The sequence below is a fragment of the Ranitomeya variabilis genome, chromosome 4, assembly GCF_051348905.1.
Source record: "Ranitomeya variabilis isolate aRanVar5 chromosome 4, aRanVar5.hap1, whole genome shotgun sequence".
NCBI classification, from domain to species: Eukaryota; Metazoa; Chordata; class Amphibia; order Anura; family Dendrobatidae; genus Ranitomeya; species Ranitomeya variabilis.
Window position 1 is genome coordinate 196,287,730 of NC_135235.1, and position 113,796 is coordinate 196,401,525.

The 113,796-nt window shown below is 46.7% G+C and overlaps 1 protein-coding gene across 2 annotated transcripts; it reads left to right on the plus strand.

The window, feature by feature from the left end:
* Positions 1–6,602: 6,602 nt before the first annotated feature.
* PPP6R1 (protein phosphatase 6 regulatory subunit 1) lies at positions 6,603–91,369 on the plus strand. 2 transcript variants are annotated; one of them, XM_077259555.1, is made up of 24 exons: positions 6,603–6,904; positions 29,488–29,720; positions 29,877–30,063; positions 32,820–32,957; positions 38,176–38,241; positions 39,960–40,072; positions 41,292–41,405; positions 41,513–41,675; positions 41,750–41,902; positions 41,980–42,114; positions 44,655–44,719; positions 45,785–45,900; positions 45,986–46,071; positions 46,340–46,429; positions 47,847–47,944; positions 69,414–69,437; positions 74,665–74,722; positions 74,812–74,957; positions 76,623–76,744; positions 77,061–77,223; positions 80,280–80,380; positions 89,075–89,270; positions 89,397–89,519; positions 90,464–91,369. In XM_077259555.1, the coding sequence occupies exons 2-24, from the start codon at positions 29,494–29,496 to the stop codon at positions 90,465–90,467; spliced, it is 2,688 nt and encodes an 895-aa protein (XP_077115670.1). In that variant the 5' UTR covers positions 6,603–6,904; positions 29,488–29,493; the 3' UTR covers positions 90,468–91,369. The 2 variants fall into 2 exon arrangements, with proteins under 2 accessions (XP_077115670.1, XP_077115671.1); XM_077259556.1 differs by lacking the exon at positions 69,414–69,437.
* Positions 91,370–113,796: the final 22,427 nt, after the last annotated feature.

The following is a 113,796-nucleotide window of genomic DNA, read 5'->3' on the forward strand; positions in this document are numbered from 1 at the left end:
GAGGATACAACTTTCGGTAGAAAAGACGGGGATGTCCTCAAAAACACTCTATCCTGATGAAAATTCAGGAACGGAACCTGAGAGGGCAGAGCCGCCAGCTCGGAGACTCGTCTAATAGAGGTGACCGCAACTAGAAAAGCAACTTTCCATGAAAGAAGAGACAGGGAAACCTCCTGTAGAAGTTCGAAGGGAGCCTGTTGCAAAACTCCGAGGACCAGATTAAGATCCCATGGTTCCAACGGCATCCTACAGGGGGGCGCCCGATGGGAGACTCCCTGAATAAACGTCTTGACCTGTAATCTGTTGGCAATCCTGCGTTGAAAGAGAACAGACAGGGCTGAGATCTGCCCCCTGAGAGAACTAAGGGCGAGATCCAAGTCCAAACCCGTTTGTAAGAACTCGAGAATGGAAGGGATGGAAAAATGTAGAGGAGAACGTCCTCGGTCGCTACACCATGAAAAAGGAAGTCTTCCAAGTGCGATGATAGATACGCATAGACGTAGGCTTTCTAGCGCTGATCATGGTAGCTATGACTTCTGGAGAGAAACCTGCCTGGGTTAGGACCCAGGACTCAACGGCCATGCCGGCAAACACAGGGCCTCTGAGTTCTGTTGGCAAAAGGGGCCTTGAGATAGCAGATCTGCCCGATTCGGTAATCGCCAGGGAACGTCGGCAACTAGTTGAACTAGTTCCACGTACCACGCCCGGCACGGCCAATCTGGCGCAATCAGGATTACCGGTACCCTCTCCGCTCTGATTTTCTTGATGACTCTCGGTAGGAGAGGAAGCGGGGGAAATATGTACGGAAGCCGAAAATGATGCCATAAGAGCGTCTGCCCTGATGGCTGCCGGATCGTGGAACCGAGCCATGAAGTCTAGAACCTTGGAATTCAGCCGTGAGTCCATCAGATCCACATCCGGGGTTCCCCAACGACAGCAGATCTCGTGGAAGATCTCCGGATGGAGAGACCACTCCCCGGAGTCGAGGCATTGCCGACTGAGGAAGTCTGCCTCCGAATTGTCCACTCCCGGGATGTGAACCGCAGAGATCATTGAGCGGTTTCCTCGGCCCATTGGAGGATGTGGCCTCCTCTGTCATGGCCGCCCTGCTGCGGGTTCCCCCTTGGCGGTTGATGTATGCCACTGCAGTGGCGTTGTCGGACTGAATCCTGATTGGGCGACCTGCTAGGAAGGGATGGAACTGGAGAAGTGCCAGCCTGATGGCCCGGATTTCCAAGATGTTGATTGGAAGGCGTGATTCCTGGGGGGACCAGCAGCCCTGAGCAGTGGGATGAAGGAGCATCGCTCCCCAGCTTAGAAGACTGGCGTCTGTCGTCACAACCAGCCAGTGTACTGGAAGAAAAGACTTCCCTTGATTCAGGGAGGATTTCAATGTCCACCACCTGAGAGACTGTCTGACTCGCTGGGGAAAGAGGAACCGACGATCTAGGGAGAACGGGTTCCTGTCCCGAACAGCCAGGAGGGCATGCTGTAGAGGACGGAGGTGTAGTTGGCCAAATGGAACCGCCTCCATAGCTGCTACCATCCTGCCGAGGACTCTCATACTGAAGCGCAGAGAGTGAGAGCGAGGCTAAGAGAGCTTCTGAGCTTCTCGCTGTAAGACTGAGATCTTTTCGGGGGAAGAAGAACCAACCCCCGGGACAAGTCGAGTATCATTCCTAGAAGGGAAATTCGCTGAGCCGGCACTGGGGATGATTTTTTGAAGTTTATCTTCCAACCCAGGCGAGAAAGGGTATCTATTGTGATGGCCACGGCTTCCTTGCAGGAGCGGAAAGAGGGGCCTTTGATGAGCATATCGTCTAAATACAGGAGCGCCACCACTCCTCGGGTGTGGAGTATGGCCACGGCAGCCGCCATGACCTTGGTGAATACTCTGGGAGCGGTGGCGAGGCCGAAGGGCAGAGCAACGAATTGGAAGTGATCTTCCTGAACTGCGAAGCGAAGGAACTTTTGGTGAGAAGGTAAAATAGGAATGCGGAGGTATGCGCCCTGGATGTCTATAGACGCCAGGAAATCGCCTTTTTCCATGGAGGCGATGACAGAACGAAGCGATTCCATCCGTAACCGTCGCACCCTGACGAACTTGTTCAGCAGTTTTAGGTCCATTATGAGCCGTACTGTACCGTCCTTCTTTGGAACAATGAAGAGGTTTGAATAAAAATCTTGAAACCTTTCGCTTTGAGGGACCGGAATAATAACTCTGTCTTTTCTCAGAGATCTTATAGCTTTGAAGAACTCTTTGCCCTGGGAGGAGAAGACAGAAAAAAAACGGTTTGGGGGACGAGATAAAAGATCTATCTTGTATCCGGAGGACACTAGATCGCGGACCCACTTGTCGTGAACGACCGAGAGCCACGCGGCACTGGAGGAAAGCAGGTGGCCGCCTACTTTGAGGGTATCCCCCGGATACCGCAGGTAGTAATTGAGTGGAAGGTCTGCCCGTTCGGGCGCCTCTGGATCCCGGCTGCCTTGACCTGCCTCTCCATGAAGGGGAAGGCTTAAAAGAGGCCTGTGAACCTCTGTCTCCGCATTGTGCCCGGCTGAAACCGGGAGATGTGGAAGTAGAGGACCAGTTTGAGTTGTAACGAAAAAAATCGGGACCGAGCCTGTGGTTGCAGGTTCCGAAAAGGCTAAGAGGGTCTCTGTTGTGGAAGAAATTTTACTCTTCCCTCCAGCGGCGTCAGGAATTAACTGGTCGAGCTTTTCACCAAAAAGGCGACCGCTCTGATATGGGCGAGAAGTCAATGACTCTTTGGAAGTAGAATCCGCACGCCAGTCCCTGAGCCATAAGGAGCTCCAGATGGTGATGGCATTTGCTGCTGCTTGAGAAGCGCAGTCAGCGGCATCCAGGGACGCGGTCACTACAAAATCTCCAGCTCTGGCTGTCTGAGTAGCGAGGTCTGCTATCTCAGGGGGAAGACTGGTATCCAGTACTGCTGAAGACAAGACCTCAGCCCAGTGGGTCATAGCCTTAGCCACCCACGTAGCGGCAAAAGATGGAAAGAGTGCGGCTGCTGAGGCTTCAAAAGCTGAACGCGCCATATTGTCAATCTGACAATCGGTTGGATTTTTAATAGAGGCGCCCTCCGAGGAGGATAAAACAGATTTCGTAGCCAGGCGCGATACCGGAGGATCTACCGGGGGAGATTGTGACCAATCTTTTCTTAGATCCTGGGCGAAGGGATATTTGGACTCCATGGGCTTCTGCCCTGTGAATCGTTTATCTGGACGGATCCTGTGAGATTCAACAATTTGCTTAAACTCGGGATGAGTTGCGAACACTCTGTGAGCTCGTTTGGTCCTCTTAAGGGACACAGCATGATCCGTTTTAGATAAGGGTTCCTCCTTAAGTCTCAAAGCCTTATTCAATGACTCAATTAGAGAGTCGAGAGTATCCTGATCGTGATGAAATTCCTGATGTAGGGACGTGTCAGAATCGTCCTCTGAAACAGGTTCTCTACTAGCCCCATGGAAGGGGAGCGAGAAGTGGAGCTCTCAGAACCCGAAAACCGTTGATGGTCTGGGGATATGGCATGAGTCCTTTTCCTGGAAAAGTGAGAACTCCTTGGCAAGGTATGACCCCTGGAGTACGAGGGGTTCTGACCATCGGAAGCGTCGTCCGTATTAGTGCCCTGGTTAGAGGAAGGGTCTCGGAACGATTCTAACAGGGATGCCATAGACCGGGAAAGGGAGGTAGCCCACTCAGGGGGACTAGGCTCACTGGGTTCAGTATCAGCAACAGGTGATTCCTGAACAGTCCTCGGTTCACAAGCTGTGCACAATGCAGTATTGTGACCCCGGGGTAATGATACCTTACAAGAGGTACATGCATCGAAAAATACAGTGTGGGTTTTCCCAGACTTTTTGTGAGGCTTTGGTTGAGACATAGTAAAGCCTGGAGGAAAGCGCTTACTAGCAGGGGAAGGGTTAAGCTATGTTTCTGAAGCTTACCCATGGTCCTGTGTCTTGAGTCCCCAGGGGAGGTCCGCAGTGTGATGCCACGGGAGTTATGCACAGGCATAGCTAATCCTGAAGGCTGTGATTGAAAATGCTGGAGCAGCGCTGCAGCATCAGCCCTGTGGGTGTACCAAGATGGCCACCGAGATCAGGAAGTGAAAGTCTCTCTCAGGGAACGAGAAGCGCCAGAAAGAGTGGGCGGCAGAAACTGCCGGTGGGCGTGGCCAAAACTCCGGCCTGTATGAAAGGGAAAAGCCGGGGGCTAAATTTTGAACCTGCGGTTTCGGCCTGCAGCGCCACGAACGCTATTAGCGTCATTCTTAAGCCACTCTCTGAAGGAATTGCCGCACTGCAGACCACCCACGGACCCGGGCTTTAAGGTGCGGACCTCCCATACCCCGGGGACCAGGATCCCCCAGCGCCTCGGCCCCCGCAGAGTACTCACGGTAGATGCGGTGGGCTGGTGTTCAATCCACCGTCGCCATAGTCAGGGAGGGGGTGGAGAGCTTCTGCCGCCATGTGTCATCCGCTATATCAGTGGTGATGCAGAGGGGGGCTGCACGGACGCCATACATATGTCCGGCTATGCACCTGGCTCCAGGAGAGGTAGATGGAGGGCTACTCCATGTGGTCGCCTGCTATGGAGGGGGGAGATCGGAACGCGAAGGAACCGTCGCCCATAAGGTGAGCTCAGGGCTGGCATCCAACGTTGCAGGAAAGGATATGGGAGGAACGCTCCACGTACTTGCCTGTTGATGATTCGGGGGAGATCGGAACCTAGAAAGGGTCCGTCGCCCCCATTCGTTCCGTTAAAGGAAAAAATAGAACAAAAAATCAAAAATGAAAATAAAAACAGTGGGGTCTGAAAGCAGACCCAAGTGCCTCCTACAGACACTAAGCAAGAACTGGTTCACTGAGAGCCAGCAGGAGGGTGTATACTGCAGGGAGGAGATATTCTTTCTGTATTACCTAGTGTCCTCCTAGTGGCAGCAGCATAACACCCATGGTCCTGTGTCCCCCAATGAGGCGTAGGAGAAATTAACTTAGGGTATGTGTCCACCTTCAGGATGGCCGGCGGTTTGGACGGAGCAGCAAACCCGCTCCGCCCTAAGCCCCGCCCCTTCTGTGACGCGATGATGCCGGATGTGTTCATTGCACACATCCGACATCATCGCACCCCACACATAGGGCCCTGTGTTATTCCTTGCGGCGATGCAGTGTCGCCGCAAGGTACATGGACATGCTGCGATCTTAAAAGACGCGCAGCATGTCTGTTGTCGCAGGACCGCCGGGTGCGTGTCACCACGCATAGTGGAGACGGGATTTCATAAAATCCCCTCCACTATGCTGTAACATCTGGACGCTGCGTGTTTGACGCTGCGGCTCTGCACAGCGTCAAACACGCAGCGTTTCCTGCATGTGGACACATACCCTTAGGCCATGTTCACACTTTGCGGGTTTTACCGCGGATCTGCGTTTCTGTAGCTGCGGGTCCGCAGCAGTTTCCATTGCGTCTACATTTACATGTAAACCCTATGGAAACCGCAATCCGCAGTGCACATGCTGCGGGAAAAACCGTGCAGAAACGCAGCGGTTTACAACCCGCAGCATGTCACTTCTTTGTGCAGAATCGCAGCGATTCTGCGCCCATAGGAATGCATTAATCCGCTAACTTCCCGCATGGGGCTGTGCCCACGATGCGGGAAGTAAGCGGATCATGTGCAGATGGTACCCGGGGTGGAGGAGAGGAGACTCTCCTCCAGGCCCTGGGAACCATATTTGTGTAAAAAAAAAAGAAATAAAATAAAAAAATAATGATATACTCACCTCTCAGCGCTGCACGCGGCCGTCCGGTCTCAGGGTTGCTGTGCGAGCAGGGCCTGCGATGATGTCGCGGTCACATGACCGTGACGTCACGAAGGTCCTTATCGCACAGCATCTTTGGAACCAGACCGCCGCGTGCAGCGCCGAGGAGATCGGGACGTCAGAGGGTGAGTATAACCATTTTTTTAATTATTTTTAACATTACTATTGATGCTGCATATTGCTGCATATGCAGCATCAATAGTATAGGAGTAAACCCGCAGCGGAAACCGCAAGACAAACCGCGATAAATCTGCAGGGATAACCGCAGCGGTTTTGCCCTGCAGATTTATCAAATCCGCTGCGGGAGAACCCGCAGAGACCCTTCCTACGTGTGCACAAACGGCAAAACGCCGCGTTTTTTAGACGCATGCACAGGTTCCATTTCTGCAAATGAACGCACGCGTCAAAAAAAGCATGCGTTGCCGAAAACGCGTCAAAACGCATGCTAAAAAAAGCATGCGTTTTTAATGTTAAGTATAGAGAAAAAAAGCATGCGTTTATTAGCGCTAAAACGCTGCGGATCAAAACGCAAGTTTGAAACCAGCCTCAGACCAGCAGCTCACAGACCAGCGGAAAAAACAGCGATCAGCGTTTGTCAACTTTTCGTCTACTCAGGACCCGAGTCCGCGCTCACCTCTCCGCAGTCCGCGCACACAGCGCCCCAGCGGCCGCACGACGTCGCTCACACATTTCCGCCCTCAGTCGCGGAAGCCACGCCCCCTGCACGACTTCAGCACAAAGCCCCGCCCTGAAGTCTACGGCGCCCGCCCCCATCTCCACAGCCCGTGCACAGCGCCACCCGCAGGCCTCTCGCTGCGCGGCGCACCGGAACCCCCCTCTTCCCCCACCCGTGGTCCTGGCGAGCGGAAGCGGAAGACTCGGCTCTTTCCGCTGCTGCCGTCCTTCCAGAGATTGCCTACTACCCCCCCCACAGTGACAGCAGCGACAGCCGGGACTGTGCGCTCCTCCCGCCCCTCTCCTGCACCCCCTCACCGGGAAGCGGAGCTCCGGCCGCCGCGCCTGCCTCGTACGTCCAGTGTGTGGGGAGAGCCGCCACCGGGTGAGTGTGTGCACTGGGCCTGTCACGCGTGGGCTCCTCGCCTCCTGAGACCTCTCCTGGGGGCGCTTAACCCCTGCCGGGCCGGCCCTGGCTGCAGCGTATCTCCTAGCAACACTGCGGCCTGGAAACATGATTACCCGGCGTGCCCTGCGCCTGCTCCCAACTGCTGAGCGTGACACCACATAACCCGGCCCCGGTCACTGACAGCTCCTCACCGGCGGGGGCCGGTCACTGACAGCTCCTCACCGGCGGGGGCCGGTCACTGACAGCTCCTCACCGGCGGGGGCCGGTCACTGACAGCTCCTCACCGGCGGGGGCCGGTCACTGACAGCTCCTCACCGGCGGGGGCCGGTCACTGACAGCTCCTCACCGGCGGGGGCCGGTCACTGACAGCTCCTCACCGGCGGGGGCCGGTCACTGACAGCTCCTCACCGGCGGGGGCCGGTCACTGACAGCTCCTCACCGGCGGGGGCCGGTCACTGACAGCTCCTCACCGGCGGGGGCCGGCCACTGACAGCTCACCGGCAGCAGCCACTGACAGCTCCTCACCGGCAGCAGCCACTGACAGCTCCTCACCGGCAGCAGCCACTGACAGCTCCTCACTGACAGCTCCTCACCGGCAGCAGCCACTGACAGCTCCTCACTGACAGCTCCTCACCGGCCACTGACAGCTCCTCACTGACAGCTCCTCACCGGCCACTGACAGCTCCTCACCGGCAGCAGCCACTGACAGCTCCTCACTGACAGCTCCTCACCGGCCACTGACGGTTCCTCGCCGGCACCGGCCACTGACGGCTCCTCGCCGGCCACTGACGGCTCCCCGCCGGCACCGGCCACTGACGGCTCCCCGCCGGCACCGGCCACTGACGGCTCCCCGCCGGCACCGGCCACTGACGGCTCCCCGCCGGCACCGGCCACTGACGGCTCCCCGCCGGCACCGGCCACTGACGGCTCCCCGCCGGCACCGGCCACTGACGGCTCCCCGCCGGCACCGGCCACTGACGGCTCCCCGCCGGCACCGGCCACTGACGGCTCCCCGCCGGCACCGGCCACTGACGGCTCCCCGCCGGCACCGGCCACTGACGGCTCCCCGCCGGCACCGGCCACTGACGGCTCCCCGCCGGCACCGGCCACTGACGGCTCCCCGCCGGCACCGGCCACTGACGGCTCCCCGCCGGCACCGGCCACTGACGGCTCCCCGCCGGCACCGGCCACTGACGGCTCCCCGCCGGCACCGGCCACTGACGGCTCCCCGCCGGCACCGGCCACTGACGGCTCCCCGCCGGCCACTGACGGCTCTCCGCCGGCCACTGACGGCTCCCCGCCGGCCACTGACGGCTCCCCGCCGGCCACTGACGGCTCCCCGCCGGCCACTGACGGCTCCCCGCCGGCCACTGACGGCTCCCCGCCGGCACCGGCCACTGACGGCTCCTCGCCGCCGGCCACTGAGGGCTCCTCGCGGGCGGCCGGCCGGCCACTGAGGGCTCCTCGCGGGCGGCCGGCCGGCCACTGAGGGCTCCTCGCGGGCGGCCGGCCGGCCACTGAGGGCTCCTCGCAGAGCATTTTTTATTCTTTAACATTTTGATGGCCTATTATGGTTCCAAAAAATGGCGTCCACCGTGTTGCTGAATCTGCACAGAAGCCAGTTGTCAAAAAATTCACGTTTTGGCGAATGCAGATTTTTGTAAAACTCTGTTAGTCATTTATTCACTTATCTCTAGTTCTGTAGATCTTTTATGTTGCTTTTATCCTGGTTTGCTGTTTGCATTTCCGCGTATTTTTTGTCTGACTGTTTTTGATTCGAGTCAAGGATCGCAATCACCCGTACAAGTCTATTAATCTGTGAAAATCAGAGACCGTGCATCTCCGGGGCCGTCTGTGTGCGTCCATGATTAGCATGGGAAAGGATAGGAGAGGATTTGTAATGTATGTAATCAGGAGAGCAGACTGTCAGTCATTACATGTCTCACACTAAGCTCTGGAGGCAGACTCTCGGCGAGATCTATGTCCGGCCCATAGATCTTAACAGCTCATTTACATATTAGAAAAAAATGTGGATTTCTCTGGAATAAAACATTGGATCGCAGATAACAAGGTATAATTTTAGTCAGCTTCCTATGACCCACACGCGCGTATAGACGGCTGAGGAGGTGTGATCCTACTGACATTCCCTTTAATAAATTAATTCAGGACTCTACAGTCTCCCCAATGAATAATTTGATCAGATTTCTGATGAAATATCACTCAGTATGTTTGCTGTGTAACGCCCCCTGACTGTATGCTGCAGGCGGTACAGGCTGATCTGGATTCGATTCCAGACAACTACCAGGAAAGAAGGAAAATGTGTCCAGAAGATTTTTATATACGTAGTACAACAAGGGGCTCTTACAGGGACTGGACCCCTTTATCTTGGACAATATGTTCAATGCCCTTGGAAGTAAAGTGCACTGATCTTTCACACATGACCTGTGTAAAGGTCTTGCTGCCGTCATTCCCACGTCAAGGTAAAGCTGCTTTTGGTGGACATAGCGGTTAATATTTGCCAGAGCTGTCCTGGTCTTCATGCTGTGTAACCCGGCATCTGACTCCAGTGAGCACTGCCCTGTCAACCACATTCTGCATCAGCACCAGCGCTCTTTACAGGGAACCCGTCAGCAGGATTGTGCTTAGTAACCTATGGACAGTGTCAGGTTGGCGCCGTTATACTGATTCCAATGATTCCTGCTGATGGAATCTGTCTTGTGGTTGTTGTGTAATCTTTATTTTCAGTTTTGAGTTAATAATGTGCTCGTGCTCCAGTGCGGCCTTTGGGGGTCTTCATGCTGTGCTCTGGTCACATATTTGTCACTATGAGAGTATGATCCCTCACTGTTTCCTCGCTTACCTGCCCCCTATTTTACTTACTGAATATCATATTGTGGGGTTACAAAAAATGATGTATATCTAATATGCATATATGCATTTATGCTTTAGTCCTGCAGTTAGGTCCATATATATTTGGACAGACAACATTTTTCTAATTTTGGTTATAGACATTACCACAATGAATTTTAAACAAAACAATTCAGATGCAGTTGAAGTTCAGACTTTCAGCTTTCATTTGAGGGTATCCACATTAAGGCTACTTTCACATTAGCGTCGTGCACTGCACGTCGCAATGCGATGTTGCAGCGCACCGACGCATACTGTGCAAGCGCCACACAACGGGGGCAGCGGATGCTGTTTTTCAACGCATCCGCTGCCCCATTGTGAGGTGCGGGGAGGAGGGGGCGGAGTTCCGGCCGTGCATGCGCGGTCGGAAATTATGCAGACGACGCACCAAAAAACGTTACATGCAACGTTTTTTGGTGGCGACGGTCCGATGCAACCGTCGCACGACGGTTGCGACTTGTGGCAATGCGTCACTAATAAAAGTCTATGGAGAAAAACGCATCCTGCAAGCAATTTTGCAGGATGCGTTTTTTTCTGCAAAACGACGCATAGCGACTTGCAGTGCACGACGCTAGTGTGAAAGAGGCCTAAAATTGGATGAAGGGTTTAGGAGTTTCAGCTCCTTAACATGTGCCACCCTGTTTTTAAAGGGACCAAAAGTACTTGGACAATTGACTCCAGGGCTATTTCATGGACAGATGTGGGCAATCCCTTCGTTAGGTCATTCTCAATTAAGCAGATAAAAGGCCTGGAGTTGATTTGAGGTGCGGTGCTTGCATTTGGAAGGTTTTGCTGTGAAGTAAACATGCGGTCCAAGGAGCTCTCCATGTAGGTGCAAAAAGCCATCCTTAAGCTGCGAAAGCAGAAAAAACCCATCTGAGAAATTGCTACAATATTAGAAGTGGCAAAATCTACAGTTTGGTACATCCTAAGAAAGAAAGCACTGGTGAACTCATCAATGCAAAAAGACCTGGGCGCCCACGGAAGACAACAGTGGTGGATGATCGCAGAATAATCTCCATAGTGAAGAGAAACCGCTTCACAACAGCCAACCAAGTGAACAGCACTCTCCAGGAGGTCGGCGTATCAATATCCAAATCTACCATAACGAGAAGACTGCATGGAAGTAAGTACAAGAGGGTTCACTGCACGGTGCAAGCCACTCATAAGCATCAGGAATAAAAGGGCTAGACTGGACTTTGCTTAAAAACAGCTAAAAAAGCCAGCACAGTTCTGGAAGAACATTCTTTGGACAGATGAAACCAAGATTAACCTCTACCACAATGATGGAAAGAGAAAAGTATGGCGAAGGCGTGGTACAGCTCATGATCCAAAGCATACCACATCATCTGTAAAACACGGCGGAGGCAGTGTGATGGCTTGGGCATGCATGGCTGCCAGTGGTACTGGGTCACTAGTGTTTATTGATGATGTGACACAGGACAGAAGCAGCCGAATTAATTCTGAGGTATTCAGAGCCATACTGTGTGCTCAGATCCAACCAAATGCAGCCAAACTGATTGGTCGTCCTTTCATACTACAGATGGACAATGACCCAAAACATAAAGCCAAAGCAACCCAGGAGTTTATTAAAGCAAAGAAGTGGAATATTCTTGAATGGCCAAGTCAGTCACCTGATCTCAATCCAATTGAGAATGCATTTCACTTGTTAAAGACTAAACCTCAGACAGAAAGGCCCACAAGCAAACAGCAACTGAAAACCACCGCAGCGAAGGCCTGGCAGAGCATCAAAAAGGAGGAAACACAGCGTCTGGTGATGTCCATGAGTTCAAGACTTCAGGCAGTCATTGCCAACAAAGGGTTTTCAACCAAGTACTAGAAATTAACATTTTATTTAAAATTATTGAATCTGTCCAATTACTTTTGGTCCCTTTAACCCCTCTCTGACCTTAGACGTACTATCCCGTCGAGGTGACCTGGGCCTATCTGACCCTCGACGGGATAGTACGTCATAGCGATCTGCCGCGCTCACGGGGGGAGCGCAGCCGATCGCGGCCGGGTGTCAGCTGACTATCGCAGCTGACATCCGGCACTATGTGCCAGGAGCGGTCATGGACCGCCGCTGGCACATTAACCCCCGGCACACTGCGATCAAACATGATCGCAGTGTTCCGGCGGTATAGGGAAGCATCGCGCAGTGAGGGGGCTCCCTGCGTGCTTCCCTGAGACCCCCGAAGCAACGCAATGTGATCGCATTGCTCCGAGGGTCTCTTACCTCCTCCTCGCTGCAGCAGGCCCAGATCCAAAATGGCCGCGGCAACCGGGTCCTGCAGGGAGGTGGCTTCACAGCGCCTGCTCTGAGCAGGCGCCGGGAAGCCTGGAGCTGTGCACTTCAGATCGCCGATCTGACACAGTGCACAGCAAAGTGTCAGATCAGCGATCTTACACTATAACATGATGCCCCCTCGGGGCAATGTTATAGTGTAAAAAAGAAAATATTCACATGTGTAAAAAAAATTTAAAAAAAATCCCCCCAAAAAATGCAAAAAAAAAAAATATATTGTTCCTATAAATACATTTCTTTATCTAAATTAAAAAAAAACTATAAAAGTACACTTATTTAGTATCGCCGCGTCCGTAGCGACCCGACCTTTAAAACTGTCCCACTAGTTAACCCCTTCAGTGAACACCGTAAAAAAAAAAGAGGCAAAAAACAAAGCTTAAATAAACTACTGCCAAACAAAAAGTGGAATAGCACGCGATCAAAAACAGATATACATAACCATGGTACCGCTGAAAACGTCATCTTGTCCCGCAAAAAACGAGCCGCCATACAGCATCATCAGTGAAAAAATAAAAAAGTTCTCAGAATAAAGCGATGCAAAAATAATTATTTTTTCTATAAAATAGTTTTTATCGTATAAAAGCGCCAAAACATAAAAAAATGATATAAATGATGTATCGCTGTAATTGTACTGACCCGAAGAATAAAACTGCTTTATCCATTTTACCAAACGCGGAACGGTATAAACGCCTCCCCAAAAGAAATTCATGAATAGCTGGTTTTTGGTCATTCTGCCTCACAAAAATCGGAATAAAAAGCGATCAAAAAGTGTCACGTGCCCGAAAATGTTACCAATAAAAACGTCAGCTCGTCCCGCAAAACACAAGACCTCACATGACTCTGTGGACCAAAATATGGAAAAATTATAGCTCTCAAAATGTGGTAACGCAAAAAATATTTTTTGCAATAAAAAGCGTCTTTCAGTGTGTGATGACTGCCAATCATAAAAATCCGCTAAAAAAACGGCTATAAAAGTAAATCAAACCCCCCCCCCTCATCACCCCCGTAGTTAGCAAAAAATAAAAAAAATGTATTTATTTCCATTTTCCCGTTAGGGTTACGGCAAGGGCTAGGGTTGGGGTTAGGGTTGGGGCTAGGGTTAAGGCTACAGTTAGGGTTGGTGCTAAAGTTAGGGTTAGGGTTTGGATTACATTTACGGTTGGGAATAGGGTTTGGATTAGGGTTAGGGGTGTGTCAGGGTTAGGGGTGTGGTTAGGGTTACCGTTGGGATTAGGGTTAGGGATGTGTTTGGATTAGGGTCTCAGTTATAATTGGGGGGTTTCCACTGTTTCGGCACATCAGGGGCTCTCCAAACGCGACATGGCGTCCGATCTCAATTCCAGCCAATTCTGCGTTGAAAAAGTAAAACAGTGCTCCTTCCCTTCCGAGCTCTCCCGTGCGCCCAAACAGGGGTTTACCCCAACATATGGGGTATCAGCGAACTCAGGACACATTGGACAACAACTTTTGGGGTCCAATTTCTCCTGTTGCCCTTGGGAAAAAACAAAACTGGGGGGCTAAAAATTAATTTTTGTGGAAAAAAAAAAAGATTTTTTATTTTCACGGCTCTGCGTTATAAACTGTAGTGAAACACTTGGGGGTTCAAAGTTCTCACAACACATCTAGATAAGTTCCTTGCGGGGTCTAGTTTCCAATATGGGGTCACTTGTAGGGGGTTTCTACTGTTTAGGTACATTGGACAGACCATCAGCCGATTTGGCTTTCAGTACAATCTTTATGCTGATGACACACAACTATACACGTCATCCCCTGACCTTACCCCCGCTGTACTACAGAACGCCACTGACTGTCTGTCCGCAGTCTCTGACATCATGTCCGCTCTCTATCTGAAACTCAACCTCTCCAAAACTGAACTTCTTCTGCTCCCCGCCTTCTGCTAACCTCCCTAAATCTGACATTTCTCTCTCCGTGGGTGGCACCATAATAACACCCCGGCAGCAGGCACGCTGTCTGGGTGTTATGTTTGACTCCAATCTCTCCTTCACCTCCCACATACAATCTCTTGCCCGCTCGTGCCGCTTACATTTAAAGAACATCTCTAGAATCCGCCCTTTTCTCACCATGGAGACAACAAAAACTCTCACTGTCGCCCTAATCCACTCCCGTCTGGACTACTGTAATGCTCTACTAATTGGCCTCCCCCTCACGTGACTTTCCCCTCTCCAGTCTATCCTTAATGCAGCAGCCAGGGTTGTCCATCTGGCTAATCGTTACTCGGACGTGTCCGCTCTTCGCCAGTCGTTACACTGGCTGCCTATTCATTACAGGATACAATTCAAAGTACTTGTTCTCACCCACAAAGCTCTCCACAGTGCGGCACCCCCTTATATCTCCTCCCTCATTTCTGTCTATCGGCCTAGCCGACCACTGCGCTCTGCAAACGACTTTCGACTAACCTCGGCATTAATCCGTACCTCCCACTCCCGACTCCAAGACTTCTCCCGTGCTGCGCCAATCCTCTGGAATGCTCTATCCCAAGAAATTAGGGCCATCCACAACTAGTTTTAGGCGCTCGCTCAAAACACATTTGTTCAGAGCGGTCTATCACGTTCCCTAATCAAACTCATTTTATGTTTGTGTGTGTGTCTGTAGCCCATTCACTATCTCCATCTACCTCCCACCCCCTGAAGATGGCGGGACCATCATTGTAAATACATCATTGTAAATACACACCTGTGCTTTGTATCTCCCCACCTCATTGTAGATTGTAAGCTTTCACGAGCAGGGTTGTCTTATTTTGTCTTATTTTGCTTTATTACTGTATTGTTAACATTGTTACCTATGACTGTTGTGTTTGAAACTGTTAAATTGTAAAGCGCTGCGGAATATGTTGGCGCTATAGAAATAAAGATTATTATTATTATTATTATTATTATTAGGGGCTCTCCAAACGCAATGTGACGCCTGCAGACCAATCCATCTAAGTCTGCATTCCACATGATGCTCCTTCCCTTCCGAGCTCTGCCATGCGCTCAAACAGTGGTTCCCCCCCACATATGGGGTATCAGCGTACTCAGGACAAATTGGACAACAACTTTTGGGGTCTAATTTCAACTGTTACTCTAGGAAAAATACAAAACGGGGCTAAAAAATAATTTTTGTGGAAAAAAAAAAAAAGAATTTTTATTTTCACGGCTCTGTGTTATGAACTGTAGTGAAACACTTGGGGGTTCAAAGCTCTCACAACACATCTAGATAAGTTCCTTAGGGGGTCTACTTTCCAAAATGGTGTCACTTGTGGGGGGTTTCAATTTTTAGGCACATCAGGGGCTTTCCAAACGCAACATGGCGTCCCATCTCAATTCCTGTCAATTTTGCATTGAAAAGTCAAACGGCGCTCCTTCCCTTCCGAGCTCTCCCATGCGTCCAAACAGTGGTTTACCCCCACATATGAGGTATCAGCGTACTCAAGACAAATTGTACAGCACTTTTGGGGTCTAATTTCTTCTTTTACCCTTGGGGAAAATAAAAAATTGGGGGCGAAAAGATCATTTTTGTGAAAAAATGATTTTTTTATTTTTACGGCTCTGCATTATAAACTTCTGTGAATCACTTAATGGGTCAAAGTGCTCACCACACACCTAGATAAGTTCCTTAGGGGGTCTACTTTCCAAAATGGTGTCACTTGTGGGGGGTTTCAATGCTTAGGCACATAAGGGGCTCTCCAAACGCAACATGGCGTCCCATCTCAATTCCAGTCAATTTTGCATTGAAAAATCAAATGGCGCTCCTTCGCTTCCGAGCTCTGCCATGCGCCCAAACAGTGGTTTACTCCCATATATGGGGTATCGGCGTACTCAGGACAAATTGTACAACATCTTTTGGGGTCCATTTTCTCCTGTTACCCTTGGTAAAATAAAACAAATTGGAACTGAAGTAAATTTTTTGTGAAAAAAAGTGAAATGTTCATTTTTATTTAAACATTCCAAAAATTCCTGTGAAATACCTGAAGGGTTAATAAACTTCATGAATGTGGTTTTGAGCACCTTGAGGGGTGCAGTTTTTAGAATGGTGTCACACTTGGTTATTTTCTATCATATAGACCCCTCAAAATGACTTCAAATGAGATGTGGCCCTTAAAAAAAAAATGGTGTTGTAAAAATGAGAAATTGCTGGTTAACTTAACCCTTATAACTCCCTAACAAAAAAAAATGTTGGTTCCAAAATTGTGCTGATGTAAAGTAGACATGTGGGAAATGTTACTTATTAAGTATTTTGTGTGACATATCTCTGTGATTTAATTGCATAAAAAAAAAGTTGGAAAATTGCGAAATTTTCAAAATTTTCGCCAAATTTCCCTTTTTTTACAAATAAACGCAGGTAATATCAAAGAAATTTTATCATTATGATGAAGTACAATATGTCACGAGAAAACAATGTCAGAATCACCGGGATCCATTGAAGCGTTCCAAAGTGATAACCTCTTAAAGGGACAGTGGTCAGAATTGTAAAAATTGGCCCGGTCATTAACATGCCAACCACCCTTAGGGGTAAAGGGGTTAAAAACAGGGTGGCACAAGTTAAGGAGCTGAAACTCCTAAACCCTTCATCCAATTTTAATGTGGATACCCTCAATTGAAAGCTGAAAGTCTGAACTTCAACTGCATCTGAATTGTTTTGTTTAAAATTCATTGTGGTAATGTCTATAACCAAAATTAGAAAAATGTTGTCTCTGTCCAAATATAAAAAAATATTTAAAAAGGCATCCGCGCCTGCGCAGTAGCATCTCTCGCGATCCGATAGCATAAATCTACTGCACAAGTGGAGGTGGCACCATTTTGCTGAAGGGGAAAAAAAAATTGCCATGGAAAATAGAAAAAATTGGAGTCCGGCTCAACAGGACTGGATTTTCCTTTTCTTTTTCAAAACAAAATATAGTGCAGACAAAAGAAAAATTTACATGGTCGACGTGACCGAGTCGTTGCGTTTCGACTGCACTAGGTGTCATGAGTGTCTAGGACTGCCTAGTGCAGTCAAAACGCGTCAACTGGGTTATGTCGACAAATGTAAATTTTTTTTTTTTTTTTTTTTAAGAAAAGGAGAATCCAGTCCTGTTGAGCCGGACTCCAATTTTTTTTATTTTCCTTGATGTGAGGCCAGGGCGAGGCCGGTGTCTGAGCCCCAGGTGGATGAGCATAGAGCAACTGGGTGAGCTTGGAATCAAGTTCCTATCAAAATGCCATGTCGTACTGCATATTCATGAGCTCTGTATAACCCGCCCCACTTCTGATTGGCAGCTTTCTGGCTATTCACAGTAAACAGCCAATCAGGGGTGTGGACAGAGTTATACGCAGCTTAGCATTCAGAGAACTGCTAGATCTGCAGCAGAGAAAGCAGGAATTGTATCAAAACTACAGCAAGTAGCCCAGTAAGTGTCACATCTGGAATCCGCAACTCTTCCACTACATACAATCACCTGTTGACAGATTCCTTTTCGGACCTATGAATACTGCTAGTGGGCTCTCACCTAGCAGGTATAGTATATATGTATAATATGTATAATCTGAGAGCAGTGTGAAGTAGGGCCTGAGTGTGATTCCAGCGATGTCACTTATTGGGCTGTGTGCTGTAGTTTCAATACAATCAGTGTTTTAGCAGCAAGAGATTATCACTGCCGGACTAGCTGTGGTGTGCAGGCCAGTCTAGCTAATTTGCGCCTCCCGCACTGATCTCACCATGGGGCATGCTGGGGGTTGTAGTTTCTGAATAACTGAGGAGCTATAGGATTAAGGCCACCCCGGTGCTAATAAGGGAATGAATGGGGAGTGATCTAGAATCTGCAGGACTGGGTGGTGAAATCTGAGTGTGCAGTGTGTTTGTGGAGCGCCGTCTCCAAGTGTCTGCACTCTGGCTCATGTATGGACGCCTTCAGTGTTTGGGTTTGTTGCTCGGTTCTTTAATGTCGCACACTGACTTAGTTATAATCAGTTACACAGTGACAGAATCTAGGGCTGCATGGAGTAAATCATTGACTGCCGGCAGCCGCACCAAAATAAGAACCCTGCACAGCCATTATATTAATAGGCAAATAGAAGTGCTAAACTGCTGATGGGAGAGGATTACTGATCCGGGCTGTGCAATGTACAGACAGATCCCATAATCTACATTGCTATAGACTATACACTATGTTCCAAATTATTATGCAAATTACATTTTTATCGGATTTTCCTAAATGGTTGGTACAAATGACAGTCAGTCTAATAAAAGTCATCACCTGTTAGAGTATACATCGAATTTTATTGAAGAAACCTCCCAATGATAACAGTATAATCTCCAAAATGAATAAAAACTTAAAATGCACTGTTCCAAATTATTACGCACAGTAGAATTTCTAAACATTTGATATGTTTTACAGAACTGAAAATGCTCATTTGTGGAATTTGCAGCATTAGGAGGTCACATTCACTGAACAAAAAAGCTATTTAACGCCAAAACATCCTAACAGGCCAAGTTACATGTTAACATAGGAACCCTTCTTTGATATCACCTTCACAATTCTTGCATCCATTGAACTTGTGAGCTTTGGAGAGTTTCTGCTTGTATTTCTTTGCATGAAGCCAGAATCGCCTCCCAGAGCTGCTGTTTTGATGTGAACTGCCTCCCACCCTCATAGATCTTTTGCTTGATGATACTCCATAGGTTCTCTATAGGATTGAGGTCAGGGGAAGATGGTGGCCACATCATGAGTTTATCTCCTTTTACACCCATAGCAGCCAATGACTCAGAGGTGTTCTTTGCAGCATGAGATGGGGCATTGTCATGCATGAAGATGATTTTGCTCCTGAAGGCACATTTCTGCTTTTTATACCATGGAGGAAAGTTGTCAGTCAGAAACTCTATATACTTTGCAGAAGTCATTTTCACACCTTCAGGAACCTTAAAGGGCCCCACCAGCTGTTTCTCCATGATTCCGGCCCAAAACATGACTCCTCCACCTCCTTGCTGTTGTTGCAGCCTTGTTGGGACATGGTGGCCATCCACCAACCATCCACTACTCCATCCATCTGGACCATCCAGGGTTGCTCAACACTTATCAGTAAACAAGACTGTTTGGAAATTAGTCTTCATGTATGTGTGGGCCCAATACAACCATTTCTTCTTGTGAACACTGTTTAAGGGTGGCCGAATAGTAGGTTTATGCACCACAGCAAGCCTTTGAAGGATCCTACACCTTGAGGTTCGAGGGACTCCAGAGGCACCAGCAGCTTCAAATATCTGTTGCTGCTTTGTAATGGCTTTTTAGCAGCTGCTCTCTTAATCCGATGAACTTGCCTGGCAGAAATCCTCCTCATTATGCCTTTATCAGCACAAACACATTTGTGCTCAGGTTCAACCACAAATCTCTTAACAGTACGATGATCACGCTTAAGTTTTCGGGAAATTTCTAATGTTTTCATCCCTTCACCAAGGCATTGCACTATTTGATGCTTTTCAGCAGCAGAGAGATCCTTTTTCTTTCCCATGTTACTTGAAAACTGTGACCTGCTTAATAACGTGGAACATCATTTTTAAGTAGTTTTCCTTTAATTAGAATCACCTGGAAAACTAATTATCACATGTGTTTAAGATTGATTTCAGTGATCCATTGAGCCCTGAGACACAATACCATCCACGAGTTTATTTGAAAAATAAAACAATTAAATCTTTGACACTTAAATCCAATTTGCATAATAATTTGGAACACAGTGTACAGTGGCATGTAAAAGTTTGGGCACCCCTGGTCAAAATTACTGTTGTTGGGAACAGTTAAGCAAGTGTAAAATTAAGTTAACGTGAACCTGTCTGCAGGATTATGCTAAGTAATCAACAGGCATTGTCAGGTTAGCGTTATTACACTGATTAAAATGATACCTGGGGTGAAGAAATCAGTCTTGTGGTTTTTGTGTAATCAATGTTAGAAGTTTTCAGTTAATGAGATGCTCGTGCTCCGGGGTGGGACTGTAGGCAGAGTCTGATCTTGGTGCTCTAAACCAGAGAAGCCAAGAAGAAAGCTGCCCACAGGCCGCCCAGAAGCACAATCATGTTCCTCATCATAGAGACACAGACTGTTTGTGCTTCTGGGAGGCCCGTTGCCTTGGAGACCGTCCACTGTCTAGCTTGTAAGCGCTGAAGCTGACTGTGGTTAGGAGGTAACGGCACGCTCCAACGATCCTGACCAGCTTCAAAACTGCCCATGATTTATCAGGGTATGTGCACACGTCCGGATTTCTTGCAGAAATTTCCTGAAGAAAACCGGAAATTTTCTGCAAGAATTCCCCTTTTTCTTTTTTTTTTTGCGTTTTTTTTCCCGTTTTTTTTGCGTTTTTTTAGCATTCTGCAAGTGTAATTAGCTTGCAGAATGCTAAAGTTTTCCAAGCGATCTGTAGCATCACTTGGAAAACTGACTGACAAGTTGGTCACACTTGTCAAACATACTGTTTGACAAGTGTGACCAACTTGTTACTATAGATGCTGCTTATGCAGCATCTATAGTAAAAGATAGAATGTTTAAAAAAAAATAAAAAAAAATAAAAAATGGTTATACTCACCCAGACGATCTCCTCAGCGGCGTCCGTTCCTATAGATGCCTGTGTGGTTCAGGACCTGTGATGACGTCACGGCTTGTGATTGGTCGCGTGAGTCACATGAGCGGTCACGCGACCAATCACAAGACAGTGACGTCATCACAGGTCCTGAACCACACCATCTATAGGAACCAAAGAGAGAGCATGCACCGGAGAGGCGGGAACACTTCGGGGGCCATCAGAGGGTGAGTATAGGACTATTTTTTATTTTAATTCTTTTTTTTTTTGACCAATTATATGGTGCCCAGTCCGTGGAGGAGAGTCTCCTCTCCTCCACCCTAGTTACCAACCGCACATAATCTGCTTACTTCCCGCATGGTGTGCACAGCCCCGTGTGGGAAGTAAGCAGATCAATGCACTCCTAGGTGTGCGGAATCCCAGCAATTCTGCATTTTTAATGAACATGTTGCTTTTTTTTCCGCTATGCGATTTTTTCGCGGAAAAAATCGCAATATTTGCACAAAAAATGCGGAATAACCTGTAAAAGGAGGCATATGTAAGCGTTTTATTCGCGTTTTTATAGCGAAAAATCCTGAACGTGTGCACATGGCCTTACTGTCTAGCCACGGTGGTCGGTCTCCAATGCAATTAGCTCTAAAGAAAAGTGTTTAAGTATCTCAAGAATGGCTGAAAATGTTACCACGCTGTAAATTGCCGAATCGCTTGTGTTCACAGGCACTGTCCGACAAAACTCATCTGTGTAGATGGGAAAAGTCCTATATGTCAGCGTAAAAGTAGTTACCTCGTGTTACTGCCTGTGCCGTCATTCATCTTCAAGCTTTGGAAAGCAAGGGCAAAGCATGACGCCACATTCTGACACTTATTTCTTCTTTATATTGTAGTTGAATGTTCGGGAAACAAATACCGTATATACTTGAGTATAAGCCAAGATTTTCAGCCCATTTTTTTAGGCTGAAAGTGCTCCTCTTGGCTTATACTCGAGTCATTTTCCCTGGAGGGTCGGCAGCTGTGACATACTCACCTGCTCCTGGCGAGGTCCCTGCATCTCCGATGGTCTCCAGGCGTTGACAGATTCTTCCAGCGTTGAGCGGTCACTGGTACCGCTCATTACAGTAATGAATATGCGGCTCCACCCCTATGGGAGTGGAGTCGCGTCCATATTCATTACTGTAATGAGGGGTACCATGTGACCGCTCAGCGCTGGAAGAATCTGTCAACGCCCGGAGACCATCGGAGATGCAGGGACCTCGCCAGGAGCAGATGAGTATAATGGGGAGGGGGAGCACTGCGCAATATTCACCTGTCCTCGGTCCACCGCCGGACTCCGTCTTCCGCGTCCTCTGCTGTGACGCTCAGGTCAGAGGACACGATGACGTGGTTAGTGCGCGCCCTCTGCCTGAGCGTCAGTGCAGAGGACGCTGAAGACACAGCGGCACCCGGAGGTGGAATGGGGACAGGTGAATATTGCAAGTGCCGGGGGCCTGAACGACGAGAGGTGAGTATGTCATTTTTTTTTTTTTTTTATCGCAGCAACAGCATATGGGGCAAATATCTCTATGGAGCATCTTATGGGGCCATAATCAGCATTTGTGCAGCATTGTATGGGGCATATTTTAATATGGATCATCTTATGGGGCCCATCATAAATGTTATGGAGCATTGTATGGGGCGTATTTTGTATGGATCATCTTATGGGGCCTATCATGAACTGTATGGAGCTTTATATGGGGCTCCTGATTCAATATGGATATTCAAAAACACTTAACCTACTGATGTCTCAATTAATTTTACTTTTATCTGTATTTTTTTTTTTTTTTTTTTGAAATTTACCTGCAGCTGCTGCATTTCTCACCCTAGACTTATACTCGAGTCATTAAGTTTTCCAATTTTTTGTGGCAAAGTTAGGGGTTTTGGCTTATATTCGGGTCGGCTTAGGCTACTTTCACACTAGCGTCGTACGACGCACGACGAATTGCGTCGTTGCGACGTACCGACGTAAGCAGTGAAAGCGCCGCACAACGGGGGCATCGGATGCTGTTTTTCAATGCATCCGCTGCCCCATTGTGATGTGCGGGGAGGCGGGGGCGGAGTTACATGTAACGTTTTTTGGTGGCGACGGTCCGACGCAACCGTCTCACGACGGTTTCGACGTGTGGCAATGCGTCGCACTGCGTCGCTAATGCAAGTCTATGGAGAAAAAAACGCATCCTGCAAGCACTTTTGCAGGATGCGTTTTTTCTACAAAACGACGCATAGCGACGTGCAGTGCACGACGCTAGTGTGAAAGTAGCCTTATACTTGAGTATATACGGTAACCGCTGCAAAATCCTTTCAGAATACACACTCTGGTCTTTTTCTGTTTCCTCCGCTACAAATGATGAGCTCAGATAAGGTGCTATGACTTATTCCTTCCAAGGACCATACTTGGGACCAGGCGGCGCTCATTATGGGTGGAGGAAAGGCAATTCCAGCAGCTAAATAGGGAAGGGTTCTTCACAGTTAGGGCAGTCAGACTGTAGGATGCCGACCACAACATATAACATATTTTTCGAGCGCTCCTAAGGCTACTTTCACACTAGCGTCGTGCCGACGCAACGACGCTAGCGTTGTATACGCCGCACAACGGGTGCAGCGGATGCTGTTTTTCAACGCATCCACTGCCCCATTTCGACGTGTGGCAAAGCGTCGCAATACGTCGCTAATGATAGTCTATGGAGAAAAAACGCATCCTGCAAGCACTTTTGCAGGATGCGTTTTTTCTGCAAAACGACGGATAGCAACGTGCAGTGCACGACGCTAGTGTGAAAGTAGCCTAGACACTCGGTTATCAGTCTTATCCGAGCACGTCCGCTCATCACTTAGCTCTACACTTCCGTTCTTTACTGTGAACACTAGGGTTGAGCGACCTTTAGTTTTTTAGTTTTTCTCTCTCACTCACTCACTCACTCACACTCTCTCTCTCTCTCTCTCTCTCTCTCTCTCTCTCTCTTTTTCCACATCGCTCCCAGACGCTCATTTTACACTTTGCACATCGCTGTAATGCACGCGAAAAAAAATGCCTGTTGTTGTGTACTCCCCCTAACACCTACGTCAGCACTCTACCGCTCCTTCATTGGCTGCAAAAATGGCGCTAAACGCGTCATACGAAACGCGACTTTCGCGCCTAGATCGCGTACCGCATGGCCGACCCCACACAGGGATCGGGTCGGGTTTCATGAGACGCCGACTTTGCCAAAAGTCGGCGACTTATGAAAATGAACGACCCGTTTCGCTCAACCTAGTGAACACTTTTGTAACTGAGATTTCCCGGGATTTTCCGCTTGATGTTGAAGCTGACCTGGGTGGCTGTGGCAGCCTGTAATTACTGCGCTGCTGCAGGTCTGGATGCGGCTCCCCTGCCCTATCACTCTCGGATTTATTTTCCTCGGGGCAAGTAGTATTGGGTTTGGAGTAAAAATCCAGTCGTTACATAATTTTATTTGTATGACGGAGGCTTGTTAACGATAGAATTTGTAAGTACTTGTTTGTGAATTCCTCCGCTGGGTGGAGGTTAGCTGTCACTTTCCAGCTGCCATCCGGGTGTGCAAACTTAATTAAAAGGCTTCGATGCTTTACAAAACCCTCTTTTAAAGGAATCTGTAGTTAAATGAGTAAGTTATGTAAATTACTACGTAAGTCAAACTGCTTCACATCTAATACGTGCCTGTTACCGGCAATTGCTCCCGCTTCTACCTGATACAGGACAGTGTTTTCTTTGTTGGCACGTAACCAGGCCCCTCACCTCTGGTTGGCAGCTTTCTGCCTATGCACAGTGTGCTCAGAAATCAGCCAATCAGTGGTGTGACAGCTCCGAGAACTGGTAGATCTGCAGCAGATAAAATGGATTTTAGCAAAATCGCATCAAGCAGCCCAATCAGTGACACATCGCTGGAATCAGGGTCTCTGTTCTCAGATTGGGTGACAAATTCCCTTTACCTTACGGCTAACACATTCTTTGGTGTTAGGAAAAATGTGTCACTGTTCTTGAGTTTCTCTATTCTCCTGCTTCTGACCCAGCATTGTACTGGACATACAGAGCTTCATGTAACACAGTAAAGGAGGAAAAATATAACGGCAAATTCACTTTATACAATGTGCAGGTAGAGATTATTTGACAGTGGTTCTCCACATCAGCGTATTTTAGTGATATCTTATTAAACTGCAGCCTGTAATTGTCACTGTTGCTGCCAGGCGGCACATCCCTCTCCCCTGGCCGCACCGTGCCAGTCCACCTGTGAACTGAACAGCTGAGTCACATGAGAGATAGACTGGGGCCTTTTAGACTGGGTTGTCAGGCTGCGCTGCTCTGCCAAACAACCTGCCATCACTGACGTCTTCAGCGTAGGTCACCAAACTGAGGGCCAAAGAGCCGCATTGACGTTTGCCCTCTTTGTGTTTCTTGATGCCAGTTGGATTGGTGCCAAATGTTCAGCTCATTGCCACACAGTGAGGAGTGTTTTTATTTGATACAATTCATTAATGCAGGACAATATTGCCTCTTATGTACAAGGACACAATTATACTATTCCTTATATACAAGAATATAACTGCTATAATACTGCCCCCTATGTACAAGAATATAACTACTATAATACTGCTCCTATGTACAGGAATATAACTACTATAATACTGCTCCTATGTACAAGAATATAACTACTATAATACTGCCCCTATGTACAAGAATATAACTACTATAATACTGCCTCCTATGTACAAGAATATAACTGCTATAATACTGCTCCTATGTACAAGAATATAACTACTATAATACTGCCCCTATGTACAAGAATATAACTACTATAATACTGCCCCTCTGTACAGGAATATAACTACTATAATACTGCCCCTATATTCAAGAATATATCTACTATAATACTGCCTCCTATGTACAAGAATATAACTACTATAATACTGTTCTATGTACAAGAATATAACTACTATAATACTGCCCCTATGTACAGGAATATAACTATTATAATACTGCCCCTATGTACAGGAATATAACTACTATAATACTGCCCCTATGTACAGGAATATAACTATTATAATACTGCTCCTATGTACAAGAATATAACTACTATAATACTGCTCCTATGTACAAGAATATAACTACTATAATACTGCTCCTATGTACAAGAATATAACTACTATAATACTGCTCCTATGTACAAGAATATAACTACTATAATACTGCTCCTATGTACAAGAATATTACTACTATAATACTGCTCCTATGTACAGGAATATAACTATTATAACCATTTTTGTGTGTGGCATTTGTCAGCCCTGGAACCTTTCAGTATACTGTGGGCTGTTGTCCATATTAGGAATCCCAGTAATGTGACCAAAGTGCAGCGCCTGCCTCTGTATCTTCCTTTAATTTGTCATTTATTGCGTCATATAATGGCTTAGAATATGTACACGTCACGTCTTTTTGAGGGGGTACACCCAATGAGTTTTTCAAGAGGACGGTCAGCAAAAAAACGCTCTCCTGGTAAAAAAAACAAAAAAAAAAAAACAAGAAAAAAGATATTTCAGGAAAACAGACACTTGAAACATCTTTTCAAGTGTTGTGGTTTTTTTTTTTTTGTTTGTTTTGTTTTTTTGAAGTTCTTTGTTGGCATCTTTGTCCTTTCGCATTTTTTAAAATCTTTTTGTGCTTTGGGATTATTTTTTTCTTATCTCTGTTTACTGACATTTTTCCTGTGTTTTTATATACGGTATATTTTTTTTCAATCCATTTAACAATAAGAAAACTGCTTATAGTTTTTCAAGCAAAAGTGCTGGCAAAATGCGCTTCGAGAAGCCCTGGTGTTTTCTGAGCCTTTCCATAGACTTCTATTATAAAGCCTAGAGCATCTTTGTTGCAGAAAACTCCTGAAGAACGGTCAGTTCTTTTAATCACTTGGCATCTTTGGAAGCTGTTCAACTCAAATTGACTGAGCGTATGAACAGCAAGCCATTTTTATTTAGAAATTAGCGATGAGTGAGCGTGCTGGCGCATAAGGTGTTATGAGTGTCTTCGGCGTGCTCTAATAATATGTTCTAGTCCCCACGGCTGCTTGTCTCGGGGCTGTTCGACAGCCGCAACACCAATCCATTTTGTAAACCTTTTTTTTCCCCCCATACAAAGGGTTACTTGTGTATCTGATTTGTATCCAAAGTAAAATACATAATCAGGAAATATATGATTACGGTACATTTTATTGTCTGGGTATGACAGTAGTAATGCTAGTCCTCCACTGGTTCTGACCATGTGATTTACCTCTATGGAGAATGCCGGCACACGGCAAGTTCTTCTGACAGAAGAGGAGATTTGGGGCTCTTTAAGGCCAGATTCACACCACTATTTCTCCACATCCGAGAAAAACGGTCCGATTTTTCTAATTTTACTGTGATCTGGTCGCACTCAGATTTCATCCTGGCATTTTGCGGTTGCAGCTGGGTAAGGCAAAATTAATTTAAAACATAACTTTTAATCACTTAAAAGGGGCTAATAGCCACAATGCATATATGAACAACCAAACAGTACCATAAAGTGCAAGTGCTCAAGATAAAAATACTGGTATGATCTCACCAAAGTATTATTTCCTTTCTCCTTGTGAAACCGTTGGAATAGGCTACATAACCTCATGGGTAATTTATTTACAAGTCCATACTAGGGTACTGCCCTTGTTAAAGCAGCAGTGTTAAAAAACAGAAAAATACTCCCCCCTTTTCTGTCTTTCTATTTATTCCCCATTGACTTAAAGGGAAAGAGATCCTTCATTCCTACGTGAAACAACATGTATATATCTACATATACATGTAGGAAATACTACTTTGGTGAGATCATACCAGTTTTTTTTTTATCTCGAGCAAGGTTTATTTTGAGCACTTGCACTTTATGGTACTGTTCGGTTGTTCATATATGCATTGTGGCTATTAGCCCCTTTTAGGTGATCATTAATTTTGCCTTACCCAGCTGCAATTGTTTGGTTCCCAAAATCGGACATATCTTCAACTTTTTTCCGCAGACCACTGAGTCCAAGGACAAGTATCGGACATGTACACAGCCCCATGGAATAAAGTGCAAGTGCTATTCATGAAATCAACAGCTGGCACTCGTACGTAAAAGTTAATTGTGTGCATGAGCCCTTACTCTGCGCCATGTAAGTCCCAAAGGTCAGACTGCTGCCGTAACTCGCTGTAGCAGCCACATCTGATTTTCTAATGAATGAAACATGAAAATCTGATTCAGACACTGCAGGAGCTGTGTGTTAGGAGTGAACCTGCCAGGATTTTTCCTGGTTCATATACACTGTACCTTAGGGCGTTTTAGGTGTTGGCAGGTAGAACAATTCTGAACTTTTGGCTTGTGTCCAATGTTGGTTTGTGGGCGTTTTTTCGACCTATGTCCTCATGATACATGTGCAGTTTATGCACTTTTTCATTTTGAGCAATTCCTTATTGATACTCGCTCCTCTCGGCTCATCCCAGTGATGTTTCTCCTCTGCGGTTTGTTCCCGAATTTTCTGTCCTTTCATTGACGGTTGGCTGTTTACACTTTTTACTTAACGATAAAATCTTTGACAATATCAGAATGTACGAAGTGTTAACTTTACTTTGCAAGAATATAGATATATTTTTTAAATACAGGAATATTTTTATTAATATGGACCCATATAATAAACGGAACACCTTTTTACAGAGAAAATTCACCTGAAAGTCAAAATTACCGTAATTTCTTACATTGCCGCGCAATAAAAATTAACTCATTAACTTGTACAATAAATGTGTTTTACTGCAAAAAAACATGACCTCGTACTTCTTGACAGCAGAATAAATAATCTCTCTTCCGCCATTAATTATGCTAATATGCTGCAAAAAAAATTCTATAACCAAAACAACAATTTATTTGGTATCATAATAATCATACCGACCCATAAAAAAAGTAACCTATCATTTTGTGCAGTGAAGAGTGCGAAATGTATTCTGCAAAACCCAGTGGTGGAATCATTTCTGTCCCATATCTTCTCTGTCCAAAATAAGTTAATGAAAGGTAATTTGTTATATTTCTTCTAAAATGAACATACAACTTTATCCTGCAAAACCAGGAGGCAAAATAGAAACACAGCAGTGCAAAATGTGGGATAGGCTTGAGGTTATCTCAAGGTTTGGACATAGCCCCTAGCCTACGGACTTCCTGATCGCTTGAGGTCTGACCTCTGGGACCCCCACTAAGTCCTAGAACCAGGGCTCTGATGAGCCTTAGTGGAGGTCCTCCACTTCCACCCAGGGCTGTGGAGTCAGGCCCATTTTGGTGGAGTCAGTCGGTGTCATGGAAATTGAGGTGTCGGAGGTTTGGCTTACCGACTCCACCGCCCTGCTTCCACCCCAGGCATTCTCTATGAAGCCGCTGGAGATAGCCGAGCGGAGGTGCCCTCGATTGACCACTGCTACATCATACCGGGCTCTTCAGAACCTCAGTTCGGTGGGTCTGTGGGGGTCCTAGTGGTCGAACCCTAAGCAATCGGTAAGTTATATCCTATCCTATGGATCGGAAATACATTCTAAACGACCCAATAAAAAGGGGTGACCGTCCTAGTAGAGGTGAATCTAGCGTTCGTATTAATGGGGTTGTCAATGTTTCGCACAAGAGACTACAGAGTCATCACGATTCCGCCTCAGTCCCTCGGGCTGCCACGTCACCAGGATATACATTTTACGCCAGTGTATTTGGCGATGGTAACCTATCAATAAGAAATGTATTTATTTTGCAGTGAGACATGTTTTGGAAATTTGACCTGCACACAAGTTCGCACGTGGACACCCTGCTGGAGAGAGAAAATGTTACTCTCTATGAGCTGCTGGACGAAGAAGATGTCCTCCAAGAGTGCAAAGTGGTCAACCGCAAGCTGGTGGAATTCCTCGTCCAGCCCCAGCACATGGAGGAGCTGGTGACGTGCATCACCCAGGAGCCACCCAGCGACATGGACGAGAAGCTGCGCTACAAGTAAGCACCGGGGCATTCTCACAATCCACGCGATGAAAGTCAAATCGCCGGCCGTCTGATTGTTTCGCCGGTGATCGGAAGAAAAAAACAAACGTTTTGTACAAATCACTTTCAGCACTGCTTATTAGGTTTACATCTTTTTGTTCTTTCCTTTAGGTTTCCCAGTGTATCCTGTGAGATCCTAACAGCAGATGTAACACAAATCAATGATGCTTTAGGAGAAGATGAGCAACTCCTGAAGCGCCTGTACAGCTTCCTACAGAACGAGGATGACTTGAATCCACTGCTAGCCAGCTTCTTCAGCAAAGTCATGGGGATACTTATTAACCGCAAGACCGAACAGGTAACGCGGAGCAGTCACAGGCGTCATTCGTGGAAACGAGTGCAGAGGATTACTGATGTGCCAGGAACTGTAACTGGGGTTGATATATACCAGGACCTGTAACTGGGGCTGATATATACCAGGACCTTTAACTGGGGCTGATATATAACAGGACCTGTAACTGGGGCTGATATGCCAGGACCTGTAACTGGGGCTGATATATACCAGGACCTGTAACTGGGGCTGATATATACCAGGACCTGTAACTGGGGCTGATATGCCAGGACCTGTAACTGGGGCTGATATATACCAGGACCTGTAACTGGGGCTGATATATACCAGGACCTGTAACTGGGGCTGATATATACCAGGACCTGTAACTGGGGCTGATATATACCAGGACCTGTAACTGGGGCTGATATATACCAGGACCTGTAATTGGGGCTGATATATACCAGGACCTGTAACTGGGGCTGATATGCCAGGACCTGTAAATGGGGCTGATATATACCAGGACCTGTAATTGGGGCCGATATATACCAGGACCTGTAACTGGGGCTGATATGCCAGGACCTGTAAATGGGGCTGATATATACCAGGACCTGTAACTGGGGCTGATATGCCAGGACCTGTAAATGGGGCTGATATATACCAGGACCTGTAACTGGGGCTGATATATACCAGGACCTGTAACTGGGGCTGATATACCAGCCCCAGTTACAGGGTTAATCCACAACGAAAAGAATGGATCTGTATGTTAAAGTAACGTCAAGTAACATCTCCTCCCTCCCGCCAATGGTCTTAGGAGGCAAGAAAGTAGACAAGCGCACATAGAGGATGACACTGAGTTATACCTTGGGGTTGCCCTATTGCTCACCTGACGGACTTGTGATTGTCACAGTTACAATAAAAGTCTGTGTTAAAATCCGTTTTCTGCAGTCATGTCAGCAGGTAGAAGATCTGCGTACAATAGATATAGGGTGGAGGATAGGTTTGGAGATGACCACGCTGCTGTAGATGATGAGTTCCACCTTCCAACGTAGACTCAAGTTGACTTATTTACACGTTTCTGGTTTGAACCAAACTTTTTTTTTCAAAATAAGTAGAGATAGTTCCCTTCTCTGGCGCGGGCTCTTCTCCGGAGTGGGCTCTCGATCGTCCGGCGCGGGGTCTTCTCTGGCGCGGGCTCTCGTTCGGCACGGGCTCATCTCCGGCGCGGGGTCATCTCCAGACGCTTCTCCTCCACCCTGTATTCAAAATATCCCAAACCCTATGGAGGGCACAGTATGTAAATAGAATAAATTAAAGGGAACCTGTCACCCCCCACCCCCAGGCGTTTGAAACTAAAGAGCCACCTTGTGCAGCAGTAATGCTGCATTCTGACAAGGTGGCTCTTTTAGTTCTGGGTGCTGTAACTGCAGAAATAATCCGTTTTGTAATTTGTCCCAAATACCTTTCTTCAGTCCTGGAGGCAGGCCTTTCCTCCCTGCTGCAGACGCCACACAGCCGTCACTCAAATCTTCTTGGCGCCGGACGCCTCCTCCTCAGCGCTGTTTTGAAATGAGCCGGCGCCTGCGCTCTTTTCTCCTGCTTTGGGCAGGCGCCGTGAGCGCTGCCCATCCTCTGTGCTCATATGCAGTCTAGCTGACTGCGCCTGTGCAGCCGCCCTGCCTCTGAATCCCAGCCCCGCAATGTGAATAAATCAGAAGAGCCACCTTGTCAGAATGCAGCATTACTGCTGCACAAGGTGGCTCTTTTAGTTTCAAACGCCTGGGGGGGGGGTGACAGGTTCCCTTTAAAACAAAAATCAAGAAAAATTAAAACTAATTAGACACCGCAAGTTCGAATTGCTATTCATAGCCCTGTCCCTATAAACAAAAATGAATCTATTAAAGTAATTTCTATGAAAAGAGAAGCGCAATTTAAATTTTTTTAATTTTAGTGAACCTGTGGAATTAAAAATGTGGGAAATAGGCTGTTCTTTCCTTTTTTTTTCTCTTTACTTTTTCCCCTGTTAACAGTAAAAAAAAAAAAAGAATTATTTGAATGTAACGAGAAAAATGTTATTTAATGGACGAAAAAAAATGAAACTGTGCCTCGTCAGGAAGGAGAGAATAACCAGCATGGAGCTTGCCCTCCCTGGGTTCAGCGCAGCCTCTTTGCCGTTGCTCCAGCAATTTGTTTACACTCTGCGGCAGTGTTTTCACAGCAATATCGTACATCACCGCTACAGTCAATCAGTCCTGCTGATGTACACTGCATAAGCCACTGAGGTCAGTGATTGACTGCAGTGGTGATGTGTGCTGTTGTCCTGATTTGACCACCACAGGCTGTAAACAGTCACCGGAGCAACAGGGGAGGGCGAGTTACTACACCCTATTAATTTAACCAATTATTGGCCGATATGGTGATAAACGCTATCCCTGTAAAGCCCCTTTATCTCTTAATGATGGAACTCTTATTAACTGTTTAATACTAATTGTGCGGTGCTCCATTTCTGAAGATTCGTGAATGCTGCTCTGCACCGTAAGATGTGGTGTGATGCAATGATTACACAGGATTATTAGGATTAAAGTTAATAAATGACGTCTGCCAGGGTAGAGACTTCCATCCTGCTGCACTGGACGTATGATAAGTGAATACAGTGAATATCTGCAGCCTCTGATCAGGCTGAATGATGCACGTTTTATCTTATTAGTTGATGCGGCCTTTGCTTATAGCTATCCTCTTTTATTTGTGTTTTTCAGCTGTGTAGCACATTACGCTTTGTTTTTCAGATTATCGCCTTTCTGCGTAAGAAGGATGACTTTGTAAACCTGCTGCTGCGGCACATCGGCACGTCGGCCATCATGGACCTGCTGCTGCGGCTCCTGACGTGTGTGGAGCAGCCTCAGCTCCGGCAGGATGTGTTCAATGTAAGGAGAAACTGGTTTGGGGGTTGGAAGGATTGACATTTCTGCTGCTGATCTGTGTAAGAAATGGCTGCAAAACTTGACGCTTTCTTTTGCAATACCTTAGTATCTGTTTGATTAGTGTGTACTACTTTAACGTCACAAACCGCTGCAGCCAATCACTAGTGCCATCGGAAATGCAGAGATTATCAAATTTCCATTTCTACTTTGAGTTTTTTGTACTTGTTTTCTTTTCCTGGAACCTTCTCCAACATAACCTGGTTATATGACTGACCCTTTGGTGCTTAAAGGGGCTGTCCAGACGTACCCACAGATCAGCACCCCGAGCAATGTAATTGCTGTGAATGGTGCTGCACTGATCGGCTTCGTTCAGTGTGCAGCGGCCGCCGCTGGGGTCTGCAGAACTCCAATTCAGAAGAAAATAAAATGAAAAAAAAATAAATATATATATATATATATATATATATATATATATATATATATATATATATATATATATATATATATATATTGTAACAAAACACTCCGGGATCGCCTTTGCTGGGGTCAAAGGTCACGTGGTTTGTGCATTAAACTCTGAGGCGACAGCAGGTTTCCAAGTAGACTGACCTCTGGTCAGGTTTATTAAAGTGAAAGCAAATACAGAAAACAAAACATAAAAATAAATCCTTGCCTGTCCGGCGCTAACTATACAAATACGTTGCTATCTAACAACTGGGGGGCTTCTCCCACCCAGCTAACATTACACAGTGCATGAGCACAGCTCCCACTCACGTTTGTCTCACACAGACAGGCATTCTGTGTGCTCCAGGCTGACACCTGAAACCTCCAGCTGGTCAGCCTTTATTCCTGCACTTATTAACCCCTCGGTATCCTGAAGATACTGAGCGGCTTAATTCACATAGGACAAATACCTGGGCGAGATATACCTGCCCCCGACTACCAGACCGACATGACTCTTACATATCCTCCCCCCCTGCTCAGACCACTCAGGTCGAGCAAGAACACTCTCGAAACAGTGCACTCGGGACAGGGCATCAACGTTCCCCATCTGCACCCCGGGGCGGTGCTCCACCGTGAACGAGTAAGCCTGCAGAGCAAGGAACCACCGGGTTACCCGACTATTACGGTCCTTGTGGAGATGCTTCCACTTGAGAGGGGCATGGTCCGTGACCAGCCTAAACTTCCTACCTGCCAGGTAATATTTGAGGGAGTCGAGAGCCCATTTGATGGCTAGGCACTCTTTTTCAATCACGGCATACCTCTGCTCATGTACATTCAGTTTCCGACTGAGGTAGAGGACCGGGTGTTCGACTCCGTCCCTTACCTGGGAAAGTACAACTCCGATACCAGTATCAGAAGCATCCGTTTGCACCACAAACTCGCTGCTGAAATCAGGAGTCACTAGTACGGGCTGAGAGCACAAAGCCCGTTTCAGACTGTGGAAGGCCTCTTCAGCCGCTGAGGTCCATTTTACCATGACGGAATCCCTCCCTTTGGTAAGATCCGTCAAGGGGGTAGCCATGGCCGCAAAGTTAGGTATGAACCGGCGATAATAGCCGGCAATGCCCAGGAAAGCTTGAACTTGTTTCTTGTTCACTGGTTGCGGCCAGCCCTGAATTGCCTGTATTTTGTCGATCTGGGGTTTAACCACTCCTCTGCCAATCACGTAGCCCAAGTATCGGGCTTCTTCAAGGCCGATGTGACATTTCTTAGGATTTGCCGTTAAGCCTGCGTCTCTCAGGTCATCAATCACCGCCTGTACCTTCCGGAGGTGAGCTTCCCAGTCCACGCTGTAAATTATGATGTCGTCTAGGTAGGCAGAGGCGTACTGCCTGTGGGGCCTCAAGACTCGATCCATCAATCTCTGGAACGTTGCTGGGGCTCCGTGAAGTCCAAACGGCATGTAGATATACTGGAACAGCCCTTCCGGTGTAGCAAATGCCGTCTTCTCTCTGGCCGCCTCGGCCAGAGGGATCTGCCAGTACCCCTTTGTTAGATCCAGGGTCGTAATATATCGGGCTTTACCCAGCCGATCGATCAACTCATCGACCCGGGGCATAGGGTAGGCATCAAATTTAGAAACCGCATTCAGTTTCCGAAAGTCATTACAAAACCGTATGGAGCCATCCGGCTTAGGTATCAACACGATTGGACTGGACCAGGCGCTGTGCGACTCTTCAATAACTCCTAAGTCCAACATGGCCTTCACCCTCCCGGGAGACGGCTTCACGGCGTGCTTCCGGAATCCGGTACGGCTTCACATGAACTGTGACACCAGGCTCTGTGACAATCTCATGTTTCACTAGCCTAGTCTGGCCAGGTTTTTCCGAGAAAAACTGTTGGTTCTGTAACAAAAACTGCTTAACCTCAGATTTTTGTCGTTCAGAGAGAGTCTCGGCAATCTGCACCTCCGGTATGGTAGGTGAGCAAACCGGACGGGGCAGATCCGCTGTTAGGGCAGCGCGGTCTTTCCAGGGTTTTATCAGATTCACATGATAAATCTGCTCTGGTTTTCTCTTACCAGGCTGGTGCACTTTATAGTTCACTTCTCCAACTCGTTCCATGACCTCAAAGGGGCCCTGCCATTTTGCCAGAAATTTACTATCCACCGTAGGGATTAGGATCAACACCCTATCCCCGGGTGCAAACGTACGGACCTTGGCGCCTCTATCATAACTTTGCCTCTGGGCTCCCTGGGCCTGTAACATATGTTCCCTAACAATGGGCATGACAGCAGCAATACGGTCCTGCATTTGTGTTACATGGTCTATCACCATTTTAAAGGGAGTGACTTGACCTTCCCAGGTTTCTTTTGCGACGTCCAACAGTCCACGGGGACGACGGGCATATAATAGCTCGAAAGGCGAGAATCCTGTGGAAGACTGGGGAACTTCCCTAATGGCAAAAAGCAAATAGGGTAACAAGTAATCCCAGTTCTTCCCATCTTTGTCTATCGCCTTCCGGAGCATCTGTTTTAAGGTTTTATTGAACCGCTCAACCAGGCCATCTGTTTGAGGGTGATAGACTGACGTACGCAACTGGTCTATTTGTAAGAGCCTGCAGAGCTCCTTCATCACCCTTGACATAAAGGGAGTCCCCTGGTCGGTGAGTATCTGTTTTGGAATTCCCACACGACTAAACACTTGTACCAACTCTTTGGCGATCGTTTTGGTAGCAGTGTTACGCAAAGGGATGGCTTCGGGGTAACGAGTGGCATAGTCCATGATGACGAGGATATGTTGATGCCCACGTGCGGACCGGGGAAGGGGCCCAACCAAATCCATCCCAATTGATCCGCTGTCGCGGGATTTCCTTGGCTCACCCACTTTTTCAGCGCCGGTGGTAGTACTCTCAGGTACTTGTCCAGAACGATCCGCTGGATTATCTCCGGAGTTGTCAGTACCTCGGGTTGCAGCCATTTCTTTATCAAGTAGATCAGGTCGAACATCTGCGATCGCGGCGGTTTATCTGGCTGATAGGTCCACTGATGTACCCTCTGTGCACGGACAGCCGTCGTCACACCCAGCCGGGCCAGGACCTCAGCTTTCAGCCTCTCAAAGTCCTGAGCGACTTCCGGGTCCAAGTCATGGTAAGCTTTTTGGGCCTCACCGGAGAGAAATGGAGCAATTAGATCGGCCCATCGTTCCTTCGGCCACTTCTCTCTCAACGCTGTCCGCTCAAACGTTGTCAGGTACGCCTCGACGTCATCTTCTGCGGTCAGCTTTTGCCAGTACCGACTCACATGGATTCTCCTGGACTCTGCTTCCGGGTTAGCCTCAGGCATGCTCACCAAGCGCTGCGCCACCTGTTGGAGAAGCTGGCGGTCTGCAGTCGTCGCGTCCACCAACTCCTTCAGCTGTGCGGCCATCAAGCGGTTAGCTTCCTGCTGTACGGCAGCGGACTGTACTAGGGCTTTCACCACGTCTTCCATACTGTCGCCTGTGCCACGGAGTGCCCGCGTTCTCCACCACAATGTAACAAAACACTCCGGGATCGCCTTTGCTGGGGTCAAAGGTCACGTGGTTTGTGCATTAAACTCTGAGGCGACAGCAGGTTTCCAAGTAGACTGACCTCTGGTCAGGTTTATTAAAGTGAAAGCAAATACAGAAAACAAAACATAAAAATAAATCCTTGCCTGTCCGGCGCTAACTATACAAATACGTTCCTATCTAACAACTGGGGGGCTTCTCCCACCCAGCTAACATTACACAGTGCATGAGCACAGCTCCCACTCACGTTTGTCTCACACAGACAGGCATTCTGTGTGCCCCAGGCTGACACCTGAAACCTCCAGCTGGTCAGCCTTTATTCCTGCACTTATTAACCCCTCGGTATCCTGAAGATACTGAGCGGCTTAATTCACATAGGACAAATACCTGGGCGAGATATACCTGCCCCCGACTACCAGACCGACATGACTCTTACAATATATATATATATATATATATATATATATATATATATATATATATATATATATATATATATATATATATATATATATATATATATATATATATATATATATATAATTTTTTTTTTTTACAAATTTCATTATTTATTTTCACCATCTAAAATAGAATAAAAAACCATGCATGTTTGCTATCTGTATAATCGCACTGACCTGGAGAATATTGTCAAGTCAGTTTTACCGTATAGTGAACATGGTTAATAAAAAAAAATAAACAAGGGGTTAATATCTATTAATCTTGGCTCGTTAGCGCACATGTACCCAATGTGTTGTGTATTGATTTAGTAATTGAGGCCAATTAGATGCTGATGGAACAAAGAAGTGGTGAATGTTTGGGTTAGCGCCTCGGTGCCTCCCGCTGCCGCCAAAGCAGTAATTACAGGAATAATCAACTCCGATCAGGAGCCTCCTTGTTGGAGGGTGAGACTGCGCTGGGCTGAAAGCCTCATTCACATGGTCGGTGAAGTGTTGGGTCCGCAGTATGAGGAGGCAGCGCTCAGTGTGTCCACCTCTGCATTGGGTCACGCAGAAGTGGTCGGAGCGGGGTAGTGCGATGGAGGGTTTGTCCAGGGTCTCTTTTCGGTGCAGTCTGACATCGGTACATGTACACTGTCAGGACAGCTCCTTAGGCGGCCATCTGCTGCCCAGCTCATCTCTTATTAAAGGAAAACCCCTTTTATATGACATATTGGACAGTTTCCCATATCGTGTATTAAATGTGACCTTTTTTTTTTTTCCTGAACACAGTGGCTTAATGAAGAAAAAATAGTTCAGAGGCTGATTGAAATGATTCATTCATCAAAGGACGATAATGTGAGTATATTTTCTCCTTGCACAAGTTTAATTTATGTGTCAGGGTTTTTTAGGCATTTAGGAGTTCTATATGTAGTGCGGAGGCCCGTCTGTGGGCGCGGGATGACCCTGCGGAGGCCCGTCTGTGGGTGCGGCATGACCTTGCAGAGGCCTGTCTGTGGGCGCGGCATGACCTTGCAGAGGCCCGTCTGTGGGCGCGGCATGACCTTGCAGAGGCCCGTCTGTGGGCGCTGGACGACCCTATGGAAGCCCATCTGTGGGTACCGGACGACCCTGCGGAGGCCCGTCTGTGTGGGCGCAGGACGACCCTGTGGAGGCCCATCTGTGGGTGCCGGATGACCCTGTGGAGGCCTATCTGTGTGGGCTCAGGATGACCCTGTGAAGGCCCATCTGTGGGTGCCGGACGACCCTGTGGAGGCCTGTCTGTGGGCACAGGACGACCTAGCAGAGGCCCGTCTGTATGGGGGCGCAGGACGACCCTGCGGAGGCCCGTCTGTTGGCGTCGGACGCCCTGCGGAGGCCCGTCTGTGTGGGCGCAGGACGACCCTGTGGAGGCCCATCTGTGGGTACCGGACGACCCTGCGGAGGCCCGTCTGTGTGTGCGGGACGACCCTGTGGAAGCCCATCTGTGGGTGCCGGACGACCCTGTGGAGGCCCATCTGTGTGGGCTCAGGACGACCCTGTGAAGGCCCATCTGTGGGTGCCGGACGACCCTGCGGAGGCCTGTCTCTGGGCACAGGACGACCTTGCAGAGGCCCCTCTGTATGGGGGCGCAGGACGACCCTGCGGAGGCCCGTCTGTGGGCATCGGACGCCCTGCGGAGGCTCGTCTGTGTGGGAGCAGGACGACCCTGTGGAGGCCTATCTGTGGGTACCGGACGACCCTGCGGAGGCCCGTCTGTGGGCGCAGGACAACCCTGTGGAGGCCCATCTGTGGGCGCGGGACGACCCTGTGGAGGCCCATCTGTGGGTGCCGGATGACCCTGTGGAGGCCCATCAGTGTGGGCTCAGGACGACCCTGTGAAGGCCCATCTGTGGGCGCGGGACGACCCTGTGGAGGCCCATCTGTGGGTGCCGGACGACCCTGCGGAGGCCTGTCTGTGGGCACGGGACGGCCCTGCGGAGGCCCGTCTGTAGGCGCAGGACGACCTTGCAGAGGCCCATCTGTGTGGGCGCAGGACGACCCTGTGGAGGCCCGTCTGTGGGTGCTGGACGACCCTGCGGAGCCCCGTCTGTGGGCGTGGAACGACTTTGCGGAGGCCCAGTTTAGACGACCATTCCATATCATATCCGTAAGACGCAGACCACCAAAGATAATGTCGTCTTGGTTACTGTAATTGTTTCAGATCAGATGGTCTTATGTGCTACATCTGTATTATTGTACTTAAAGGGGTTTTCCAGATTGATGACCTATCCTTAGGATACTTTTGGCTTCTTCCAGCTCACGTCAGCTATCTCATCTGTTTGCACACATCGCCTGAGTATTGTCTGTTTCCTATAATAACTAGTATAACAGTACCTTCAGCCTCGGGCTGTAATTCAGGAAGGTTCAGATGCTATACCCGTACGCCTTACACTTCCATGTGCACTGAATGTACATTAACACCGTACTGTGGTGAGAGCCTGAAGATACTCTGTGGTCTGTGTGTAGCGCTCTCTACAGGCCGCGTGCTGCAGGTACAGGACGTCGTGTTTAATCTGACTATTTTCTCATTTCAGCAACATTCCAATGCTTCGCAGTCGCTCTGTGACATTATCCGCCTGAGCCGGGAGCAGATGATCCAGATTCAGGATAGCCCTGAGCCGGACCAGTTGCTGGCCACTCTGGAGAAGTAAGGCGTGCGCTGCTACATGTAGCTTCATCCATACAAGCCCGCTATAGTGGTCGTTTGTACAGATTGTGTCGGCGTGGGCGCACGTACAGCGGCTGCTTATTGGATAGATGCACCATTTACTGTAAAAGACATCTAGTTAAAGAATAAGGAAAATCGTGTAATAAAATTAATGTAGAAAAAACACGATTCCTCTACACTGGCTGTGGGGCGAGTGCGCTAATGTCTTCTACCCCAAGGAGCAAAATAACCCCAACTATGGCAACATTTACAGATCTGTGTGACACGGGCTCTGAACCCGGACCTTTTTATAGCTGATGTGTCCGGATCAGTGAAGCTCAGCGGGTCTATGTGCTACACAGGGATAAAAAGACATCACATGGACACATGGAGTTTCATTGATCCATGCAAATATCAGTTTTAAAAAGCAATCCGTATTTCTAGAATTGTGATTCAGAGCAGGCCCTATTCACTTTGCGGACCAGGCTCGCTTATTAAAGTCTATGGATATCTATATAAAATGGATGGATGAAGTACAGACTTTGTACTTCAGTATAATACTATTTTCACGTATTAATGGCGTTGAGCAACCCTTTCTGAATCCCTATGTCTCCCCCAGTAAAATAATGAAACCTATACTCACTGTTGGCGCCATTCCAGCGGTGTCTGCATTGGCTTTCCCGGGGTTTGTGTGACATCGTCACGCAATCAGCGCTGGCATCAACTTCCTCACCTTCAGACAAATCAAGACTTTTGGAGTAAGTGACTGAGCAGCCACAGCTCCCACATTCTCCGGAGACTGAAGCCAGCACTGACTGGCCGCAGGGATCCCGTGACATTCCAGTGTCTGATGTCCAGCGTCTGATGTGAGTATAGGTGTTACTATTTTACTGGGGGAAACATAGGGATTCGGAAGGGCTTGTCTGAGTAGTTGGACAATCCCTTTAAGAGTCAATGTTTAAATAAAAGCTCACATAGCCTACCAAATGGGTGAGGGGAAAAAACAGATGACACATGAGAAAAATAACACTCACGGATGAGAAAATTGACACTGATGTGTGAACGTGGCCTAATCTAGAACAATTGCACAGAATTTTGGCTCTGGTGGTAAATGGTGGACCCTCACAGTGCGGCAAAACACACAAATCTGTACTTTAGTGATGCAAATTCTGAAATGGATGATGTTCTCCATTTATTTTGTCTTCCTTCCTTTTTACAGACAGGACACCATTGAGCAGCTTCTTAATAACATGTTTGAAGGCGATCACAACGAGTCTGTGATTGTCAATGGCATCCAAGTTCTTCTAACTTTACTGGAGCCGCGAAGGCCACGGTAAGGCGTCCTCCCGAAACCATGACGGTGGCGGCTTTCAAAACCGCGTTAAGGTTGGAGCCGTTGTTCTATTTTTTTTTTCATGTGTACCATTGTTTCTCTTGCAGAGCTGAACTCGGAGGGTTGAATGCTTTCTACTGTAATTTAGAGGGTCAGCTGGAGATTAATCCGGGCATTGACTCCTGCAGCACCCAGGCCAGCGTAGGCACGTTGGTGGCCATCAAGCAGAGTCTAAAAGAGTTTCATCAGCTCCTCATCGATCCTCCTAAGGTAAAGCTAGGAACCTGGAACTAAAATACTATTTTTTTTTCCTTGTCATCATTTTTCTCATGTCCTTTGTGTAGAAGGAAAGCTTGCAGACCACGTGGGGTGTCCTGGATCCACCGTTGGGGAACACTCGCCTCCATGTGGTGAAACTGCTGACTAGCGCAGTCAATGCAAACAACAGGCCTTTAAACCAAGAGCTGATTGAGCTCGACGCCGTCAACACCATGCTGGTACGTGTTCCCCTATTATATGTAGAATATTACATGGAATAAATCACAATTTCACCATTTCTTTTTCTTCTTTCCAGAATTTGTATTTCACGTACATGTATAACAATTTTTTACACTCTCAAGTTGAGGCTTGTATCACCAACATCCTGAACTCCAGCGCGATCGAAGATGCCAGCGAGAGCGACGCGGCCGAGAACTTACTTGTCAAATATGTAAGAACTTTTCTGACGTTGACTTTCATGGGTTAAGATGGAAAGGGGCAATTAACGTACCACGGTTCTCGTCAAAGGCTTTCATTTATTATTTGGCTTCTTTTTTTTTTTTTTAAGTTTTTTCTATTTTGTCTTGTGAATTTGTTGCCATTTTTTGTGACAAATTCTTTAAAGTGGTGCATTCTTTTTTTAATTTTTGCTAAAAGTTGTCATTACTCCTGGCTTTAACCTTTTTATGACTTTTGAGCGTAAAATGATGCAAAAATGGCATAAAAATCATCTGCCGTATGTAATTTCACTCTAGGGGTGGGTGACTAAAAAAATAAGCAAATTCCCCTGCAGCACCCATTCCTAAACTTAGCAGCCCCTTCTGGTCTTGTCTTCCTGGTCCCATCTCCACACAAGGAGATGGCAGGAATTGCATTGTTTTAGTTTACATTCTTTTTCTTATAAAACACTGTATCTCATATGTGATCAGCAGTATAGTGCGGTACTATATGTCCTGTACTGCTTGTCACCTATGCAGGATGAGCTGTCCCTTTGGAAATCGGGGATGGCTCCATGTTATTTTCTGGTTCAGAAGTGCACGGGATACTGCTCCTGTCCTCATCATAGAAAGTTACTTGTAGCTTCCAGCAGCTATTTGTGACCCTGTCGCCGGTTGCCCACGATCCGGAACCATCAGCACTTTGGACGCAGCGTATGTTCTCTTCTTCCGAAGCACTGCCTTCTATTGAATGCCTGTGAACCCACATGTGATCACTGAACCGTGTGGATTTAGTGCATCCAGTACATTGTACGGGTGACATTTATCTTGTGGAGACTGGCGTCTCTGCAAGAGAAATTGACATGCTGCGGTCTGGAGAGACGCGTCACACGTCCGTCTCCGCGGGTGATGCGCAGATGTCTCTGGACGCATAGTGAACATGGGATTTCTTGAAATCCCATCCACTATGTTGTAACATCTGGACGCTGCAGGTTTAGTGCTGCGCAAGTATACAGCATCCAACCCGCAGGAACTCAGGATCGTGGGCACATACCATTTTAGTTACGGGCTTGTTCTCGCCTTATCTGTGCTAGGTTTCTGCGTATTAATCTTTGTTTTGGAATGACTAAGAAGCAATGGACATAGAATGGTGACTCGTCAGTCCACGACTGATTGCGGTGTATCGTCAGTCCACGACTGATTGCGGTGTATCGTCAGTCCACGACTGATTGGGGTGTATCGTCAGTCCACGACTGATTGCGGTGTATCGTCACTCCCGACTGATTGCGGTGTATCGTCACTCCCCGACTGATTGCGGTGTATCGTCAGTCCACGACTGATTGCGGTGTATCGTCAGTCCACGACTGATTGCGGTGTATTGTCAGTCCACGACTGATTGCGGTGTATCGTCAGTCCACGACTGATTGCGGTGTATTGTCAGTCCACGACTGATTGCGGTGTGTCGTCTGTCCCCGACTGATTGCGATGTATTGTCAGTCTATGACTGATTGGGGTGTATCGTCATTCCACGACTGATTGCGGTGTATCGTCACTCCATGACTGATTGCGGTGTATCGTCAGTCCATGACTGATTGCGGTGTGTCGTCAGTCCCCGACTGATTGCGATGTATTGTCAGTCTATGACTGATTGGGGTGTATCGTCATTCCACGACTGATTGCGGTGTATCGTCATTCCACAACTGATTGCGGTGTATCGTCACTCCATGACTGATCGCGGTGTATCGTCACTCCACGACTGATTGCGGTGTATCGTCACTCCACGACTGATTGCGGTGTATCGTCAGTCCATGACTGATTGCGGTTTATCGTCACTCCATGACTGATTGCAGTGTATCGTCACTCCATGACTGATTGCGGTGTATCGTCAGTCCATGACTGATTGCAGTGTGTCGTCAGTCCCCGACTGATTGCGATGTATTGTCAGTCCACGACTGATTGCGGTGTATCGTCAGTCCACGACTGATTGGGGTGTATCGTCAGTCCACGACTGATTGCGGTGTATCGTCACTCCCGACTGATTGCGGTGTATCGTCACTCCCCGACTGATTGCGGTGTATCGTCAGTCCACGACTGATTGCGGTGTATCGTCAGTCCATGACTGATTGCGGTTTATCGTCACTCCATGACTGATTGCAGTGTATCGTCAGTCCATGACTGATTGCGGTTTGTCGTCAGTCCCCGACTTATTGCGATGTATTGTCAGTCTATGACTGATTGGGGTGTATCATCATTCCACGACTGATTTGCGGTGTATCGTCATTCTACGACTGATCGCGGTGTATCGTCACTCCACGACTGATTGCGGTGTATCGTCAGTCCATGACTGATTGCGGTGTATCGTCAGTCCATGACTGATTGCGGTGTATCGTCAGTCCATGACTGATTGTGGTGTATCGTCAGTCCATGACTGATTGCGGTGTATCGTCAGTCCACGACTGATTGCGGGGTATCGTCACTCCACGACTGATTGCGGTGTATCGTCACTCCACACTTCATTATTTCTAATTACTGCGCTTCTGTCTTTCAATATCAGCTTGTACAGAAATGCCAGCTAGTGCAGAAGATCCTTTCATCGTGGGACGATAACGAGAAAGCGCAGTAAGTGATAATATGATCATACATAATAGAAATACTTTATTGCAGGATGAAGGAGAGGCGCCACTGGTCTCTTAAAGCTGCATGTGCCTGTAGGAATGGTCACTGATGAGATTTCTTCTGGTATATTATACTGTGTCATGATGTAACTATGTAATACACTCAACAGCTTTCTTAAAATATAAAAATAAATGATGTATAGTTGCATATGCATTTAAAGGGGTTTTCCACTAAACTTATATTGATGACCTCTGTCTACGTATAAACTCTGTCCTTAGGATTGATCACCAGTATCCGATAGATGGGGCTCCGACACCCTTTATACCAATAGCGAAATGAATGGCGCTCATCTGCCATATCAAAGAGCAGCCGCTAAAGAGTGGTCTCGTTCCACTCCTCACACCGATAGCAGATGGAGCTAATAATGGCCGGCCTAAGGGGTGTTGGACCCCCTCCAATACCCATGGAAAGCAATGTTTTTCAATACCGGTGTAGTTGAAAAACGTCTTTAAATGGGATGTGTCACTGTGTAGAATTGAAATGTCCCTGTTTAAAGGGGTTCTCCAGCCAGATACAATTTCCTTAAATATGTAAAAAATGCAAATTATTAAATCCATTCCCAACAGTGTAAAGGCCAAAACGTTGCACGATGATGCCGGAGAGGAGAGGTAGACAAGCTTTTATCCCATGGATGCTGTCACTTTAAATAAGTGTTACAAAACTTTGTGTACACTCAGTGCAACAGGGGATAACCCCTTCCATCACCTTTGTGCCCCCTTTAAAATAAAACCAATGTATGCTCAGCTCTCAGAGCTTTATTCCTCCGGACTCTGCTATTCTCGGCTTACCACATAACATTATTGTGTCAGTCAATGTCAAGTGATTACAGTACCTACGCCGCTCTGGGAGGTGAGAATACATTATTATTTGATATAGGTCACATACGTCATTAAGGGTCCCTCTGACGGCTCATAGACCCCACTGAAAAGCTGTGATTTAGGATCTCCGTTGTTCCAGGCCGGACTAAACCTGTTCATTATGGCTTTCCCTTTCCTGTTAATCTTTCAGGTCAGAAGGCGGACGCAGGAAAGGCTTTATGGGTCATCTCACCAAAATCGCAAATGCTCTGGTGCAAAGTTCAGAGAAAGGTCCTAATAACGCTCTCATTAACCAGCTAATTAAAGGTGACAGCAAAGGTTCATTGAAAATATTCTTCTCTAGTTTACACTATGGCAATTAAGGTTTAATATTGGCCGTTTCTACATCCAGAGTTCCCAGATGAGCAGCAGGAGCGGTGGGAAAGCTTCATTTCGGGATCTCTTACCGAAACCAACAAGAAGAACACCGTCGACCTTGTAAGGCTTGTATGGTTACTTTTTGGTTGGGTTTGAATGTGTTGGTCTCTCACTAATATGGTTTCTCACAATAAACAAATGGCCAGACCCTAAGGTCGTAACAGCTGACATCCTGCTGCAATGGCCAGGCTAGGTGGCAACTCCGATCTTGGCCATTTAACCCCTTGGTGAGCCAATCGGTGCCCCTATAACGCTGTTCCTGGGCTGGATGAAGGACTGCCGAGATTTCTGTATCTAAAAAGCTTTGTGGTGTTTTTCACTTTCCCAGGTAAACACAAGAAACATGCACTCCTCCAGTGATGACGAAGACAATGACCTGAAGGAATTTAATTTTCCCCAAGAGGCCGTTCTCCAGCAGGTGACAGCCATTCTCCTTACATAAATGCAAAGCAAAATTACTGCATGGAAAATACAATACGTTCCTGGTGAGATAGGGAATAGAAACACGACTTCTAAGTGAAAATCAAAATTGATCCTCAGTTTACATGTTAGGTTTTTGGAAATTTGTCAGCCTCATTGGCAAAATATTGACTGCTGTTCATTCAGGGACTTTGGGGGGGAAGCACAGATAGTTTGGTTCCCCTCTGCTGCCCTGGACTAATTATGGATTTCTGATTTTTGTGTCAAGGTCTGTTTTCCTGGAAAAATGTAGTTGGTCAAATTAATTCTTTCGTAAATATTATCAGGTACAACGCTCAATGGAATATTTATTTAGTTTGCGTCTTAGTTTACTTCTTTGGTTTATGGGAGTCTGTAAGCCAAAATTAACAGTATAAAGTAAGCATATCGCCTTGTAGGAGATATCACCCCTATATAAATCAGACATTCAGTAAGGTAACCGCTGCCTCCGTTCGTCAGAAACTGAAGTTTAACCAAATATGAAAATTTTGGTGCTTGGTGCACCCTGGGTGTGGCCAAGAGGCTCAATGCACCGTTTCACCCACAGAGGTTCTGATTGCCCTGCGACCTCGCTGCACTAGCTTGCCTGTCATGAGAACTGCCTACAGATAAAGCTCAGGCAAGCCAGCTCTGCCAGTTGCCAGTAGGGTATGCAAAGTCTATGGGCATAACTTTAGACTGAGCTGCTTGGCCACACCAAGGGTGCACCTCCCAAGCCAAAATGGTGCTAATAAAAGACTATAGTCATGCAAACAAGACCACATACATCTCCATTGACTAAAAAAATTTAAGTTATGGGTTTAGAGAAAATGGCAACACAAACAAATCCTTTTCTTAGTGGAGTTCTGTATTTTTGTTAAAGGGAACATGACAGGAGATCATAGTACCTGACTCACAGGCCGTATAAATCAGACCCACTGCATTATTGCAGCCATGTATATTTTGGTACCTGAAGGCTTCTCCCTGCATTTTCAGAGTTGCATTAGCATCGCCAGTGTCTGATTCATACTACCTGTGGTTTCGGGCATCATGAATCGCCCATCAGGTTTCCTTTTGAGATTGAGGATAATCTTTTTTGGACGTCTTAAAAAGGAAAAAAAAAATGTTCACATCACTTTTTTTCCCATCATTTTTTAAGTACATTATATAGTCGTTGAAAACTACAACCTGTCCCTCCAAAAGCATGCCCTCATATGCATATGTCAGTGGAAAATATGAGCGCTATGGCTCTTAGAAGGGGAGGAAAAACAAAAAAAAGCACAGAAATGAAAAATTGGACCGGTCCCAAAGAGATTTTTGTAATTGTCAGCATGCCGCCTTTTTTTAATAAATTTATAATGTTTATCTGTTGTGGGTTTTTTTGTGTTTTTTTTCAGGCTTTTGTTGACTACCAAGTACAGCAGATGACATCTGCTTTTATAGATCACTTTGGGTTCAATGATGAGGCGTTTGGAGAGCAAGAAGAGAGTGTCAAGTTAGTATTAATACAGTCATACATATCACCCATGAGTTTACATGCAGAACATACATTTGTTGCACTGTATTTCCGGCTGTAGTTTATCTTCATAGCACACCTGCCTATAGATCTGTGAAACATTTAGCTGGGAGGGTATGTACATTCAAGTTGACCTATTGTTTAAGTGAAAGAAAACATTTCTCAAATATTTAGTTAATTTTAGGAAAATAAATTTCTTCTTAAGATAGTGCTCATAACTGACACTTAAAAGATAGACTGAAGTCAGCTTAAGTTGTCCTCCTAAATTTTCACAGCCTTGTGAGTCTTTCTGCATTTGGGCTGTCTACAATACAAAGTGTGAGAATCAGATTAATGCTTCACAAGCAATTGATGTATTCATTTGCAGGTAAACCTTTTAGAAGCCGCAATGCCCTCTTGCAGATAAGCCCTTTAGAAGCAGCTCTGTCTTCCTCGTTGCCTGAGTTGCATAATACACAGGGACATCTTATTAAATGGCTCGTAAATTGCAATGTCCTGTATGAAGTAAAATAGACACCTGTCTGGAGCTGTAGTAAATTTTCATCTAATTTGCTTTTTGCTGATATATAGCTCAATAGGACGCATTGGTGAATTAATTTAGTATGTTTGTACTTCTGGTAAATATGGGGAACCAACTCTTCCGCCGTATTATCGAATTCTGTAAACCAGCAAGTTGACAAAACTGTGAAACAGGACAAATTCTGCCAGATTTGAGCATAAGGCTGTATAAAATCTGTTCCCCTTTCCCAGCTGGTGCCTCCAAATTTTACCCTCACTCAGGTTAAAGAGAAAGTAAAACGTGTGGTCTGCTTTAACCCTATATAAACATCTGCCATAAATATACAGCGCAATTCGGTTGCAGGTGTATGAAGCAGGCTCATGGGGTGAGGCTTCAAGTTCAGCACTTTTTCCTTCGTTTGCGGCAACTTGGGTTGCGAAAGCTATGATGTCCTGATCAGAGTCTTTAACAAAGGCTCTTCAGGAACGTGTATACCAAAGAAAAGATGGACACCAAAGCTAAAAATAACAATTTTATTGAAGACCATTTAAAACAGTAAAAAACTGCACAGAAGTAACAAAAAATAATATACATAAAAATATGAAAGAAAGGCAACACTAGTGCCGCATACAAAATACAACCTGCTGAATAGTATAGTAATACGGGATAAGAAGGAGGTGTGCCGCAAGATAACCAATAAATACATATTAATGCTATAAAACGTTTATGGTGGCACACATCCAGAAGGATGTCCAACAGCAGTAAGATATTAACTCGTAAATGGAGGGCAGGTACAGGGGGAAAAAAGAGTGTGCATGTAAATGACTGGAAAATAAGGTGCCTCATGTAAAGTACAACGTGGCAAAAGGTCCTATATTCCTATATTACTATAACACATGTGTGCAAGTATACCGGAAAAAAATCCTATAAACACATATGAGTAGAGCCATATATACTTACAAAAATAAAAGAATTATAGGCACACGCAGAGTCCCACCCAGTGAGGGTATGCGGAAAGAGGAGCCCCGACGCGCGTTTCGCAAATATTGCTTCCTCGGGGGGCGCTAGTGTGAAGATGGAAGTAGAGCTCTTTTTATATAAGTGCTCTCAGAGATAATGACGGCGCTGGTCCAGGCCCTGCGCCAACCGGAAGCGGCAGAGTCGGCGTCCGACGTCACTCTCGGGCGCCCCGCACTGACGTCTCATGGTGGTTGTACAGCCCATCCCTGCTCGGAGGGAAGCCCTTTCCCCCAACCAATTGGCTGGTGGTCACAACAGATTCCAGTCTCCTGGGTTGGGGAGCAGTGTTTTTTCACCACACAGCTCAAGGGCGCTGGTCTCCTCAGGAATCAGATTTCCCCATCAATCTCTTGGAGATTCGGGCGGTTCGACTAGCGTTGCAGCATTTCCACCATCTCCTGGCTGGTCGTCCTGTCCGAATTCAATCGGACAACGCCACAGCAGAGGCCTACATAAATCACCAGGGGGGCACCCGCAGCAGGGCAGCCATGCGGGAGGTAAGACAAATTCTCTTCTGGGCTGAGATAAATCACTCTGTGATTTCAGCAGTCCACATTCCAGGCGTAGAAAATTGGGCGGCAGATTTTCTAAGCCGTCAGGGTCTGGCGTCCGGGGAATGGTCTCTCCATCCCGAGGTATTTCAGCAGATATGCCATCTATGGGGGACCCCGGACGTGGATCTAATGGCGTCCAGAGTGAATGCCAAAGTACCCAGATTTGTCTCCCGGTCCCGAGACCCACAGGCAATTGCTGTGGATGCGCTAGTACTGACTTGGAACCAGTTCCATCTCTCTTATCTTTTCCCTCCTCTGGCGCTTCTCCCGAGGGTAATCAAGAAGATCAAGTTAGAAAGAGTATCTGTTATTCTGATTGCCCCGGATTGGCCACGACGGACCTGGTATGCGAACCTAGTACAGCTTCTCTCCGGGGTTCCATGGTGGCTTCCCGATCGGCTGGATCTTCTATGTCAAGGGCCGATCTACCACCAGAATTCAGGGGTCCTACGTTTGACGGCCTGGCCGTTGAATCTTGGGTTTTAACTCAGGCAGGGTTCTCCCAAGAGGTAGCTGATACCATGATCAGTGCGCGTAAAACTGTTTCAGCCGCCAGAATTTATTATCACACGTGGAAAGTTTTTCTTTCATGGTGTAGAGAGCGCGGACTGCCTCCTCTGCGTTTTTCCGTCCCAAATATTCTAGCCTTTCTTCAAGCAGGCCTAGATTCTGGGCTTGCTCCAAGTACCCTCAGAAGGCAGATCTCGGCCTTATCAGTCCTTTTTCAGCGCAGGATTGCTACTAACCATCAGGTCAAGACTTTTTTCCAGGGAGTCGCTCATAAGGTCCCTCCTTGGAAGCTTGGGACCTTAATTTGGTCTTAAGGGCATTGCAGGAAGCTCCTTTTGAGCCTCTTCAAGATATTTCCTTGACTTTCCTTTCTTGTAAAGTCGTGTTTTTAGTGGCCATAACTTCCATAAGGCAGGTATCAGAGCTGGCAGCCCTTTCCTGTCGTACGCCCTTTTTGCGCTTTCATCAGGATAAGGTAGTGCTCAGACCAGCACCTTCTTTTTTGCCGAAGGTTGTTTCCTCATTCCATATTAATGAGGATATAGTTCTTCCCTCTTTTTGTCAGGCACCTACGCACCGTGTAGAAAAAGCTCTCCATATGTTGGATCTGGTGAGAGCTCTTAGGAGATACATTTCCCGAACGGCTCCTTTCCGCCAGACGGATGCTCTGTTTGTCCTTCCGGAAGGTCGCAGGAAGGGTTGCGCGGCTTCAAAATCCACCCTGGCCAGGTGGATACGGGCAGCCATTCAGGAGGCCTATCGCACCAGGGGCGTGATGGTTCTGGCTGGAATCAAGGCTCATTCCACTAGAGCAGTGGGGGCTTCCTGGGCCATTCGACACCAGGCCTCAGCAGAACAGGTTTGCAAAGCTGCGACCAGGTCTAGTCTGCATACTTTTGTCAAACATTATAATGTCCACTCCCAGATCTCTGCAGATGCAAGTCTGGGTAGAAGGATTCTTCAAGCGGCAGTGGCGCACTTATAGACAACCGTTATCTGGATGATTATTACTGGTGAGTTAATTTCCTGCCCAGGGACTGCTTTAGGACATCCCACAGTCCTGTGTCCCCCAATGAGGCGAAGGAGAAATAGGGATTTTTGTGTTACTCACCGTAAAATCCTTTTCTCCGAGATGCTCATTGGGGGACACAGCTCCCTCCCTGGTAGCCTGTTGGCTGCTTTTGTTATATTGGATTCTGTCAGTCAGTAGGACCTTTTCTAGACATAAGTTTTTCTGTATTTATGCTGTTATATTCTCCCTAGGTGTTTTTTCTCCTACTGCTTTTGCACCTAACTGGAGTCTCCAGTAGCCAGTGTCAGGGTGTATACTACGGAGGAGGAGCTAACTTTTTTTCAAGTTTACTTAGTGTCAGCCTCCTGGCGGCAGAAGCATACACCCACAGTCCTGTGTCCCCCAATGAGCGTCTTGGAGAAAAGGATTTTACGGTGAGTAACACAAAAATCCCTATTTTTGGCCCAGGCCAGAATTGCCTTGGCAGCCCAAACTGAAGCGAACGCAGGAGCCAGGGATGCCCCTGCGGCCTCGAAAATTGAACGAGCCATGCGTTCTACCTGCCGGTCTGCTGCGTCCCTGAGGGTTGAGCTATCTGGCAGTGAAAGAAGGGTCTGTGAAGCTAGTCTAGAGACTGGGGGGTCCACTTAGGGTGGGTCTGTCCACTCCTTGGTATCCTTCTGCGGGAAGCGGTACCTCGCCTCCAGATATTTGCGATTAGCGAATTTTTCCTCAGGCTGTAAGAACTGCTTTTTAAGTATCGCCTTAAACTCTGGGTGGTTAGAGAAAACCTTAGGCGGCTTCAGAGGTCCTTCAAAGGAAATCTTGTGTTCTGGGGCCTCTGGTGGCGGATCAGAAATGTCCAGGACCCGATGGATGGAAGAGATTAAGTCCTCAACTAGCGCTGTATTGCTAGGGGGGATTGGTATCAGGGACCCCTCCATTTCCTTGTCTGAGTCGGAGTCACAGATGCCTTCCGAATCCTGTGTATCACTGAGGCGTCCCCTGCTGGGTGAGCTGGGGAGGAGGCCTTCTCTGGTCGGGGATTGCGGAGATCTGCATTGTCTGTCCCTGGAAGGGGACGGTCTAGATGACTTGGAACTACGATGTCTCTCCCTAGAAGGGGATGACTGAGTGCTATGGGATGACGTAGATGGACTGTGGGTCCGCTTGCGTCCTGACTTAGACGTGGATGTGCCAGGGTCGTCCTGTCCCTGAGTCAAGCTCTCCCTTTGCTGGGTAACGGTCATAGCCGAGGCATGACTCTGTAGAGCCTGAAGCAATGTGGAGGTTAGGTTATCTATAGACTGCGTCATAGATTGTGACATCTGAGTGACACATTCCGGCGTGGCATTAGACACCGAAGCATTGGCAGGGGCCTCTTGGGGCTCTGACACAGTAGTCTGAGTGCAGTCCTGGCAGTGTGGATACACACTGCCGCTGGGGAGAGCGGTCCTGCAGGCTGTGCAGAATGCATAATAGCAGTCCTGCCTGGTTCTCTTGGACCTTGAGCCCGGCATAGTGCACAGAGTGCAGAAGGGCTGCTATGCAGAGGACTTTACAAAGGTAGCTATGCAGAGGTCCCTATAGGGGAGCCTTATAGGGAATATGGATTCAAATCCGAGTAAAACAACCCAGCTGTGATCTTACCCCACCAGTTTGCCCCTAGGTCCAGCGCCGAAGATCCACAGTCCTGTGCCCTCCGGAGACTGGCTGGCCTGGTCATGGTCCTGCTGACCGAGAGATGCAGGGTTAATCCTTGCTGCAGTAGAAATGTCCGCCGAGGAGAAGAGGCAGGGGGAGAAGGGGGCGGAGAGCTGAGAAAAAAGGCAGCAAAGCTGTGTAAAAATGTGCCCTTTCTGTCTCGATCCGCCCCTTCTATGACACTGTAGAGTGTCATATTTGTCATCCGGGGGGCGGGCCGGGGGGCGGAGAGGAGGCAGCGGCTTCAGCTAGGCCGAGGCCGGGGCCTAAATTCGATGCCTGATGCCCAGAAGGGCTCCAGGCCGGCACGAAAGTCCAGGAGGGGGTCGGATCTGAACCGGACCCCCCCAGATTTAAAGGCAGGATAGCGGTGGGGCTGTGAGCGGCAGGGGGGCCTGGTGAGGGGTCCCCCTGAGGCAGTATAGAGCTGGTGCTGCCGCAGAGACACTGGCGCAGGGAGCCCTGTGTCTGTCTGTGCCATGCCTGCCTGCACTCCCCCCGGCCCCAACAGGAGCCCGCAGCTGGGCTGGGGTCCCTGGATGCAGGCGCAGTGTGCTGGCCCATTGCTGGGAGCTGCAGAGTGCTGCCTGTACAGGCCCTACCTGAGGCGTCTCAACCTAATGCCCCCAGAGGGGGATTAGGGAGGGTGCTGTTGTCACCTTCAGGGGCCTTTATCCTCGCCTCGACCTCAACCCAGAAACCAAGAGGAATTGGGGAAGGAGGGGGAGTCTCGACTTCGAACCAGCACCCGAGGGACTGGGGAAGGAGCAACATGGAGAATAGCCATCTCTACTTCAACCGGGCACCCCGTGATAGGGGGCCGAGGAAGGAGCCATGCCGGGAGTCTCACAGGAGACCCACTTTTCTTCATCTGTAATCCGACGGAGTAAAAAAAAATCTTAGGAGTGCCTCCTATACGACACTAAGCAAAAACTGGAGAAGGCTGACGCCGTCCAGGGGTGTATATTTCAGAGGAGGAGCCACAGTTAATCTTTTTCAGATTATGCATAGTGTCGCCTCCTAGTGGACAGCAGCATAACACCCATGGTCCTGTGTCCCCCAATGAGGCGACAGATTAACACCAGTTGTTAATGATAGGTTGAAGAAACGGGTTCTGGTTAGGATGAAGACTGTGGTGAGGTTTGGAATGAGGTGGGATGGGATTGGGTCGAGTGCACAGGAGGGGAGATGTGATCTTGAGAGTAGAGAGGAAATACATTGGAGTCATAACGATTCACTGTTTTTTTTTTCTCCTACGCCTCATTGGGGGACACAGGACCATGGGTGTTATGCTGCTGCTAGGGTTGAGCGACTTTTACTTTTTCAGGATCGAGTCGGGTTTCGCGAAACCCGACTTTGTCAAAAGTCGGGTGAAATCGGCCGATTATTGCGAAAAGTCTGGGATCCGACCGAAATATGAAACCCAATGCAAGTTAATGGAGAATCAAAGTCGGCAGTGAGTGGAGGACAGGAAAACACCAACAGAGCCCATTTTAATGCCAAAAACATCAATTCTTGTTACTTAAGCTTGTCAATCTTAATTTACCTTATAATAATAGTTAGCCATTGAAAATTTGGGGGTCATTAGGCAACAGTTGTGGGGGGAGTAGGGCTGGCTCAAGTTTTTCGTGGGCCCAGGAAACGCGGACTACGTCACGGCGGTAGAGCAGGGAGAGGTAAGTATTCAAACTTTGCAAGTGCTGTGATCCTGAGCAAGCAGGGGGGGCACACTCGTTCGCATTGCCACTGGCACAGGGCCCCTCAAAGTACGGCGTTGTGATTGACGGTGGGGGCGCCTCCCACCGGCAGAGACACTTTTGCGTACTATGAGGGGCCCTGTGCCAGTGATGTCGCCAACGAGTATGCCCCCCCCCCCACCTGTTGAAGGAACCTGCACTTTCATCTGCACCTTCCTCTTTGTCCCCATGTAAGGTGGTATAGTATGCGGGAAGGGGAACCAGGCTTTCTGCAGGGTCAGATACTGGCTATGTAGAGTGCAAGGGGAATGTAGTGGTCTGGGTCAATGTACCGGCAGACTCATCTAGCAGTGGCTGGGCAATGGGCAGGATGAGGAGGAAACACAGATATAGGCCCAAAGAATAAAGTAGGCTAAATGCAGTTCAAAATTGGTAACAGGAGTAAACAGGCAGCACTGCTTTGTTCAGTGGAGGAGAACAGCAAGGAGCTGCAGACACCGTTAGTAGGCCCAACCAAACCAGTAGGCCAAATGCAGTTTTAAAATTCCTGTAGGCCGAAAGCCTGAAGATTGAAGCTGAGGAGAAAAACAGAGGAGAATACCAAGGAGCGGCAGACACCGTTAGTAGGCCCAACCAAACTAGTAGGCCAAATGCACTTTAATATGTGATATCGGCTGCAAATTGAGGCTCTGCTTTGTGCAGTGAAGGACAGCTGTATTGAGTGGCGCAGACAGACACACGTAGTAGGCCCAAATTAAAAAAGTTGGCTCAATGCAGTTTAAAATTGGTTCCAGGGGTACACAGGCGGCAGAGCGTTGTTAAGCGGAGGACGATTGTCAGGAATGGAGTGGCCCAGACAGACTTAGTAGGCCTAAAATAAAAAAGTAGGCTCAATGCAGTTTAAAATGGGTAACGGGTACACAGGCAGCACTGGTTCGGTCAGCGGAGGACGATTGCTAGGAGTGGCGCAGACAGACTTACTAGGCCTAAAATAACAAAGATGGCTCAATGCAGTTCTAAACTGGTAACAGGAGTAAACTGGTGGCACTGCTTTGTTCGGTGGAGGACAACTGGAATAAGTGGCTGACACAGTACGTTGGCCTAAATAGTAAAGCGGGCTAAATGTCTGCAAAAAAAATGTTCGTAAATAAACAGGTGGCAAAGCAACGTACAGGGGTGGGTTCCTCTGCTGAGTACCAGATAGTGGTAGTTCGCGCACAGTATTCACAGGTTAAAATGGAGGGCATGGTTCCTGTATATATTTACTATCATCTCTCAATTTGTATTGGCAGTGCCATTGAAGGATTTAACCGCACCGACTAAACAGCGGTGGAGCACTGTTTGAGCTGGGGGGGGGACACTCTCTCGTGGGCGGCGGTACTGGCCCAGGGCCCCTCATATTATGACGGTGTGTCTGACGTTGGGTGTGCACCCCCACCGCCAGTGAAACTTAATTGTACGATGAGGGACCCTGTGCCAGTGCCGTCGGCCAAAAGTGGGCACATCCACCTGTCCAGGCAAACGGCACTCGCACGGGTGCTTGCGCCAAGTGGTGACCACGGGCCCGTGGGGGGAGTCAGCCCATTTAGGGAGGTGTTAAAAATGGCCTATGGTGGACATTCAGCAGCAGCAAATGGAGGAATTGGAGCAGTCAGTAAGAGGAGTCCAAAAGCAAGACCTTTTTAAAGGAAAGCTACGTGTCAGCAGGGGAAGGTGGGGCAAAAGAATTTGAAATCCATGATTGGTTCATTTTAATGAAGGTTAGATCATCAACATTTTGGGTAGCCAGACGTGTCCTTTTTTCAGTCAGTATTGAACCAGCAGCACTGAATACTCTTTCTGATAGCACACTGGCAGCAGGGCAAGCGAGCTCCTGTAATGCATGTTCTGCCAATTCAGGCCAGGTGTCTAGTTTAGATGCCCAGTAATCAAAGGGGAATGACCTGTGAGGGAGAACATCGATAAGGGAGGAAAAGTAGTTAGTAACCATACTGGACAAATGCTGTCTCCTGTCACTTTGAATCAATGCAGCTGTCCCTGTCGTGTCAGCGGTCATTGAAAAATCACTCTACAACCTTGTCATAAAACCCCTCTGTCCAACGCCACTTCGGATTTCTGCACCGCTAGCACCTCTGCCATGTTGCCCCCTACGGGCTCGTGTGAGAACCATCACCGCCGCTGTGTGCTGGGAATGCCAGAACCAAACGGTCTACAAGAGTTGCTTGTTTGGTAGCCAATATTTGCTCTAGGTTCTCATGTGGCATGATATTTTCCCTTTGTAGCGTGGATCCAGTAGGCAGGCCAACCAGTAATCGTCATCGGTCATCATTTTAACAATGCGGGGGTCCCTTTTTAGGATACGCAAGGCATACTCAGCCATGTGGGCCAATGTTCCAGGTGTCAATTCACTGCTTCTGCTGGGTTGAGGAGCACTTTCTTGCAAATCTACATCACAAGTGTCCCGCAAGAAACCTGTACCAGACCTTGCAACGGCACCAGTTTCTATTACCCCCTGAGAAGCTCCCTCCTCCCATACATATTCAGCTCCATCATCCTCCTCCTCATCCTCTTCGTCCGCCACCTCGTCCTGGACAGTTCCCTGACCAGACAATGGCTGACTGTCATCAAGGCTTCCCTCCTCCTCGGCTGCAGACGCCTGCTCCTTAATGTGCGTCAAACTTTGCATCAGCAGACGCATAAGTGGGATGCTCATGCTTATGATGGCGTCGTCTGCACTTACCAGCCGTGTGCATTCCTCAAAACACTGAAGGACTTGACAGAGGTCTTGTAGCTTCGACCACTGCACACCAGACAACTCCATGTCTGCCATCCAACTGCCTGCCCGTGTATGCGTATCCTCCCACAAATAAATGGCAGCACACCTCTGTTCACACAGCCTCTGAACCATGTGCAGTGTGGAGTTCCACCTTGTTGCAACATCTATAATTAGGCGTTGCTGTGGAAGATTTAGCGATCGCTGATGGTTCAGCATACGGCTGGAGTGTACGGGCGACCGGCGGATGTGCAAACAAAGTTTTCGCACGTTCAGGAGCAGGGCTGGTAACTCCGGATAATTTTTCAGGAAGCACTGCACCACCAGGTTCAAAGTGTGAGCCAAGCAAGGTATGTGTTTCAGTTGTGTAAGGGCTATGGCAGCCATAAAATTCCTTCCGTTATCACTGACTACCTTGCCTGCCTCAAGATGTACACTGCCCAGCCATGACTCACATTCTTGGTGCAAGAATTCGGCCAGTACTTCCGCGGTGTGTCTGTTGTCGCCCAAACACTTCATTTCCAACACAGCCTGCTGACGCTTACCACTAGCTATTCCATAATGAGACACCTCGTGTGCAACACTGGCAGCTGCGGATGGAGTTGCCAGGCCACTGCACTCTGTGGACGAGCTGTTGCTTCTGGAGGAGGAGGGGTGTCGAACGCCTACTGCCAACTGTTTCCTAGACCGTGGGCTAGGCAGAACTGTCCCACTATGGCTGTCCCCTGTGGACCCTGCATCCACCACATTAACCCAGTGCGCCGTGATGGACACGTAACGTCCCTGGCCATGCCTACTGGTCCATGCATCTGTGGTGAGGTGCACCTTTCCACTGACCTCAGTGCATGGACAATGCGGTCTTTGACATGCTGGTGGAGGGCTGGGATGGCTTTTCTCGCAAAGAAGTGGCGACTGGGTAGGTCATCTCTAATGAGATTAATCTGGCAATGTGGGCGTTCAAACCCTGTGTACACGGATGAAAGGATGAGTACTTTCCTTTCCTCACGAGAGTCTCTTCTAGGGTGAGCTGGACAGGAGACCTGCAGATGGTGGAACTAGTGGTGGTGGTGGTGGTGGACATGGCGGATTGAGAGACAGGAAGCACTGTATGTAGGCCAACATCACCAACTACCAATAACCTTCTGATTCTCTGCCTGCTTTGGTCTTGCGACGATCCCTCCACATTTGCTGCTGGTGATGTCCGAACCGGTGGGCTTACAGTGAGGGAAGCAATGTAGTGTTGCTGACTACCTTCATTCTGAACAGGTGCACCAACGGTACAGGAAGTTTGGTAATTAGTCCAGGCTTGCAAGTGCATGCTGGTTAAATGTCTACGCATGCACGTTGTATTTAAATTTTAAGAATCTTCCCTCTGCTAAAGGTCTTTGAGCATTTCTTACAGATCACTTTAGACTGATCATTGGGATCTTGGTCAAAAAAATGCCACACTGCACTCTTCCTACTATGGAATTCCTATTCAGGCATTGCACGCTGTGCAACTTTCAGCGGTTGGCCACGCTGTCCTAAAACTGTTTTTGTCACACGTTTTGGGCCTGATACGGGCCTGGCTGATGACAGCTGTTGCGATGTAGATTGGTGTTGCTGCGGATAACCCTCATCCGCTTGTGAGCTAGTGCCAGCGGCACCCTCTTCCCCCAATGGCTGCCAATCTGGGTCAAGAACTGGGTCATCTATCACCTCCTCCTCCACAATGTCATGTGCACCTTCCTCAGTGTCACCGTGTAAGCTGGTGCTACAGCGTTCGGGACAGGGCACCATAGTCTCATCAGGGTCAGAATCTGGCTCAGGAAACTGCGAGGTCAATGTAGTGATCTGAGTCATTGGAACAGCATCATAATCTAGCTGTGGCTGTGCATCAGTGCACTCCATGTCCGATTCTTCTTGTAATGGGCAGTGTACAATTTCCATTTCTAACCCAGGCACGGTATGGGTAAAGAGCTCCATGGAGTAACCTGTAGTGTCGCCTGATGCATCCTTCACTTTTGGTTTGGGAGAAGGACACAAGGAACCGTCTTTTTCCGGACCGGAAGCATCCACTGACGACTGGCTGCTCTTAGATTTTGAACTTTGGGAAGAGGAGGCGAAAGAGCTAGAGGCTGAGTCAGCAAGGAAAGACAAAACTGTTGTCCTGCTGCTCCGGCTTTAAAAGCTGTTTTCCTACTCCCAGGTAAGGGAGCCTTCGAGGCCTTGTGTAGCCAGACGATGACGCAGGCTCAACACCTCCAGCCTTAGGTGGTACTGTGCTTTTGCCACTACCACCAGATGCAGCACCACCACCACCATCAGTACTAGCTGGCAACCCCCGCCCACGGCCTCTTCCACCAGACTTCCTCATTTTTTGGGGGGAGACACTGAACCACAACTCTGGCCCAGTGGTATAACACAACACTATGAACGTGGCAGAAAGTGGCTGTAATTATAACAAAAAAAATAAAAAATTACTGCAATAACGCGCTCCCTAGTCCCTACAATGATCTCAGGACAAGTATGGCAGCAATAAAAAGGACTTCAGAACAAAAAAGTGTGGACAAATAAACAAGACAGGTAACTGTGCAGAAAGGAGCAACAGGATTTTTGCTTTGAAAAAAGCAGTTGGTTTGCACAGCACCGTGCACACAGCTATGCAGCTGCTGCACTAAAATACGACCTCCACTGTCCCTGCACAAAAAGGTGGTGTGGGACAGTGAAAATCGCTCCAGCACAAGCGGTTTGGGGGTTTATATTTCCTCCCTAACTCTGTCCCTGCTTCTGACTAACTGCAGCAAACTCTCCCTATGCTCAGATCGGCAGAAGTAAGATGGCGGTCGGCGTGCACGCCCCTTTATAGCCCCTGTGACGCCGCAGACAGCAAGCCAATCACTGCCATGCCCTTGTCTAAGATGGTGGGGACAGAGACCTATGTCATCACGGTGCCCACAGTCTGCGTCCTCCTTAATTGGATGAAAAACGGCGGTAACAGCGTCATACGAAACGCGACTTTGGCGCTCTGATCGTGTACCGCATGGTCGATCCCACACTAGGATCAGTTCGGGTTTCACTTTGCCTAAAAGTCGGCGATTTCTGAAAATGACTGATCCGTTTCGCTCAACCCTAGCTGCTGCCACTAGGAGGACACTAAGTAAACACAGAATAGCTCCTCCCCTGCAGTATAAACCCTCCTGCTGGCTCCACGTGAACCAGTTCTTGCTTAGTGTCTGTAGGAGGCACTTGGGTCTGCTTTCAGACCCCACCATTTTTATTTAAGCTTTTTACTTTTTATTCTATTTTTCCTTAAAGGAGCGAAGGTGGGCGACGGATCCTTTCTAGGTTCCGATCTCCCCCGAACCATCAACAGGCAAGTACGTGGAGCGTTCCTCCCGTGTCCTTTCCTGCAATGTTGGATGCCAGCCCTGAGCTCATATTACGGGCGACGGTTCCTTCGCGTTCTGATCTCCCCCCTCCATAGCAGGCGACCACATGGAGTAGCCCTCCATCTACCTCTCCTGGAGCCAGGTGCATAGCCGGACATGATATATATGGCGTCCGTGCAGCCCCCCTCTGCATCACCACTGATATAGCGGATGACGCATGGCGGCAGAAGCTCTCCACCTCCTCCCTGACTATGGCGACGGTGGATTGAGCACCGGCCCACCGCATGTACCGTGAGTACACTGCGGAGGCCGAGGCGCTAGGGGGGTCCTGGTCCCCAGGGCATGGGAGGTCCGCACCTTAAGCTTGTGTCCGTGGGTGGTCCATAGTGTGGCAACCCCACGAAGGAGTGCAGCTAATGATGGCGCTAATAGCGGTCGCAACCGCAACCGCAGAAGAAAGGGAGAAAAAAAATTCCCTCAATACAGGCTGATGCCAGAGTTTTGACCACGCCCACCGGCAGTTAGCCACGCCCACTTTTCCCTGGCGCTTCTCGTTCCCTGTGATGAGCTCCAACTTCCTGGTCTCGGCGGCCATCTTGGGACACCCACAGCCCTGATGCTGCAGCACTGCTCCAGCGTTTCCTATCACAGCCCTCAGGACTAGCGTTTTTTCTCTGCCTACACTGCGGACCTGCCCTGGGGACTCAAGACACAGGACCTGGGTAAGCTGCAGACACATAGCTTCCCCTGCTAGTAAGCGCTTTCCTCCAGGCTTTACTATGTCTCAACCAAAGCCTCACAAAAACCCACACTGTATTTTTCGCTGCATGTACCTCTTGTAAGGTATCATTACCCCGGGGTCACAATACTGCATTGTGCACAGCTTGTGAACCGGTGACTGCTCAGGAACCACCTGTTGCTGATACTGAACCCAGTGAGCCTAGACCCCCTGAGTAGGCTACCTCCCTTTCCCGGTCTATGGCATCCCTGGCAAAAGCGTTAGACTCGTTCCGAGACCCTTCCTCTCTCCAGGGCACTAATACGGACGATGCTTCAGATGGTCAGAACCCCTCGTACTCCAGGGGTCGTACCTTGCCTAGGAGTTCTCACTCTTCCCGGAAAAGGACTCATGCCATATCCCCAGACCATCAACGGTTTTCGGGTTCTGAGAGCTCCATTTCTCGCTCCCCTTCCATTGGGGCTAGTAGAGAACCTGTTTCAGAGGACGATTCTGATACGTCCCTTGATCAGGAATTTCATCACGATCAGGAGACTCTCAACTCTCTAATTGAGTCAGTGAATAAGACTTTGAGACTTGAGGAGGAACCCTTATCTAAAACGGATCATGCCGTGTCCTTTAAGAGGACCAAACGAGCTCACAGAGTGTTCGCCACTCATCCCGAGTTTAAGCAAATTGTTGAATCTCACAGGATCCATCCAGATAAACGATTCACAGGGCAGAAGCCCATGGAGTCCAAATATCCCTTTGCCCAGGATCTAAGAAAAGATTGGTCACAATCCCCCTCAGTAGATCCTCCGGTATCGCGCCTGGCTACGAAATCTGTTTTATCCTCCTCGGAGGGCGCCTCTATTAAAAATCCAACCGATCGTCAGATCAACAATATGGCGCGTTCAGCTTTTGAAGCCTCAGCAGCCGCACTCTTTCCATCTTTTCCCGCTACGTGGGTGGCTAAGGCTATGACCCACTGGGCTGAGGTCTTGTCTTCAGCAGTACTGGATACCAATCTTCCCCCCGAGATAGCAGACCTCGCTACTCAGACAGCAGGAGCTGGAGATTTTGTAGTGACCACGTCCCTGGATGCCGCTGACTGCGCTTCTCAAGCAGCAGCAAATGCCATCACCATCCGGAGGTCCTTATGGCTCAGGGACTGGCGTGCGGATTCTACTTCCAAAAAGTAATTGACTTCTCTCCCATATCAGAGCGGTCGCCTTTTTGGCGAAAAGCTCGACCAGTTAATTTCTGACGCCACTGGAGGGAAGAGTAAATTTCTTCCACAACAGAGACCCTCTCGGCCCATTCGGAACCTGCAACCACAGGCTCGGTCCCGATTTTTTTCGTTACAACTCAAACTGGTCCTCTACTTCCACATCTCCCGGTTCCGGCCGGGCACAACGTGGAGACAGAGGTTCACAGGCCTCTTGTAAGCCTTCCCCTTCATGGAGAGGCAGGCCAAGGCAGCCGGGATCCAGAGGCGCCAGAACGGGCAGACGTTCCACACAATGACTCCCTGCGGTATCCGGGGGACACCCTCAAAGTAGGCGGCCGCCTGCTTTTCTTCAGTGCCGCGTGGCTCTCGGTCGTTCACGGCGAGTGGGTCTGCGATCTAGTGTCCTCCAGATACAAGATAGATTTCTTATCTCGTCCTCCAAACCGTTATTTCCTGTCTTCTCCTCCCAGGGCAAAGGCATCAGAGTTCTTCAAAGCCATAAGCTCTCTGAGAAAAGACGGAGTTATTATTCCGGTCCCTCGAAGCGAAAGGTTTCAAGGTTTTTATTCAAACCTCCTCATTGTTCTAAAGAAGGACGGTACAGTACGGCCCATACTGGACCTAAAACTGCTGAACAAGTTCGTCAGGGTACGATGGTTCTGGATGGAATCGCTTCGTTCTGTCATCGCCTCCATGGAAAAAGGTGAGTTCCTGGCATCTATAGACATCCAGGATGCATACCTCCACATTCCTATTTTACCTTCTCACCAAAGGTTTCTTCGCTTCGCAGTCCCGGAAGATCACTTCCAATTCGTTGCTCTGCCCTTCGGCCTCGCCACCGCTCTCACGGTATTCACCAAAGTCATGGCGGCTGCCGTGGCCATACTCCACACCCGAGGAGTGGTGGCGCTCCCGTATTTAGACGATATCCTCATCAAAGGCCCCTCTTTCCCCTCCTGCAAGGAAGCCGTGGCCATCACAATAGATACCCTTTCTCGCCTGGGTTGGAAGATAATCTTCAAAAAATCTTTCCCGGCTCAGCGAATTTCCTTTCTAGGAATGATACTCGACTCATCCCGGGGGTTGGTTCTTCTTCCCTCGGAAAAGATCTCAGTCTTACAGCGAGAAGCTCAGAAGCTCTCTCAGCCTCGCTCTCAATCTGCGCTTCAGTATGAGAGTCCTCGGCAGGATGGTAGCTTTTATGGAGGCGGTTCCATTTGCCCAACTACACGTCCGTCCTCTACAGCATGCCCTCCTGGCTGTTTGGGACAGGAACCCGTTCTCCCTAGATCGTCGGTTCCTCTTTCCCCAGCGAGTCAGACAGTCTCTCAGGTGGTGGACATTGAAATCCTCCCTGAATCAAGGGAAGTCTTTTCTTCCAGTACACTGGCTGGTTGTGACGACAGACGCCAGTCTTCTAGGCTGGGGAGCGGTGTTCCTTCATCACACTACTCAGGGCCGCTGGTCCCCCCAGGAATCACGCCTTCCAATCAACATCTTGGAAATCCGGGCGATCAGGCTGGCACTTCTCCAGTTCCATCCCTTCCTAGCAGGTCGCCCAATCAGGATTCAGTCCGACAACGCCACTGCAGTGGCATACATCAACCGCCAAGGGGGAACCCGCAGCAGGGCGGCCATATCCTCCGATGGGCCAAGGAAAACCGCTCAATGATCTCTGCGGTTCACATCCCGGGAGTGGACAATTGGGAGGCAGACTTCCTCAGTCGGCAATGCCTTGACTCCGGGGAGTGGTCTCTCCATCCGGAGATCTTCCACCAGATCTGTCGTTGGGGAATCCCGGATGTGGATCTGATGGCCTCACGGCTGAATTCCAAGGTTCCCGACTTCATGGCTCGGTCCCACGATCCGGCAGCCATCGGGGCAGACGCTTTTGTACTCCCGTGGCATCATTTTCGGCTTCCGTACATATTTCCCCCGCTTCCTCTCCTGCCGAGAGTCATCAAGAAAATCAGTGCGGAGAGGGTACCGGTAATCCTGATTGCGCCAGATTTGCCGCGCCGGGCGTGGTACGCGGAACTAGTTCAACTAGTTGCCGACGTTCCCTCGCAATTACCGATTTGAGCAGATCTGCTATCTCAAGGCCCCTTTTACCACCAGAACTCAAAGGCGCTGTGTTTGACGGCATGGCCGTTGAGTCCTGGGTCCTAACCCAGGCAGGTTTCTCTCCAGAAGTCATAGCTACCATGATCAGCGCTAGAAAGCCTACGTCTATGCGTATCTATCATCGCACTTGGAAGACTTACTTTTCATGGTGTAGCGACCGAGGACGTTCTCCTCTACATTTTTCCATCCCTTCCATTCTCAAGTTCTTACAAACGGGTTTGGACTTGGATCTCGCCCTTAGTTCTCTCAAGGGGCAGATCTCAGCCCTGTCTGTTCTCTTCCAACGCAGGATTGCCAACAGATTACAGGTCAAGACGTTTATTCAGGGAGTCTCCCATCGGGCGCCCCCCTGTAGGATGCCGTTGGAACCATGGGATCTTAATCTGGTCCTCGGAGTCTTGCAATAGGCTCCTTTCGAACCTCTACAGGAGGTTTCCCTGTCTCTTCTTTCATGGAAAGTTGCTTTTCTAGTTGCGGTCACCTCTATAAGACGAGTCTCCGAGCTGGCGGCTCTGTCCTCTCAAGTTCCGTTCCTGAATTTTCATCAGAATAAGGTGGTTTTGAAGACATCCCCCTCTTTTCTACCGAAAGTTGTATCCTCTTTTCATCTCAATGAGGAGATTCTTACCGTCACTCTGACGGCACCAGTCCATCGCATCGAGAAGGCCCTTCACACACTGGATTTAGTGAGAGCTCTTAGGAGATACAGTCATGGCCAAAAGTATTCACACCCCTGCAATTCTGTCAGATAATACTCAGTTTCTTCCTGAAAATGATTGCAATCACACATTATTTGGTATTATTATCTTCATTTAATTTGTCTTAAATGAAAAAACACAAAAGAGAATGAAGCAAAAAGCAAAACATTGATCATTTCACACAAAATTCCAAAAATGGGCCAGACAAAAGTATTGGCACCCTCATCCTAATACTTGGTTGCACAACCTTTAGCCAAAATAACTGCGACCAACCGCTTCCGGTAACCATCAATGAGTTTCTTACAATGCTCTGCTGGAATTTTAGACCATTCTTCTTTGGCAAACTGCTCCAGGTCCCTGATATTTGAAGGGTGCCTTCTCCAAACTGCCATTTTTAGATCACTCCACAGGTGTTTTATGGGATTCAGGTCTGGACTCATTGCTGGCCACCTTAGAAGTCTCCAGTGCTTTCTCTCAAACCATTTTCTAGTGCTTTTTGAAGTGTGTTTTGGGTCATTGTCCAACTGGAAGTCCCATGACTTCTGAGGGAGACCCAGCTTTCTCACACTGGGCCCTACATTATGCTGCAAAATTTGTTGGTAGTCTTCAGACTTCATAATGCCATGCACACGGTCAAGCAGTCAAGTGCCAGAGGCAGCAAAGCAACCCCAAAACATCAGGAAACCTCCGCCATGTTTGACTGTAGGGACCGTGTTCTTTTCTTTGAATGTCTTTTTTTCTCCTGTAAACTATATGTTGATGCCTTTGACCAAAAAGCTCTACTTTTGTCTCATCTGACCAGAGAACATTCTTCCAAAATGTTTTAGGCTTTTTCAGGCAAGTTTTGGCAAAGTCCAGCCTGGCTTTTTTATGTCTTGGGATAAGAAGTGGGGTATTCCTGGGTCTCCTACCATACAGTCCCTTTTCATTCAGACGCCGACGGATAGTAAGGGTTGACACTGTTGTACCCTCGGACTGCAGGGCAGCTTGAACTTGTTTGGATGTTAGTCGAGGTTCTTTATCCAACATCCGCACAATCTTGTGTTGAAATCTCATGTCAATTTTTCTTTTCCGTCCACATCTAGGGAGGTTAGCCACAGTGCCATGGGCTTTAAACTTCTTGATGACACTGCGCACGGTAGACACAGGAACATTCAGGTCTTTGGAGATGGACTTGTAGCCTTGAGATTGCTCATGCTTCCTCACAATTTGGTTTCTCAAGTCCTCAGACAGTTCTTTGGTCTTCTTTCTTTTCTCCATGCTCAATGTGGTACACACAAGGACATAGGACAGAGGTTGAGTCAACTTTAATCCATGTCAACTGGCTGCAAGTGTGATTTATTTATTGCCAACACCTGTTAGATGCCACAGGTAAGTTACATGTGTTGTTAATTACACAAATTAGAGAAGCATCACATGATTTTTCGAACAGTGCCAATACTTTTGTCCACCCCCTTTTTTATGTTTGGTGTGGAATTATATCCAATTTGGCTTTAGAACAATTCTTTTTGTGTTTTTTTTCATTTAAGACAAATTAAATGAAGATAATAATACCAAATAATTTGTGATTGCAATCATTTTCAGGAAGAAACTGAGTATTGTCTGACAGAATTGCAGGGGTGTGAATACTTTTGGCCATGACTGTACATCTCGCGGACAGCGTCTTTCCGCAGGTCAGCTGCCCTATTCGTGCTCCCGGAAGGACCAAGGAAAGGGTTTCCCGCTTCCAAGGCGACAATAGCCAAATGGATCCGTTCGGCTATTCAAGAGTCCTACCGAGTCAGAGGTCTTCCTGTCCCAGCAGGGATTAAGGCTCACTCCACTCAGTCAATGGGTGCGTCTTGGGCCATCCGGCACCAAGCTTCGGCAGCACAAGTTTGTAAGGCTGCGACTTGGTCCAGCCTGCATACCTTTACAAAGCATTAACACATTCACTCTCAAGCCTCGGCAGATGCGACCGTCGGCAGGCGAATTCTGCAGGGGGCTGTGCCGCATCTGTAACTTGTGGGTGCAAGTAGCAATTGCAGTTAATTGTTTACCACCCAGGGACTGCTTTAGGACGTCCCATGGTCCTGTGTCCCCCAATGAGGCGTAGGAGAAAAGGAGATTTTTGTGTACTCACCGTAAAATCCTTTTCTCCGAGCCAATCATTGGGGGACACAGCACCCACCCTGATAGCCTATTGGCTTTGGTTTTTGTTGAGTTAACCTGGTTTTTGACATAGTTCATCCTTGTTAAATATTAAGCTTCTACTGCTTTGTTACCGAACTGTTCACTGAGAGCCAGCAGGAGGGTGTATACTGCAGGGGAGGAGCTATTCTTTCTGTGTTTACTTAGTGTCCTCCTAGTGGCAGCAGCATAACACCCATGGTCCTGTGTCCCCCAATGATTGGCTCGGAGAAAAGGATTTTACGGTGAGTACACAAAAATCTCCTTTTTCAAGTGATGGATTAGCCAAATTGCCCTTGATTATGTTGCGCTGGCCACTATCAGATCAGACCTGTGGCTGTAACGTGCGGCCTTACATAGCACATTCAGCTTTACATTGCTCTGTGCATTGAGCAGATTCCATAGTTTGTCTGCGTACAAAGATGGATTTTTCTGGTGTAAATCCAGCTAAGAGTTTTGCTGTGAATCTTTATGTAAAATGTGGATTTTATAGTAGACATCACCTCTCTCTACGTTAAAGGGGTGAAGTCAGGACCTAACAGGCTGCGGCAAATCCATCCTATAAAACATTGAGCCTTTTTAGATCTTGTAGCAGAAAAAAGAAAAAAATATATACCAGCTCACCTGTCGGCATGTGTTATGGGGAAGCACGGATATCGTGTAGTCATCACGTGAGCAAGTAATCCAATAAAGAGAAAAAAATCCAGCTTCCAAAAACTTACAAATTTATTCAGGATAAAAGGCAAAGTCCAGTCCAGTAAATTACATAGTGAAGAGTAGCAAGCAACACGTTTCGAACAATGTGCTTTGAGAAAGAACATACCATTGTTCGAAACGCGTTGCTTGCTACTCTTCACTATGTAATTTATTGGATTGGACTGGACTTTTCCTTTTATCCTTAAAAAATTTGTAAGTTTTTGGAAGCTAAATTTTTTTCTCTTTTTCAGATCTTGCCTTGTTTCCCCTATACGCCATCTTGGAGGGACACCAGTTGTGTGTGTTAGGTCACATTTTCCCCATTATCAGGACTCCATATATTGACTATGAATGATTTTACCCCAAGGGTAACACTGATCTGTATAGATATCTCCAATTAGTCCAACTAAGGGCCTTTCATAATAATCTGAGTATCCTCGTTAAAGCAGCATGTAATCAATATCTGAAGTCACTGTCCTTTTACTGTTTTTGTTAGAGGTTTGTGTTGCACTTGAATGACTGCCTACATTGCACTTCTCACTTTAGTGCTAGTTTTCTTTTTGTCATTGACCCGTTGCCTCTGTCGTTGATTTGCTTTGCCACCTTTTTCTCCTCCTTCCACTTTTAGTTTGATGTGTTTTGCTTGTTTCTTTCTCTTTCTCTAACTTGCAGTGCTCACTTTCGACAGCTGAAGAGGTAAAACATGCTTACACAGTTATGGTAGGGCATTACACGGTGACATGTACCCTTCAGCCTCCAACTTATGGAATTTTTTTGTTTTGTTATGGCAAGCATTCATTTGTTGTGTGATGTTTGGCTTCAGACGGCCCACTACATTCACATTTCCACTTGTGTTTTACCTATAAAAGCATTCATGGACCTTCCAACAACATTTCTTTCTCCGCATGCAAAGAGCGGTACAATACTTTTTAGAAATAAAAATTATATATAATATATAATATAATTTTTTTTGCATCTAGTTAAAAAAAAAAAGTTGCTCCCAACAGTTACCCATTAAAAAAAAAAATACAATGTTCTGTCACATGCATTAATGGACGAAAATAATTGTGTGTATGTATTGTATATACACAAAACACACACACACACACACACACACACACACACACACACACACACACACACACACACACACACACACACACACACACACACACACTGTCCGGTATGTATTCAGACCCCATTAAATTTTTCACTCTTTGTTTCATTGCAGCCGTTTGGTAAATTCAAAAAAGTTCATTTTTTTCTCATTAATGTACACTCTGCACCCCATCTTGATTGAGCAAAAGACAAATGTAGAAATTTTTGCAAATTTATTAAAAAAGAAAATCTGAAATATCACATGGTTATAAGTATTCAGACCCTTTGCTCAGACACTCATATTTAAGTCACATGCTGTCCATTTCCATGTGGTCCTCCTTGAGATGGTTTTACTCCTTCATTGGAATCCAGCTGTGTTTAATTAAACTGATAGGACTTGATTTGGAAAGGCGCACAGCTGTCTATATAAAACTTCACAGCTCACAGTGCATGTCAGACCCAATGAGAATCATGAGGTCAAAGGAACTGGCCAAGGAGCTCAGAGACAGAGTTGTGGCAAGGCACAGATCTGGCCTAGGTTACAACAGAATTTCTGCAGTACTCAATGTTCCTAAGAGCACAGTGGCCTCCATAATCCTTAAATGGAAGAAGTTTGGGACCACCAGAAGTCTTCCTAGACCTGGCCGTCCAGCCAAACTGAGCAATCGTGGGAGTAGAGCCTTGGTGAGAGAGGTAAAGATGAACCCCAAGAGCACTGTGGCTGAGCTCCAGAGATGCAGTAGGGAGATGGGAGAAAGTTCCACAAAGTCAACTGCAGCCCTCCACCAGTCGGGCCTTTATGGCAGAGTGGCCCGATGAAAGCCTCTCCTCAGTGCAAGACATATGAAAGCCCGCATAGAGTTTGCTAAAAAACACATGAAGGACTCCCAGACTATGAGAAATAAGATCCTCTGGTCTGATGAGATAAAGATAGAACTTTTTGGTGATAATTCTAAGCGGTATATGTGGAGAAAACCGGGCACTGCTCATCACCTGCCCAATACAATCCCATCAGTGAAACATGGTGGTGGCGGCATCATGCTGGGGGGGGGTTCAGCTGCAGGGACTGGAGGACTGGTTGTCATTGAAGGAAACACGATTGCGGCCAAGTACAGAGATATCCTGGATGAAAACCTCTTCCAGAGTGCTCTGGACCTCAGACTTGGCCGAAGGTTCACCTTCCAACAAGACAATGACCCTAAGCACACAGCTAAAATATCAAAGGAGTGGCTTCAGAACAACTCTGTGACCATTCTTGACTGGCCCAGCCAGAGCCCTGACCTAAACCCAATTGAGAATATCTGGAGAGACCTGAAAATGGCTGTCCACAAACGTTCACCATCCCACCTGACGGAACTGGAGAGGATCTGCAAGGAAGAATGGCAGAGGATCCCCAAATCCAGGGATGAAAAACGTGTTGCATCATTCCAAAGAAGATTCATGGCTGTCCTAGCTCAAAAGGTGCTTCTACTCAATACTGAGCCAAGGGTCTGAATACCCATATATGTATGTGTCTGTATGTATGTATATGTATGTGTGTGTGTGTATATATATATATAGATAGATAGATAGATAGATAGATAGTGGCCCGATTCTAACGCATCGGGTATTCTAGAATATGCATGTCCACGTAGTATATTGCACAGCCTACGTAGTATACTGCACAGCCCACGTAGTATATTGCCCAGTGACGTAGTATACAGCACAGAGCCACGTAGTATATTGCACAGCGACGTAGTATACAGCACAGAGCCACGTAGTATATTGCCCAGCCACGTAGTATATTGGCCAGCCATGTAGTATATTGCCCAGCTACGTAGTATATTGCACAGCCACGTATGTCACAGGTTAAAAAATAAACATATACTCACCTTCCGAGGGCGCCTTGTAGTAGTTCTGTCGCCTGTGTGCGGTGCAGGCGGCAGCTTCCGGTCCCAGGGTGTGATGACGTTGCGGTCACATGACTGTTACGTCATGGCAGGTCCTTCTCGTGCAGGCTCGCAGGACCTGTGATGACTTCGCGGTCACATGACCCTGACGTCATGGCAGGTCCTTCTCGCAGACCATCCTTGCCACCGGAACCTGCCGCTTGCATGGAGCGTCGCGAGGAGTGGGAAAGGAGGCGGATGGTGAGTATATAATGATTTTTTATTTTCTTTATTATTTTTAACATTAGATGTTTTTACTATTGATGCTGCATAGGCAGCATCAATAGTAAAAACATGGTCACACAGGGTTAATAGCGGCGGTAACGGAGTGAGTTACCCGCAGCATAACACGGTCCGTTACCGCTGGCATTAACCCTGTGTGAGCGGTGACTGCGGGGAGTATGGAGCGGGCGCCAGCCACTGACTGTAGGGGAGTAGGGAGGGACTAATCAGACTGTGGCCGTCGCTGATTGGTCGCGGCAGCCATGACAGGCAGCTGGCGAGACCAATCAGCGACTTGGATTCCATGACAGACAGAGGCCGCGACCAATGAATATCCGTGACTGACAGAAAGAAAGACAGACAGAAAAACGGAAGTACCCTGTATATATACATATACACTAGATGGTGGCCCGATTCTATCGCATTGGGTATTCTAGAATATGCATGTCCACGTAGTATATTGCCCAGCCACGTAGTATATTGCCCAGCCACGTAGTATATTGCCCAGCCACGTAGTATATTGCCCAGTCACGTAGTATATTGCCAAGTCACGTAGTATATTGCCCAGCCACGTAGTATATTGCCCAGCCACGTAGTATATTGCCCAGTCACGTAGTATATTGCCCAGCTATGTAGTATATTGCCCAGTCACGTAGTATATTGCACAGCGACGGAGTATACAGCACAGAGCCACTTAGTATACAGACTTAAAATAAAAGATAAACATATACTCACCTTCCGAAGGCCCCTTGAAGTCCTGGCCCTGTGTGCGGTGCACGCGGCAGCTTCCGCTCCCAGGGTTGGTATGAGCGCAGGACCTGTGATGACGTCGCGGTCACATGACCGTGACGTCATGGCAGGTCCTTCTCGCAGGACCCGTGATGACTTCGCGGTCACATGACCATGACGTCATGGCAGGTCCTTGTTGCATACCATCCTTAGCGCCGGAACCTGCCGCTTGCATGGAGCGGTCACCGGAGCGTCGCGAGGAGCGGGAAAGGCGGCGGAAGGTGAGTATATAATAATTTTTTATTTTTTATATTATTTTTAACATTAGTTCTTTTTACTATTGATGTTGCATAGGCAGCATCAATAGTAAAAATTTGGTCACACAGGGTTAATAGCAGCGTTAATGGAGTGCGGGTAACGCATCGGGTATTCTAGAATATGTATGCGTAGTATATTGCACAGCCAACGCAGTATATTGCACAGCCACGCAGTACATTGCGCAGCCCACGTGGTACATTGCGCAGCCACGAAGGCACACACCCTACACAATGGCGGCACTTGACAGCAGTGGAGGACAATGATGATTCCAGAATTCGCGGCAGACTGTGCCCGTCGCTGATTGGTCGAGGCCGGCTGGCCTCGACCAATCAGCAAGGCGGGATTTCCGAGACAGACAATTAGACCCTTAGACAACACAATGGCGGCACTTGACAGCAGTGGAGAACAATGCCCGTCGCTGATTGGTCGAGGCCTGGCGGCATCGACCAATCAGAGACGCGGGATTTCCAGGACAGACAGACAATTAAACCCTTAGACAATTATATATATAGATATACTAGATTGTAGCCCGATTCTAACGCATCAGGTATTCTAGAATATGCATGTCCCCGTAGTATATGGACAATGATGATTCCAGAATTCGCGGCAGACTGTGCCCGTCGCTGATTGGTCAAGGCAACCTTTATGACATCATCGTCGCCATGGCAACCATTATGACATCTACGTCGATACTGTGCCCGTCGCTGATTGGTCAAGGCAACCTTTATGACGACATCGTCGCCATGGAAACCATTATGACATCTACGTCGATACTGTACCCGTCGCTGATTGGTTGAGGCATGGCGGCCTCGACCAATCAAAGACGCGGGATTTCTACGTCGATACTGTGCCCGTCGCTGATTGGTCGAGGCCCAGGCGGCCTTGACCAATCAGAGACGCGGGATTTCCAGGACAGACAGAAAAACCCTTAGACAATTATATATATATATATATATATATATATATATATATATATATATATATATATATATATATATATATATATATATATATATATATATATATTATATACCGGTATGTATATATCTATATAAAACATGGGTACCTTTTTGGGTGCATCTTTTTTTTATTTTACTTGATGCTTGTACTTTTTGGCTAAAAACAGTCTTTGCACTTCTGTGACTGTCAGGGTAAAGTCAGACTGTCCCTTAAAAATATTTTAAGGCAAAAAAATGTACACATTTAAGAACAAAAAATGCCCCCCAATGTGTGTCTATCCTTTATATCCCATATGTGCACTGCCTTTTTTTGTGTAGTGATTTAATAAACCCATTTCCATAGTGCAGACCTTTCTCTTTTACTTTTGTTGTTGGAAGTCCAATGCGGGGAGGTAATCGGCGTCACATTTGCACGATATGGATGGTATCTTCTTGCATGGCGGTAGCTGTGACACATGCGTCTCTCACTCATCACACGGATATGTCGGAGGTGATGGTAGCAGCGACACTGCATGACAGAGTAGCAACGTTCTGCCAATTTCTATTCTTTAACCTAGTTTGTTCAATGTAAAGGCATTATGAAATGTGAATTGTGTGACCAACAATGAGCAGAAACCGATTCCCAGAATTGTGACCTATTGTCATGCTTTGTATTTATTTTTTTGTTAGTGCTCCGTTTGATAAAACCGCCAACATCACGTTTTCCCTGAATGCAGATGAAGAAAGTGTAAGTTGTTGTTTTTTTTTCTTTATTCCTGTATTTATTTTGTAAAAAAATCTTATTTTAATTATTTTATTATTATTCATGTACTACAGCCAAATTCCAATTTGTTTGAGATTTGCTATAAGGAGCGCATTCAGCAGTTTGATGACGATGAAGATGAAGGCTCAGACGGAGAGGATATCTGGCAGGAGAAAGAGATCCGGTTTTCTTCAGGCACAATGCAGAGTACTGGCACAAGGTAGGGGACGTTGTGTTATATGGTTACAGAAAATAACTATCTACAGTGCTCTTACTGAGGGAAGGAGGTTGTTGGCTAAAATCTCACTATATATAACATCATCCATCCTCCCATCAATATGGTGTAGTCATCCTGTGCCCTTTGCAGAAAAGCACCCCCAAAGAATGATATTTCTCCCACCATATTTCACGGTTTGGACGGTGTTCTTGCAGTTGTTGTACTTGTCCTTCTTCTTCCTCCAAACACTGCGAGTGGGGTTGATAACAAAAGTTTCTATTTTGGTCTCATCTGACCACATAACCTTCTTCCATGCCTCATCTGGATCATCCAGATGGTCATTGGCAGACTTCAAATGGGCCTGGACATGTGCTGGTGTGAGCAGGGGGACCTTGCGTGCCCTGCAGCATTTTAACCCATGACAGCGTAGTGTGTCGCTATAGACTTAATAGTATGATTAGGGTGACATGTAGACTGGTGTTTCCAGTAATGGGTTTTGTATACATGGAAGTTAGAATGACTTGGTTTGGGACACTCGCGCATTGAAAATCTAAAAAGTGATGGTGAATGAATGATGGACTGCAGTGAATTTCACATTGTACTCATTAGTCTTATTGTACTGATCGACTCTTGTATTATTGGATGCTTGGCCATAATAGATAATTAACACGTCATCGATAGATCTACCATACCAATGAATACATTGAAAAAAAATGGATTATTATGCGTGTACAAAAAGTGTTCGTCCCAAAATGCCATGACCAGGCTTGCTAAAGATGATGAATATGTTGTACTCCTAGAAACTCCCCTGTGCTGTAAGTAGTAACACAACAAAAAAATGTGTCACTTGAATGATGTAACCTAAAGAAAAACCTTCCTTATTCATTCAATGGCAGCACTAGAGAAGCTACTGGAGGGATTTGTAGTAAGTTTGGTGGACGTAGAGGGGTCATTATAATGGAAATAGTTTGAGGTTTATACATGGTGGAATCCATCACAACTGCAACCTCCCCCTTGTCCGACATTTTTATGACAATATCATGGATATGACTTCATTCAGACCAATAAGACTGGAGTAAGATTAGATCTCAAAGACTTCGAGTTCTTGGAAGTCATGTAGAATTTTAATTATTTCTTGGAATCTGTCCATACAATTGACTCGAGATTGGATTTGATAAAAAAAGCATTTTGTAATTTGAGTTGAGTAGATTCATTAATGGCATAATATGTATTATTCACATCCTCAAGGCATAATATGGCTGATCTTTCATACATCCGGTGGGCATTGGAAATGCAGTGTTGTGTTGCAGCAAAGGATTCCGAATCTTCAGACCAAAAATTAACATCTTAGCCCCAATTATAAACCCATTGAATAGAGTGATCCCGCAGGTCACGTTGAAACTTGAGGTTTTTCGCAGTAATGATCTCATCCTCTAGTTTGGTAATAGATTTTTGGATGCGATCGGTGAGACTCTCAAACTCTGATTTAGAAAGTGATTCCCGCCAAGGATTTTCTGTCTAGACTATAGATTGATCGTTTCAATCTCCTTCTTTGATTTCCAGTGATGGAAGGAAAGTGACGTTTGCCTCCTCTCTTCTGCTTTTTGCTTTGAATTCTATGTTTTCTACATCTAGTATCGAGAGGGCTGTTTGTTTTTTGTCTTTTAGGAGCTGTGGAAGCACAGATAGTGAAGACAGTCGAGATTCTGATGAAGAGGAGGAAGATTCAGGCGGTGGTGCTAGTAGTACTAATCATTCAACCACAGATCCAGCACCACAAACATCAGAAGGTGGGTGACTGTCCACCGGGGGGGGGAAAAAAAGGCATTTGATAAACTGGAAGTCCCGTCTTTAAAAGTGATACGTCCAATCCGTAACGGAGTGCTGCATCCCCGTGACAATTTTCCCAATGCTCCTGGGACATGTAGTAGTAAAAAATGGATCTTTGCTGCAGCTTTACCGACAAGGATGTGGCGCTAGAACCTCGAGGTTGGATCCCCCAACGATCATAAATGGGACTGTCCTTTAATGTTCCCTCTCATATTGGTAGAATTGTTACACAAATGGTAGTTATCGGTAGATAATACTTTGTTTTCAACTTTTTAGCACCTGCTTGGACAGCAACATTTGATTCCACTTCTACAGAAGCCTCAGTGTCCCCATCGGTAACATCAGTAGATACTGGGTCATCGGCGTGGGCAGAGAGCGTACCCAATAACAGTAGTGAAGCCGCCTGGGCTGTTTTCGCAGAACTCAGTAAAGAAACAAGGTTATTATATATTTTCTCAGTTTTTGTTTATCCTAAGCAATAAAGTTCTGTCGTGCCAAGAAGGTTATGTCCTCGGATAAGGTGTTTGTTAGACGATCCCTGCATGTGTTGAGTTTGTCGAACAGCCGCGAGACATGCAGCCGCGGGGACTAGATCATAGTATTCGAACACGCCAAAGTCACTCGGTTACCACCCGAGCATGGAGGATAACGCCTTATCATAGACCTACAAATGTCTTTAGTTAGACATTTACAACATATATCTCCATGTGGAACAGAAGTAGGTTATTGGTTTGCGCTAAAGGATGGAGATACTACAATATTCTAAGAATAATATTCCACGCGGCATCATTGAAAGATTCTTACCAGTACAGTGCAAAAACCTTGTAAAATCAAAGTTTCAGAGTTGAGGATAAAGTAAAAAAAATATATATATATATTGTAAATCTGAAAGCTAAATCATGTGAGGATGTTTAACCCCTTCATGACCCAGTATGTCTTTTTACGACGGTCATTGAGGGCCTTATTTTGTCTTTACAGAGCTGAGAAATAGGTTTAGCGGCACCAGACGGGCAAAACTACAGCAGGTATCGGCTGTATACTACAACCTGACAATACACTGACTCCTCTAACTTCTGGTGGAGGGGTCTCTCTCTAAAACCCCATCATCACCCCGTATTCATAAGTGGCTCTGTTAGTTGCCATGGCAAACTAGAGCCAAGCACAGTGGTCTTTTAAGCCCTGCCATGCGCAAAGTCTAAAATGTAAAGTGTCAATGTAACACTGATCTTCTGCATTAAAGTAATACTGCCGTCTATCAGACCAATAAAATATTCACCTTTCATAGTGGGAATAAATTAAGAAAAAAAAGCCGAAGCCATGAAACAAAAAATATTTTGCCCCCGACTTTATATAAAAACAAAAATGAAAAAGTCCAAGTCCTCATTGGTGTTGCCCAAGCTCCTAAACATAAACCTCAGAACGATACCATGTCACCCTGCAAAAAAACAGCTCTCATACGGCTCTGTCAGCCAAAAAAATAAGTTGTATTAAGAATATTAAGCTGCAAAAACAAAATTTGGTGTTATAGTGATTGGCTTCATTGAAGGTCTTGTCTGAATCACATTTTTGGGGATTTAAAACCCGGACCTAAGTGTAAAGCACAGGATAAATGTGAACGTGGCCTTAAAAAATAATCAGAAATGTTATGAACTCCCAACATGCTACCAATAAAAGCTTCAACTCATCCCACAAAAAAAGCCAACCCACACTTGGGTCCGTCAAGTCAGAATTATGTCACAATTTCTCAATGCAAATCTGAGAGCCAGAATGAGGCTCTCATAGACTTGTACTGAAAAGTGACCGCCGCGCCGCTCCAGGAAACACTACAGCTGCCGACAGGTGATTTTTCACCGAAGACCAACCAGAGCGACACTGGAAAAAATGAAGGTGGCATCGGGTGAGTATGAGACCAGGCAGTGGAATTATATTTAAAGCACAACTCCAGTGGTGCAATAAAAAAACTCTGGAGTGGTGCTTTAACAATTTATGGGGTACGTGTCTCCAGAAGCTGGGCACAATATACGGGCGCTAAACGGGTACATTTTCAATTTTCTCTCATGGAAAGCACCTGTGGAGCCAAAATTCTCACTAAACCCCTAGATGAATTACTTACATTTACAAAATATGGTCACTTGTGAGGGGTTTCTGCTTTTTTTTAGGACGTCAAGAACATGGAGTCTAGTCTATTTCACCCAGAAGTCTAATTGTGCTCCATGCCGTGTTCCTAAATAGTGGTGTCCAATCACATGCGAGGTCTTGCTTTGATTGGGTTAAATTGAATAACAAATTGTGGGGCTCATTTTCTCCAATTGCCACTTGTGAGAAGAAAAATTAAGGCTAAAGTAACGTTTAGTAGCAAAAATTTAGTTTTTTGGGGGGTTCACAGCCCAATGTTATAATGTTATGTGATCCAGTGGGTTATGAATGCTGGCCACACTCCTCCACACCACACTCACATTTGTGGGGTCCATTTTTTCCACTTACCTTTTTAAAAATGAAAAATTAAGGACTAAGGCTGTGTGCACACGTTGCTGATTTTTTGCGTTTTTTTCCGCTATAAAAACGCTATAAAACCGCAAAAAAACAGCATACAATATGCATCCCATCATTTAGAATGAATTCCGCAATTTGTGTGCACATGATGCGTTTTTTTCTGTGAAAAAAACGCATCATGGTAAAAAATGTAGCATGTTCATTAATTTTGCGGGTTTTTTGCGGATTTCCCACTATAAAATGCATTGCGAAATGTCCAGAAAAAAACGGACCAAAAACGTGGCAAAAACGCATGCAGATTTCTTGCTGATTTCTTGCAGAAAATTTCAGGTTTTTCTCAGGAATTTTCTGCAAGAAATCCTGAACGTGTGCACATAGCCTAAAACGTAATTTATTTTTTTTTATTCCACTTTGCGTTAATTCCCCTCAAGCCCCTGAATGGTTAATAAATGTGCTGACCGCAGTATTGAATACTGTGAGGATCCAGTTTTCAACATCGTCTCTATTTAAAGGGGGTTTCCAATATATCAGCCCCCCTCGGTCATTTCAAAAGTGAATTGGTAGATAAAGAGAAAAAAAAAAATTGTTTATAAATTTCGTGGAACAAATGGCAAATTGTGCTAAACTTTTAACCCTTCTAACATGCTAACAAAATAAAAGGGGGTTTGGAAAATGACGCTGATATAAACTAAATGAGTTCATAAACGACATTTCTCAAATTTTTTTCAAAATTTTCGCCAAACTCGTAAACCACCTATGGCATACAGTCCGTTAGAAGTCGCTTAAAAAAGAAAATATGAAGGCTGCTGAGGAGCCGAGCCCACTTCTTACCAGGTCGGTGCCAGCTGTGATGCACAGACAGCACCTGCAGCGACCGGAGCTTGCGCCGATTGCTGCCATTGGAAGCATTTGAAGGATGTAATTTTTGGACTTTTTACTGTACGACCAGGTTGTAAGTTTCTATTGAGCAATTTACAATATAATCTTTTTTTTTTTCTACAGTCCCCCATCAGCAACCCCCGAGGAGGCACCTACAGAATCCGAAAACTGTTCAGCTCAGGAAGTAAATAACGGTGAAACTTCTGATACATCTGTAAAAGAAGGTAAGTGTATGCTGCCATGGTGTGATGGGTGGGGTGCACATACACCTACCAGAAATAGTTTTACTTTTACCCGATGGGTTTAGATCAGCCCAAATCAGTACATTTATTTATTTATTTTTTTTTATTCGTTTATTAATTCAGAATATATCAAACAATACACACATTTACATTTGTTACTATCAATTATAACATGAAATACAAATAATTGCAGTGCAACATCACATCCCGAGTAATACGAGGATAGCAGACTATGTGTCGTCACTAACACTTACAAACTACCTATTGTATAACATTAACTATTTTAACTACCAAGAGTAATAAGTCGCCAAAGAAAATTCTACGTAAATCTCGCCCTTAAGTGATGCCCCCAAAGCCATAAATCCAGCCACTTGCATAAGTGGTAAATTAGTGTGGACCATGTGGCAAAGCCGCCCCACCCTCCTGTTTTGGTCTCTGCATTGCAGACAGCTTAAGTTTGGGCCTGGTCTTCCCCCATATAAAGGACGTGATTAGGGAGTTTAAATTCGCAAAGAAAGACTTAGGTATTGGCATAGCACTGTGTTGAAAGCAGTAGCTAAGTTTGGGGAGCAATATCATTTTAATTAGATTAATACGGCCAGCAACCGAAAGTGGGAGTTTGTTCCAAATTGCAAATTTAGATTTGACCCAATCCAATAATGGGTAGATATTGAGTTGTAGGTCAAGTCGACCATGCTGGAACATATGGACACCTAAATATTTAAAATTAGAGACGATGGGTAACGATGAGAGAGTTTCAAGACGGGGCGTTGGGGTATGAGAAAGAGGCAACAGAGTAGATTTATCCCAATTTATATAGAGACCGGAGAATTTACTACATTTATCTATGGTCGCTATTACTCGGGGTAACGTTTCCTCTACTTTATCCATAAATATTATCATGTCATCAGCATAAAGACCAATGGTATCCACACGACCCGCAATATTTATACCCTTAATATCCGAGGAGGACCTTATACGTGTTGCCAGAGCCTCTATGGCAAGGGCAAAGAGAACCAGGGATAGAGGACACCCCTGACGGGTTCCTCTGTGTAAGGCAAAAGGTTCAGAGATAGAATTATTCACAATTATACGCGCCCTGGGATTCATATAGAGTATACCTATCCCTCTCAAAAATTTATCCCCAAAACCGTATTTCTGCAGACAGGCAGAAAGAGGAAGGGCCATTCAAGAGAATCAAATGCCTTGGCCGTATCCAGCGATGCCAATGCCCAATTATTATCTAATTCTAAAGAACTATATTGAATCACTGATTGAACCCGCCTAATATTAATGGAGGTACTCTTCCCAGGCATAAAACCAGTTTGGTCTGGGTGTATAAGATCTAGTATGATTGTGTTCAGTCTAGTAGCCAGAATTTTGGTGAAAATTTTATAGTCTACGTTTACCAGTGATATGGGGCGATATGATCCACATTCCAAGGGGTCCTTCCCTTCATTCTTAAGCACAATAATATTTGCATCATAAAATGTTTCAGGCATGGATCCTCCCTCCCATATTCCCTGGAGCACCTTCAATAAGAGTGGTGCCAATTTGTCCCGGTATTTCTTATAAAACTCAATGGGAAACCCGTCAGGCCCAGGGGCTTTTCCAATTGCCATATCCGTCATAGCCTGCTCAACTTCCTCCAACGTGAACTCAGCATCCATAAAAGCTTGCTGGGTTGGACTTAGTGAGGGGAACGCCACATCCGATAAATAATCTAAACATTCCGAAACATTCAGGCCACTCCCAGACCTATATAATAATTTATAATAATCATGGAAACACCGAAGTATTTCATCAGTAGAAGATACTAATGAATCATCAGGTGCTCGAATCTGTAGTATTGTATTGGAAGTGTTGTGTTGGCGCACTAAAAAAGCTAGGAATGTACTGGCCTGGTTCCCCAATTCAAAGTAGGATTGACGGTTAAAGAATAGTTTGCGTTTCGATTTAGTATCTATGTGCTGAGTATACAGCCTCTGGGAAGCAAGCCATTCAACCCTGTTACCACTGGTTTGATTAGTTACATAAGCGGCCTCCGAGTCCTTCAACCGCCGCTCTATCTCATCATCCTCCCTCGCCGTTGTCCTTTTAATATAAGAAATTGTGGAAGACAAACATCCCCTTAAGTATGCTTTTAAAGTATCCCAAAATAAACTAAGATTTGAAGGTTCCGGGTGAGTTAAGATAAAACAGTTTAGCTGATCAACCGTTCTATCACTAGAATCTATTAGTTTCAACCAGAAGGGATTCAGTTTCCAATGCATATTATTGTTGGATTGACCGTATTTAAGTTTAAGAATAACTGGGCTATGATCCGATATCCCCCTATTACCATTCTCAACACTATCTATCCACAATGCCAGCCCACTGGATCTAAAAATATAATCTATACGAGATAGAGATTGCCTGGTAGACGAGTGACAGGTATTCCCCCTGGTCTCAGGATGACGTATTCTCCATAGGTCCAGCCACCCGCTACCGCCCATAAACAATGCCAATTGGGAGGGGGACTGAGGAGGGGATCCTCCAGATATCTCGTCATCCAGTCTGTCTATCCATTGAGTTATCCATGACCAGATTAAAATCTCCCATACAAACAACGCTAGCATCAGGATAATTTAAGGAAAAAGCCAGTGCCATGCGGAGGACCGATGTATTAGCCGGGGGGGGATTATAGACACATAATATCACATATTCACGTGAATTAATGAAGGCATGTACAAAGACAAAACCACCCTCAGGATCCCGTCGTGCTTCCCTAGCTTCCCATCTAACATCTCTGTGAACCAGAAGAGAGACCCCTCTTGAGTAGCTGGTGTGGAATGCGTGGAGAGACCACTGTACCCACAGCTTTTGTGTACATCTAACTGTATCCCTTGTCAGATGTGTCTCCACCAGGACAACAACATGAGGATGATAACGTTTGATCTGCAAAAATACCTTAATTTTCTTACGGGGAGTCTTAATACCCCATATATTCCAGGTCATACATACAATCTCAGACCCCATATCCACACGCGATAGAAAGAATATCATAGATCAGTACTTGAGCAGGAATCAGGGACATCACACAGAGCACAAAAATATTAATGACGGCGACAATATACATCAAACAGTCAAAACTAGCATAAAAAAACAAACAAAACAAAACTTGAACAGTGGAGGAGTATGATCCTATACTCCTACAGTCAAATGGAAAAGGGGATACCCTCACTGAATCCAGCGTCCGGTATTATAATAAACTTAGCACCCATATGGAGAGCTCCGTTTGTACTGCAACGATCTAGGAGTCTGCCACGTTAGACACCTTATAGGACCGCAGCCATTCGGCTACCTCCTCCGGATCTGTAAAAAATAAGGAGGAGCCCTAGTGGACAATGCGGAGTCGGGCTGGATAAAGCATGGAATAGATAATGTTTTTATCTCTAAGCTGCTTCTTAATTTCTATAAATCGCGCCCGTTGTTTTTGGAGCTCCATGGAGACGTCCGGGAAGATCGATTATAGGAGCGTTGTTGAACTTGATAGGGCCCTTCTGCCGCGCCAAACAAAGAACAGCATCCCTGTCCCTACAGTTGAGGAGACGCGCCAGGAAAGGCCGGGGCGGAGTTCTAGGAGGGAGAGGTCTCGTTGGGACCCTATGGGCCCTTTCCACCGAGAATGTTGAGGAGAATCCCATCCCCCAGGGAGGCTTTAAGCCACTCCTCTAGAAACTGCTCAGGTCGCTGTCCCTCCGAACGTTCCGGCCGGCCGATAATTCGAATATTGTTATGGCGCATTCTGTTCTCCAGGTCGTCTGCCTTTTGTTTCCAGGCGTTTACAGAGCCAGCGGCTTTTGTCAGTTTAGCCTCCATAGGGGTAATGGTATCCTCTATATGGGACACTCTCATTTCAACCTCCGAAATACGCCCTCTCATAGCTTGCATGTCATGTCGCAGACGGCCCACTTCAGTATGTACATCCTCTATCTTTTCCGTAAGAGAAGGTCTAGTGAGGGATATAGCCTGCATTAATTGCTCAGATGCTTGTTTAAGAGTCAGTTCATCTTGTTCTCCCTCCTCATTACTGTCAGAGAGGCGATTTTTGCGTGGCACCTGCGATGGATTATTCCGCAGTGCATCATAGAAAAAATAGGTTGGTGCACCACAATGATATCAAATAAATATATACTGGGGATGCAAAACAATAGCTAATACGCAGAGCAGATAATAAACAAGAAAAAGAGAGCCATTATACTGTATGCACACCACCAGAAGTTATAATGAATCAAACAAGCTTTATTGGTAACATATATAAAAACAATTAAAACCATACATACAAAACTCCCTCCATATACCTGTGCCCAACACTGCCCAATACACAATATTCATACATCAAATATGGCAGATAATCAAATAGTATACACATATAAATAATTACTGGCAAAAGCCGCCCTGTCCTGATCAGCAAAAGATATATCTGTCGATAGCAAAACTCAGGCTGCAGCTTACCCCCAGCAAATAGTCCTCCTGGTATGTAATGGGTAGGGCACAAGCAAATACGGCCAAATAATTACCCGAAATAGGAAGAGGGAGCACGGCTGTCACCCGTCCTGAGCATAAGAGGGGAACATGCTGCGGCAGCTAGAGGGTGATCCAGACAGAAAGCTCACAGAATATGGAGAAAATATAGCAAGAACTGGGCAGCCAGCAAGTGGAGGGAGAGCCCAACGCGTATCGCCGTTCAAGACAGCTTCGTCAGGGGAAGTGAGCTCTCAAAGCACCAACAGCGCTTGTATATACCTGATCTAATGAAGCAGATCGCAGTCTGGTGTGCAGGAAATCAGGAACCATGGCATCAGAGGCTGTAGTAAGAGGATATTGCACTGACCCCTGGTGGATGAACAGCGCATGTGCCGGCCTGCCAGACCGACGAATCGCACAGAAAAAAAAAAAAAAAACACTGGAGCAAAGGAAGACAAATAAATAGGAAATGCTAAAGCGCACGCGCAGCTCCCGGGAGCGGGCGATGTGACAATCAAACATGCTCGACTGTCACAGTGCCACAGAGAACCCACTGAAAAATGAAAAGATAAATTGTTTGTGCACATATGTAAGAAGAGGAAACAAGGATAAGTCCTATTGCTATAAGTCCTGTTGTCGCAGTACCAAAGAGAACACACTAAAAAATGAAAAGATAACTTATTTGTGCATATATGCAGGGGGGGGGGGGGACAGAGATAAATCCTATAATGACATAAATAGAACGCTGTCATATAAGCCCAAGAAAAAGAAGGAGGGCAGAAGAACGTCCCCCCCCCTAAACTGAGAGAGAAGTTGCATAAATAATAAGGCATAAGGATGTATGTATGCCACACTAGATATTATAACAACATGAAAAATACATACACACATAAATGTCCATAATATATAATTAGTAGAAATACATCATGGTAATGTACATATATATGCATTTTCCATAAGGAACGAGCAAATGAATGGTAATGCACAGCCAAAATGCTGAAAATCAGCAAATTTCTTCCATTCAGAACAAAGTCCATTCTCATATAATCATCTCCCGAACAGGATCGAACCAAGTCTCACTCGCCAGAGACCAATTGTTCATGCTTGAACATAGCACGCGGCCCCATATTCTCCAAATCCACGCGGTATAGATGTACTTTTGACTAGACAAGGTCCCATTTCGTGTCCACACAATAAGGTCCAATTATCCCAGGAAGCCTGTAAATAGATCCATCGGGATTCTACCTGTAACAGCTTGGTCCGTAAAGATCCACCCCTGCCTGAACTTTTCAAATGTTCAAGTCCAACCACCCTCGTATCCATGGATAGCTCCCAGTATGGTGGGTCAAATAATGAGCTGCCACTGTGGTTAATGTTTTACCTTTCTGCTTGTCAGCAGCTGCTGTGTTGATCGTAGAGAAGTGTCCCTGAATCCTTCGTCTTAACCCTTGTGAGGTTTGCCCTACATATACACGAGGGCAGGGACAAATGATGGCATAAATAACATTAGAGGTTTTACAGTTAATATAAGATTTCAATTTATAAGTCCTCTGATCAAGTGGGTTAGTGAAACTGTCACGAGTGGGATGCATATATGGACATACCGTACAATCTCCACATGGGAACGAACCTCTAAGTATGATGCCACGATTAAGTCTAGTGGTGGGCCTGGAGTAGTGGCTCCTCATAAGCATGTCCCTAAAATTTGGGGCCCTTCTAGCTGTCACCAAGGGTCGTGGGCTTATTACTTGCGCCGTTTGTGTGTCCGTAGTTAATATTCTCCAATGGTTATTTAAGATGTTTCTTACCTGATCCCACTGAGTGTGGTATCCTGTAATAAAGCGTGCAAAATTGTCCGTTTTTTTCTTCTTGGGGACAAGTAGGACATCCTGTGACTTAGACTTTGCTTCCTGATATGCTCGAGATATGCACTTCCTGGGATAATTTCTCAATTTAAATCTTTCTGTGAGATCATGTGCTACCTTTCGAAAGTCTTCGTCACTTGTACAGTTACGTCTTGTCCTAAGGAACTGGCCTCTTGGAATTCCATCTTTCGTGTGTCCCGGGTGAAAGCTGCGATACTCCAGCAAACTATTAACCGCTGTGGGTTTTCGATATAGGCAGGTGGACAGAATGCCATCTTGACACTTGACCTCAAGGTCTAAAAAATAAACTGCAACAGAAGAAAACTGGTGGGTCAAAAAAATATTAAAGGGATTATGATTGAGCAAATCCAAAAACTCCATACATTCCTCTGGAGAACCTGACCAAATGAAGAAAATGTCGTCTATGAATCGCGACCAATGGCGTACCTTGTTGTTGAACTGGCTTGAAACATAGACGACCTGTGAATTCCCACCACCCTAAAAACAAATTTGCGAAAGCCGGGGCACAGCGCGCCCCCATAGCTACGCCGGATGTTTGAAGAAAGAAAGACCTGTCAAATAAGAAAAAATTGTGTCTCAAAACAAAATCCAATAAATCAATAATAAAGGAATCGTGCATTCTGTCCGAGTTCACTTGTTGGTCTAGAAAAAACAGTAAAGGCTTTCCACGTCACAGGTGACCATGATCGCACCTGGAGATAGTGATACCCCTATACGTATTAATAAAATGTGACGAATCTCTAATATACGAGGGTAGTTTTAACACAAGTGGCTGGAGAAAAAAGTCAATGTACGTGCACGCCCTCTCACAAAGGCTGCCAATACTGGACACAATTGGCCGACCCGGAGGTTTAGTCAGGTTTTTGTGAACTTTGGGTAGTAAATAGAACGTAGACGTTATTGGTTCATCTACCCAAATAAAATTCCGTTCACTAGCACTGATAACTCCCAGTTCAAAAGCTCTATCTATCAGAGGATTATTCCGCAGTGTGCGCACATTATCAGAGGCGTCTTCTCTGGCATACTTCTTTAGTTTATCGGCAGCCCCTGTTCCTTTGGAGTGATGCATGGCGGACAGCAAAAGGACCTCCCAAGATGACTATACTTGTAGTTATGACTGGTCCACTCTCCAGTAATGGACACTGCAGGGTTAAAAGCAGGGGTATATCTCAGGGGGATCACCAGGTTAGCAGGAAGAGAGCAGGGTTATAAGAGCAACAGAGTAATGTTCACTCAGGCACTGTGGCCCAAAGCAGCCTCACAGCCCCCACAGGTGGAACAGCAGGAAGGGGGTTAATCCCTCCAGGGTTATGGCGCCGGCAGGAGAAATGTCTCTCTGATAAGGGGGTGCAGGGCCCAATCTTCCAGGGCACACACCGCACCACCTCTTTATTGTTTCAGGCTGCTCGCTTACCTCCTGTGGTATAAAGCGCCGCTCCCTTTACTGATGGGTGCGCGCTACTATAATGGCCACTGTCCCCCGCAGTCACCGCCGACCGCTCCAGACCCCAGCACCCGTGCTCCGGTGTTCCATAGCGCCCCCGGCTACAATTTGAGGACCCACCGCGTCCTGAAGCAGGAAGCCCGACACTGATAGGGCTGGCGCTGTGCTCCGTCTGTCTGAGCGCGCGCTCCAAAGATGGCTGCCACTGCACGTGGACTCCACTGCCCGTCCAGACCGCTCCGGTTCCCGATGTCCCGGGCCTCCACAGCTGCCGTCCGAGGAAGATCACAGGGCTCCCAGGGTCCCAGGGCTTCAGCCCCAGCAGGTATAATCCCTCAGATAAGGGATTAGTAAGCAGGATGAGGTTAGGATGGCCGGAGCTCTCACAAGGTGCGTCCTCTCTCCTGCACTACATAGCCGCGCCCCCCAGTACATTTATTATTGGAAGTTTACTAGGATTTGCGGTACAGAGGAATCGGGTTAGGATTTGACAACGACAAAACATCTAGCGTTAATAGGTAACAAGCTGGAAAAAAAACAGAAACGCCGCCACTTGTATGTCAACGATTAGGATACAATAGTTTATTGACATTTTAATTAATATAATTTAGCAAATTCTAAAGAATCCCAAAAATATCTGCACCGTATAATTGTACATAATTTTAATTATCTGGAAAGGTTTTATGTAATTACCGTATGTACAATTATTTTGTACCAATATTTTGGGATTTTTAATTTTGTTATTTTCAAATTTTTATTTATTTAACAAAATGAATCGATTGAATCCAACCTGTAACTCTACAATTATGTATTGGCATTTTCCTATCTATCATCCAGAAACCATGGAAACCTCAACCACACTGGGTGACCCCCAGGAAAGTATAGCAGCCCCACAGTGTTCAGCGGCAGAAACGGGTACAACAGCGCCATCGTCCAGCGAACCTGGGGATGAAACCACATGCAGGTTGACGGTAAATGGTGAAACTGCCGAGCCTGTGACGCAAGATGAAACTGTGACTGAAGATGCGAACAGGTACAGTAACCACCTTTATACTGTTGCCCAGAGGCCTCACCGGAGGCAGATCAGGTCTAGAATATGTGACCACGACCCGGGGGGGCATCCAGACATAATGGCTCATCAGCTTTCGTTATCTTGTAGGGTGGAAGACAGAGCCCCATCTACCTCACAGATGGACAGCATTGCAGAATCTAAACAACAGAGCTTGGAATTAATAAACGACACTTTAGATAAGAACTCTAATGAAAACCAGACAGAAATCCGGTAAGAAATCTTTGGGATGGAAAATGTGCCTAAGTAAGGTTGAGCACCTTGGTCATGGTCTTGGGCGAGGGTAGAAATAGAAAGTGACTTTAGAAGAGAAAAATTAGAAACTTGCAAACTTTCTGTTCATTTGACATCCACTCAGCTTCTCATTGCATTTACATAGCATTTATGGGACATTAATGGAAATCCTATATGTGTCATCTACGCAGCTATAAGGACTCCATGTATTGTCCTCAGTGTGTCCTTAGCAAGCTTTCTCTCTAGCTGCGACTTTACATAAAGCCACTATGTGATGTGTCAGTCACTGTAGATATGTCAGGGCTAATCAACCCCGTCATGTGCCAAAGCCTGTCTCCAGTGGTAATGTGGTGGCATCAGTAGGTGGCCATAGACATTAGAGTTGCCATCTCGCCAATTTTGGTAGGACTAGGCTGACCATCAAACGTGCATTGAAGTGTCCTGACCCCTTGATAGATGAGTGTTAGGGAGAGTCCGGCTGTTTAGTTATGACATTGCCCGTTTCGCTCAGTGCCCATAGTTCTCGACAGCACGAGTCTGGTTTATACAGGACGATACTCCACCAAGTGCCCTCTGGAGATGATCATTCCACCCAATGAATGAGCACAGGACTATGTTCCAGAGAGTACAATGAGTTTTTGCACTGCGGAAAAGATCATTTCACCCGATGAACGAACATTTTGCCTGTTTACACCGCTAGGTAATCGTAAAACGAGCGTTTTTACCAAACATCACACTTTTAGATCGCCCTCGTCGGTAAAACTTTTCGTGGCCTGAAATATACTTTTAAGTTTAGAAACGTTGCAGACAACGCTCCTTGGCGGAAAAAAGATTCTTCATTATCTCTGATGCTGTGCTGTGTAAGTTTTTAAGATGTTTTCACTGAAGATATAAGTAATGTTGTTATTTTTTTTTTCTTCCAGGTAAACCTTGTCCCCTAATCTGGCATCAGAAATAGATGACTGTACATCCAAAGATCTGCATTAAGTACACACATGGATTTTTCAACCAGGACAAAGACCAAGCCTCTGTCTCCGTACAAGGAAGCACGAGACACAAATCCAGAATCCGTCGTAATTCATTGTGTACGAGAAGATTGTGAAAGCGAGAGACAAACGATACTATTTTTTTTGCACTGAAAGTTTAATAGCATATATGTGTGTTTGCGACTGTCTGTGCATATATATATGTAGGATATTATATGTACACACATCTATCTCACACTTGCTTTTATATATATTTATATATGAAAGTGGCAGCGGTAAAAAAAAAAAAAAAAAGAAAAACAGGAATTAATGACATTTAAATTATATATAAATTTTATTTTACACTTTTTTTTTTTTTGTGGATGGCAGACGATGCCGCAGACTTAAGCACAACAAGTCAAAGCCAAATTCTTTGTTTTGTTCTTCCCCACTCGATCCATCACAAAAAAAATTAAATCTAAGAAAAAAGAAAAACAGTCTATGCAGATGTCCAATAATCGCAATAATCGGCCCGCGGACGTAGCGCCTCGGCTGGATTATTGCCTTTGTCAGGCTTAGTTGTATAATTGCATCTGATGTCAAATGCCTCTGATTAACACGTCACTTTTTTTTGTATTGTTATTTTTTTTTCAGTGTCCAATCCCTTTATACGATAATCCACGGCCATCTGATTCTGTTTGCTTAGATAGTTTTCTGTAATGTGGTTACCAAAAAAAAATCCTCCTACAATGAAAAAAAAAACCCAATCTCCTAAGTTGTTAGATTCTCAGTAATAATATTAGCAGTGCCTTATTGTCATCCCATACACATGTAACCCATTAAACTGTACTAGGAATGACATTACCCAGTCTATGTGTATATTGTGCATCCGGGAGGAGGGGGCTAGCGGAGACATTAGCACAGATCCTGCCGTCTGCTTCACATATTGATCTATGGTTTACCAGAAGGCTACAGCTAACCTGTCCCCCAACACGGGCGCCAAACATCTCCAGCAAATATAGTCAATGTGTGCAGACCGGGGACGGGCCAACCATAACCTAGTGGGCGCCATTAATTGTGCAGCGATTTCCGCTCGTACTTACTAGTTGCAGGTTCTCCTTTTTTTTTTTTTTTTTTTGGAGCGAATCTGCCCCATGTCTTGGAGGATACAGTAAAAAACATAGAGGTGTCTGAGTTTTAGGAAATGGTGAAAGACTTTACTAATTAAACCTTAATGCAACCCTGGGATGGGGCTTTTCTGGTTAGAAGGTGTCGGGCATTGCATAATGAGGAAAGAATGGAAAAGCCAAAGGTTTTGTTATGTTATAGAACCAGCCAGGGTTTATTAGAGGATGGCACTCCCATTGACTCTGATTTAAGAGGGTATTGAAATCATTGGAGAGAAAATGTAATTAAAAAAATATATAAATATATATAAAATATAAATAGTTTGTGGGTGGAAATCTATACGTATTATATATATATATATATATATATATATATATATATATATACATATATATATATATACATATACATACATACATACATACATACACACACACACACACACACACACACACACACACACACACACACACACACACACACACACACACACACACACTTTATCTATGTATCTATCTATCTATAGATAGAATTTATATACCAGTGTGTGTATGTGTGTGTGTGTATATATATATATATATATATAGATATAGTATCTATAGATTTCCCCCCACAAACTATTTATATGTGCATATAGCGCTCTCAAAGCCAAGTCCAGCGATACCTTTACATGGTAAATCCATTCCTCCTTTACGGAGAAATCGGCGTTTGAACATAATATGCGAATGAAGCTGAAGTGCTATGGTAGATCTGAAGCCTCTGTCACTCCAGCTCTATTCCCTGACGAGCACTGCGGCGCTCGGTTGGGAGAATAGAGCTGGAGTGACAGAAGCTTGAGATCTACCGTAGTCCTTCAGCCTCATTTGCATATCAGTTCAAACATGATGGAGAATGGTTTCCATATCCTTTATCTGTTTGTTTTAGTAAACACTTGTCTTCCATAAAATTAATATTCTGAAAAATCATCTTATTCCTCTGCTCTGTGATGTTTCTGTTTTCCCCCAGTTAATAAACCGTGTTTGCACAGTGCTCACAGTATGAGACTATGGAGCAGGGCCAACCCCACTTCGGTGAACTACAACTCTCAGCAAGCACCGGTCGCCCTTTTGCTGTCAGGACATCTTGGGTGTTGCATCTCCTGATGTAGGGACATAACAAATTGACAAAGAATGGTAATAGCCAGGAGGAACAGCAACAACGATGCTCCAGAATTATTTTTTCGGGAATTTTCTTAGAAGAAAAAAGAGACTTGTCAGCAGGGCGGGCGAGTCACCAATATGGATGCTAGTAAAATATTCCTTATGTTTCTGTTAAAGTAGACCAAAAAGTAAGCGTGGGTGGGCATTTACACCACGGACATCCTTCAGGGTGGTCTCCGATATGAGTTTATGTACTGATTATAAAGCAATAATTTGCATGTCCATTATTAGTCGGGTTTGGGTGGCGATGACCGTACGTATAAAGAAATAAAATGTGAGAAATATCGTTCATTCCCCAGTTCAAGATCCTTTAAAGTGTAACTATGATTTTGTAAAACATTGGCGAGGTAGTTCTTTTCCTGAAATCCCCACCAATAGGTCAAAACACCTGTGGTTAGCTGCCATATTCCAGTGATGTGTCAATTACTAGGATGCTTCCTTCAGTTTTGATAGAATAATTGTAGCAGTGCTCAAATGCTGAGCTGTGTATAACCTCGCCCATGCTCCTGATTGGCAGCTTCGTGTGTACACCGTCAGCAAGCTGCCAATCAGTGGTGGGGGCGGAGTTACACAGATTAGCTGGACTGCCTGGCACGAGTCAGCTAGTCCTGCAGTGATAATCTCCTGCTGATAAAACACCTGACTGAATGTATAAAAACTACAGCACATAGCCAAATAAGTGACACATCTCTGGAATCAGACTCTCATCCCCTACTGTTTTCATTCTACATAGGAAAAACTTGCTGACCGATTCTCATTAAAGGTGATTTTTGTTTTGATATGTTCCTTCCATTGATTTCACTAGAAAATGATTTGTCAGATTCCTATTGAAAAATAAACCGGGACCTTTTCATTTTTCACGTCAGTGATGTTTTTTCCGTAGCCCCAAGTCTTGTGAATTTTACAATAAAGCAATAGTTTGGAAAACGCCTTTAATTTTCATCCTGTACAGTATAAGCTATCCTTGTAAGTTTGTGGACCACTGTGACTGTAGGATCGCAAGTATTCTTGTTGGGTCGATGGGTGTGTGTTTGTTTTTTTTCTTACTTTATATATGTTCAGTTATTTACAGTGAAAACCACGACACAACATTTCCTAATATTTTGTTTCTTTTGTTTGAGCGATGGATTTTTAGAGGTCGTCCACCCAAATGTTTTTGCAAAAATGTGATAAATAATATGAGAGAGAGCAATAGACTTGGGCCCAATTCATCATTGCCTTTTCCACCAGTTTCCTGTTTTTGTACCCAATTCATTGTTCTATTTGCGCTTTTGGAGTTGCACCAAATTTGACCACTTTTGCGTAAAAAAACTAACAATAAATAAGGAAAGGTGACTTTAAACCCTCCCCCTTGCCCCACAAATGATGAATCGGGGCCCTTGACCACCTACACACCTAATTACCCTGTCTCCTTTCTCAGTTCATGCAATAATTCTGCCTTGAACTGAAAACCTCAGTAGTCCTAGAAGGACTGGTTGAACTTAAAGAGTTAATCTTTTTCATTTCGCACCCTTTAAATGATGAAAGGGATTTCCCATGACTATTAAAAAAGATATGTTCATTTCAATAGCTAAGCCAGCCCCCTTCACTTTTTATACATTGGTCGTGATAGAGAAGGGGGGATTCTCTTAGCTGTTAGAATTAGCAATCAGCCTGCCCCCTAAACACAGGTCTGGACACATAGCAGCGCAGGAAATTCTGTCCTGTGTCCAACACAAGCCAAAAGAGCATGTGCCATGACGAGGTCATAGCTGAAAATTGGACCTGAAGTATGTCAGTAATTTTTTTATTTATTTTTTTTAATTATTATTTTTACTTTTTTTTTTTTATTATTTATTTTATTCTTTCATTTTTTTTATTTGTATTTTTTTCTTTTTTTCTCTTTCATTTTATTTTTTTATTCATTTTATTTAATTTTATTTTTATTTATTTTTATCTATTTTCTTTTTTTATTTGTATTTCTTTTCTTTTTTTTTCATTTTATCTTTTTTTTTACTTTTTTTTTTCGTTCATTATTTTTTTGTATTTATATTCTTTTTTGTCTTTTATCTTTTTATTCTTAATTTATTATTTAATTTTTATATTTTTCTTTTTCATTCATTATTTTGTTTGTATTTCTTTATCTTCTCTTTTTAATTTTATCTTTATTTTTACGCTTTTATTTTATTTTCGTTAATTTTTTTTATTTGTATTTTGTCTTTCATTTTATCTTTTTATTCTTATTTATTTTATTTTTATCTTTTTATTTTTCGTTCATTATTTTGTTTGTATTTCTTTATTTTCTTTTTTTTCTTTCATTTTATCTTTTTATTCTTTACTTTTTATTTTTTTATTTTATTTATTTTTTTACTTTGTCAATAAAGATATATATATATATATATATATATTTTCAGCATTTCCAGAGAACATTATAGTGAATCGAACGGCATCAGTATTTTTTTTTATAACCCAAGAGAGCACCTTTAAGACTACGTATAAAAATGTAAAACTCCTTTTCTGGGTCCCAGAATGCAAAGTAATTTATCCTTTGTGTCTCTCTTCATTGACTTAATGCAGAAAAGGGATAAATATGACAGGGGTGCTGTAGTCGACTTCAGTATTTTAGATTTTCTAACAGTTTGTTTTTTTAATTAGTTTTCTATTTGTCATAAAGCAATCACATTTTTAATTTGTGCCTTTCACTGGCCCGATGTGGTTGGTGCATGTTGACCGTCCTCGTTATACTTCTTAAAAAATAAAAATAAAAAAAAAGTAATGGTACAAGAGGAAACTAGGTGTAAAGTGTGTTCTGTATCCACCTTACTCTCCGATGCATCCCGGCATTTCTGTGAAGTCATTATGCCACTTAGCAGCAGCAGCAGGACTTAATTGTTTCATTTTTTTTAATGAAAAATGAAATGTTAAGAAAATGATTTCGAATTATATCAGATAATTTATATATTTTTCTTTTTTTTTTCAACTTTGAGAATATTTTAAATGTGTCCTTTATTTTTTCTTTTGCTGGAAAGAAAAATAAATTATACATATACTTGCTTACACTGTATATGTATTACATGTTTTTTTTTGTGTGTGTGTGTTGTGTTTAAATGCTTTTTGGGGGAATAATTAAGAACTTTGTATCCAGATGACAATGCATAATTCACCAAGATTGTATTGTATTAGGACCTGATATAAGTGCACATGCATTTTATACATGGCCCCATAATGAGGTAAACTAGCGGGTGCAGTATGGGGAAGGACGCTATACCACGTCCTGCCGGTAACAGCAGGGGATGCTAATGAACTGATTTGTAAATTGCTATATGAATAAAGGTTATTAATAATATGCATATTATTAGCAAACATTTCTTTGGCCGAATGCATAGATATTCATTAGTTATAGTGTACCAGTGTAAAATGTACGGGGACACCTACACTTTTCACCCGTATCAGCTTTTATCATGTCTAGTGATGAGCGAACGCACTCGGATAAGGTGTCATCTGAGCATGCTCTGGTGCTAACCGAGTGTCTTTGGCGAAAAATGTATTCCGAGTCCCCGCGGCTGTTCGACAGCCACAGCACATGCAGGGATTAGCTGTTTGTTAGTCAATCCCTGCATGTGTTGTGGCTATCGAACAGTGGCGAGGACTCGGAACATATTTTTCGAGCACGCCAAAGTCACTTGGTTAGCACTCGACCACGTTCGGATGACACCTCATCCCAGCACGTTCACTCATCGCGTCCCATTGTAAGGCTTTTCAAACCTTGATTGCACAGGCAGATCGTACTTCTGATGATAGATCGCTTAGTGCTCACCAGTTGCTGAAGTTCTTGGCAGTGTGGGTCCTGACTAGAGTTAAGCGAATTTTTCAAAATTTTGTTACAATTACGATCGGCGGCGAATATTCGAAGTCAATGAAAGTAGAAATTAAGAAATATCAAACATAAATTCGGCACAAATAGGGTACTAATATGGCAAATTCAGATTCGGTGATCAATTTCGAACTGCTCAACTCTAGTCCTGACTATACAGGATGATCCCCTGTCGAGAACGACAATGTTTTGGCAAACCACAAGACAATTTGACCCAGTTAATACATTTTTTTTGTTAGTTTGCCCGGTGAATGACAGGCTGTTTTAGACTGAACAACTTTTGGAAAACGATAGCTCACAATAATCAGGCCTTTAATCCATTGGCGTTAATACAAGATGATGTCCACTTTTCAGCTATAACAGCTTCCGCTCATCTGAGAAGGATTTCTACAAGATTTTGGAGGCGTCTGTGGGATTTTTTTTTCCCATTCATCCAGAAAAATATTTGTGAAGTCAGACCCTGATGTTGGACTTGAGGCCGGAATCCCAAACTCCGTTCTAGTTGGAGATGGGGTTGAGGTCCAGGCTCTATGCGACTGGTCATGTTTTTCACCACCGAACTCCAAACATGCCTGTATGGACCTTGTGCACTGGACAGAATAGGGTCTTCCCCAAACAGTTCACACAAAGTTAGAAGCTACATCTGTCCTCAAAACCTTGTGCTGAAGTACAAAGATTTCTCTGAAATTAAAGGATTGAGACTGATCCCTGAAAAACAGCCCCATGGCATCATTCACACTCTACAGTGGACACAATGCAGTCAGGTTGGTAACCTGGTATTCGTCAAACCCAACCCAGACTCTTCCATCAGACGTCAGATAGAGAAGTATGGTTCTTCACTGCATAGAACACGTTTGCTCCATAGTCCAGGGGCAACAAGTCATACCCCATCCGAGACTGAATGTGGGCCGAGGGGGTGGACTTAATACATCGAGGGCAATGGAACTGAATGTAAAACCTGAACTCAATGATTAATAGGTGTATGCCAATAATTTGTGCATATATTGTAGTTCTAGTGTGTATTTTCCATTTTGGGAAAAAGTTCATAGAAATGGACTTCGAGCTCCATAAGATGCTATGGTGAGCTGAATCTATTGCAGACCTAAAGAAAGCCCTAAAAGTGCGCCCTCATTGTGGTCATGTGAATGTGCCAACACTTTCAGGTTAAGAGTTTGATATCTGCTCTTCTTCAGGACTGAGTGAGTTTACCAGAGGTAACATAGATGCAGGAATTTATTTTAAGACCTTCTGAAACCTGATTGTGTCACACAGGATAGATCTTGTGTGAATTTTATGTAGAGGAAACCTAAAAAAATGACTTGTGTTTTTGCATCCAATCCTAGTTTTGGTAATCCTCTAAATCACTGACATCGACATTTAAACATCGTGATCTAGCCTGGACGTTAGTTTAGGCGCCCATCAGCTCCCCGCAATGTGATTGCTGGGAGCCAGTGGGATTCTGTGAGAGCTGATGGCTTTTTGAATGCCCCCTTGTCAAGTGATCTCTCCTGCGATGTCCAGCCTGTAGCAGGGAGTGATAGGAGATTGTCAACTTCACTATATACAGCAATACTGTAAATAAAGAATTGTAAAAATAAAAAACTCTTTTCTCTATCGCTTCTCATTGGGGGACACAGGAACCATGAGGGTATGCTGCTGCCACTAGGAGGCTGACACTAAGCACAAAAAAGTTAGCTCCTCCTCTGCAGTGTACACCCCACTGACTGGCATACACTTTAGTTTAGCTTAGTGTCCGTAAGGAGGTGGACACGGATCTTTCATTAGACCCTTATCTACCTCAATGTGCGTCGTTTTCAGATTTTCCAGAGGGATACAGGGTGAACAGTCACACCTGTATCCCTACAATACGGACTATGAGTACGGCGTGTACTGCCACTCCGTATCCTCATAGATCCGACAGCAGGGCCAAGATCCTAGCACACAAGCATGCTCAGAAGTCCGGTCCTGGCTCCGTCTCCCACCCACTCGCCCACCAGAGCCTGGTGGAGGAGACGAGGACGTCCATTACAGCTCCCTGGACGTCCATTACAGCTCCCTGGACGTCTCATTCCTCTTCAGGTTAGTAACGGCATGGGGTGTTTGAGGTGAGTATTTTCCTCATCCCATCCCTGATCATTCAAGGGGGTAAGTATACAGATGAAGAAAGGTGAGTTTTTTCTCCCGTCAGCTAGTAGCCTAAATCCTTCTAGGAGTGGGATGGGGTTTTTTGTATGGGTAAGGCACTGTGTCCCACAGTTTGGGGGTCCAGGGCTCTTACCTCACCCTGGATCTCTCTTCCCTTGTGCGGATTGTTCCCCCTTTCCTCATTATGGGTCCACCAGGGAAGGGGGTTCATTGCGGCGGTAGCGCCGAGGCCTTGTAAGGTCTCCACGCCATCTCTCCCCCCACGGTGGTCACCGGGCTCTAATCCAGGCCCCGACTTCCGTCGGGGCCTAGTCCGGCACAGTGCCTCTGCCCCCCCTCTCTGTCGGGGGGGGGCTAGCCTTGCAGGGCCTCCACGCCGTGGCTTCCCTTTCCCGACGGCCACCGGGGGTTAATTTAGGCCCTGGCTTCTTTCGGGGCCTAGTGCGGCGTTATGGCTCCGCCCCCCATCCTCCTTCCGGCGGGCTTTTCTGCCACGTCTTCCCCTCTTCTCTCCGGTGCTTAGCCCCGCCCACTCCTCCCGGCCTCAGCACAGACTGCGGCCGGCGCCATCTTTGTACCCTGAATCGTGCAGCTTCAGCGCTGGCTGCTTTCGTCGCCTCTTGGCTTGTGCTGCGGACTTCAGATTGTGGGTCCTTGCACCTTCGCGCCCTCCTTTTCAGCAGCACACATTTTTTTGCACTGCTTCATGTACAGTCACCATCCCGGCGTTTGAACCCAGCGGTGATTCCTCCTACAGGACCTGCTTTCCCTGACGACCTCCTCCATCCTCTACAGCCGAAGCTTTCCACAGGACATCTGCCGTGAGTAGCTCTGCACTGCAGCCCGATACCCTTCCTCTGCTTTAGTCAGACACCTTTTATGCTCTCCTTGTAAGGGCAGGTTTCCCTCAGGCCAGTCCTCTCCCACCTGTCAGGACTGCAGCGATCCCACAGTACCCATCGCTCAGGAGCCCCCCTCTGCCCCAAGTGAGAGTGAGGCCCCTATCCCAGGGTGGGCTTCCACTCTGTCTCAATCCGTGGCGGATCTCACCAGGGTATCCCAGACCCCGGTGTCCGTTCTTGATAAGTTGCCCTTGCAGACCTCCGCGGTAGCCAGCGGGTCACAGGTAGCCCCGTCTGAGCCTGCCAAGATAGGCCGAAAAGGGTCCAGACGGGAGCGCCGTTCCAACTCTTCTTCCCGTTCCATCTCGCCTCACGGTCCATCTCAGCGATCAGTTTCTTCCTGGTCCCCTCCCCCGAGTCAGGCGAGGCATTCTCGGACGCACCTTCAGAGAGACGTTTTGGAGCTGCACTCTGACCAAACCGCTAACATGAGGGATATGGTTCAGAGCCTCATTGGAGCAATCAACCAGACCTGTGGCATCAAAGATTCCTCTACGGAACGCGCGGATCAGGCGGTTTCGTTTAGACGGTCGAAGCCACCCTCCAAGATCTTCGCTTCTCACCCTGTATTCGAGGAGGTCCTGACGAGAGAAAAAGAGAATCCGACCAGACGCTTTCAGAGAGGAAAGCGCCTTGGCGTTTTTATATCCTTTTTCTCCGGAGCTCACCGCTAATTGGACTGCTCCTCCCTCAGTGGATCCTCCAGCTCCCAGGCTGTCCACCAACAAGGTCCTTCCGCTATCTGGCGGAGCATCTCTGAAAGATTCTAACTATAGAGTCATAGAATCCTTTGCGAAGTCAGCCTTCGAAACTGCTGCGTCTATTTTTGCCCGGCCATTGCTTCCACTTGGGTTTCAAAATCCATATCCAAATAGGTCAAACAATTCCATCGGGGCATTCTGGACAGGGCCCCACCTGGACAGCTGGCGGAGCTTGCCAACCAGTTTTCTCATGCGGGTGAATCCTTGGTCTCCGCTTCCCCGGGCTGCCGCGTCTTTTGCGGCTCGGGTGTCCAGCAATGCTGTTGCCATCCGTCGAACCTTTTGGCTCAAGGCCTGGCAGGCATTTTTGTCTTCTAAAAAGTCCCTTACCAGCCTGCCTTTTCAGGGTTCACGTCTCTTTTGGTTCTAAGCTGGACCAAATCATTAAGGACGCCACCGGGGGCACAAGTCTAAACCTTGTCGTCCTCTTCCTAGACGGCAATTTCGGTCCTTTCGGCCTTTTTGTCGCTTCACGGCGTCAAACTCCTTTTCCCAGCAGCAACAGGCCACAGGCACGTCAAGAGAAGAAGACGGTTTTCTTTAGACCCACTCCTTCCTGGCGCTCTCGCTACTCCCAGGGTAGATCCTCCAGGTCTAGGACTGGAGGATCCACCTCTGCATGACTCACGGCAAGTCCCCAGCCCACTTCCCAGACTGGGCGGCCGTCCCCTCTTCTTCAGGGACGTCTGGATTTCCTCAGTAGAGGACGCATGGGCCAGGGAAGTTGTATCCTCGGGATACAAAATAGTTTGTTTCACGACCCTGGGATCGTTTTCTTCGAATCCCGACCTCCAAGAGACCCCGCTCTAGTTCCAGGTTTCTTCGCAGCCATCGCTTCTCTCCTCAAAGCCGGAGTAATAGTTCCCGTACCAAAAAGGGAACGGTTCACTGGTTTCTATTCCAATCTTTTTGTGGTACCGAAAAAAAAAAAAGGCAAGGTTCGTCCCATTCTGGATCTCAAATTGCTGAACTGGAGAGTTCATCTGAGACACTTCAGGATGGAACCCCTTCGTTCAGTAATTGCTTCCATGGAGGCTCGAGAATTTCTGTGTTCCATAGATATTCAGGACGCCTACCTCCATGTCCCGATATTCCCGGGACATCACCGATTCCTTTGCTTTGTGGTGCTCCTGGACAATTTTCAGTTCGTCGCCCTGCCGTTCAGTCTCGCAACCGCTCCAGTGGTTTTCACGAAGACCATGGTGGCGCTGATAGCCATCTTGAGGGTCAGGGGACTGGTGCTTTTTCCGTACCTCGACGACATCCTCTTCAAGGCTCCGTCCCTTTTCTCAGGCTCACGAGAGCCTGTCCATCGTCCTCGACACCCTAGTCCGCTTTGAGTGGCTTGTCAACAAGAAGAAATCCTGTCTTGTTCCTTCCCAGCGCCTCGTTTTTCTGGGCATGCTCTTCGACACTCATCAGACCAAAGTCTTCCTTCCTAAGGACAAGAGATCCATCCTTCGTCGGGACTTAGGCTTGCTTCAGGGTCCTCGGCTAACCTCCTTCCGATCGGCCATGAAGGTTCTGGGGAGGATGGTAGCAACATTGGAAGCGATTCTCTTCGCTCAATTTCACTCTCGACCTCTTCAGCAGGCCATCCTGTTTCAGTAAGACAGGTCTGTCTTCTCTCTGGATCGTCCAATCCAACTCTTCCCGGGTAAAACGGTCACTCAACTGATGGCTGACGTCACCTCTCATCTCCCAGGGCAGGTCCTTCCTTCCAGTTCACTGGCAGGTGGTGACAATGGACGCCAGCCTGCTCGGCTAGGGAGCGGTGATTCGCCACCTGACTGTTCAGGGTCATTGGTTGGCGCAGAAATCAACTCTGCCGATCAATGTCCTCGAGATTCGGGCCATCTTTCTGTCCCTTCGTCACTGAGAAAGGATTCTCAGGGGTCTACCAATCCGAATCCAGACGGATAAAGCCACGGCGGTGGCATATGTCAACCATCAGGGGGGGACTCGGAGCTCCTTGGCCGAGGTATCCAAGATCCTCTGGGCTGAGGGAACGGTTCCGGTGATAACTGTGGTGCATATCCCCGGCGTGGACAATTGGACTGCCGACTTCCTCAGCCACGAGGGTCTCGCGGCAGGGGAATGGTCCTTGCATCCGGAGGTTTTCCATCACAGTTGTCTTCGATGGGGTACTCCGGACGTGGACCTCATGGCGTCCCGTATGAACAGGAAGGTTCCTCGGTTCTTCTCCAGGTCTCGCAACCCCCTCGCGGTGGGCGTCGATGCTCTGGCCATTCCTTGGTCGCAGTTCGTGCTGCCCTATCTGTTCCCACCCCTACCCTCACTTCCCAAGCTGTGAAAAAGATCAAAGCGGAAGGGGTGCCGGTCATTCTGATTGCCCCAGATTGGCACAGGAAAGCTTGGTTTGTGGACATCATCAATCTTCTCGCGGACACCCCTTGGCACCTTCCAGACAGGCCCGATCTGCTGTCTCAGGGTCCGATCTGCCACCCGAATTCTCGGTCGCTCAGTTTAACGGCGTGGCTGTTGAAACCGCAGTTCTAAGAGCATCCGGCCTCTCAGATCGGGTGATTCACACCATGATCCAGGCTAGAAAGCCTTCGTCTTCCAGGTTTTACTATCGTACCTGGAAGGCTTATTTCCGTGGGTGTGAGTCCAACTGCGTTTCACCTATGTCCTTTTTTCCCTGCCTTCCATTTTGGCCTTCTTTCAGCCAGGATTGGATTCGGGCCTTGCTCTAGTGCCCTGAAGGGCCAGGTTTCTGCGCTCTCCATCCCTTTTCAGTAGACTTTATTTTCTCGGCCACAGGTTAAGACCTTCCTTCAAGGAGTGGCCATGCTGTCCCTCCGTACAGGGCCCTGTTGTGAATTCCGTTCTCGGACTCCCTCCTGTGGTCATGAATGGTACTTTGGTTAGTTCTGCTCTTGGACTCCCTTTGGTGGCTTCGAGCGGAACTGCTGGTCACTGAGGTTGGCTTTATCAGCTGCTCTCGTTTATTGCTATGCGGGCTTACCTATTTAACTCCACTCAGATCATTACTTCATGCCAGCTGTCAATGTATCAGTATTGGTTCAGATCTCTCTTGGACTTCTCTGAGGACCTGTCTACTCCAGCAGAAGCTAAGTCCCTGCTAGTTCATTTGTTGTTACTGCTGCCTGAATATATTTCTTAGTACTGCTAAATTCTAGTCCAGCTTGCTATCATGATATTTCCTTGCTAGCTGGAAGCTCTGGGTTGCAGTGTTGCACCTCCACACCGTGAGTCGGTGTTGGGGTCTTTTTGCATACTCTGCGTGGTTTTTGTAGTTTTTTGTGCTGACCGCATAGTTTCCTTTTCTATCCTCTGACTATTTAGTGAAGTCTTTGCTAAAACCTGTTTCATTCCTGTGTTTGTGACTTTCCTCTTAACTCACAGTCAATATATGTGGGGGGCTGCCTTTACCTTTGGGGAATTTCTCTGAGGCAAGGTTAGGCTTCTATTTCTATCTTTAGGGGTAGTTAGCTCTTAGGCTGTGAAGAGGCGTCTAGGGAGAGTTAGGTACGCTCCACGGCTATTTCTAGTGTGTGTTTGATAGGAGTAGTGTTTGCGGTCAGCAGAGTTCCCACTTTCCCAGAGCTTGTTCCGATTACTAGTTTACTCATCAGGTCTTTCCGGGTGCTCCTAACCACCAGGTCCATAACAGGGCCCCTGTGGATTCATGGGATTTAAATCTGGTACTGACGTTCTGAGGGTTTCCCCCTTTGAGCCTCTCGGGGAGGTTCCCCTATCAATTCTGTCTTGGAAGGTGGCCTTTCCTGTGGCCATCACTTCTATCCGCCGCGTTTCCAAATTGGCGGCTCTCTCTTGCCGACCTCCTTTCTTGGTCATCCACCAGGACAAGGTGGTCCTTAGGTCTCTGCCTTCCTTTCTTCCTAAGGTGGTTTCCACATTCCACCTCAACGAGGACTTTGTTCTACCTTCCTTTTGTCCAGCTCCGACTCATCCTCTGGAGCGATCGTTGAACAAGCTGGACCTCAGCAGGGCAGTGAGGATCTACCTGGATAGAACGTCCGCTTTCTGGAAGACGGATTCTCTTTTCGTCATTCCTGATGGCACGCGCAGAGGTCTGCCGGCTTCCAAGGCGACTATTGCTCGCTGGATCAGATCGGCAATTTTGGAGGCTTACCGGGTCAAGAACAGAGTGCCCCCTCCTGGTATAAAGGCTCACTCTACCCGGGCAGTCGGCGCCTCCTGGGCGGTACACCACAGGGCTTCCGCCCTACAGCTTTGCAAAGTGGCAACCTGGTCTTCCATCCACACATTCGCCAAATTTTACAAGGTCCATACCTACGCTTCGGCGGACGCCAGCCTAGGCAGGAGGATCTTGCATGCGGCAATGGTGAGTCCTCTGACCTGATGGAAGTCTGTTTTTCCCGTCCCAGGGACTGCTTTTGGATGTCCCATGGTTCCTGTGTCCCCCAATGAGAGGCGATAGAGAAAACAGGATTTTTTCGTTGCTTACCGTAAAATCTGTTTCTCGGAGCCTCCCATGTTGTTCAATTCCTGTTGTTCTATGTTCTATGACTGTTCTCACATTTAGGCTAAGTGCACACGTTGCAGAATTGCCGCGGAAATTTCCGTGGCAATTCTGCAGCTCCTGCCGCGGGTATATCGCATGCGGAATTGGCATGCATATTCCCGCAGAAAACTAGCATTTTGCAAGCATAATTAGCTTGCAGAATGCTAGCGTTTTCCAAGCGATCTGTAGCATCGCTTGGAAAACTTGACAGGTTGGTCACACTTGCCAAACATAGTGTTTGACAAGTGTGACCAACTTTTTACTATTGATGCTGCCTATGCAGCATCAATAGTAAAAGATAAAATGTTAAAAATAATTTTAAAAAATAAAAAAATGGTTCTACTGACCTTCCGCAAACAGCCGATCTCCTCAGCAGCTTCCGTTCCTATAGATGGTGTGTGTGCAGGACCTTCGATGACGTCACGGTCACGTGACCGCGACGTCATCGCAAGTCCTTCACACACACCATCTATAGGAACGGAAGCGGCCACGTGCAGCGCTGAGAGGCGGGAAGGCTCCGGGTGAGTATATCAAGATTTTTTATTTTAATTCTTTTTTTTTTTTTTTAACAATTATATGGTGCCCAGTCCGTGGAGGAGAGTCTCCTCTCCTCCACCCTGGTTACGAACCGCACATGATCTGCTTACTTCCCGCATGGTGGGCATAGCCCCATGCGGGAAGTAAGCAGATCAATGCATTCCTATGTGTGCGGAATCCCCACGATTCCGCAAATTTAATGAACATGCATTTTTTTCTGGAATGCGATTCCGCTCAGGAAAAAAATGCAGCATGTGCACAGAAAATGCAGATTGCATTCTATTAAATAGGATGCTTAATGTGAGCGTTTTTATAGCGAAAAAAATGCGAAAAATCTGCTACGTGTGCACACAGCCTTACAGTTCTCATGTTTGTGGTTATGGTTTTCAACCTTGTTATTTATCTCCTGCTTTCTCACTAACTGAAGTGTATAATGCCAGTCGGTGGGGTGTACACTGCAGAGGAGGAGCTAACTTTTTTCGTGCATAGTGGCAGCCTCCTAGTGGCAGCAGCATACACCCATGGTTCCTGTGTCCCCCAACGGAGGCTCCGAGAAACAGATTTTACGGTAAGCAACGAAACGTAACAAAAAATCCCAACACCGAATGCCTTATTTTTGCTTGCCATAATAATAATAATAATGAAAAAAATGAAATAAGAAGCAATCAAAGCATAGTATGTACCCCAACATTGTACTAATAGAAACATTTTTGCTAAATTCAGATTTTTCTTACCCCAATAAAATAGTAAAAATATTATACTTAGGATCTCTGGAATTGTTCTGACCTGGAGAATCATCATTCGAATTTATTTTTACTGTACCCTACAAATAAAGCTAAAAAAAAACAATGTCTGAATGGTTTTATTTTCAACATTTCACCGCACTTGAACTTTTTCTTTCTTCCTAGCAACCTTTGCTGGTGGAAAGTCAGGGAGATCTGAAACCTTAGATGATTGAACCGTCCATCTTGGATGACTTCAATGTGACTTAATATTATTTCTCCAGATGCTGGGGCGTCTTAAAATAATTTTCCTACAAACCTGGATGTATCGTGCAGTATATTTTATCCAATGTATCACGATAAAGTATTATTTAGAACAGAAAGTAAATTTATCGAGAAGAGAACCTTCTTTATAGTTTTGGACTTACTTGTATGTGCAGCGCCCCCACTGCCGCAGGGCCGAGGGGTACCCGGTACCGGGCCACTGAGTCTCTGCTCTGGGGTTGTCACGGTGGCTAGACCCGGTCCGTGACCCTGCTGAGGGGCGCACAATGAAAGATGGTGGTATGGTGCTGATGTTATGGTGCGATGTAGTGCCGGTCGCGGTCAATAACGAGGACACCAGGTTGCAGTCTCTTTACCTCTTTACTGAAGGCTTCAGGATCCTCAGTCCGGAATACGGTTAACCGGGCTGCGCAAGTCCGGCCGGTCCGATGGCACCTCCAGAGTTCCCTTTGCAGGTGGAAATCTGTGCCTACCTTCCTGCGCTTGTGTGTTGTGGTCCTCCCCTGCTGTGCTTACGGGACAGTCCCCACAACTGTTGTGTCTGTTTCTCGTGTTCCCTCACAACTCGATTCTGATGTTCTCCCTCTACGTCCCCCTGATCTTACGGTTAGGACGCACCCGTATGGCGGGGAGGCTCGGAGCTCTTCCGGGACTCCAGCGTCGCCCCACTCCTGTTGTTACCCCCCTGTGTCTTCCTGGGTCTGGGTGAGACAGCCCGCCTGTAACTGACTGTCCTGCCGTAGGTTTGAAGTTTGGCTTGGAGCTCTATACTTCCTCGGCGTTCCGGCCACCGGTTATGCGCCTCAATAGGATGTTGCCTCGTCTTACAGCACGACTCCTACTGGTATTCTCCTTGTTGCGTTGATCTCGTTTCTCACTCAGCACAATAAACCTTGCTTCTTGTCCTTTCTTGGGGTACCGCCGCTATATCGTGCAGGCGCGGTCCCGTAACGTTCTCTCTGGTTGCTAGGCCTCTGTCAGGATCCCACCCCTGACAGGGACCCCTCCAAATCTTCCCCTACAACACCCTCTGCCACAAGGTGTTGCCTGGTTCCAACCCAGTCAGCTTTCTGTCTAACTTCCTGCCTAACCCCCAGTTTTACCAGATTGTGAGGAGTGGCCTAATAAATAGAACCCTTAGCTCCCCCTGGAGGCCAGACTGTGAAATGTATTGGTGTCTGTGATACCTGGTCAGATGAACTCCTTCAGTGCCATCAGACGTACCATAGCCCCCCTTAGTGGCGGAGCAACAGTACTGCAACGACCAGGACTCTGGGACGCTGCACTCCCCCCCCGGTTAAATCCAGTACTCCTGGACTGGGAAGAAAACAACAATACATGTCAGCAAAAAAACATACAATTTTGAAAATGCAAGTACAAGTAAACTTTTTAACAGAGCTTCCCTTTATGGGAGGTGAGGACGCTTGAACGTTACAAACATGGTTAAATACTTTAAATAACATACTATAAATAACTTCTTTTACCCAACCGGGTATACTACTAAGTGCAAAATTTGTGAACAATAATTTAACATTGCCTTTAAGGACGTACTCGCTAAATCCACTAAAGACCTTCTTATAAGACATTATAAGGCTACTCAACGTTTTTGCATTCTCCTACTTTACGTCTGCAGGACCGCCTGTCCTAACTGCTCCAGACCTACTGTCTCTCCTTTCTGTTACAGGACCGCCCCTTTCCGCCCGGGCCTACTGTCCTTCCACTACTATACACAGTATAGAACATATCATTTTTCTTTCAGTTCAAGATCACTGAGCCATCTCTGTATGGCTCCTAGGAGGACTCACTAACTAACCCCGTACGGGTTCACTTCCTGTCCTCGTTCTTCTATCAACATCATTAAACATTTCTTACAATCAACTAGTTAGTTACATTTAACTTTCACATATCAGCATTATTACTTTTTCTTTTAGAGCATCATCATTCTCTAAGTACTATCAATGAACATCCCCTTTAAGAGGGGACCAAGTCTCCATGAGGTAGTGCAACTTCTCAAGCTGCAAGTCCGTACGCAGCAAGGACTCCGGTGCTGGTTCCTAGACCAGTGTCTTCGCAAAGAGTCCTTTCCTTGTGTAAAACCAGTAGAGAGCACCTTTAAGAAGGTGCAAACTATTTACAACATCAGTTTTTGAATCATTCACCGTCCATGATTCGGCAGTCTCTTGATAACTGAGGCAACAAGTAGAAAACAAACAAAAGGCAATAGGGATCCCGGGTCAACAAAGGGATCCTTTTAAGAATAACCCTAGACGGGTTTTAGCAGCAAAACAGTAGAAACAATTAACTATGTACATTCAATAAAGCATTCTTGCTTACTCAGTTTTCTTGCAATGTGTTAGGATAGTTACTTGAACCACTCGGGAGGCAGCACCGGCGGAGGCAACCCCCTAGGGTATTGCGCACCGCCTGGTACTGCGTAAGGGGAAGTGTTGTCCCATCTGGGGGTCTGCATACCCACTGTCTTCAGTTCTGGAGCAGCAGGGGCACCGCCCACCTGAAGAGGTGCCTCCTTGGCCACGAGGGTGGTCGAGGTGACGATGCTGCATGCCGTGGTCTTGACCATAGTGCACGTTGGGGTGACCTCGGTGGTCCTGGTGATGATCATGGGCTGACCACAAGGGGGCACCTTTGCTACAGGGGTCAGCTTCACTGGCACCTTAATCGGGGGTGTCACAGGGTTCTGCCTCTTGTGGACATTCAGGGCAAACCACCCCTTTTCCCCAAAGTGCCTGGTGTAACTAACTTCGTCCCCCAGGTAGAGATCCCGGTCTGGGTGGCCCTCTCTGAGATGGGACTCCACATCCCTTCGGTTGACAAACACCTCCGCATACAGACCCGGCTCTTTAATGAAGCCCCAGCCTCCGCGGAGCTTGAAAGTGGTGATGGTGCCCTGCCTGCGCGGGGCCTGGTGAGCGGCGGGGTCCTTGACCGCCAGGTCTTTTTGATGGTGGGCCTCCAGCCCGGCCTGGTACGCCTCTTCCTTTTCCTCCCACTGCCGTTCCAGCTGGGTCTGGTATTCCTCCCAGCTCAGGGCCTGCACCATCTCCCCTTCCCGTGTCGTCACCCCGGGGAACCCCATGAGGTTGGATCCTGGGTTCACCCAGCGGCATACCGTGCGCTCTGCATGGGCTTCACACAGCAGGGTAGTTGGCAGAATCGGGGCTTTCAGGAGGTGCTCCATACCCGTTGTCTCCTCCCATGGTAACAGGCGCTGGCGTCTATGGGTCCCAGGGAGAGGGGGTGCCGCAACGGGCCTACTAACAAGCCCTCTGCCAGCGGGACGGGGTCGGCGGACTCACCAGCCGATGCAGGCTCCTCCTCCGCGGCGGGTTCCGCTGGCTGTGTCGGCGAGGGTCTCAGCAGCGACTCCGGTAGCGGTACGGGATCCGATGCCAGAGGTCTTCCTTCAGGCGCCACCTGGTGCGGAGCTGGGGCCTTCACGTTCAGCTGAAGGAGCTGGTGGATCAAGTCTCCCATCTCAGCCTGCAAGAGATCAGCGCTGTCCGTGGAGAATTGGCTGCGGTGCTTGTCCGGGTAGTTGGGGGAGACTTCTGTTTCAACCCCACATTCGGTTTCCGAGCTGCTGGCCATGGCGTCCTCCACGTGGGTCGCTTCCTGATCCTTTTCCCGCTCTCTCCTTCATGGGCGGTTTCGTTTTCTCTGTCTCCGCCCACCATTGAGAATCAGAAGGCGGATCTCGGCTGCTGACGGACACGTTCTCACAGTGCGGAAATATTTAGACTGGGCGGCCATTGTCCTTCGCGCTCTCCAGCTTGTCTACGCCCACTCCACGCCCCTCTTCTTCTCCTGCGCTCTCCTCAGCGCTGCAATGGCGGCGGTTTTTGGCGGTAAATGGCAATGCATAGTCTTTGCAATAAGTCACAGTCCAAGTATAATAAATCACAGTTCCAGGGCACACATGACCCGATTCTTCAGGCTTAAGTAGATCCTGTTCGTGACGCCAAAATTGCAGCGCCCCCACTGCCGCAGGGCCGAGGGGTACCCGGTACCGGGCCTCTGAGTCTCTGCTCTGGGGTTGTCACGGTGGCTAGACCCGGTCCGTGACCCTGCTGAGGGGCGCACAATGAAAGATGGTGGTATGGTGCTGATGTTATGGTGCGGTGTAGTGCCGGTCGCGGTCAATAACGAGGACACCAGGTTGCAGTCTCTTTACCTCTTTACTGAAGGCTTCTGAGTCCTCAGTCCGGAATACGGTTAACCGGGCTGCGCAAGTCCGGCCGGTCCGATGGCACCTCCAGAGTTCCCTTTGCAGGTGGAAATCTGTGCCTACCTTCCTGCGCTTGTGTGTTGTGGTCCTCCCCTGCTGTGCTTACGGGACAGTCCCCACAACTGTTGTGTCTGTTTCTCGTGTTCCCTCACAACTCGATTCTGATGTTCTCCCTCTACGTCCCCCTGATCTTACGGTTAGGACACACCCGTATGGCAGGGAGGCTCGGAGCTCTTCCGGGACTCCAGCATCGCCCCACTCCTGTTGTTACCCCCCTGTGTCTTCCTGGGTCTGGGTGAGACAGCCCGCCTGTAACTGACTGTCCTGCCGTAGGTTTGAAGTTTGGCTTGGAGCTCTATACTTCCTCGGCGTTCCGGCCACCGGTTATGCGCCTCAATAGGATGTTGCCTCGTCTTACAGCACGACTCCTACTGGTATTCTCCTTGTTGCGTTGATCTCGTTTCTCACTCAGCACAATAAACCTTGCTTCTTGTCCTTTCTTGGGGTACCGCCGCTATATCGTGCAGACGCGGTCCCGTAACGTTCTCTCTGGTTGCTAGGCCTCTGTCAGGATCCCACCCCTGACAGGGACCCCTCCGAATCTTCCCCTACAACACCCTCTGCCACAAGGTGTTGCCTGGTTCCAACCCAGTCAGCTTTCTGTCTAACTTCCTGCCTAACCCCCAGTTTTACCAGATTGTGAGGAGTGGCCTAATAAATAGAACCCTTAGCTCCCCCTGGAGGCCAGACTGTGAAATGTATTGGTGTCTGTGATACCTGGTCAGATGAACTCCTTCAGTGCCATCAGACGTACCATAGCCCCCCTTAGTGGCGGAGCAACAGTACTGCAACGACCAGGACTCTGGGGCGCTGCATATGAGTCAATCAATAGTCCTGTTGGTCAATGTGAATGTATGCTTCCATGTAAAATGAATATCTGATACTTTTATCTATCATGGACTTTGGTATAACGCAGCAGTAAAAGGATTGCTTAATGGTAATATGAGAAGAATAGGAGATAAATGGAATATTTTATTACTAAGAATTGGAAATCTGGCCTTACACGTTAGTTTACGCAAGTGTCAGGATTGGCTGATAGTAAATTGAAATTATAGTTTCATAGTTTTAAGGTTGAGGGTAGACATAAATTCATACCTTGACATACTGATCCAGAGGAAGCAAAAAACCCCATTGAGGAACGTGCCCCATATTAGGTGAACAATTCCTTCCCGACTCCACATGTGGTAATCGCACTAGTTCCCTGGATCAGCGCCCCATCAGAGAACCTAGTACACATAATCTGGTATTTCTGGAGTAAGGCACCCAGGCTGTATACTGGAAGCAACCCTGGCAACACAAAAATCAACCTTAGGTTGCAGTATTTTCTGCATGATCCCAATGACGAGGTGGAACGGACTGGACGGAGTCGATTTCTCCCCAATTCAGCATTAGGACTTTTGGTGACAAATCCTGGATTAGTTCAATCTCCTGACCTGATTTACTCTTGGTTTATAGGAAAATACTGGTAATTGTATACGTTATCTGAAAAAAAAATTCCTAAAGTTCTGTTAAAAGTTCACCTTTTTCTTTATTTTTCGTTCATGTATCCCCATTGCAGCAGCTGAAAATCAGTGCTGCTGGGAGTGGAATCTGGACATAATCGATCTCCTTCTCCCTCTGGCAGCAGATACTTATTACTTCCTCTACAGGAGGAGTATTATATTCAGTTCCTGCACTTTTGTTCATTACTATGCAGTGAACAGAGAAAGTAGGAATTAGAATGTGTTCCCACCAGGTATAGAAGGAATGGGTTGGTAGAATTCTACATGGACCTTCTGTGTCTCTGAGAAGATTGGTGTATTTATTATACATTTTTTTATAGCGCCATTTATTCCATGGCGCTTTACATGTGAAAAGGGGGCAAATATAGACAAATGCAATAAACATGAGCAAAAAACAACAGGTACATAAGGAGGGAGGACCCTGCCCGCGAGGGCTCAGTCTGCAGGGGATGGGTGAGGATACACTAGGAGAGGGTAGAGCTGGTTGTGTGGCGGTTCAGTAGGTTGAGGATCACTGCAGGCTGTAGGCTTGACGGAAGAGGTGGGTCTTCAGGTTCTTTTTGAAGGTTTCTATGGTAGGCGAGAGTCTGATGTGTGGGTAGAGAGTTCCAGTGTATGGGGGAAGCACGGGAGAAGACTTGGATGCGGTTGTGGGAAGAAGAGATGAGGGGAGTAGAGAAGGAGATCTTGTGAGGATCAAAGGTTGCGTGTGGGTAAGTATCGGGAGACCATGTCACAGATGTATGGAGGAGACTGGTTTTGGATGGCTTTGTATGTCATAGTTAGGGTTTTGAACTGGAGTCTCTGGACGATAGGAAGCCAGTGAAGGGCTTCCCATAGGGGAGAGGCTGGGGAATAGCAGGGGGACAGGTAGATTAGTCAGGCAGCAGAGTGTAGGATGGATTGGAGTGGTGCCAGAGGGGGTATTCCGAAGACTGTTGAAATTCCATCAACTAATACCAGGTAGAATTTTCACCATGTACTTTGTATTGATGATGTGTGATCTCCAATATTTATAAGTTTGTTCAGTTTTGAAAGCCACAGAAATATTAAGGCAGTGTTTTTGCCCAGACAAAAGAATGCAGAAAGGAGCAGCCTTCATCAAGAAACGATAAGTCTCGCAGGAAGGAAGGACGTGGGGCCAAAAACCTCTATCACATTTGTGACCCTATGGGTCACTCTTTGTAAACATGCCCAGAAAGGGGTGACAATTTTGCATAACCAGAAGGTGTGTAGGAACATGTCCTCAGATTTTCCACGTTTCCAATAGATTGGGTAGACTGACTTTATTAGAGCATGTAGACGAGTTTGCACCCTATTGTTGTATCCTGCCTCCTGAAAATCAGTATTCAGTAAATGACTTGTGGGTGTGAACAAACATTGGGTGTCATTGGTCTTGAGTAAGAGTTCAGGTCAG

What these genes read in the sequence shown, in the direction of transcription:
- PPP6R1 (XM_077259555.1), top strand. Translation starts at nt 29,494, where the DNA reads ATGTTTTGGAAATTTGACCTGCACACAAGTTCGCACGTGGACACCCTG. An exon ending in CTGGAGCCGCGAAGGCCACG is followed by an intron (nt 41,406 to 41,512) that starts GTAAGGCGTCCT and finishes TTTCTCTTGCAG; the next exon opens with AGCTGAACTCGGAGGGTTGA. An exon ending in ATGCAGAGTACTGGCACAAG is followed by an intron (nt 74,958 to 76,622) that starts GTAGGGGACGTT and finishes TTTGTCTTTTAG; the next exon opens with GAGCTGTGGAAGCACAGATA.